The 144,179-nt window shown below is 40.6% G+C and overlaps 2 protein-coding genes and 2 long non-coding RNA genes across 7 annotated transcripts; 1 reads left to right on the top strand and 3 right to left on the bottom strand.

The window, feature by feature from the left end:
• Positions 1 to 55,584: 55,584 nt before the first annotated feature.
• Positions 55,585 to 56,117, bottom strand: LOC124291367. The gene is made up of 2 exons (XR_006902198.1): positions 56,064 to 56,117; positions 55,585 to 55,647 (listed from the first exon to the last, which is right to left on the bottom strand). It is a non-coding gene; the product is annotated as an uncharacterized LOC124291367 (long non-coding RNA).
• A 9,291-nt stretch (positions 56,118 to 65,408) lies between these two features.
• Positions 65,409 to 98,625, top strand: LOC124291388 (hemicentin-2-like). 4 transcript variants are annotated; one of them, XM_046728374.1, is made up of 15 exons: positions 65,409 to 65,695; positions 66,237 to 66,370; positions 73,319 to 73,421; positions 77,246 to 77,439; positions 78,182 to 78,370; positions 78,964 to 79,098; positions 84,999 to 85,095; positions 87,494 to 87,681; positions 90,265 to 90,423; positions 91,040 to 91,183; positions 92,589 to 92,900; positions 93,676 to 93,807; positions 94,553 to 94,637; positions 95,135 to 95,253; positions 97,225 to 98,625. In XM_046728374.1, exons 2-15 carry the CDS (start codon positions 66,304 to 66,306, stop codon positions 97,263 to 97,265), a joined length of 1,965 nt encoding a protein of 654 aa, XP_046584330.1. In that variant the 5' UTR covers positions 65,409 to 65,695; positions 66,237 to 66,303; the 3' UTR covers positions 97,266 to 98,625. The 4 variants fall into 4 exon arrangements, with proteins under 4 accessions (XP_046584330.1, XP_046584331.1, XP_046584328.1 ...); XM_046728375.1 differs by having other exon boundaries at positions 96,517 to 98,625; XM_046728372.1 differs by having other exon boundaries at positions 95,135 to 98,625.
• On the bottom strand, positions 83,287 to 83,733 carry LOC124291390. The gene is made up of 2 exons (XR_006902202.1): positions 83,683 to 83,733; positions 83,287 to 83,391 (listed from the first exon to the last, which is right to left on the bottom strand). It is a non-coding gene; the product is annotated as an uncharacterized LOC124291390 (long non-coding RNA).
• Positions 98,626 to 99,391: 766 nt separating the features above from the next.
• LOC124291311 (solute carrier organic anion transporter family member 2A1-like) lies at positions 99,392 to 128,198 on the bottom strand. Its single transcript, XM_046728283.1, has 19 exons — positions 127,602 to 128,198; positions 127,474 to 127,496; positions 126,954 to 127,040; positions 126,277 to 126,459; positions 125,551 to 125,715; positions 124,881 to 125,070; positions 124,397 to 124,526; positions 123,228 to 123,382; positions 121,874 to 121,938; positions 119,234 to 119,472; positions 112,785 to 113,493; positions 112,143 to 112,229; positions 111,400 to 111,573; positions 110,209 to 110,373; positions 108,175 to 108,375; positions 107,647 to 107,770; positions 104,842 to 104,996; positions 104,133 to 104,197; positions 99,392 to 100,589 (listed from the first exon to the last, which is right to left on the bottom strand). Exons 1-15 carry the CDS (start codon positions 128,051 to 128,053, stop codon positions 108,224 to 108,226), a joined length of 2,976 nt encoding a protein of 991 aa, XP_046584239.1. The 5' UTR covers positions 128,054 to 128,198; the 3' UTR covers positions 99,392 to 100,589; positions 104,133 to 104,197; positions 104,842 to 104,996; positions 107,647 to 107,770; positions 108,175 to 108,223.
• Between the last annotated feature and the right edge of the window lie 15,981 nt (positions 128,199 to 144,179).

The raw sequence follows: 144,179 nt of genomic DNA, 5'->3' as shown, positions 1-144,179 counted from the left end.
AACATTACCTCAAGCTATTGTCCATGAAGAAAGCAGGTGGCATTTTGTACAATTCTAAAGATTCAAGTTCTTTTCACATGCCATTTCACTAAGGGCCTCACAACCGCTGTGCAGAGCTAGCTTTGCAAGAATGTCTTCAATCATTGTTTCACGTAGCCAACGACCGTACATGCAATTCACAAGCAATTTTTTCAAAAGATCTGGAGTGCAAACTACTTAAATTACACACCACTAAGAATTCAAAACTGTCAAGATTGCTGTGATAAAATTGGCATAAAACCTTCAAGGCCTCTGGGGCAAGAACATTACCTCAAGCTATTGTCCATGAAGAAAGCAGGTGACATGTTCTAAAGATTCAAGTTCTTTCCACATGCCATTTCACTTGGGGCCTCACAACCGCTGTGCAGAGTAGCTTCTTTGGGTGTGCCGGAAAGTTCTGATCATGGGTTCGAATCCCTGTTTACCCTTATTTTTGTCAACCCCAATGTCATTGATATTGACACTTAGTCTCTGAATATATGTAATTTGGACAAGAACAAACCATTCCCATTAAGCGGAAAGAGAACCCCCGCGACGGTGGAGATTCAAAGACCAAAAGCATGTCTACATTGGGGCATCTGCAAGGGGTCATTATCAATACATTCTACAACCATCAGATAAAAGATTAAATGATAGGTGTATGAATTGGCCCTCTTGTCTAACTAGAGTGCTGCTGTCATTGCCTTATATGACCTTGTCCAGAGCTCCCATTCCAGTGGAGTTTTCTCCATTGTTCTCAGAACTTTGTATCGTTCACAGTTTAGAAAACTCTCTCCGATAAATCTGTAAAGGAATGGTGTGCGTGCATCCTATTAGTCCCTTGAAAACCAGTGCCTAAGTTTTAGGGGATCAGCGTTGATTTCTTTGGATCCCAATTTCGTCAACGTGGATAGTTGGGGTTTTATGTAATATATTTGGTAGTTTGGAATAGAAGACGTTAAATAGATAAAACGTGGGTTAAGTAGGGTGCTTGATTTAGGTTGTGTTTGAATTTTGTTAGTGGTTCTGATATTTGTTTGTTAATTGTTTGTCGATGGGGTTTATCGTGCCCGAGTCAAGTAGTCAAGGATGATGTGAGTGAGTGAGAGAAGTTAGTTCTCGCCACCTTTTGCAATATTCCAGCAATATCAGCACCGTATGTCCCAATGGTGTCTAGTATTGTGATCTAGTTGCTGGCGATTTATAACCAGTGTTTTATTGTATTGTTCTCTTTAATAATATCGTTTTACGATAACATGCTAGTTTTACTTTGATATCTGTGATAGTTTTAGGTTTATCTTTCATCGTAATTTCTGGTTTTATTTATCTTTATTAATAATATTAATTGTTTTATCACGATATGGCGGTAATATTGCAGATGTGACGATAACCATAACTCACTATGTCAAGCAATATCACGGCGGTAAACACCAGATATTGGCTTCACACATTGTACTCATGCGGTTAATCGAAACCAGGTCTTCGGCGTGACGAGCGAACGCTTTAATCACTAGGCTACCCCCACCAGTCCTGGTTTCAGAGGAAGGGATTGCGTATAGTATGAGCAGTAGAACAGTTAGTGAGGTGCTCGGTCTGGTTGCTGCGGTTAATTTAAGGGTTCAGTGCTGAATTGAATTTAGTTTAGCAATACAGATTGAGGCATGTTCGGGGAGAAAGAAAACAAGGAAAAAAAATATAAGTTTACATGACTGCTGGTTCAAACGGACTGATCAGATTCTGGAAAGCTTTGAATGATGCCATGTTAGAAATGTGGAGAAAAAAGAACTTCGCTTTAACCAGTTATCTCTACAGGCGCTGTATTGTGTTTGTACAAAGTGGTATAATACTAATGACAATAACACAATAATTATCTAATATACAACCAAGAGTTTTAAGTGGGTTTTGACTTCAAGAGTGACGTCAAACCAAAGAAAAACTGACAATCTCCATAGCTGATATGGAAGTCACGACGAAAACACCAAATCTTGCTTCCAACATAGTATCGGGTCGATATGTTTATGAATTTTGTTTGCAGATGATTTGTGTTTTTGACTATGAATGCATGTTTGTTCGTCGTAAGAGGCGACTAACGGGATCGGGTGGTGGGGCTCGCTTGCTTGGATGACACATGTCATTGGTTCCCAACTGCGCAGATAGATACTCATGCTGTTGATCACTGGATTGTCTGGGCCAGACTCGATTATTTACAGACCACCGCCATATAGCTGGAATATTGCTGAGTGTGGCGTAAAACTAAACTCACTCACTCACTCACTCACTCACTGATTGATTCACGGTGCCGCAGCAGAGCAACAACTCCAGAAGATTCGAAATAATGCTGCACGAGTCCTCACAAGAAGCAAAAAGATCGCCCACATCACTTCAGACGTGAGTGCTACGAAAAGGGGTAGAATGGTTCCAGGGTTGTCATCTTAATAACGGGCAGACTTAGGGATATTTTGAGATAACAGGTTAGGGCTACATCGAGTTAATTTGCATGATTAGGGCTAGGGTTAGGTAAGACCACAAAGACTGCAACACGTGGTCTAACTGACGGTTTCAGATATTAGACATTGTAAACCAAAAGTCACTGTGTTCTTTAATCTGATTGGTTGTGAAACATGATCGAATGGTATTCGATTCACTGAAATTGCAAGACCATTCGCTGCATACTGATACCTTCAAACATCGCACACACCATTGTATTGCTGTAAATGCCGTCGGTTCCAAATACATTCCCGTGTTTCAAATACTCAATAACATGCGGAAATTGGCCAACCAATGATGCTTATCTCCTAACTAGGTTTTCCTGATAGAACTTACACACATGTATCAAAACTGGATGTTAGTTTATCCGTTTGAATCAAAATGTAAATTAAAGCGTCTTAAGATAATCCTGGACAACCCACAGAGGTGTAACCGACAGTTGATCAAATTTGATGTAATCTATTAACACCTACTTGGATGTCTCACTTTTGCAGTAGATCACGGTTGAACGATCTTATAACGTATTTCAATAATCAGTTGATGGGATCAAAAGTTGGGTCACCGAATTGTTGAGAGTTGCATGTGCAGCAGCAGCAACAGTTAAAACCACTCTTTCAAAAAGTGATATTCCTACCATAGTTTTAATCGTTTTTTGTTGTTGTTAATTTTAATTTTCGGCCGAAGTTGGAACACAGGAAACAGACGTTTTGTAGCCAGTATTGTGGCCTAAGTGTTGCTGGTCATCTTCAGCCAGGTTTTATACTATGTTGTTCAATAATAACTAACCTTTTCAAAATGATCTCAGTTTTGAATATTATCTGTGAAAATCCAGTTATACGGACCTTCGACGACATTTTTTTACAACATATAACATATTTCTTTCATTTTATGAATTTCTGTAGCCATGGAATGGTTGAAATATTGCCAATGTGACGTTTGACTCTCTCACTCACTGACGACTTAATATATCTGCATACTTTGCACCTGAGTGGTGCTTAGAGGAAGGAATGGGTGATCGCCTCGAGCAATGTTGTCAGATGACTCCACATTCACTCAGGTCGTTCTGAATATGTGTGGACGTGAATGGAGTCGTCCCAACGAACGTCATCAGTTACAGCAATGTTACAGATCAGGGGATTGGGTCTGTTAACCTTTGGTCGAGATCACTTTGACAACCATAATGTCATCGCATATTGTCACTGAAAATTGTGACTGGACTGTACTACCGATGAACTAAGTTTTGCTTTTCAAGACAATCGTGCACGTATCATTACGGATTACCTCCCTTATTACGTTTGCCAAATCAACGTCAGCCGAACTTGGCCAAGACCCTGCAAGACGTGTGGATACACTGTCATTAGAGTGAGATAGTGAGTTCAGATTTTAAGTCACATCGGCAATATTTCATCCATACCGTGAGTAGTATATACAATGGGGGTTCTGGACCAGTTCCAACCAAAGCCTCTGCAAAGCCTTATTTCACAAATAAGGCTTTGGTCGGACCCTTAGCTCTTGCTACCATTACCCCTACTATGAAAAAGTTTGGGGATGCGAACGCACCTCCTAGCCGCGCTACTGAGCTACCGGGGACATGGTTGAAGTAACGGGTCTATCCTGGGGCACCGCTATGCCGTGTTGACTGGAGGTAACACTGTGCCGTACGGTACGATCAATAATTCCGCTCTTACAAACCCCCTACCTGGCCCATTCCTCAAGTAGTACAAGTTAGGCTCGTCTGCTTTGATGTCCACTTTATCTATGTTGTAAGTTTTGACTGACCATATAGGATCAGTGGCTCGCTTACGGCTATCACCCTCGTGTTCCCCCGGCTGGTATAGATACCTCACTAGGGCCCTATCTGGTATCTGTTTCTCCTTCCCACGCAATGGAGCAGCCGGCTCTGCAACTATTGATTTTAGTTTGATAGCGTCTGCCGGTTTCTTATCAGTGAGCCGGGTGACTTCATGGTTGATTGCCAACACCACCTTGGGTAACCTCGCGGCCCATTCAGTCGATCGTTTTCCCGGGGTTGCCATCTCCCTAGCATACTGATGTCCGAATAAGCGCTCAGCCAAAGTCCTATTAAATCTCTCAACTATGGCTTGGCTGCGATGGGCTCCAGCCGTGCCACGCCTGACCTTTGTATCGTGTTTGGCTAGCAGTTGTGACACGTCACCCATGAACTCCCGTCCGGGGTCAACTTGCAGCTCTCTTGGCCACGTCAGCAGACTGCGTTTGTATATGCGTTCGAATCCTCTGGCTACCTGGGCCGAATCTTTCGCGGTCAAGGGTTCGGCTTCCTTGTAGCGACTGGCTACGTCCACTACGGTTAAGGCATACTTGTACCTCTTGTCGTGGGGTAGGAACAGTAGGTCTGCCTGGTGAATGCTATTAGGTATGTTAATACCGAACCTCCTTCTAGGCACGTAGCGTGGTGCCGGTAAATAGATCTGCCACAGTGCTTGTTTTTCAAGCCACGCTTTGGCCTCCTCCGGCGGTACTCGCGCCATTTTAGCCAGCTTATCTACAGCGCGCTAGCTCCTTTCCAGTACCCACGCGGGCTGTAGTAAATAGCCTCAAACTTTCTTTGGTTCCGTGACATGTCGTCCCGATATTTATATCTATGTTCTTGGTTCAATTTTCTCATGCCCGTACGCGTACGTTTTTATCCCATCAATAGCTATCCAACGTTTAGTGCCCATAGGCGACAGGGACGTCTTGTTTATAGTCAGTCCGTATATCTTATGTCCATCACTTCTAAGTGTGTTCATTTTATGCCTAAAGGTACGGGTCTTGAACAGGGCTTCCTTGAATCTGGCGTGTTTGATGTGTTGTTTCACCACATACTTCTTAACACCCTTAGCCTTCCGGATTTCACCATTGTCGGCCTTCAGTATGGAGTACATCTTAGGCCTCAACCCTATGTACTCGGCTATGGGCATGCCAGCACACTCATCCTTCATCTTACCTAGGACCTTTTTATTTACCGTACTGTGTATGGCATGGTCCTTAGGGTAGTCGCTGGTGTCATACAAATCGAGGTGTTTTTTCATGTCAACATACACGTCCTCGGTTCGAATCTCCATCAGCAGGGAATCCGTGCTAGTGTACAGAACTTCACACCTGTCGTCGTACTGTTTCTTGAGCTCGTTGTAGTAAAAGTTGTACATCAGGTGTTTGGATAAATCGAGGATGCTCATCCCCACGTAAACAGGCCGGTTGAATTTTATGTGGCTTTTCTTCATGTGTAGGGCAACTAGGTCATCGGTGAATATTTTGCTACGGTTGAATGCCGGACTGGCTATCAGTCTCCTGAGCTTGTCTTCCTCATTCGATCGAACCAGCTTCACGGTCACGCGTTTCCTCAGGTTCTCCATAGTCCTACCAAACACTGAGTTGTTCATGAGCTTGTAGAGGTTTTTCTCAAAGTCACTGGTTGCAAGCTTTCGGAGGTCTGTGTTCATTCTGATGTAGGGCTTCATCCATGGGCTCTGGTTGAACATGAGCACCCTGTGTATTTTGGTCAGCCTCATACCCAACGACAGGTACAGCTGTAGGTTGCGATAGTGAACGATGTACTTGGTCTTATTCATTAAGTTGGGCACGAGTTTTTCAACGTCTGCCACCCGCCCACCTAACAAGTTATGTTGGTACTCAGACATCCAGTCTGGGTTAACCCTCATACGTTCGGGGGCCAGGGGGTAGCTGTTGTGTGATGTGTGTAATGCCTTGGGGTATTCCAAGTCAACCTCGAGGATATAACCTTTGTTCGAATCTGGCGCGATGCTCATAACATCAATGGGTGACACCCATTCGAATCCCCCTGTGGGTAGATACTGGCTCATAGCCCAGCCGTACAGGTTGTTTGCGTCGAGGTAGAGAATGTGATTGGTTGGCTTGCTAGGGTCGTAGCCCTTCACGTATTGATTATTTGCTTCCGCGTATCGTTTGGTTGCCATGGAGATCCCACCTCGCAAGCCTTTCTCAATGAATAGGTGCATGTCATAATCTGTAAGCAATTCCAACTTAACTCCGGTCTTTTTAAGCAAGGCATCCCACGACAGACCTGGGCTGGTGTAATACCATGCGGGGTCGAGTTTATACTGCTTGAAACACGTCCGCCTAAACGTCTCAAACACGTCGGCTAACAGCAGTACATCTGTCCTCAAGTACAGGTCGTGATAATCCCCCAGGTTCTTACAACCCAGTTTATTAATTAATAGCGTGTGAGTAATCATCTTGGGATATTGCTGAGTCGGTCAGATTGCTGTAAAATTCTCTGATGGGGGGTAGTCTGGTCTCCGCGAACTTGGGCCAACTATCCATGTACTCATAGGGGTACACACCCTTCCTCATAAGCAGGGGTCTAGTCTCGGCGTCTGTGTATCGGTCGGTGATAGGGAAGGTATCGTTGGCCTTGACCAGACTGTCTAATGAAGACAATAGAAATTGTACTGAATCTATGAACCTAAGGCCGTTTAAGCTGAAGGAGATGTATCTCTCCATGTTGTTGGGGATGCACGTTATATTACCATCGATTTTCGCGATGGCCTGCATGATTAAGTGAGAGTCGTACCCTCTCAAGTTGTGAAAGACCACGGGGATGTTTATTGTCTTAGGGATGATTCTAAGCTTGAGGTTACATGCGCTGTGAGCGGCGCCTCTATACTTACCGGTTACGTGGCAGTGATCTCTCACCGAATCACCATTCAGTGGTGAGTCACACACGTGACAGTTAGTGCTACAGGCGTGAGCTAGGCTGTCGGCTCGGGTCATACGCATTGGAGCGACTCTATACAGTGCATTCCTAATAATTTTTTTCTTCCTCCTGCAAACACTTTAGAAACCTTTCAGCCGCATCAGGGCCCCTATACACTACGGGAGCTTTCGTTTCCCCATCACAACGGACGACAATGTATCCAAACCCACAGGCTTCATGCTCTTGTGTTTTGTGGGTGAAGCTCTCACCTGTGGGAGCCCCGCCGGTAACAGGTTTAACCAAGGCTTCAAAGTCGGCGTATATGATATAAGGCACAGACATTTGGTTCTTGTGGTTACCGAATTTTAGGATATTGTCACCTTCCTTAGGCATGTCGACTCGTATAGCCGTCTGCCCCACACCTTGGCAATCCTCCCGGTGGGATTCTAATAAATCAGCTCGTGTGAAGCCATGTAGGCACCGTTCGCAGAAGTGGGTCTTTTCTCTGTGTGCCGATTGGTCATACAACAGCCTGCTAAAGTGTTTTATCCAAGCGTAGTGGTACTTGCCACCTCGCTGGATCATGAATATATTGATAACACGAGGGGGGGGTTTCCCCCCAGTTGGGGTCCCCCCAACGGGCTGACTCTGTGCACTATTGTTGTGTTACCTTCGTGCCCAAAGACATTTATAGCTAGATTATTCTGTTTTTCTATTTTAGTGATCTGGGATATGGGGGTGGGTTCATCTATACCATCCCAGTTGAGTCCATCGTCTTGGGGATAGCTAGAAAGCCTGTCTGAATGAGTGTCAGCTGGAAACAAGGCTGACCTGATAGCTACCCTCAGGCAATCGTCTCCTCTATTCTTGACATTGACCATGGCATGTTTTTTCCTATAGTAGGGGGGGCAAGTCTAGGTATGACCCGCCTCTGAACGGCACGTAGTTAGCTATGTCTAGATAGACATTATCGATTTTATCTACAGTCCACCCAGACCCCAAGTGTGTGTAGCGTTCTAGGTATTCCCGTATCTGCTGAAAACTGGTATCGATTGATGCGTCAATGGTCTCTGTATGCGTGACAACCTCTTGTTTACCTCGGAAGTAAGGCTGAACGTACTCAGTGACCCCAGTGGGGTTTCCCCCCACGTTCTTATCGAGCGACATTTTCACTGTGATTTGAAATTTGATACTTCCCAGACTGTTTAGTTCCTGGTTTATTTTATCAGCTATCAGAGGCTTGATATCTGTAATGTCTATGTTCCTATCAACATGCATGCGCCAGCCTTTCAAATAGTTACCTACAGCGCGCTCAGTGGGTACGAACTGTAGGTCGACAGCTCTATTCTGCCGTAACAGTTCTACAAGCTGTGGCTTTCTCATTCGGGAATATCCCCCTAACCCCAAATCACGTGCCTGAACTTTCAGTTCTTTTACAGTGGGGAGCTGACAGTTACCGTTCAGCGCTCCGGGGGCATGTGATAAAAATGCCATTAACCCGGCTCTCCCCAGGTTTGAATAACCCGTGAATCCAAGCTGTTTTGCTTGAGCTTTTAATTGTTTTACCGTGGGAGGGGCTTCTAAACCTAGTAATCTCAACAATGCTGGCTTCCGCATTCGAGAATACCCGATCACACCTCTCTGCCTGGCGACCCGCTTAAGTTCACCAACAGTGGTCATAATTGCGTACACACCTAAGAGAACCAATGTCTAATTGGCCCACCGTAAGGTAAAAAATCAAGATACACCTTATCGATTATTCCCTCAACCCACCCGGAATATGCGCAGCATAGTAGGATGTTTTGTATTACTTGCAACGAGTCGTCAACAAGTATATCTATATCCCCATGCACATCTACTCGCCCACCATCAAAGTAATTCCAAGTGTGCCCAGCCCATGGCACATCAAACCCTACTTTTACAATGATTGTAAACGAGCACCCCCTTATATAGTTCCCTAATAATCATGGGTTTGAGGGCACTAATATCTATACTTTTCCCCACATCCATCTGCCAGCTGCTCAGGCAACCTTCCCTGGGCTCAATTTCCACAAACATAGCTATACGTAGGTGTGTATAATCTCTAATTGGGCCACTGGCAAAGGGACCAGTCTTACACTGCTATCTTGAGAAGTCGCCTACGTTCTTTTATGTAGGCCTTTTTATTCTCGTAGATGAGATGATGTCTGACTACGTTCGCCCCGTGAGCTTTACATAGACGGTAGTGCCCTTTAACCCCTATACCGCACACAGAACACGCGTAGTTAGGGCTTCCCATGTGGAAACAACAGTACCCCAGAGTCCTGCATTTCCTACCACAGGCCTCGGTCTTCCCCATAAGTATGTATTCGCATCGGTATGGAGCAGGTCTCATGTTTAGCATACTTATATAGGTATTTAGTCGAATTGTTTCGCAACCAACGCAGTCGCTGCTATACCCAGCGCGCTATGAAGGCCAGTTCACGGTCCATTTGCCCCTTGGATGGTGTGTAGTACTGAGCGAGTGTGGGTTTATCGAGTGGTTGCAACTGTTTACCAGTTAATAAGTAGTATTCTTTCGCTGCGTCGTCAACATCGTGGAATGTTTGAACGGCATGGTTTTCAAGCCTGAGTTGTTCGTTAATGTAATCGATCCTCTGGAGGCGTTTTTTAGCGTACTCAACCTGTGCTGTTTGTAAGTTCTCAATAGCGAGATCATGCCGCTTCCTCTCTTCCTGTATTTCAGCCGCGTGTGACTCTCGTAGTTTCGAGAAGAGGAAATTACTCCCGGAAAATGCCAGGGCATTCACTAACGCCCCACCGACCATCATAGCTATCGTGGCCATCCTATATTTACTTCATAATATTTTCAGGTATTATCCCTTGTTTTACTAGGATGTCTTTTGTGGCCATCGCCATACCAAGGTTCATTATGAGCATACCCATATCCTGCAGGTTGAAATCTAGCTTGATAGTTGGTTGTTTAAGCACCATTTTGGTCAACCGAGCGTATCCTACAGCTAGACTGGCGACCACAGTGGCGTGGTATGCGTCGTTGACGAACGTTTTCCCCTCAGACATTATGTATATGATATAAAATATTAAATTATAACATGATATGCGGGTCGACCTCTAATTGGGGGACCGGATCACCGGGATTGTGAGGGTTTCCCTCACTGTGAGGGTCTCCCTCCCCGGAATCCTTTGGGTTCCTGCGTCGTGTATATAACCATGAGATAGCCACGGCAGCAGTTGCGCATACAACTAACAAGAGTCGCTCCGGGTGAGTCACCCTGATAATTTTATGTTGGTTACACCACCGTTTTTTACCGGCAGCTACTCTCTTAGGATTCTTCTGCCTGGTTACTGTAGGGGGGTTGGGGTTCCCCCAACTTTGGGGTTTCCGCCAGTTGTGGGGTCTCCTCCCGTTGGGGTTTCCCCAACGTGGGGGTTTCCTCCAGTTGTTGGGGTTTCCCCCCTGGAGGTTTCCTCCAGGTGTGGTGTCTCCTGTGCATCCATCTATACTATTATTATTATTTTTCCTCTCAAATTGGCAATGCTTTGCCGTAATAATCGCCGCCGTCACCGGGGCTAACAACATACCATATTTGTGGTACAGCTCGCAGCTAATAGAGCTCAAGGCGTGCTCGATAAAAGGGTCTTTCTCGAGGTCTTCCCACAATCGGCGTTCCTGGGGGATGGGAAGAAAGTATGACGCAATGCTAGTGTATATCTGGGTCATAGCCGATCCTATTGTTTTTGTCATTTCTGCACCTAGTCTAGCCTCGTATCTAGCGTACAGTTTATTGATTTCTTCGGCTGACATTTTGATAATTTTATCTGGCGTGTACTCCCCAAAGTAATGTTTGGCTTTGCCACCAACAGCCAATGCCACCAGTTTCTCTCGCTTGTCATCGTCCACCTGTGGGGATTGGGGTACCAACAATTGTTTGAGCAATTCCTCACACTCCATCTTATAATGTAACAAGTAAGATTTAGTTTTAACTATATATAATACGATATAGGTGAAACAGAGAGAAATGTCCTTGCAGTGAAATAAGGCCACCCATCGCGTCTGCTCCCTTAGGTCTTTCAACACCGAGTTGAACTTCTGCGTTAGCACCCAGACGCTGTGATTTGCGTGCCGACCAGAGAAGGCCAGGTACGATAGCATGTCTCTCTTTTTTGTTATCTCGCGATTAGCGCTGCAGTCGTCCAGTATGAACAGTGTAGACTCCCCTTTAAATTTCTCGTGAAGAGCTTTCAACCAGTCCTGCAGGCGTGTTCCCGGGTCGACTTTGTGTACGTCCGGGTCCGTCATCACCCAAGGTCTTTCCGTGTACGTTCTATTCATGCTCAGAGTAGGGCACATGATAACGATGTTATCAAACACATCCTTGTAGTACCCCTCCAACATATCCAGCACGAAAACGGTCTTCCCACAGCCAGTCTGCCCACACACTATGGCGCAGTGTGGGTCGCGGGGTAGCAATAGCTTGCTGGCAGGCAGTGGCCTACTAGATGATGGCTTACCGCCATCAATAGATGGCTTGCACGAATCTCCCATTGTCTATATTAAGTTGCGCGTCCATAATAACGTACAGATATAATTTCAACTTACCAGCGGGTTGAGCCTTCTTGGTAATCTGGATTGTTATCCCTTCGCTGCCGTTATCTATACGGCGCCCGCTACCATGCAGTTTATCGTCATCTGTGGATCGCATGTCCAACCATAGGGCGTACTTGGTGGTCAGGTATTCACCGATCTTAACGGAGGAAAGGTCCAGGTCCTTGGTTATGTAATGTTGTTTGCTCGGTAGCTTTTTTATCTCATCCCACTGCTGGTATGGCCTCATGCCATGACTGAACAGCTGGTTGGGCACGCCCTCTATGGTCACTTCCACCTTTTCAATCTCGGGGTTGAAAAACTTCTCGCTGTCCCTCCGGAACGGTTCGTAATCCTCCACGGGGACGACCAGGATGCCTTTCATCGATCGCGCCGGCACGTTCAGGTTGATATTCCACACAGTGTCACTCTTATCTCGCACGACTGATCTATGCCTCAGTATGCGGTCGTACAGGATGGCCATCTTCCCAGAGTACTGGCTTCGAACCTGCCTGGCTAGCTCCGGGCTAGTGACCATGTCGAACTCCAGAGAGATGTTGTCTATGGCGTAACTGGCCTCATCACCGTTCGGCGTACGCACTACTTTGCTGTAGTCGTTAAACGTTAGCTCGTATTCAAGCCTATCACCCAGCTCGGCCTGGTAAAAAGGCGCGTGCCCCGTGAGCAACTCGAAGTCGAGCGGCACGCAGAACTGGTTCCCGTATGCTTGAGCGATGGCTTTTTCACCGTCCGTTATCTTATCTAGCTGGTCTTGCGTGAAACCATACCCTATGCGCGACCGGGTCGATTTGCTGATACCCTGGTACACGTCATTGACACGTTCTCCCTCGCTTTTCCAGAGATCCCCGTAGCAGTGAAACACGTCGCTGTCGTCGATGCTCAGCACCTCGTTACCGCTGATCTTGATGGTGGTTTTCTTGATGATGGCTCGGCCTACGTTTCGCACTAGCTCGCGTTTGTCGTTGGTGGAGGTCAACGTGAGGTTGAACGCCAGTCGAACCGTGCCTGGTACAATGAGGTCATTCTCACCAAGGTTTGGGAATCTAACCAGCAGCGTTTGATTCTGGTCTATCTTGCTGGGATTGTTGGTGATGGTCACCGACTGGCGCACGGCTCTGGCGCCTAGAGGCTCTCTTGATCTTCTGAAAGGATCTAGTTTTCTACCGTACATTGTTATATAAATGAAATATATTTTAATACTAAATAATGGCCGAGTACATACCTATGGATGATATGTTGGATGATAGTGCCCAGGCATTCGACGAGCAGGAGACCTCATTCACTAACCCCTTAAGTACTGAACTTATACAGCCGGCTGTCGACGATTATTACAACGCAGTTGAAAATAGAGACAACATCAAGCCGTTGGGAAGGGACTATGCCAAGTTTACCGTCGATAAGAAGGGCACGCTGCGGTTGAAGGCTCACCCGGGGGGTCGATATCATAAAAAAAGACGGGAAGCTGTATGCTTTGTCAACACTCACCAGTCGCCCTGGTGGGGGTCAGCTGATCCGTGATGAACTAGGCTTCATAGATTACGGCGGCGCGCGATCTAAGCTTCCCCCGAAGGTCGTCCAAGATCTGCAAGCAGCCAGGCCCAAAGACGATGACCCCCAACGTGCTAAAGAAACGTCAGACAGTATTGAAAAAATATTGGCTACGTACCATGACAAACCCTTGTCGGGTCTCGAATTTCCCCTGAGGGAACTGCGAGGTCTAGACGAAGCCTTGAAACATGTACGCGGAGAACTAGTGAACAACATGGGGAAACTTAACGAAATCGATGAGCACATCGCTCGCGAGAAAATAAAACTCACCGAAGCGGATGGTGATATGAAACGGCGTATTGAGGAGAGAATAAAAAACTTGGAAGACGAGAGACGGACTCGGTTGGAATCCGCTTCCTCTAACCGGGAAGCCCTCCGATCCCAGATCAGTCGCGTACGGGAAACCATCGATCGAGTCCTAAATGAAGACACCACGCTAGCTAACAGGATTCGGATACTGTTCCGGGAGCAAGGGATCACCATCGCCAGCATTCTGACTGCATTGGGTTTCATCATATCAACCCTGGTGGTGTCACTGAGTGGGGGTACCCCCACGCCTGCCGGCGGCAGTGGCACACCACCAAGTGGTGGGGATGTTAAAGACTGGATTAAAAAAACACCTGAAATCCCTCGGGGAGGCCCTGGCTAAACTGGCTGGTAAGGCCGCCGAAGCCCTGCCCGGCATCCTGGGTAGCATCGTCTCGTGGTTGTTGGGCGCTCTGGCTAAAACTGCCACGTGGCTTAGTCAAAACCTATGGGCAGCCATCGTCGCCGTGGTGGGTATGGTGTACGTAGCGGCTAAGGAATTTTTAACCAAATAAGTCCCAAAGCTACCCCACCAATCACCATAGCTGTTTTACGATCGATGTGCTGCTGCTGTGGGGGTGAACCCACAGTGGGTGACCCCACAGGGGGTGTTGGTTGCACCCTAGGCTCCGGGGGTGGCGCCACTATACCCGTTTCACCGGTCGTGGGTGGTGGGACGTGGGGGATGTTGACATTGATGTTGACGCCCAACTTTTGGCCTGCCGTGGCTATGACTATTTCGTTGTTGTAGCCCACCACTTTTTTTACTCTCAGTTGCATATCGCTCGGAGCCATGTACAATCCCACGTCGAAGACGTAGTCGACTTTCGACCTGGCATATTCCAACACGTTTTGGTAGCGTTTGATGGCACTCGGGAGATCAACTGGAGCATTGATAGCATCCTCTACGTTGACAACGAACTGTTTCTGAGCGTCGTAAGCAGTCCCCTTACCCAGGATGTTGGAACGCGTTTGCGCCTGCGCACCCAACAGCGCCCACACGTACGTTCGAATAGAGTCGTTCAACCTGATTACCCCAGCACGAGTGAACCCTCTCGACGTGTCCAGCATGAACTTTTTCCAGTCATCCGCTGCCCCTCCCTGATCAAACCTCCAGACTCGGTAATCCTTGCTGTCATTGAAAGCCATGTAACGGTCATCCCACTCGTTGGTTGTTAGGTGATGATACGACTTGTATCCCCATTCTTTCAACTTCTCGCTGGGTTCCACGAGGGACATTTGGTGAACGATGGGGATACCCAACCCGTGGTTCGGCCCCGGCAAACGCCAATCCGTCTTCGGGTCTAGTTCGAATTCGTTGTAAATACGTTCGTAGGCCCGACTATCGTACTTGTTGTTTAATGGGTTCCATGCGTTGTCCTGTGGGAGCGGGGCGCTGATCTCTTTAAGGATACGCCTGACCTGGTAGTACACGTGGAACTTGAACACAGACTGACTCAGCGGTCCACGCCGAGTGTCGGTCAATGTCACACCACACCCCGTTGTAGCGCACCACACAGCGAAGTTGAGTTGATTCTGCCAGAACTGCATCGGGTTGTTGAACCAAGCATGAACTACCTTAGCGTTAGTCACCGAAAATTTATACAGGCTGAACACATCTAAAAGCTGGGCGTTGAAATACATCCCATCAGCAACCGCGATCTTCATGGGTGAGAAATCTACGTCCAGTTTAGGGTAAAACACTCCAGGGGAGTAAGACACTCCTTGGGAATACATTTTAAAAACTATTATATAATGAGCATATATACTCTAACATGTACATAACACTTCCAGGAATAACGAGCGGTGAGGCCGTTCAGCTGACGCACGCGATCGATAATACGTCCGGTCAACTCGAAGTCGCACTCTGCGATATCACCTACCTACCGCAATGGACTAACATCAACGCCAGCAACAATAAGCTGTTCGTTAGTGGGGCTCGCAGTCAGATAACTGACGGCTACTACAGGGTGTGCTCGCTAAGCGACGAGGTCTTCAAACCCCTGGGAGCCGAACTCAAGATGAACGACTCAAACGGCACAGTGGTGTTAATCAACAACGGAAGAAACTCCTTGAGGATCGGTCGGCCATTGGCGAGGACACTTAGTATGCCTCCTGACGAGATAAAACCCACAACTACCGTCACAGGCACGAAGTTACCCGACCTAGTACCGTATCGAGAGTTGTACATTCATCTCGGTCAGGTGAGCACAATGTACAACATTCAAGGGGGGTCACCCTTCCACTATACTGAGAGCAGTGCCGGTTAAAACGGAGAAATACAACGACGGTAGAACTGAGTCGTTTTCACCGCGGCAGTATAAGAGGTTAATCCAGGGCAACATACCTGAGCTGATAATATCGGTGTTAGATATAAATCATAATCCCGTGAATATAGGATACCTCAGCTTAACGCTTCACATAAAATGACCAGCGCACAAGGGCCCGGGGTGAAAAAATGTGTCAATGTGGGGATCTCCGACCTAGGGGACACACGCGGTTTCGACGCTCCCGGAGTAGATGGTAAATTGTACGCCTTGCAACTGAAAAACAACATTTACAAACGCGTTGAAGTCCCCTCCGGTGGAGCCCTAGGTGATATAGTAGATACCACAAGAGCGACAGTCAACACTCGGTACACCCTAGTCAACACCGGTGATGATAAATGGATAATATACCCATCGTTCGGGGGGTAAACTGTTCGACTTAGACGATGTTGAGAGCACTACCGTCGCCCGAAACAAGCCATATACGCTCGTCTTTACCGAAGATGATAAGTGGGTGTTGTTACCCGATAAAGACGACTGGTTTCTCAATATTAGGCTCGGCTCCCCCTATGTGTTCACGGATAACAAAGACAACCACCTAAACAAAGTCGTGAACAACGGAACCCTGCTCGTGGCTTACGTCCCGACTCAGAGACGTAGCGTAGTCATCAGCCCAGTGGCCAGTATGGCAGCCCATATGCTATCGAGTAAACCAGGCATGCAAAACGTGACATTGCAGTTGGTGTCTGAATTCGAAGGCGTGGTCAGGATACTGGAGAGTCTACCGGCGAACTCAACACTGATCATCAAAGTCTACCTAGGGGAACCATCACGGGGTGATGTTGAGATCGTGAAGGGGATCAAACTCGGGTGGGTGAACCGACACCAGTATCACGTTTGCACAGTTTACGTGCGGTTGGGTGTCGACTCCAAAACCAGTCTTCAGGGAGTCAACGTGATCGTGGAAGACACGATATCACTAACCAAGATCTTCCTACCCGACAACATACACTTCATGGGGGTGAAGTGCACCCCTGACCTATTATCAGAAAACCAGTTGGAAACTATATCGTAGTAGTATTATAGCAATGACCAGTCATCGTCCCAACACTACGCTTAATGACCTAGGGGACACGGAGGGGTTTGATCAGCCTGGTGAGGAAGACACCTTATACATCCTACACTTCAAAGACAACGTGTATAGGCGGGTGCCGTTATCAGATTTTAAAGAGCCTGAATGGTTACTCAACTTAACCCTCACCGCACCTTATATCACCTTGAGACAAGATGGTACTATCTCCGAGATTAAGAACAATGGCATAATTATAGGATCGTTCGTTCCGGAACCCAAAGGCCTACTTGTAGATGGAGTGGTATATCCGGAATCTAATGTATATATCGCACCAATACCAAACCACTCGGGCAACATGTTAACTTCCAGGAAGAAGGTGAAGACAGAGATCAAATTACTTGATCACCAAGAGGTCTTTAGAAATGTCGCGGAAAACTTCACATTCCTCATAGACGTCTATCTCGGAGATTCCCCGTTTCCTAGTCATCGTAACATTATAGATGATATGATAATACAGTGGGAAGACAGGTGTAATAACCAACGTTGCCGTATTATTAAGGTATCAGGAAATGACCCTGTATCAAGTCTTGAGGGGGTTCGTCTCTTTAATGGGCGTAGAGCTAAGACCCCGCTTTTTTACACGCACGCTAATCTAAGTATTATCGGCTTTAAGTACATTAATCGAAGGTTAAATAAAACCCAATTAAAATACATTATGGGATTGAACTATATCCCTGAACTAGTACCAGAACACTAGTTGGAAACTAGATACCCAATTAAAAAAATATTTTATCAGATATATTATAGGCACACAGAATGGGGCTATACCCAGTCGTAGAGGAAGTAGCGAAGACACTGGAAACCGTAGATGGGTTCCGCTTGAGGCAGTTATGTGATGTGAAACGCCAACTAGAACAAGACCGCGACACGCGGAAAGCACTATGTAAAAAGTACCATAGAGCTTTCAATATCGTGGACGGGGCTGACACTGCCCTTATGGCAACCAGCATGGGACTAGGGGCGGCAGGTGTTGGGTTGTTAGCTACCATCGTGGCTGCACCTATAGTGCTAGGCATTGAAATAACAGCTGGGGTGGCAGGGGGGTGTTAGGGTTGGCGCTTAAGTTGGCATCACGCAGACTGCATCGTAAGGCATTGAAACACGACCAGATCAGGGTTCTGGCTGAAGCAAAGCTGAACACAGTAAGTGAGCGTATTTCCACGGCACTCACTGACAGTAAGATCTCAGAGGAGGAGTTTAGTTCAATCCTCTCTGAACTCACAAAATATAACAAAATGAAACAAGAGATTCGATCCAAGTCTCGTAAGTCTGCTATCAGTGAGGATGAGAAAAAAAAGTACATAGAACAGGGAGTACAAAAAGCCCGGCAAGCCTTTATTACGAACGCCAAAGAGATTATAGGCGATTCACATTAAACTGTTTCATCGAGGTAAACGTGACATAGTGTCATAGCGATACGTTAGACGCAGCCTAGCTTTGGGTGATGCAATCTCAGGATAGACCCGTTACTTCAACCATATCCCCGGTAGCTCAGTCGGTTAAGCGGTGCGGCTAAGAGGTGCGTTCGCATCCCCAAACTTTTTTCATAGTAGGGGTAATGGTAGCAAGAGCTAAGGGTCCGACCAAAGCCTTATTTGTGAAATAAGGCTTTGCAGAGGCTTTGGTTCGAACTGGTCCAGAACCCCCATTGTATATACTACTCCGTGACTAAAACAAGTTATAATGTCATAATAAATCATGGTAAATTATAAAAATAACATGTTCAGGACAGTAAGAATAACTAGAATATCACAGGAATAATTGTAAAAGTAGTATGAAAATCGAAAATATCGAAAACTATGTAAGACAATACAAAACCAAAAACGTGCTATACATCGCCAACAACTGAAGGTAATAACCATACTAGGGGCCATGGGGACTTACAGTACCTTTGCTACCTGCATGGACCGTAGCTGTATTCACATCATTCCAGTCAGTAGAAGATTGATCCGGACCATTCCAGGCTGTATCACAAATAAACAGACCAGCAAAAGAAACTTTGCCCCAGATTGAAATCATTCTAATTCCGAAACTGAAGTTTGAGGTAAAGTAAATTTAAAATATGAACAATGCCAAAAAAAAAATGCAGAGCAGAAAATTGGCGTTCTGCGATCACACATTGCACTGCAGACATCCAAAGCCAGTAGGGGGTAAAATTTCAGTTATCCAGATCGTGCCCTCAGAACCACGTTGATCTGTCTCCAATTTTGGTCCAAAATGAGTTAGGTTCATATTCTCTTTTGGACCATTTGTTCTATGTTCTACCATTACGAGAAATACGTTTTTTTTGCCCTTCATCACTATCCTATCTCCAAATGTAAAATTTAATCTCAGTTCCAAACTATTCTAAATCCATAAACAATCATATAGCTTCCTTTGGTCACGTGATGAGGAGTTAGAACATTCTGGAAATCACACGTAGATGTTGTAAGTCAAATGAAAAGGCTGAGTACATTTTGAACAATTTCATCAAATACAATCATCACATATCCCTTTTTGTAATGTATATTAGCAGTCAAACCTTAACTTGTGTCTTTTATTGCCAAATAAATTTTCCTGCAAAGTAAATGTTTTTTAATGTCAGTTGGGAGATAGTACATTTTGGTTCCTAATTTCTATGGAACTTCTATTGGTTATAACTGTGACATAGAACAATGTCATACTCTTTTGCAGAACTAATCTCCGACGTTGCCAACGTCGTACCGTATTCGTCCATCGTAGTCTCCTGCGGGAATGTTCAGCGGTCAAAGTGGTGGATAAACCCTGATACCCACTCTCCGAAGTCTTCTGGTCACCGTGGTTGTGCTGATCCGCCGACCTAAAGCGTGCGCCGCTGATAACGTCACCGTGAGGAAGCGGTTGCGGAGGTGCAACGTACGCAGGTACCGGTCCTCCTGTGGCGTGGTGCGAGTGGTCTCCATGTTCTGGGCCTGTCCAATGTCCGTAAAGTCTGCCTGTATTGTTGCAACAAGTTACCAATGGCAACACGGGAACAACCAATGGTTCTTGTCACGTGGGTATGCGTTGCCCCCATCTGAATCATTCCGATCGATCGCTCGCGTTGTTCTGCTGTCCGTCTTGCCATTTCCAAGGTGTTCTCTTCCCAATGTGAATGTCTATCATCGGTGCTGTGCAGTTTTTATACCCATGTCGCACGTGCAGTTCCGCCTGTAGTGGGGTCACGTGATTTCCAATATTTCGCAATTTCAACAAGAATCGTGCATATTGCCGGTTCAACGTTTACCTGAGCATAGGTTGCGTTTGGGCTATGTGTTTCTGACTATTTGGGTTTCAACCTATCTTGCTCATTTTCGAAATATTATTTTCAAATGTGCAAAGTTTCTTTTGTGGTTCAGTTTATTAATGGGAGCATATTAATGACCCATTATTGATCTGAGCATACCCCTGTTGTCATTCTTGGTTGATTGCATACTGAAATATCAAGTCACACTGCATTGTCACATTGCAGTGAGTGAGTTGAAATGTGAGGTAATTTGTCATCATCATATTGCACTATAACAATATGATTCCTGAATAACACGAAAATCAGAGTATATAAAACTTGTCAGTAAAGAATAGTATCACCGATAAAACATTAAAAAAAGGTATTTATCCGTAACATATGACTAGTCACAACAGCACTTTATACAAGGGCGATGCTAAATGTTCTATATATTTTCTTACCTCTGCATTTCTGGAGACAGACATTTAGCGTCTGGTCTGTAAAGTGAACATAGTTGGCCATTTGGCTCGAATATGTCACGCTTTTTGCAAATTCGAACACTCATCAAGTTCTGTGTTCTCTCTTTCTATGGACACCCGTGAAGGTCCGGGTTAGAATGAGCCTTCAGCAATCGTTGCTTGTCGTAAGAGGCGACTGAAAGGATCGGGTGGTCAGGCTCGCTGACTTGGTTGACACATGTAATCGATTCCCAATTGCGCAGTTTGATTAGTAGCTTAGATTGTTAGTGGCAGTGCCCTCAAAGAGGGTTGAAGTAGCGTAAAATTATTGTCCTCCTGAGAGGGTACGTAAGTCCCAAAACATTCAAAGTAAATTTAAACCTACTACTCTTTTAATCGTAGAATATATGTTCGTTTAATTTATGGCTAGATTATCTAACATTGCTAATAGCTGAGGGGATGGTGTAAATCCAGATAGGGTTTTATGCAGGAAGCAAATGTACTATAAGTCCCCATGGTCCCTAGTATTGTGATCTACCTTCAGTTGTTGGCAATATATAGCCTGTTTTTTACCTTGTATTGTCCTATAGTTAGACTGTTTTAGATTTGATTGCTAGTTTTAAATTCGAATCTGTGATAATCTAGTTATTTTACTGTCCTTCGTTGACAGATTTTTATAGTTTACCATTGCTTACTATGCATAAACTTAATTGTTCTTGTCACGATATGGCTGAAATATTCCCGATGTGACGTTAAATATTGACTCATTCACTCATTCCCAATTGCGCAGATCAATGCGCATGGTGTTGATCACTGGATTGTCTGGTCAAGACTCGATTATTTACAGATCGCCGCCATATAACTGGAATATTGCTGATTGCGGCGTAAACCTAAACTCACTCACTCTCTTTCTCTGGTTCAGATGCAACGAAATAGATCACACGATTAACAATGAAAAGACTCCTTGTTACGATACCTTTAGCATGATAAATTGAATATAGATTATACAAGTAGCACTGTCAACCACTGTTTTCAGTTTCGATGGTTAAAAAGAAAGAAACTGACGGTCATCTTGTAGAGTGAGTGAGTTTAGTTTTACGCCGCTTTTAGCAATATTCCAGCAATATCATGGCGAGAGACACCCGAAATGGGCTTCACACGTTGTGCCTATGTGGGGAATCGAACCCGGGTCTTCGGGGACATCTTGTAGAGTTAGACTTGACATCTGATATGTGCTCGTGTCATATGAAAAAACAGCACATGGATTGCCATGAATGTATAATATGCAGATAACTGTCATACATGTACATTGTTTTTTGTGTCCGTTAAATATAAAAGTGTATGCAAAATAATACGCAGTCTTGCCTAAATAAATAAATATATATATAATATGTATGTGTGTGTTTGAGTGTATGTATGCTCAAAGCGCTGGACGATAAGAGACAGACAAATTTATTACTTTAAAGGATAGGCGAGACGAAGAAGATGCGGTTTTGAAAGATGAAAATTCTTGGCATGTTTTCAGTTCCAAAGGCATATGAAAATGATTTCTCACCAAAACGTGTCATCTTGATTAATGGGACAGCCAATAAATGACTGTCTTTAGATCTGAGTGTGCTTGTCGGAATGTACGGTTTTACAAGTTCACACAGGTACCCAGAAAGTCATGTGAATGGAAAATGAAAATGAGATGATATCATGTGTTCGCTAAAACGATCAACATTTCCTGCCCGCTCGCTATTCGCACAATTCGCCTAAAATGTTCAATGCACCCTGGTTATAATGCCACCCTGGATAATGCCATGTTTCTGCCAGAACGGATTCCCTGCCCTTCTGATACCCTGGTTAAAATGTCAAACTGGATAGAATGCAATTTGCCAATGTTGTTTTGAACAAAAGTCATGTTCCCCTGGTTATAATGCCAATTTCACTGGCTGCATTTAGTATACATACTTTAAATGATTCATTGACATCTCGCAGATTAATTGAACTAACTAAATTGCTGGACAAATCCCAGGTGGCTTAACACATGTGACAATATACTTCCTGCCACCTACAACAACAAGTCATCTGCAGCCCCTAGATCCTGGGGTTATCTAGAGTCATTACAAAATAACATTATCCTTTGGAAAACATAAATGGAATGTATGTCAATCTCACTTAGCCAGATTCTGTCAAACAGGTCTCATACATCGCCAGAGTTGGATCTGGCTCACCAGTGTCAGTGATTTGATAACGCATGTCCAGATGAGCCATATAGTCTGTATCAACAAATTGCTCAATTAGTGAGATTCGTTAATTTTGTATTAAAGTGAGACACATTGGTATGGTATTACTGAGTCAAAAAAAGAAACTTCACAAAATGGAATGTGAAAAATAATGAATAATTTTTCTCTGATGATGCATCTATGTATCCGAAATGGGATCCCTATCTTTTCGACGTTAGCAAAACCCACTCAAACCCATCCTACCTGCTTATATCCACCCTGGATATAATGCCATATTTTCTACTGGGCAAACGGTGGCATTATAACCAGAATACACTGTATTAACAGACCGACACCACATACCAGTACGTCTTCCACGTGACGGCGGCCTGTAACATAATGCACCATGTACATAATGCAGACAGATTGTGTTTCGTGTCCTTTAAATACGAAACGTGTGTGCAAAATAATCCCCAGTCTTGACTATATATACTCTCACGCAAAAGAAACACAAGTTTCTTACTCAAAGGAGGAATTAAAGTCAGACCCCTAAAATTATAAAAACATTGGTAAATAATGATGGTTGATGGTGTTGTTAATATTTTCTGTTGCGTTTTGCAAAGCCAGTGTGGGAACAGAAGAAAAAAACAAATCGCCAGAACGAACCGCTTCAATGGCGATGTGGGCATCATGCACATTTACTTATGCAATCAAACATGCACGAGTTGTCACCATCTTCAGTGGGTATAAAACTGAGCAAAAAACTTTGGCCAGTCACTCTTTGTTCAACAATGCCAGGTTTAAATCAACTTGAGAGGAACAAAGCTATCGGAAGGATAGAAGCTGGAGAGTCTGTCGAAGATGTTGCCGTCACTTTAATGGCAACATAACTAGCATCTCCAGCATCGATACAACACAAGGCAGACTACAGATGACCTTCCCCGAAGCGGCCGACCTAGGGTCACCATCCGTCGACAAGATCGACACATTACACGTCAACAGCAAGATCCTTTCCTGACAGCAAGCCAGACTGCTCGAGACACAATAGGAATGCATAATCGACGCATCAGCCGTGACACTGTCATCCGACGTCTGCGTTCAGACAACCTACGATGTTGCCGACCAGCACGTCGTCCTGTCCTCCAACCACGGCATCGACAAGCACGACTTTAGTGGGCACAGGGTCATCAAAACTGGCGTCAACGTGAATGGAGACGTGTCATCTTCTCTGATGAGAGTCGGTTTTGTGTGTCACATGCAGATGGAAGGGTCAGAGTTTGGCGACGTCAAGGAGATCGTTTTGCTGACAGAAATGTTTTGGAAAGGGATGCATGGGGTGGACCTAGTGTCATGATTTGGGCCGGAATTGGACTTAATGCGAGACTTGGACCAATGGGCTTCCAGAATGTGGGTCAAGGTCGAGGACATGGGGTCACAGTTCAGCGTTAAATTGACTAAGTCATCAGACCCCATGTTGTTCCATTTTTCGTTCAACATCGTAACCACCTTTTCCAGCAGGATAACGCTCGTCCACATGTTGCAAGAGTTACCATGGACTTTCTTCAACAACACAACATCCTTGTACTAACGTGGCCGGCTCTCAGCCCTGACCTGAACCTCATCGAATACTTGTGGGATGTGGTTCAAAGGAGCCTGAATGAAGTGTGACCAGTTCCTACAACTGCTGATGAACCTCGTATAGCTGTTCTGGATGTGTGCAGTAGAATCCCCAGGGCCTTTACGAATCGTCTGATCCACTCATGTACAGGAGAAGTGTTGCAGTGATCAATGCTGATGTTGGCCACACCAGGTATTGAATGACGTCATGACAATTGACTAGAATCTGCGCAACTCTTTTACTGTCACAAAATGTAATGACGTCAGCTGTCTTTGTTGCCAGTGAACTGTTCTTGCTCAAATTTATGTATATCTGACGCTGTTGGTATTTGTATTCTATACTGTTAAAAAATAAGTACATATCTACTTTATACTAGACTTGCGTTTCTTTTGCGTGTGGGGTTTAATAGACTCAATTTGGTGTTACGGGCAAAATAGTTGTGAAAATCATGTGAATGGAAATCAGTGATGATATCATGTGTTCGCTAAAAGGGTCACTATTTCCTGCCAAACAGCTATTCACACAATTTGCCACACACCAGCACTTCTTCCATATGACGGCGGCCTGTAAACGAACCATCTAGATAACGCAGACAGATGTCTTTCATTATAGTTGCACATATGATTTTCGAAAGTCATTACAAGTCCTTTGGAAAACATTAATGGAATGACAGGTTTTTAAACTTGAAGGCGTATTTAACTTACATATGTTGTCAATATCATACACTCAAACAGTGTGTCTACAGGGCTGATACAAACTCATTCGATGGTTAAATAGTCTGGATTAAATATTCATATTGATAATACAAAAATAATGCCACTAGGATGAATGACACAGTATGAATTTGAATGGAGAACAGACAAGTCACAGTGTGTATTTGAACTGAAGGGGGCAGTCGGCCATCTTCTCCTGGTACAACTGATCAAACCACTCGTTCTGGGCGACAGTGAACCAGTTCTTCCAGTCACCTACTCCACCTGTAAAGACACATGGGTACGTTGTCATATTTGCATGTCACATATTCATCTCTATATTAATCCAAGCTACCACATAGATGACTACACAGGAGATCACTGCTTATTGTTATTTAACATTTAATGCAGAACTATGAAATGTTGTGATCTTACAGTCAGCCTTTCAGCCTATGATTTGGCTGGTTGTTTTGTTGTTTAACGCTGCACTCAGCAATATTCCGGCGGTGAGTAAATAATCGGCCTGGACCAGACAAGCCAATGATCAAAAGCATCAGCATTGATCTACCCAATTGAGACACGATGGCATGTGTTGTCAACTAGCCTGACCAGCCAATCCCGTCAGTCGCCTCATACGGCAAGCATGGGTTTCTGAAAACCAATTGTAACCCGGATCTTCACGGATTTCTAGCTTATGAATTACAAGAGCGATATATCTGGTTGACATCTCTCAAATGTATCCTTACCATTTCTAAACAGGCCATTTTCTCTTGTCTCCTTCTTCATGGCTCCAATGGCTTTCAATGTTTTGTTGGCACAGACTCTGGACAGGAAGTCATCCGTTCTGTCAACACCCATGAACTCACATATCTTCCTCATTTCCCGCATCTGATGCAAAAGTGACAAAAGTCCTGTAAAAACCTCTCCAACATATACAACAGTGCAGAGGAATAATCGAACGTATACTGTATCCTTTAGTGTTTACACGTGAAGATCCGGGTTAGAAAAGGCCACTAACGGGATCGGGTGGTCAGGCTCGCTGACTTGGGTTGACACATGTCATCGTATCCCAATTGCATAGATCGATGCTCATGCTGTTGATCAGTGGATTGTCAGGTCCAGATTCGATTATTTACAGACCACTGCCATATAGCTGCAATACTGCTGAGTGTGGCGTTAAACAACCCCAAAATCCAACTGCAATATTTACACGTGTTGCTTCTCCATGTCCTGCCGAAGGAGCCCACCAGTTGCCCAATTAAACCTGTTAGTTTTTAATATGCTACCCCGACAAATCTACTTTGTCTTTTCATATGTTGTTAATAGATTTTTCACCATTACCTTTTGTAGGTCCAGACTAATGTATTTACATGCATGAACCTGATTATCAGTAATACGCATCGATAGTATAACAGGAATATAGTTCTCCAAGTGGTGCCAATCCTCACCTGCTTCATGTCAGGCTGGCTGGGGTCAACACAGGCTGGTCAGGATTGGTCCTTTTACACTTGTTCCCAGTCAGTTATATAATCTATCCATGATCGATACAAAACTGTAACCAAAGGCTATATACTGTATATATTGGTAAAGTGAATATAGGTGTGTTAAGTGACTTTGATCAATGTTCCAGCAATATCATGTGCTTCACACAATGTACCCATGGGGAGAGTGAAACCTGGGTCTTCGGCGTGACGTGCAAAGGGGGCTATGCTACCGCTCCTATTAATACAGACCTTGGCTAAACATAACAGCAAGAGCTAGGCACCAATGTAAATAATGAATTCCTCAATTAACTCATATATGGGGCAAAATAATCAGCTCCTCACAGCGAGTGACGTGTTTATGGGGTAGGTATTTAGCAGCTTCTCACAGAGAGAGCCACATATATTCGTCAACAGAAAGCACCTCTTTTTCAGCGAGGGACGCAAATGTGTGTCGTACTTTTAATAATCGCACATAATTTCAACCAATTTAGTAGTACTGGGCAAATATTAGCTTTTTTTCCGAGAGATGCAACCTTTAGTGTCAATCGGAAGAAGTATTTAAAGTGCTTTGATAACAAATGCTAATCATTATCATAGGCTTTAACAGCGTTTGGCTCATGAACACATGTCGGCGAGAAAAGGGATTATGATGTTTTTACAGTGTCTGGTACTCTTCATTGGGAATTGATACTAAAATACTTCGTATGCACATTCATTGAATTAGATGTAATGGTTTAGAGGTTACTGAAGATTATATTTTCTTCAACTTCCCAATAACTAAGAAACAATATACGAAATTTCAAGGACATTCAAAGAATTCAAACACAATAGAATAGTTTGAATTTACTTTTTAGGTATTATTACGTTGTCATGTTTCATATATTGAAACATAATGTATAAACACAAATAATTATACATCCAAGCTCGAATAGAGTAGATATAATTCTGTTTACTAACTGAAAGCTTACTGAATTGTAACTAGTTATTTTCCATAATCTATAGTTGATAATGTTACCTAATCGAATATAAAGTGCTAAGTCACGCCTTTGCATCGAATATATATACATTTCAGTGTTATTACAACAATGACGTCTTTGACTACGTTTGTAACGAAACACAATAAGTTGGTGATTACAAAAATTATCACACCTAAACAGAAGTAATATCATAAGTTATTACATGTAAACCATAAAAAAGGTATTTCAAGCATTTTTTGTTCAAGCTGTTGAAAGTTTCATGTGAATTTGAATTGTCATTTTCTATGGAATTTACATGAACATTGTGTAAAACATTTACATTTGATCTCTGTCATTATCAAATCCGGTGTAATTATCGCGTGTATCAATGAACTTAGACTCTATTGATCCATCGTCAATAAAAGCTGGATAGTATATCAGTTACGGTATCGATACACATACGTATAATCATTCAATCAGATTAGAGTAATGAGATAATTGAACACCTCTTTCGACCTTGAAAGGTCAGCCGCCGGTAGAGTGAATATGTAGTTACGTCCTTGTTGAAAGGTTTGTCCCGTGACAAGTGTAAAATATACAGATGCGCTGTCATATCATTGGACAGCTTGTTTTATGGAGTCACGCCCCCTCTCTGTTATGTTTATGCACATCTGTAATCTTATGAACCTCGTTTGCATTCAGTATAAATATAGGCATGCCCACCTTCATAAATATTGGGTGGGGTGGGGTGGGGGTTGAACTGCAAGTTTATACACTATAATAATTCAGTATACTGGCATTTCGAGAATTCTGTAATACGTGTACTTTAGTTTTTATTCACTCGTATCAAGGTGAAGATTATATTTACATGTACAGCAAACCATTAAGTTTATTTACTAGTTGTGTGCGTAAAATGTATATGAAAATAAATACTATCTCTCTCTAAATGGTTGGATTTCAATCGCTTTGTTTTACTTATCGAAAAACACTGAAATGAGGTGAATAAACTCGACAAAGTGTCTATCTACTCCTATTTGTCTTATTTGTATATTTCATACATCGTTACAAGTGTGTATGTTTACAAAACACAAACTGTTACATTGAAGCTTGAGTTGATAAAGCCGAAACCCGGCATATCGACTGGTCAACGATATAGCCAATAATCAATCTCTATCCAAGCTGTTCAGTGACCAAACGTGCTCTTTAGAAATTTCGCCCACGCCCCATCATCTGTCCTTTCCTCTGTGACAGGTATCTCATGATACCATTGGTCACAGATAACATATGACCAGCCACTATATTGAACAGTTGAGATACCGAACGTTCTATTCGGGAAATTTGATGACGCCTTATCACGTGACTCTTTGTTTTATGTCTATGCAAGGAAGATGCAGCATACATTCTTTTATGTGTATGTGTGTATGGTCACGTATGTTTTCTGCAATAAATCTAGATGAAACAAAGTGCGAAGCTATGAATGTGCTCTATGTTAGTCATAGACTAGCGTAATAGTACTTTCATTAAAATAATTCGAAATGTGTGTGTGTGTGCGTGTGTGTGTGTGCGTGTGCGTGTGCGTGTGTGTGTGTGTGTGTGTGTGTGTGTGTGTGTGTGTGTGTTTTGTTGCTTTCCTCTCCTAGGAACCCAATTGGGTTCATGAAATAACACGAGAGCTCCTCACGGGTGAAATAACTAACGATGACGTCACAATGGCCCAGACCTTCATTGGATTTGCGTCAGAACTGAAGTATGCCGACCTCCAATCCACGAGACTCCTCAGCTCTCATTTGCTGATGAAACATCTGCCAGAAGACGTTCTTAATAAGAAAATAAAACTCATCACTGTTCTAAGAATATACTATGGAAATTCTTCATGTAATTTTTTATTTTGTTCATATATACCACGAAACCACCTTATTTAATTCTTCTTTAGATACCTAATCTAGAAGCCGCATTCGTTCTTATTACTTATGCTGAACTCATTAAGCCCGAGAGCCACTTCACTACTCAACACCTGGAACCCCTCGCTGATTGCCCACTCGCTGTGCCGAGACTAATTAGTGCAAATCACACCTGATTTTTCTGGCAGGTTTCGGGGATGACAGGAAACTGTCTAGTCGTCCAAACAAGTCCTGACTGTTTAATTGTGTCGTGAAAATATATGTGGAAGGAAAGCAGGTGTGAATACATATCGTGTATTTCAAAGTTTTATGTAATTTGCTACAACATGCCGCTCGTCAAAGGACAGACACAACCACAACAACCACTACCACAACCTCCAAGAGCACACCCGCCAATCACCAAAGGACAGACGCAACCATCTCTACTTCTACTTTCAGCTGCACGTTGACACCTGCCAAGGACAGCTCCACACCTGCAACTTGTGATAGGACAGATGCAACATGTACTTCCACTTTCACCTCCAAGAACACACCTGTAACTAGTGAACAGACGGATGTATCCACCTGCTAGAACAGATGTGCATGGATCACGCCAATGGCTGTTTCTATCACAGATAGTCAACCACTTCATCGACTATATGTTCAACAAGAGAATCTGTTGTTGGGATTTATACGGTATCAAACGAGCTTCCGCTTTCATATCAAGGTTATGTCCCGAGTGAAATACGTTTGCTTTGTCACAAGCTTAAGCGAAGTACAAAGCACAATTATTTCAATAAACCCTGATTGCGTCAGTATCTGTATGAAGGATAATTAGGAGGAGACTTTTCAGTATTGCCATCTGTTCTGTCTACTCCATACCGTACATATGCTCGTGAAACAATCTGAGAACCAAATGAACAGTTATGTCATGTTTCAAGAAAAAACAAAACGCCCAACACAAACGTGTCAAGAATGTCGATGAAGGTGAAGACAATATCTTGAACCTGACCAGCAAGACAAGACCATCAACCATGTGTACATCCAAGTTAGCTATAAATAAAGAGAGAAATAAACAGAGAATGAAATCAGTTCGTGCAGAACCATCAGTGTCGGAATTCAGAGGTTCATGAGAAAAGGACAAAGCTAGAAAGAAGTTGACACGTCAGGAAAGATCTCATAAGGACTTGTCAGTAGATACAAATGTGAACAAACACAGAATGAAATTATTACGTCAACAAAGATCAGATAAGGACTTGTCAGCAGGTAAAAGAAAAAGACTAAGCCAGGAAGAAGTTGACACGTCAGGAGAGATCATCTACAGGTACCCGTTCTTGTCTCAGGGTGAGATTTTTGAACCCTACAAGGCGTTAGTTGTACAGGACCATATTTCTCATGAACTCAATGATTTCCTCCATTCGCTGTTCAGTAAAGGCAATACCTGTTTTCTTTCTTTTGACTAGATGTGCTCTCTTCAAGGGTAGATCGCTGAATTAGGTGCATTAATTATGCTTTTCGGTACATATATGGGCTCAAGAACTCTTGACAGATCGCGAGCGTCCGTGAAAAAGCGGCAATACTCGTATCAACTCGTATCTGCTTGTGAGCAATTCGTGTGAGGTCGTGAGCAATGGGACCCGACAGAGCGTGGTGTTTGTCTTCCCATCACCACAATTTGGAAGCTATTTTTAGATTCGATATGTTGTCCTTTGTTGCGATGGAATACCATCTGATGTGATGATAACGATTGACAATTAATCATGTTGATTTTAGGAAATTTTTACTACAATAAACACGATTGCCACGACTAACCTCAAGATCTCATAAGATCTGATAGGTTATCAGATCTGATAGGATCACCACGATTAGTCCACGGTTAAGACCACGATTTCAATAGTGGCGTGAAACTTGACAGTGCGAGCATACCATTACGGTACGGACAGGGTAGTGTAACGGCTGTGACAGGGCCGTTACTGTAGTGACATTATATACCGTCACAATGTCACTGCCGTAACATGCAACCTTTACTTGTTTTTTTACGTGTCAGGGACATTTAAGTATATCTTTTACCTATGAAATTTCCTTCAAACTTTCTGAAAAATCTTACTCCCTAATTCCATTAAATCAGCTTTTAAAGTAAGCTTACAAAAGTGGCTATTATTATAAATGTCACTACCGTGATTGTGTCAATACCGTAACAATTAATGCAACTGTCCATGTAGCAACATCATCATTTTCTTTATTTAGTTAAAATTGATTAATCTGTTTATGTCTGGAATTTGTAGTGCAACTATATTTGGTAGAAACTGAATTGTTTGCAACGTTTTCATTTGTAGGTACACCAATAGCACAATCGCCAAGTGCTGAAGTTATTGTGTAAATATAGTTAGGATCGATGCAGTAAGCAATGGGCCCCACAGGCCCAAGTATGGTGATCTGCCTGCAGTTGTTGGCGATCTAAAGCCAACAGTTTATATTGTATTCTACCATGGCTACGTGAAATGCTTGAATTTGATTGGTCAAGCCATAAAATAAGACGGTATCAATTTGGATTGAAAATGCGTCTGATTTCACGGCACTTCACTGCGCACGTATACAACACTGCCGCACTACTTCAGCTTGGCCACCAACATGACTAATATCAACACAACAGACTAAAACTCGAAACATACAATTATACGATTTCTCCTCCACAATTATTAGGGGACCTCACTATCATAATTATTACCTCCTATTATAAAAATATTCAAAAACAATTACAATACACAGCATATAAATCAGAAAACCTTGTAAAAATACATCCCCATCTATCCCTATTTGTGCGGCAAAACGTTCGTAAGCATTTACCTACCTGGTAAATGGTATATTTGTTTCCGTTTAGAATGGGAAATTCGCAAGATAGACGGTCAGGCGAAACACAAAATTTGCCACTCATCCTCCATCATGTCCCGTTGCATCGTTCAAAATGTCAAAAACTGAACCATGAAATTCAGTTCTCTGCCACCTTCCCCGAAGGCTGTCACTGCTATGTTCGTACACTTTGAAAAGCTTGGCTACAATCCAGTCCCAAATGATGAGAACAATGTTCCAAGGAATCCCAAGTTAGTCGCATGTACACAAAGCTGCACTGTCACTCTTCCTCGCATGCCGGGGTGGAGGCACGTACGTGAAATCATGATCGACACCCGCCGGTCATAAAAATCAACAGTCTTTGATGAGTTACAGGTTATAGGTCGATCAGAAAATGATCTATACTTCGATTCTGCAGGGGTCACGTCGAATTTCAACCTTTCGCAAAATGTAAACACTGGCTCGTCCGCCATTTCAAACTGTTGCGTAACTGTCTACTTCCAAGAAAATAAGTAGGTCGGACGATTCCATTATACTGTGGCCAGGGGGGTACAGTAATACGGCACACAAAACAATAGGCTGGTTTCGGTCTTGTAGAGTTATGATTATAAAAAAACAAGCTCTTAGGTGTTACATTATTGCACTGAATAAACAGTAGTTTGTTTTCTTTTGAGAGAATATTTTTTACGTTGCAATGTTAAAAAAAATACGAACGGAACCTACCACTCCTTTATCAGACGAGTTCAATTCGTCTCTCATCCCATGCCGGATTACGCAGTGTCTTCCGCAGGGCGAGGAAGTTCGATGTTAAATCGGTTATGGTAGAATGGAGATAAACGTACTGTGTTTGGAAATTAGATGAATGTTAGACCGAATTGATAGTCGCTAAATTTTATTTGAAGCCGAACGTTTATCTCCTAATTGTCTATAGTTTAGACTTACATGCTTGTTTTCCATCTGTATCTGTGGTATTCTGGTTGTTTATAATGTAGTTCGTCAACAGCTTCTTATATTCTTTTATGTTTATGCATTATGAATGTAAAACTTGATTTGGTCACTATATGCTACCGATGTGACTAGAAAACTTAACTCTACCCTCGCAATGCAAACCTGATTGAACTTTAGAACAACTGGTTGCATTCTATCACACACAGTGCATTCAATGTAAGCAATTATAGGTTGCGGCATAAGTTACACCATGGAAGCATGGATATACCATGTAAGGTGATTTCTGATGTGACGTGGACCATGGCTTTCTTGATCACATTATATGTTACTTTCGATTAAATCCGTTCAATAAGATGTATATTAACAGGATCAAAGGAAAACTCATCAGAACTTTACTGACAGTGAATTTGGTAGAATTAGGCACATGCATGGGGATCTGGATAGAATTGGTCTACAGATACACATGCTTGTCGTAAGCGGGGTGATTAATTATTGTCCTCCTGAGAGGGCACGTAAGTCCCAAAGCATTCAAGGTAAATTGAAACATACTATTATTTTTAATCGTAGTATATATTTTCTTTTAATTTTGGCTAAATTTTTCTACAATCGTCGGGGCGGTGGGGGTAGCCTAATGGTTTAAGCGTCCGCTCGTCACGCTGAAGATCGGGTTCGATTCCCCACATGGTTTCAATGTGTGAAGCCCATTTCTTGTGTGCCACGCCGTGATATTGCTAAAAGCGGCGTAAAACTACACTTACTCCTACAATCGTCAGGGGCCGAAGGGGTGGTGTAAATACAACTAGGGTCGCACCCGCACCCAGAACCGCACCCAGCAATATCCCAGCTATATTACGGCGGTCTGTTAAAGTTCGAGTCTGGACCAGATAATCCAGTGATCACTATGAGCATCGATCTACTGGGATACGATGACATGCGTCAAGAAAGTCAGCGAGCCTGACCACCTTTTTACACGCCCCTTACGACAAGTATTGGCTACTGAAGACCAATTCTAACCCAGATCTTCAAGGGACTAAAACCTACTGTAAAGCACAAACGTGTTTTCCAGTGTCCGTTAAACGGTTTTTGAAAACAATGAGAAGTAATTGTAGCCATGTATGAATGATTTGGTGTAAATGAAGACGGGTTATTTGCTCATGTCAATTATATATGAGACACTTACTGGTCTCTAAAGTTTCAAAACTTAAACGAATAAAGACAAAATAAACCCTGAATGATGCATGTTAAAATATTATTTTTCAGCTCAAATTTTGGGATGACATTTGAGAACTCTCCTGAGAGGGTACGTAAGTCCCAAAACTTTCAAGGCCAATTTCACTCCACCGAACTTTTAATCGTATCTTATTCTTAATGATGGCTTAACTTTCCTACAATCGCTAGAGGCTGAAGGGATGGTGTAAATCCAACTAGGCTCCATGCAGGTACCAAAAGCACTGTAAGATCCCATGGTCCCTGGTATGGTGATCTACTTTCAGTTGTTGGCGATCTATAGCCCATTTTTATACTGTATTGTCTTAAGTTAAAATCGAGTTTTAGAGAGAGATGCTAGTTTTATTTCTTGATACTATGATATTCTAGTCGGTTTTACTGTCCTTCGATGACAGTGTTTTTAATAATTTACATGTCTTTATGGTGAATTCTAAACTTGTTTTAGTCACGATATGGCTGAAATATTGCCGATGTGGCTTTAAATTTGAACTTACTCACTCACTCACATTTGAGAACTTTGTTACTACTCTGAAGATAAATATACCTTATTGTTCATTTGTAGTGTATTTCTGATCTGGGATATTATCTTTTCCTGAGAAATATTACATACACCCAACTAGACTTAACGTTTGTGCTATGTTGTGATCTAAAAAAAATTGGATTATTCTACAAAATATTACAACATACAGTTTCTTCATCACAGAATGTACTGATGTTTGATAGGCATTTAGAAGTTGGTAGGGTAATACAACACACTTCATATGGATGTGCAACTTCTTTAGTATTTACACACGACGTTTCTGGGCTAATACTTGCCCCTTCATCAGGTGAATGACAGTGAATAGTTACAGAGGTATATATAGTATGTAGATGAAGCCACAGAGTTGTTATTACAACAGATTGGTGAGGGGATAAAGTTAAATACATACTGTTTATACAACATGTTTACAAAAAGTGAATAACCACAGATGGAAGCCAGTAACGGATATACAGTGATAAAGATTAGATATTGCTGAATGCGGCTTACTGCTAAGGACAAACGTTATGGATGATCAACTACTTTATTCAGGTGATGCGACGTTTCGATGCAAATTCTTGTAGCCTTGTCAAGCAAGCATGCGTCAAGTAGAAAACGTGGTGACACATGGTTCTGTTTATAGAGCTCAGGTCACAAATCAGTTGAAGAGTCCTTGGCTGGGTGGCCGTGTTTGGCAGCTTGACTCCTCAGAGTTTCAGGTTTCAAGTCCTGCCCCACAACGAAGCACACGTGATACATGTGGCCTCAACTTAGGCAAGGGAGTTTGTACAACATCGCCTCTGTTCGCCCGGCAGAAAATGGGTACCCGGTGGGATAAAGTCATGTGACTATAACCTTCTAGCGCCTAGCAGGCATCTTGGGTTATCCGGGGTGATAATAATCAGATTGTTAAGGCGCTTCCAGCATGCATTGTGCATGGAGAAATGCGCATGAAAAAAAAGACTGTTATTATTATTATACAGTAAATAATTAACAAGAAGTTTATTTGAAAGTACTGAGATACTGGCAAACAACTAACCTGACTTCACCAATCGTACATTAACCGAAGCCATCCACATCCAACGATGTCGCATCACCAGAATAAAGAAGTTGTTCTACCATAACGTTTGTCCTTATCTGACTACCCCACTTCAAAATATGAAGTTTATATTTGGAGGCTGATGTGATCTTATAAGTTATCCTTGTAATACATTTCTAAATTACGTTCCAATCCATTCCAGCTTATGACATATGTTTCTTACAAATATATTTCAACAGACGGATAGAGGGATGATGACGCAGCATCCAGCGCCACCGTTATTGGATCCAGGACTATATCTTCCAGAATACAACTGCTCCGTTTTTACGGCCGAAACAAACGCAAAAAAATAAACAGCATTAACAAACATTAGTCAACAGTCAAAATATACAATTTATTATATTTTCAAACTCGTTATCTTGTCTTCAGGCAATTAAAAATCAGTGTTGCAAAGGATCACGGTCAAGCATGTCCTGCTTGACTGTATTGATTTTTCCATTACAAGGGAGTTATATTTCAGTGTTAAAACTATTAAGGATAATTTTTTTAGCATAAAGTCGTTTATTAATATGCTTTTTAAAAGAAATTGAGATGCTCCACAAATTTTGATTTATATCTTTTGTATATACCAACTTTAATGTATGGTCGAATGCACTGATAACTTATTATTATAACTTTATTGTGGATGTACCCTCAAAGGGGGTTGAAGCAGTGTAAAATAATTGTCCCCCTGAGAGGGTACGTAAGACCCCGTCATTCAAAGTCTATTTATTCGTACTATTATTTATGATAGCTCGTAGAATATGTGTTCGTTTAATCCATTGCTGATTTTCTCAAAATCGCTAACATCTAAAGAGATGGTATACATCCAACCAGAGTCCATGCGGGTAGTAAAGGTACTGTGAGTCCCCATGGTCTCCCCATGGTCTCCCCATGGTCTCTAGAGGGGGGTGCAGTGGCTGTTAAAACAGTGTTGGATACTGCAGCCATTACAGCTCTCAATAAAACACCATTTCTTATTATCCCCTACACAAACTGCAAACCACTCAGTAGATACATGATACATTACAGATTTACAGATCTAATACAAAAGAAGTGGGACACCGAAGTAGTCAGTAATATGTTGCATGGCATATAAGCAACTATCGGTTACATATACTTCTGGCGTCATTCTAGATTTGAAGAGGTCATTATGGAATCATAATTCAAGATACACAGATGAGTAGTTTTTGAAAGATGAGGATCCTCCCGTTCGTTTCACGTGTAATGGGAGAAGCACTGTTAAGCATGCTCTGCTCGACTGTATTGATTTTTTCATCTCAAGGGATATATATTTCAGTTTAAAAATGGTACCTGATCTTTGTAATACAGTCCATTCTCATTTAATTCATAAGTTTTTAAAGAAGTTAACTAAGGTAATGTAAATTTACATTTAGTTATCGAATTTTAAAAAGAAATAGAACTGACCATCGAAAACGTTTGACGATTATGCTTTGTAAATAGATACATATTCTTTACTAATTGGTACAATAAATTAACAACTGAGGCTGTTAGTTGGTACGTACGTTCCAAAACATTCAAAGTATATTTAAGTCTTGCATTTTCAAAATTTTAAAGTTATTTGTTATTTTAAGTGATTGTTAAATCTGAGTGTACCTACCAAGAACTGACAGGGTTTATTTAGGTACCACGCAGGTAGCAAAAGTTCTTTATGTCTCCACAGCCCCTAGTATGGTGACGTGAACAATTAATAATTATAATAAAGATCAATAAAACCGGAAATTGAAAATCTGTTGACGATGAAAAGTAAACCTAAAATCGTATCACAGATATCAAAGTAAAACTAGCATTAAAGAGAACAATACAATACAAAACCAGGCAATAAATCGCCAGCAACTGAAGGTAGATCACCATATTAGTGACCATAGGGATTTATGGTACAGTGCCGATATTGCTGGAATATTGCTAAAAGTGGCTTAAAACTAAGCTCACTGGCTCACACACTCTCACATCATCCATATACAAACAACTAACAGTCAAATATCAGAAACAACACTCACAAAGTTCAAACACAACCTAAATCAAGCACCCTGACGACGATTACTGGTCATGCATTCCATGGTTTGGCAAACGCAACTAGTTAGTAAAACTGGTCGATAATGTGAAGGATCGGTATCGTCACGTCTTGGTGCCATGAAAAAGGAAAGTCCCCCAAATGCCGTCCAATGCCATTAAAATATTTAAAAGGGTCTCTAAACATGATTCCGGCAAATGCTTCAGGAGTTGATAATGGGTGTTAACTGAAGATAATTAAAAAGTCAATGAAAAGTGGGAAGAGGAACTTTTAATCAATATGAACTGGCCTAGCCTATTTATCAGAGCACACGAAACTACTCCAGAGTCGAAACTTAGATGGTTCCAGCTCAGATTACTCCACAGAATTGTACATGTTAATACTTGTTTAATCAAGATACATATTGTTGACATATGTTTATGTACTTTCTGTAAGGCTGAGCCAGAATCTATCCAACATATGTTTTGGGAGTGGAGGGTAAGCAAAACATTTTGAACAAGATTTTTACAGTGGTTTGAATCCAAGTGTTTACATACTGGTAAGATAAATCTTACTTTACACTTAATCCTTTTTGGCGTTTCTCAAATTTCCATCCTGATGATTTAATATTTTTGCTGGCCTGATTGCACATATACAGATGTAAAATCTAGACGCTTTAACAAAGTCAAACATACTGAAATATATTTTGTAATATATCATATCTACATTACATGTGAATTCATGAATGTGAATAATATTTGCAATATCTGAAGTTTCTGTTAATATTTCATTTCCATTTTTAAGATTTAGAGTCCTTACCTTTGATTTTTTGTACCATTTTCCATTCCTTGGACATTGGCTAAGTTTGAGACAGTTTCGCTAAGATTCACGTTTACTTTGTATGAAAATACTCTTCGCCTGTATCATTTAAGATTTGTAATTTATGTAAATTATGGACCATACAATGGCGACGGAAATAGCGCTCAGTCTTTTGCCGTGCCTTTCTCGGTTGTTTGCAGTTTTCATTAAATCATGTGCGGAACAACAGAAGAGTTAGGGATACATTCATCACCCATGATATTTAGATCATCAGAAGAAATAGTTTATGGGATCAGTCATCCCTTGTGTCCACCATGTCTGATCATTACAATCAGGATCAAGGTGTCCCACAAGACAGTATTTGTCTGACACATTGTTTAGTATTAAGATCAACAGTTCATCAGAGGTTTTGAATGATTCATTTGATGAATCACTTTTTGTGGATGATTTTAATATTTCCTGTCACGGTATGAAAATGCATACTATTGAACTCCTGAGAGGGTACGTAAGTCCCAAAACTTTCAAAGTTAAATTTCAGCTTACCGGATTTTTAAACGTAGTATTTTTGTTCTTTTAAAATTCGGCTAAACGTTTCCTACAGTCGTCAGCGGCTGACGGGATGGTATAAATTCATCCATGCAGGTAGCAAAGACACTGTAAGTCCCCATGGTCCCTGGTATGGTGATCTACATTCAGTTGTTGGCGATCTTTAGCCTGTTTTCTATTGCATCGTCCTCTATAGTTATATTATTTTAGATTTAGTTACTAGTAATATAATTAATATATATCTATCTGTGATAGTCTAGTTGGTTTTACTGTCCTTTGTCGACAGATATTTTAAAATGATTACCTTGTTTTTATCGCTATGTGGCTGTAATATTGCCGATTCGATGTAACATTTTAACTTACCCACTCACTCATACTATTGAACGACAACTGCAGTTGTGCTTAAACAAAGTAAATAAATGGTTTGAAGTCAGGACCAACTGCATATATTTTAACAGAAGATTCAAGCTACATAAGGACCATGACTAAGAATTGGATGGTGCTCTTATTAAGTTGTAAACGTTTCTTAGTCTCAATTTTTTACCATCAAGTGGCTTTTTTACCGCACATATATTATTTAAATTTCTGACTGACTGAGTTTGGTTTTACGCCGCTTTTAGCAACATTCCAGCAACATCACGGCGGGGGGGACACCAGAAATGGGCTTCACACATTGTGCCCATGTGGGGAATTGAACCCGGGTCTTCGGCGTGACGAGCCAACGCCTTAACCATAAGGCTACCCCACCGCCCCTTAAATTTCTGAAGGCACTGGGGTTTAATAAACGTTGTTTCAAATTGCAAATGGGGGAGGTGACACAAAAAGATCCTACAACTGTACAGAGCACTCATCCGCTCCCGAATGTAGATTTAACCAAATGGTAAACGGCTGAATGTGTCATTTGTTGTTTTCCCCCCACAATATTCAGCGCGCTGTTTCTGGTATCGACTGATACGAAAGCGTTGTCATATGTAGGGTACTATAAATGTGTCCCAGACAAAACCTACAGTCTAAAAATTCATACCGCAGTCTTTAGATGGTCAGGGGCTGCTATAACCCAAATTCCCCATGAGTTATTTCGGTGAGGTGAGGTGAGGTGAAATCGGGTTTAACGTCGTGCTTGAGAATATTTCGCTCATATGACGACGTGCATGCGTGTGTATGTGTATGTGCGGCTGCTTGTACTAGCCCAGACTGAAGCTGGATTTATAGTGCTAGCCCACTGATATACCAAGCCGCAGTGAAGCATGAATACCCCTCTCAGACACATTATACTGGCTCCGAGCCGACCAGTCCTTGTTGTACCTATTAATGGCGAGCGCCAGGCAGGGACCAACAACCACCATATTTTAACGTCTTTCGGTATGACGCGATCGGGGATCGAACCTGCGACCTTCCGCTCTCCGGGCGGACGCTCTAACCACCACACCACGGAGGCGGTCGCGTTATTTGGGTCACAATTAAGGTTCAAACAATCACAGGAGAATCCTGCCTTTAAAGGAGAAGCAAAAATAGCTGTTTTGTAGTTTGTAGATAATGTATTGTGTTAGTAGCATATGCCAGTGTTCATTTGTGGCCAAGTTATTTCAATTGGGGTATGTATGTTAACCTCATCCGAATGTACCCTGTTTCATTTTATACACCCATTCTGTCACAGGTCGCAATGTTAAAGTGGGAATAGCGCCAACTGCTGGACGAACGATTGTGTTATATATTGATGCAACAAGATCACACACCCCTGTCACAATTAATAATTCATTAATTTTAGGACTGGACTTTTAGGCGTGATGACAATGGATGGGAAGAACCTTCGGACCATCATACTTCTTTGACTGTATGCTCCTTGAAGAGTCACGGAATGTTTGTCCTATGTGCAAATATGATGCACAAAGAACTTATTGAAACACTACTATCAAATGATTGCATCCAAAAGAGTAAGATTATGAAAATGTTAATATTCATATGTTCTTTTGTTTTCTTTTGCTTCTTGCATTGTGAATCAGTGTAAGTACTTAAATCTGCCAGGATTGTTTATTGTAACTCTGTGTTTGTTTCCTTTGAGGAATACTTCCACTTTCTGCAAGAATGTCTTCAATCATTGTTTCACGTAGCCAACGACCGTACATGCAATTCACAAGCACATTTTGGTCAAGAGGTCTGGAGTTCAAACTACTTAAATTTCACACCACCAAGAAATCAAAACTGTCTCAAGATTGTTGGGATAAATTTGCATTCTGTGCTGAAGTACTTCATTTTTGCTTGACAACGGTATAAAAATGCATACCGAAACGTCGCATCTTATATAATAAAGAAGTTGTTATCCATAAAGAATCTTACTTTCTTATTACTCACCAGTTACCCCAACAAGCTGGTTCAGCTTGCAATGAAAAAAAGAGAAGGCTAGATGAAATAGATCTTTCAAATGATACAAATTCTTCCAAGGTTGATTCATGGCCTCGGTTTATCGTGATTAAAGCTGCAGACTCTCTACCAATCAAAATAAATCTGTTTGCCACAGCGGTTAAACGTTTCAGCTTCAGGAAAGAGGGCATCATTACTAAAACAAATACCTATCTGGTGACGTTTTCTCGATCTTCCCTTCCAGAAACAATTAAGGCAGGTTATTTTAACATTGGAGTGGATATTTATGTCCCCAATCAGCTCCGATGTTTCAAATGTCAACATTTCGGTCATGGATTGCAGTCTTGTAATGCCTTTAGCATTAGTAGTGGTACCACCCCAGAGCGGGTTGTGGCCATTTAAATCTCCCATAATGATACAAGGTGCCTGGCCATGGAGACCAGTATTAAGTATAACATGGCTATGGATAACATTTTGTTTGATAAGTATCGAAGATCCTCCAGTGGCCCGATCCCCTGGAGGTGAAAAGGCATGGTATGCATTGAAATGGCGTAAATCAAATGTATCCGTCTGTTTTAAATATGTCTCCTGGAGACAAATGGCTGATGGTGTGAAGTCCTGGACTAATAGCTGCAAATCACTGAAATTATTCCTTAGCCCTCTGCAGTTCCACTGTACAATATTATTAAAAGACATGATCTTTTGGGGGGGGGATTTATTGGGGATCTACCCCCGCACTTTTTTGGGAGGGCGACAAGCTATGTGCCCTAGGATCGACGTTTTCACATACGTCCATGGCCTCAAGAGATCCATATTTGTTGTAGAGCTGAATTCTATTTTCCGACCCTTTTGGGGCTCTGCCACTTTGTTTTTGCTTCGGTTTATTTTTGCTTTTAACAATTTCTTGAGTATCAGATGAAGATTGAGACTCTGAATATGTGACTGAGAGGATGACTTATGATCAGAAGATGACTCGGACGTACTAGGAAGTGATTCCGTAGTTTGAGATGATATAGCAGGATACAAAATCTGTGGATTGTCGCCTTTGACCCAAGTCAAGTTTGTTTGACAGCTTGTGGATGATGTGTAGACTTTAGGGCTTGATTCAGTTGGTGTTTTGGCTATTGACGCATAACTTTCTGTTAGTTCAGATCTCTTTACAAGGTTTTTGGCATCAGAAAAACTGATGTTTTGGGTATATTTGATCTTGTTGATCTGCATATGTTCTTTCCAAATTGGACACTCTTTTGAGAAAGATGAAGGTTCTCCTGAACAGTTGGTGCATTTGTTAAAGGTACTTGTACAGTCTTCAGTTGTGTGTGTCTTCACACACAACGGACAATGTGCAAGTATTTACACCGTGGCCATATTCGTGGCGGTATTCATAAAGAAACTAAGATTTGTCCTAAGTCCAAACTTAAGTTTTTGAAAACTGACTTAGCCAAGTCTGAGACTTAAGTTGCTATTCATAAAGCTACTAAGTCAGAAACTTAGCTAAGTTTCCAAAGACAAACTAAGTTTTTCGTAGTGCGTACCCGCGTGATCACTTGGGTGAATCCGAGTTATTTTTAGACTTCCGGTGGAACTCTTTTAAAAAAGGTGTGAAAATCGCTTTCTTTGGGATTTCCCTTTTGCTATTTACGGCAGACGACACATTGAGGTACAGATATGACGGAGGCTGAGATAAAGGAGAGAAAACCCAACTGGATTAAAGGGGAGGTCTTGCTTTTGACAGAACTCGTTGAAACAAACGCCAGTGTGTTGGAAAGAAAGTTTGGTCCGTGCGTGACATCGGCGAAGCGGCAAGAGGCGTGGCAGGTACTGTAAACATTGGGTCCGACTGTCAAGCTGTACGTACATAAGTCAAGAATACAGAAATGTCTTAGACTACGTGCTAAGCATAGTTTTTATTTGTTTTGAATTGTATGTAAGCCGTGTATATGTACGATTTTCTCTTCTCTTTTCTGAATTACATTGGTACGCCTATGAACCAGCCAAAAATGCATCAAACACTGGAAAAATGTAGTGAGTGTAGGTGATGACTAGCCGAAGTCACACGACGAAGGAAAATATGAACGAAAAAGTGTTTTTAAGCGAACATGACCTCATACAAATAAGTAGTTTGATGAGGCTACAGCATGTAGCGTCAGGAATATTTTAAAAATTTCCTGGGTTTTGTTTACTAACAATTCACTTGCTGCAGACTTGGGACCAAATTTGAAAGGTTTGAGTGATATCTATTAAAGTATTATCATCATAAGTGTAGATTCGATTAATGAACTTGAGAACAATTGATTTCAAGAATATATGGAAAACTGAAAATTAGGAAATCCTACTTTTAAGAATATTCTTTCCCCCAAATGCTCTGCCTCTTATTTGTCAACAATCATAAAACATATAGTTGATTTCTAACATGTTATGGTTATGACATAGTAATTCATAAGCAGATAGTAACATATGTATATCATAATAAAGGTTGACAGTTTTCATTCAACTCAACAGGTTATTACAGCAATCATCAACTCCACTGGTCTGCATCCCAGATCTAAAGAAGAGGTAGAAAAAAAAGTGGAAGAACAAAAAGAGCCAATCAAAACAGAAATATTCTGATTTCAGCAGAATGACTAGAGGAACAGGCAAGTAGTTTTCTTCAGTTCATATATCCTGTACATGAGTCACATGTATTAAATGATAACTATCAGTCTTCTGCCAATTGTCTTAACAAATAAGTTATTACTGACTGATCAATAATCAGTATCAATTTGTTGTTATTGTACTTCTTGTATGAAGGGTAATATTTTTAAAAAAATTGACCCTGAATGGAATAGTGATTGTCTTATTCCAATGAACATATACATGAAGTTATTTTAAATAAAAGAAATCAAATTAATGATTGTGAATAAATTTTAATGCAGGAGGTGGACCAGCACCAACACCAATCAGCCCAGTGACCGATGCTGTCATTGACATTTTAAGCCAGGACAATGTGGCACTGACAGGTGTGCCTGGGTCAGTCGACTGAACAATGCTGCAGGTACTTGACTTTGTACCAACCGATGACAGGTGAATATGAATGATATGAGTTAGGTTAGAAAATCATCACGTCACTTGTGCATAAATGTGTTCATACATTCAAATAGTTTTGGTATGCTTTAACTGCACTGTCTGTTATGATTCATATATGTAATGAACAACAGCTATTGATTTTTTTATCTAATTGTAATAACACAATAAAAAAACAGGCCTGTTAAAATTGAAAGGACATTTACATGAAAATTACATGCACATTTCTATCATAATATTTTTAGACATATTTATGCAGCAATATGTGACCCCAATCCACAGCCAGAGGGAGCCAGGATGGGTCCTGAGGAGCCACCAGTCCATTCAGATGCTCCAGGATGCCACGCAGTGGAAGCTCTGTTAAAACAGAAATTGCAGCTGGAAATAGAATGTCTCACATTGAAAAAGGAATACCTAAAACATAAAATCATGAAACTGAATTAGCTTAAACTGCCATAAATGTATTTGCTATATATCAGAAATATTTACATATTTGGGTGTTAAGTGTCATATATGCTTCTCTGTCTAATATAAGGATAAAACAGATTCTGCTAGAAAAACTATTGCGAGACCTTTAGTCAAATAGAATTTAAATTGTCAATAGTACATAGTTAGGAAGATGAGGGAATTGTAATTTCTTAATCATATTGTTGACATTTAGCTTTGTTACCTTGTCAATTTATTTGTATTATTTATGTGGCAAGTGCTAAAGAAATAACTGTTGTTGATTATGTTTTTCTTTCCTTGCAGTCACGATATGGCTGAAATATTGCCGATGTGACGATAAATATTAACTCACTCACTCACTCGCTCTTACCTTGCAAGCCTTTTCAAGTTTTAACCTGATTTCCCCATGAAGAACAGGAAATCTGCGTTTGAATTGGCCAATGCCCCTCTCAACACTGCTCCTTGTTCTTTTATGCGATCTGGGTTATGAAATAAAATATCATAGAGTAACCTGTACATAAATCTCCAGCACAGTAAACAGTAAACAACAGTTTGTGTTGTCACTTAATCAGTAAACAATTTTGAAAAATAAATAATAATAATACAGTAACACTTAAATAGATTATTTAGGTCGTTTATGATGTTTTAAGAAAATAATTTCTGGTAATATTCAGCATACTCACAAAGTCTACAACCTTATTACAGAATTCGTATTTTATGAAAACTGTGTTTTGCTTCGGTTATCCAGACTAAATGTAATAACGTTTGTGATCTATAATGTGTAATGAGTACGATTGCTCAATGTTTATTCGAGGTAAATACAAGGGACACCACTCTATGCTGCTGATCACAATCGGCAACTTTACACGAAGGTTTACATACCTGTTGTAGTTTGTTTGTGGTCCTGCCAATGGTCTTAGGAAAGGGGTTAGGGTAAGAGTTGCGCCCGTAACCCCCGCTTGAAATGATAGGCAGCTAGCTGTATTTGATGGAGAATTGAAATGTACAGGGTAAGTAATATATACAAGTAGGAAACTATTGATATATCTATAAAAAATATTTGGAACGAAATGAGTATCGAACCTGTGATTGCACGACGGAAGTGGAAGAAGGCAAGCGTGAAAGCTCTCAACAGCACTCTATAATGTACACAAGGAGTTGTCGCTGTGGGGAGCTACAAGCAAATTACATGATGTTAATGGCACGACTAATTGTACTCACCGTTATAATGGGTACTGTGCTCTGATGGCTTCTATCACAGCCTCAAACGCTGGTCTGTTTTTAACTACACATGAGCCCCATATGTAATCCAATTATCCTGTCTTCGCTATCGAAAGCCATCTGTGTATTGATGCTGTGGTAGTGATGCCGGTTTACAAACTCATTTTCGTTTACTGTTGGGGCTTAAATCTGAACGTGCGTTCCGTCGATCACACCCACAACTCCTGGAAAGTTGGTGACGCCTGATGTCACGAAGTTGTAGGGGGAAGCGAACGAACTGTTTGACAATCCTGTCATATGACAGCTCTGGAAATGGTTGGCTGGCTGACACCTTGATTGTCCGCATTGCAGAACTGAAATTTTCCGGTGGCAAAGTACCTCAGTGTGATAAGCGTCTTTTGTGAGGCATCCAGGGCGTGGTTACGGGTGGTTGTGGGCTCAACGTCTGGCGCTATTAGACTTGCGACGAATCTAATGCCATTACCATCTAGACTTTATCGCTGAATTAATTCTTCATCGCTGTATTCAACGAGACTTTGCCTTCTTTGGTGAAATGAACGACGCCTCAGCGCTACAGAAGCCATATTGCCTACTGACTTAAGTCAAACACTTTCCAGTTAAGCCTACCCCTGCCCAGTCTTAAGATTTAAGTCAGAAAATAGCCAAAACGTAAGCCTAAGTTGCTTTATGAATATGACTTGAGTAAAATCTCAAAACTTAAGTCAGAAATAGTGAAAAACTAAGTTTTTCTCAAAAACTTAAGTCATATTTCAGACTTAAGATCTTTTATGAATACCATCCCTGTCATTTAAAGCACCTGAGCGGATTAGGAATGTAGGTGTCAACATTGATATTGCAGTAACCTGCTTTCAGTGATTTGGGAGCAGTTGGTGACGAAAAGGAAAACAGATAAGTATTGGTTTTAACGGTTTCATTGTTTCTACGGGTCGAAAAGCGTTTTACGTGGAGTACACTTTGATATTTCATTTCAGTCACAATATCAAGTTCTGACATGTCAGAATACAATCGATCACGATCTGTGACGATGTCTTTACTTGTGTTCAATATCTTGTGAGCGGAGACAGCGACAGGAATGCCGACGAACGATTCTGTGCTCCTCAGATTAACTGACTGCTGCCGTTTCCCGCACTCAACCAACAGCACACCTGAACGTAAACGTTTAATGCTCTTAGCCTCCCCGGCAATTCCTTGAATACCCTTGAAAACTGCGAAAGGATTCAACTTTAATGGTGTGTTGTCAACAGTTTCAATCACAAGAAAGAGTGGCCAAAAGTCAAATGATTTGGACGGTCGAAGGTCATCGTCTTCAGGATCATTTTCAAGAGGACGTTGTTTTTCTTGTGAGGGTTTCATAAACCATTTTTAATGTAGTAATTTCATTATCCGAGCTCTCAACCCACCACGGAGTATCACAAGGACAATGCTAAGAACAAGCGGGCCTCCGACTTGCAGCACCAAGGATACCCGGATGATATACCCAGCGGCAAAATAAGATATTAATGATTCCACCAGAGCCACCGCCTTTTGGGCATACGACTCTAGGCAAAATCATACATACATGAAATAGTGTATTTGAAATTCCGAGATCGAAAATTCGCCAAGACTGAAAAACATAATTTGATAATTCCAAAAACTTTGTGCAAGAGTACATAATTGTAGCACACACAGGTCTTGGTGTGACCAGCCGATTAGTTGAACCGGGCCCATTCAACCACCCGTCTAGGTGAAGTAAGGGGCAAAGTGGTGTGTTGGGCAAAAGAACACTGTTCCTGGAACCAGTGCCCTCAACCACCAGACTCCCCCGTCCTCCACCGACACAGGGGAGCAACCCACGGCCAACAGGTTGGTGGACCAAATATACCCCCGGGTCCACAGCGGGGGTCCAAGAGCGCTTAGCGTTACCCAGCACCCACCACGAGGTGGCTCTTCACGAGTGCCTAAACTTACTAGATTTTTAAAGTTTGCTAAATATTTCCTACAATCGCCAGGGGCTAAAGGAATGGTATAAATCCAACTAGGGTCCATGCAGGTAGCAAAGGTACTATAACTCACCATAGTCCTTAGTATGGTGATCTACCTTCAGTTGTTGGCGATCTATAGCCTGTTTTATTTATATTGTAACCTCCTCTAGTTAAAGTATTTTAGATAGAATTACTAGTTTTAAATATATATTTCTGTGATAGTCTTGTTGGTTTACTGTCCTTTGTCGACAGATATTTTAAATTGGTTACCTTGTTTTCATCGCTATATGACTGTAATATTGCCGATGCGATGTAAACTTTTAACTCACTCACTCATTGTTATACCTACATAAATACTAAGTACCCCTTAGTACTTCAAAAGCCGTTTAGTTGATAAGTGATTGAGTGAGTTAATGTTTATCGTCACATCGATGTAAGAACAGGCTACAGACTGCCATCAACTGAAGGTAGATCGCCATACTGGGGACCATGGGGACTTACAGTCCTCGTACATCTGTAATACCGCTGAAACAAATATATATTCATACTCAGAGATTTCTTATGGATGTGGAAAGGCTTTCGTTGCTTCAATCCATTACAATAGAAAAGTTGCATATCCTTTCCCCGTTGTTATCCGCAGCAACGTCTAAATGCCACTCAAAGAATTGATTTACGACTAGCCTGCTTGGGCAACAAATCTTGCGACGCATTAAATATAAAACATCACATCGATTAAAACTTGAGTCTGCTCCGATTTTGACATTCGCCAGGCAGCAGGCATGATGAAGGGTGTTCTGTTCTCTCTCTTGAGTTTGAATTTTGTTGCCGCCTCATTAGTTTACCAAACAAACCTGACGAAGCAACGTGGAAACCTTAATATTACAGATAAGAAAAGTTTTACTGCTGAAAGAAAACTGGAATGTGCCGTGGCTTGCTGCACGGGAGGCAAGTGCAAAGGGTTTTACTATGCTGAACCTGGACTTTGTCAATGTAAACAGGATGTGACCGAATCCCGCATTGCTTCTGAAGAAGGTCCTTTTGAATTATGGACCAATCCAGAAACAGTAGAAGAAGAAACACCAAAAACATCGAAAGCAAGTAAGGATTTGACATGTAGATAGATAAAGCATGACTAACATTTACTTACCCATAATTGCTTCTCCCCACACTTATGCTTTTAATCACGCGTTTCCTTTTTGGTTATATGAAATCGTATTCTGTTTTAATAATGTATTTGTTTATTGTGTGTTTACCTGAGTTGCCCACATATTTCATTCCAAAATCAAAATTGCTTTAAATGTACATGTATTGCTACATTCATCATTAATTGCTTCTGCGGATGGGGCTTCCATCGAATGATGTAATTATATGAACCTTTCAGCAGCCATTATCAGCAACTAAGAGAAATTCATTTAAGTAATGAGTAAGTGAGTGGCGGTGGTCGGTAAATAATCGAGAACGGACCAGACAATCCAGTGATCAACAGCATGAACATTGATCTATGCAGTTGGGATATGATATGGGTCATACAAACGTGCCTGACAACTCAATCCAGTTAAATTGCGAAAAGCATGGGTTACTATTGTGGGTTGATATTGAATAAAACAGATATGGGGATATATCTGAAAATTTGTCACCATTGGTACATACATATACGATATGATAAAATCGGTAACATAGTTTGCACTGATCTACTTAATATTTTTGATTCAATGGTTGTGCCTTTTCTTTGTTATGGCTCTGAAATCTGGGGAACATGTCACTCAAAATAATAGAGGCTGTGCAAATTACGTTTTGTAAACAATACTTAAGGGTGAAAAAAAACTACATTAAATGGTATGGTTCTTCGAGAGTGTTGCAGACTCCCATTACAGCATTTGTACATGTCAAGAGTGATCAAATTCTGGTGCAGACTTATACCTATGCCACAAAATAGACTCCCATAATCAATGTTATTTAATGTTAAGATCACTAGATAGCTTAGGCTATAATATCTGGGTAACAAATGTTAGCCACATCCTGTTTCAATATGGATTTGGTTAAGCTTGGCTAAGCCAAGACATTGGAAATGTGGAATATTTTGTGTATCTATTCAAGCTAAGGCTAGGTGCTAACTTAAAACAGTTTTGGTTCTCATCAATTAGTGAATCTCCTAAATGTATATTTTACAAGGAGTTTACAACTTTCTTAAATGTTGAAAAATATTTGTGTTGTGATATCCCTATGCATTTAAGAATTGCTATATCAAGGTTTGGATGCAGTAATTTTAATACTGCTGTTGAATGTGGCAGGTATAATGGAATTGAATATAACGAAAGGCTATGTCCTTTATGTAAACCAGACGCCAGCATGATATTGAAAATGAATATCATGTACTATTTATTTGTAATGCCTATGATATACTTAGAAAGAAATATATAACAAAGTTCACTAAAGAACCACTTACTCATTACTCTGTCGTAAATCTTTTGCAAGGCAAAAATGATGCTGTCATATACCATGTTGGCCTATATTTATACCATGTACAGAAATTGATAAACTCCAGGACATAGAGCTGCAAGGTTGTTTTGCGCACCCACTAAACACAATGTCAGTCTGATTGTATTATGGGCGAGGACCTTTTTACTGAATGAATACTGTCTGTCTGTCTGTCTGTCTGTCTATACGATAAGTAAAAATAAGAGATGCACATTTTTGGTATGGATTAATTTTGTGTGATTTGTTTGTTTGCTATTGTTATGTTTTTAACGCTGGCTTTGGCAATTACGATGTCCATTTCTGGAGAAGACAATCCAGTGATATCTATTATATTCTTCAAGAGATATAGGGATACTCCAAATCCACTCAAATTTGTTAGCGATATTAGTTTTGCCTTTGGGCACTTTGAACTTCATCAAAATGTTGTGAATGTTGGTACAAGTGTAATCTTATAATCACAGACTGTAGAACAGTGTGAAGGACTGACCACTGCACTCTGACTTCTGACAGTTTCCGTATTCTTTCTCTAGCCTGTATACATTCAAGTAGACTTCTCATAGTTAGTTAAGGTGTATGCACTGCATGCACGTAAACTAAAATGTATAACTTGCAGAATAAACGGTGTGGTAGTCTGGTGGTTAAAGCGATCTATTGTGTAATGAAGGCATACAATGCGTGAAGTCCATTTCTGGTGTCCCCCGCTGTGATGTGGCTTGAATATTGCCCCAAATGGCGAAAAACCTTACTCATTCACTCACTCTTTTGCATTAGATCACGGGTGTCTAATTGGCCAGTAGCAAGATCATGTTGCAATTCAATTATATTGATTAAAAGTTGATGTCTACATGTCAAATTATTTATCTAGTGAGTTTGGTTTTACTCTGCACTCAGCGGTGGTCCGTAAATACTCGAGTCTGGACCAGACAACCCAGAGATCAACAGCATGATCATCGATCTACGCAACTGGGACACAATGACAAGTGTCAACCCAGTCAGCAAGCCTGACCACCCGATCCCGTTAGCCGCCTCTCACGAGAAGCATGGGTTACCGAAGATCAATTTGCTATATTCTATGCTATATGATCATGCTGTTGATCTCTGGGTTGTCTGGTCCAGACTCGATTATTTACGGACCACCGCTGAGTGCAGAGTAAAACCAAACTCACTAGATAAATAATTTGACATGTAGACATCAACTTTTAATCAATATAATTGAATTGCAACATGATCTTGCTACTGGCCAATTAGACACCCGTGATCTAATGCAAAAGAGTGAGTGAATGAGTAAGGTTTTTCACCATTTGGGGCAATATTCAAGCCACATCACAGCGGGGGACACCAGAAATGGACTTCACGCATTGTATCCCTTCATTACACAATGCAGTGCATACACCTTAACTAACTATGAGAAGTCTACTTGAATGTATACAGGATCTTCAGGGTGTCATAAACATCAACAACAGAAATGGACTTTCATCCGACTAGTGGACCCTTCCCCATGACCGAATATTCCAGTGAAGTCTGAACGCTGTCGGTCATGCTGATGATAGTTTACTGGTGTATTTTAGACAATTGATGACAACCAACATTTCTTGCAAAAGCAGTCAGTGACATGCCAGCATGCCAGCACACCTGTATATCTAAAATCCATGCATGGTGCCTCGTACAAACAAACATGATTGTAAAAGATTTTATATTTCTGTCATTGTGAAAAAATTATAGGTGTTGAGATACTTTTTTCCATGTGTATATTTCTGGAAAGCTCTGAAGAATGCTTTCGTTTGATATACATCCATTCTCTTCCCACAGAGGTTACGTGTCATATCTTCCTACGAACCTCTGTTCTAATACAGCCATATTTCCCGGTTCTCGTAAAATCACCTAGCGGCAAAAAATCGCAACTCAAATTAACTCCCTTTTTTTCTATCCAATCAGAACACGTGTTACATCGACTTAGATCCAGCTTAAATAATACAAGCAAATGTGGGGCAACAAATATTCCTCCTCTGCCGGGGACTTGTGTTGATGTGACACACAAGACATTTAATGGCTAGCCATTCCGTTGTGAAAGAGGGCGATGGAGACGCCATTGATCCGTCATTACATGACTGAGGTCTGTCTACAAGAAACGTTTGCGCATGGCGCAGGGGAGGAGGTTCTAGTTATCCCGAAACATCCGGAAATTACCGAGGCCTTGCGAATGATTACTTTTGAAACAACGTCGCTGATTGCACAACTAAATCTGATTGCAACCAATCACGAATCCTGAACACTCGCACCATGAAAGGACCGTATTAGAACAGAGGTTCGTAGGCAGATAGGACCAGTAACCTCTGTGGGAAGAGAATGATACATCATGAGACAAAATAGGCATGCCAAAATCCCAAAGAACACAAGGGCATAAACGTGCTTAAGACCGCCTATGACCTTTGGGTGGGTGCTCAACCACTTTTGGGAGACTTTCTATATAGGATAGATTCTGAGTGTAAATCAGTTGAAATGAATTCTGTAGCAATGTGTGTTGGGTTTGGTCAAACTTACTTCCCTCTTGAATGCCTTAAGTTGATTTAGGGTATGTGCACTTCCTACATGGGTATCATTTCTTTTGTTTCAGACCAAAATGAAACCCACTATCTCATTTGTTCTGATGAAGAACTTTATTGGTACCAGTATGGCAAGTCGAGAAACATAGCAAGCAAACGGTTGAAGCAAAGCATAAAACCATCTGAAGTGGACTACGTCCATTCTACGAACACCCTCTATTTCACGCTTGACAGTGATGTGCTTGTTTTTTCCGTCATATCAATAGGAAAGATTGGTCCCATGAAAGTAATGCTTGAAGGTAAGCAATGGAGGGAAAATATTTAACCTAACCTTTAATGACTTTGAATGTGGTTTCCGAAAAAAACGAAGTCCCATTGACCATCTGGTGCGTCTGGAATCATTAATCAAAAACTCCATTGTCAACAAACAGCATACAGTATCTATCTTTTTCGACTTAGAAAAAGCATATGATACAACGTGGAAACATGGTATCCTAAAAGATTTACACCAGTTTGGATTGAGGGGTAGACTACCTCAATTCATATCTCAGTTTTTAAACAACGGACAATTTCAAGTTCGGGTGGGTTCAACACTGTCTGACTATTTCCACCAAGATCAGGGCGTCTCCCAAGGCAGCATCCTGTCTGTCACACTCTTTAGCATCAAAATTAACGGCCTCACTAACGTTCTGAACAGTTGCGTTGATGGGTCCCTTTTCGTGGATGACTTCAATATTTCATGTCGTGGTAAGAACATGCACACAAAAGAAAGGCAGCTACAACTATGCCTTAACAAAATCGAAAAATGGGCCAATGAAAATGGTTTTAAGTTTTCAAAATCCAAAACAAATTGTATTCACTTTTGTCGTAAATACAAACCACACAAGGATCCAGACCTTACTTTTGATGGTACTCCCATCAAGGTAGTAGAAGAGGCCAAGTTCCTTGGACTCATATTCGACCGCCACCTGACATTCTTACCACACATAAAATATTTGAAAGCAAAGTGCTTGAAGGCTCTAGACTTGCTAAAAGTAGTCTCAAATACAGAGTGGGGAGGGGATCAGACCACCCTCCTTCACTTGTACAGATCATTAGTTCGCAGTAAACTAGATTATGGCTCCATTGTCTACGGTGGAGCCTGCAAAAGCAATTTAGAAAAATTAGACTCTATCCACCACCAAGGGATGAGGCTCTGCCTGGGAGCTTTTAGGACCTCTCCGGTAGACAGTCTATATGCGGAGGCCAATGAACCTTCCCTTGTGTCACAATGCGAGATAAAACAAAGGTGGTGTTGAAATAAATATAATTTATTTCAAAACAAAATGAAATGGAAAATCAAGAAAAAGTTCAAAATATTCAGCTTACACACCCCTTTCTCACCTCAAATACATTCATCCAAACATCTCAGTCATATCACTCCAAATACACCTTCAGTACATCACTCAAATACACACTCAGTACTCCATAACACCAGCGGTACCCAATACACTCATACTCCTATACACAATACACAAATCAAATATAGGCATACAAATGAAACATTTACAAAATGTAATATTCCAGTCCATATCTATTTGACGATCGGCTCCTATACAGGAGGTTGCACAGATTAATGGTATGTACAGTTCACGTCCTCACGAACACGGTCACACCCTGTCTGACGATACCCTGAGGGCTACCCTGCCCTCCATACTTGTCACTGGACAACGTCCGGTCACAACACTGGTGAGAGGCACTGGTGAGAGGCATCGCTTAGCTGGTCAGCATACTTGGAGTTGACCCGCCACACTCAACCGGCAATACCTTGAGGCTACCCTGCCCTCCATACTTGGCACTGGACAACGTCCGGTCACAACACTGGTGAGAGGCACTGGTGAGAGGCATTACTTCGCTGGTCAGCATACTTGGTGTTGACCCGCCACACTCAACTAGCCAGCACACAGGCCGTCAAGCCAATACGGCCCCGACACTACACAAAGACAAAGTACTTGTTACACACAATTGTTTACGTCTTGAGCGTCACATACTCAATGTACACTAATCATTCAATTCACAATTCGAATGATTATACACACTTACTACTCGAGTGTAATATACTCAATACACAATCATTCAACACAATACAGAGTATTAAATACTCAGAATGATAATACACAGAGCAATGTCAGCATAATTACACTTAGAATAACATACACGTGTTATTCAACACAGACAAGTGATTATGCCTATACATACCACTACAGTAGACCAACAATTGCCATGTTTACATTTCGCCTGAGTGATGTTTTAAATATCAACCTATGACCGACACTGCTATTCAATTCAACATTATGGACATAAAATACAATCTAACACTTTCCATAATTAAATGCAAAATTTACTCACGCCATGATAATTTTCCTGGCTCAGCTTTCACACCGTCGCTCCGCTCTATCATATATCACGACTGCACCTGTCACATCAAACCGTCCACTTTTATGACTAAGTCGCAGAAACTGCCTGCTTTTCACGTGCAATCTCACTTCGCACACAGCCCAACTGCACGTACACTCACTCAACCGACATACAGTTCAACCACACTATAAGAAACATCCAACGTATATACAGCTCAACCACATGTGATCTTGACACACCTCCATCCTTGATAATTATTTGCAAAATAATTATATACACTAGGACAGATCACATTGGAGTTTTGAATACAGGAAAATAAACTCACGGTGGACACTGGCTCATGAGATCGGCCCCGACATTCTCCACACCCTCACCGCTCTGATACAGAATCTGTACGGCTGCAAAGCTAAGGCCCACCTCATAACTCGCCCGTTTGCCAACTTAGCCTTGGTCATCCACACTAGAGGCTGGTGATCTGTCTCTAACAGAAATTCCCTCCCATACAAAACCGGCTCAATTTCTGTACACCCTACACAATAGCCAAACACTCTTTCTCAATGGTAGAATATGCCTTCTCTCGGTCCAGCAACTTCCGACTGACATACATAATGGGAAACTTCTCACCCCTCATGTTCTTGTAATAGCACTGCTCCAATGCCAACATCTGATGCATCTGTCCGCAACAGAAATGTCTTTTTCCAAATCCGGCAACTTTAGAATTGGTGCACTTGCCATGAGCTTCTTCAACGTCTGGAATGCCTGTTCCTGACTATCAGTCCAAACAACAACATTAGGCTTACCCTTCTTTGTCAAATCTGTCAGTGGAACTGCAATGGCTGCAAAGTTTGGAATAAACCGCCTGTAGTAACCAGTTAAACCAATCAAAGATCTCACCTGTTTCTTTGTGGTTGGTCGTGACAATTCAAGATTGCTGCTAACTTCTTACTGTCAGGAGAGAAATATTACCTTGACCGACAATATGTCCCAGGAATGGTATAGTATGGTACCCAATCATCACTTTTGAGGGTCTGGCAGTGATATTGTACTGACGTGAAACGACTGAAAATAGCTCTCAGACTTACCATGTGATCTGCCCATCTATCAGTTCCTTCAATCACATCATCAATGTAACTGTCTACATGATCTACCCCTCTAAGGATTTTCCTCATTAACCTTGTGAAGACTGCTGAAGCATTAACCATACCAAACGGCATAACTGTCCACTGATATAGCCCATCTGGAGTGATAAACGCTGTATATGCCTTACTTTCCTCCTCCATCGGAATCTGCCAATAAGCTTTACTGATATCAAACTTAGACAGATACTGACACTTACTAAGCCTTGCAAAGAGACTTTCTGCCAAAGTGACTGGTTCTGAATCAAAAACCGTGATACGATTAATGGCTCTGTAATCTGAACAAAATCTGTAACTACCATCTGGTTTCTTCACTAGCACAATTGGAGAAGCATAAGGTGAATCTGAAGGTTCAATAACACCTAAGTCCAACATAGTCTGTATCTCTGCTGCAACGGTCTCTCTCATATGATGAGGTATTGGATAAGGACGTGACCTAACTGGATCTGAAGAAGTCAACCTGACCTTATATTCCATACAGTTGGTCCTCCCCGGCAAATCTGTCAAAACATCTGAAAATTCTGCCAACAACTCCCTAACGTCTGTCTTCTGCACATCCGACAAATCTTGAGAAATGTTCACATCAAGATAAGTTTCCTTAGCCGTCAAAGGTGGAGAAACAATCTCAGGCAAATCCCCTTCTACATCTGACTCCACATTGTCATCTCCCACATCAACAATGCCTGTACAAACATACTGTGGTAAACTCACACTCACATCACTGACCACTGTACTACAGCTACTAGATTCCCTGTCAATATACTTCTTGAGTAAGTTAGCATGATAAGTCTTCAACTTATCCCAACTCTAACGCGATAATTGTCAGAACCAAAACTCTCCTCTATCACAAAAAGGACCTTTCCATTGTAACAATAACTTGTTGTGATTGGTAGGTAACAGAATTAACACCTTATCACCCGCTTTCATCTGGCGTACCTTCACCTTGCGATTGAAATGCTTCCTGTACCTGCCTGATGCCTTAACCAAGATTGATGAGCTACCTCAATTGTCTCCTCTAACCTATTCTGTAAGTCCAACACATACTCATAGGTTGTCCCCTAGTCTCTGGATCTGGAATATCTTTTTGTCCACAATTCCCTCAACACCTGAACAGGCCCCTCTCACTTTCCTGCCATACAACAACTCGAATGGAGAAAATCCTAGACTTTCCTGAGGTACTTCCCTGTAAGCAAAAAGCAAAGCTGATAAATAACGATCCCAATCAGTTGGTTTCTCAGCACTTAGCCGCTTTAACATCAACTTCAGAGTGCCATTAAACCTCTCAACTAACCCATTACACATAGGATGGTATGGGTGGTGGTTAACTGCTTGAGGGACAACAATCTACTAACCTCCTTCATGACTGATGACGTAAATTGAGCACCCATATCAGACAACATCTCCTTTGGGGACACCTACCCGACTAAATATCTCCAAAAGAGCCTCTGCAACATACTCAGTTTCTATCCTCGGAAGAGCTACAGCTTCAGGGATACCTAGTCGCATAGTCAACAACTGTTAGGATGTACCGATTGCCTCTATCAGTTACTGGATATAAAGGACCAATCAAGTCTACGGCTATCCTTTCGAAAGGTGTAGAAATTAATGGCATCTGACCTAAAGGAACCTTGCCAACCTTCCCTTTGGAATCGTACGCTGACAAACATCACAAGACAAACAGTGCCTCCTAACATCACCTTGCACACCTGGCCAATAAAATTGTGAAATAACCCTGTCCAGCGTTTTCTTCACACCCATGTGACCACCCATCAAAGATTCATGACACACTTTCATAACCTCTGACCTCAACTCTGTAGGAACAACAGCCTGAACAACAGCCAAACCATCATGACTCACATACTCACGATACAACATCTCATTCTCACTGAAATATCGTGACACACCCTTCTCCGTCATCTTCTGTCTACCATCTTGCACCAACTTCCGGACTTTGTCTAACCCAGAATCCTCCTTCTGTTTCTGAATAAACTCTAGCCTACTCAAGGAAATGCCAACAGACTGAAATGTTTTTCATTGGTTTCATACCTTGCTCCCCTAACCTTCCTCTGACGCCTAGTCTCTACAGCACCAACAGCTTCAACAACCTCTACTACTTCCTCTCTTCAGGTAATGGATCCTCAGGAGCCTTGCACCTGGAATATTCCCTAACATAACATCAAACAAAGGAGTCTCCAAACATGCTGCCTTAACTGTGCCCTTGTAAAATGGTGAATCTATAGGAACCCATGCTACTGGTACAGTACAAACCCTACCATCACCCATGGTACAGTTATGAAGCTCACCTTCCACAAAGCAATCCTCATCCACAAGAGATCTCTTGACAACAACTCCATTACAGCCAGAATCACGCAAGACATTCACTGAATGGCCACACAGTTTACCAACACGCACTGGCATAGTCCCACACATACCACACATCGTACCTGACGTTGTACCTGATGTCACGAGAGCGTCATCCTCACCTGAATGATCTGTTTCACTAGTATCACTTCCTTCCACACCTTGAGAATCTATCTCACTCTTCTCTCCTACTTCTACAACTGGCTCACCGGACACATCACTGACACTCTCAATGACAACACTACCAGCACCTGTATTGCCCTTAAGTTTGGACTTCCACTTAGAACAAAGAAGATGCCATATGTCCCAAATCACCACAGCCATAACATTTCCGCTCATGTATCGGCACAAACGTTCTGGAATCCCTCTTCTCACTCTGTACTGACTTCTTCACCTGACTATCTGAGCCCTTCTTGAACCTATCACCACCCTGACTAACTGGATGAACAGATCTACCCGTAACACCTTCCCTAGCCTCCACAAAATGTTCTGCTAACCTAGCCATTTCCCCAACAGACTCTGGCTTCCTCTCCTTCAAGAAAATACAAAGGACTGTACTAACACCATGCAAGAGCTGCTCCCTCAACAACAAATCTCTAATTCCCTCCCAAGTCCTAGCACTGCCACTAAGATCTACCCACCTATCAAAATAATTCCCAACTCTAACTAAGAACTGAGTAAAAGTCTCACCCATCTCTATCCGAGCTGTCCTGAACTTCTGTCGGAACCCTTCCTCAGTCATCTCATACCGCTTCAGCAATGCTTGCTTTTACCTCCTTGTAGACCTCCACCTTGTCGGGGTCTAATCGAGAGTAAACGTCAAGTGCCTTTACCCTTCAATAAGGTGCTGAGAAAGGTTGCCCACCGAACCTCTGGCCATGCCTGTGACTTTGGCTACACGCTCAAACCTTTGTAAATAAGCATCGATGTTATCTCTCTGGTCATCAAAAGGTGGCATCTTAGGCACATAAGTAACAAATGGTGGCTTACCTTCCTGCTTTATACCTTCACCTACAGTACCCTTCTCCCCCTCTAACTGCAGCTTCTTCTCCTCTAAGTCTAACTTCATGCTCTCTAACCTCATAACCCTTTCCTTTTCCTTGTCCTCATTCTCCAATCTAAGTTTCTCTATCTCTAGTTTCTTCATCTCCCGAACCCTTTCCCGGTCATCCCGTTCTAATCTATCCTTCTCCTCTCCCCTCTCTAAATCTGTCTGTTCCCTTACAAACTGCTGTAAATTCTCCCCTGTATAACCTAACTCCTTGCCCAATTTACATATGCCCACTAAATCCATAGTGAAACTAAGCAAAGTATCTACAGGTAAAAATGTATACTATCTAATACAAGGTAAGGTTTGAACAAAGGGACCCGTTATACCTCAGCACCCTACAGCCACTAGTACCAAGCAATGAAAAATGTGAAGGAAACCAGGCGCACGACACCCAATATACGAGGCGTACCACACTCATACGAAAAGTAATTTGGAAATTACTAAATGGACCTACATATCTCACATGTGACAAAAAAAAACAAATCCCACCGCTGCCACCAAAATGTCACAATGCGAGATAAAACAAAGGTGGTGTTGAAATAAATATAATTTATTTCAAAACAAAATGAAATGGAAAATCAAGAAAAGTTCAAATATTCAGCTTGCACACCCCTTCCTCACCTCAAATACATTCATCCAAACATCTCAGTCATATATCACTCAAATACACCTTCAGTACATCACTCAAATACACACTCAGTACTCCATTACACCAGCGGTACCCAATACACTCATACTCCTATACACAATACACAAATCAAATATAGGCATACAAATGAAACATTTACAAAAATGTAATATTCCAGTCCATATCTATTTGACGATCGGCTCCTATACAGGAGGTTGCACAGATTAATGGTATGTACAGTTCGTCCTCACGAACACGGTCACACCCTGTCTGACGATACCCTGAGGCTACCCTGCCCTCCATACTTGTCACTGGACAACGTCCGGTCACAACACTGGTGAGAGGCACTGGTGAGAGGCATCGCTTAGCTGGTCAGCATACTTGGAGTTGACCCGCCACACTCAACCGGCAATACCTTGAGGCTACCCTGCCCTCCATACTTGGCGCTGGACAACGTCCGGTCACAACACGGGTGAGAGGCATCAGAGGCATTCGCTGGTCTTGGAGATCACGAATCACTCATATTGTCTCTTTTAATACCATCATCAGATATGAGTGTATGCCACATGTATACTCTTGGCGAAATTCTCCCAATACACCAAGGTAAAGGCAAAAGCAAAATTGGTCCATCTAATTACCGTGGCATAACGTTGACATCAACGCTGAGTAAGCTCCTAGAACGTCTGTTTCTAGATAGAATTGAGAAATAGACAGATAACATTTCCTCCCTCCTCCCTTTCCAGTTTTTCTTCAGGAAAACACACAGGAGCTGAGATGGCAGCGCTTACACTTGATTTTATTACAATAAAAATAATTCACCAGTATACTGTGCTTTTCTCGACAATTAGAACACGTTTGATCGTGTGTGGCTTGATGGTCTGTTTTATAAATTAGACAAACTTGGTATATCTGGTAAAATGTGCAGACTCCTTCGTTTATCTTATATGTCTATAAACTCTTAGGTTGGTTTTGCAGGGTCCAAATCGAACCAATGTCATGTTATACAAGGTGTCGGGCAAGGCCGTGTTATATCAGCTTGGCTTTTTGCACTGTATATAAATGATTTATTATATGATCTCAATAGAACAAGTTGTGGATTATGCCTCGCAGGGAGAAAATGTCCTGGCTTATTGTTAGCTGATGACACAACTCTTACCAGCTCCAACCCCAAGGGATTACAATGTTTGTTAGATGTAACTGATTGCTATGCAAACAAATGGAAGCTGAAACATAATGTAAGTAAGAGTGCTGTATTGTTGCTTGGTAACAACAAAAATGTATCGTCTAATGACCTTTTATTTTGTAACATTCATGTACCTATTAAACAATTCATTCTTTATGCCGGGGTGTATTTTACTACTTCCAAATCATCTGTTAATAGAACATGTATTGTTTGTGAAAAACTGAGAAATATGATTGATATTAATCATGACTATGGATTGCATTTTGGATTAATCATTTTGATGGATTAGAGTCCTATTACGTATGTTTACTGGGCTATTCCAGTTATACTTCTATGTGGCCTGAATGGATGGAATGCATGGGGAAAGCTATCTTGTAAAGAATATGATATGTTAGAAACCATGCAACGTTATTTTTGTAAATTAATACAGGGTCATGCCTAATGAAGTTGTATAACCTTGGTCTTTTATCATTACAAGTATATATTATAGTAAATCAACGTTCTCTATTGCTGCTTGGTAGATTAGCCCAACAGCGGTATTAAGTTTTCTTTCAAACAGCTGTTTTTACATAGAATTTGAGATATGACAATAAACTTATGATTGTAAGAAAGCATAAACGGGATATGAAATCTCATACTTCATTATGGAATTGATATATCGCATGATATTTTAAAGCATGTCATTATGTCTTGTACCATTAATATTGGTGAGAGAAATGTTTTATTTGAACAAATTTCTGACTTACTTGATGTTCATATGTTTGTAAAATTATGGAACTATGATGATGATGATGATGATGATGATGCATTTCCGAAATATCTACTTTCCGGAATACCGGAAGATGTAAAGGACCAGTTGTGTGTGGGCAAATGTTACAATATGTGTCTCAAATTCTGTATCTAAATGGGAACATATTATTAATTGTTGTATTTCACCTTATTACCCTGTGTAAATTATTTCATGTACATTTCTGTTGTGTCATGTACCATTAATATGACAGTATCATATTATTTTGTAATCTTCAAACTTTGGAGGAAATAAAGAATATCTATCTATCTATCTATCTATCTATCTATCTATCTATCTATCTATCTATCTATCTATCTATCTATCTATCTATGGCGCTGAACTCCGCGTCGCACGGGCATGCTCTGAGCCCATACAACATGGTGGCGCTAGAAGGTTTATAGTCATATGACTTATCCCACCGGGTACCCATTTTCTGCTGGTTGAACAGAGGCAGTTTTGAACTAACTCACTTGCCCACAAGTGTCACACGTGCTTCGTTGTGGACAGGACTGAAGTCCTACAAACTCTCATGAGTCAAACTGCCAAATATAAATTTCTACATTAAATTGTTCAGCTATGAGTGTTTAATACGAAAATAATTTTTTGAAGATCCGGGTTAGAATTAGTCTTCAGTAACCCATGCTTGTCGTAAGAGGCTACTACCGGGATCGGGTTGTCAGGTTTGCTTGACACATTTCATTGTATTCCAATTGCGTAGATCGATGTTCATGCCGTTGATCACTGCATTGTCTGATCCAGACTCGATTATTTACAGATCACCGACACATTCATTACTGGAATATTTCCGAGTGGGGCGTTAAAAAACAGACAAACAAAATGATACGATAACATATGCGCATATATGTCTCACCGTTGAATTATCACACATGGGGTATTTGTCCCGTATGTCCTTATGTAGAACTATATATATGTATGACATCAGATGAAATAGCTTCAGCTAATCTGTATCACTGTTCAACTATGTATATAATATCTGATACATGAGGCTCGTCATGTCTCAGTCCTTGCCTATGCGGATGCTATACGATGTCTCGTTTAGGCGGATCCTTCAGGGTATATTAGGCCATACCTGTAACTAGGTCACTGCAACAGGCACAAGGACCGCACATATTCTGTGTATTGTTTGCATGAAAGGGGATGCACGGACGCGTCTACTCAGCACGTTCAGTGAAGTGAGAAGGATGAGTTTTGTATCAACCTTTGGCCGGCCTCGCTGTTGAAAAAATCTAAACACACACTCTTTTCCTGGCTTGTGGCCTTCAGATCAAACAGAACCGGTTTGTCGACAATGTCGTGGTTGTATACCAGAAATACACCATGGTAAACAACCTGATGTTTGACCGTTATATAGATATATATAGCAGTGTTTCGTGCAGTCAGCGTGTTCAATACAAACCGTCATGACAGTGAGGCTGTGAACAGCTGTTGTTCCATGTCCGTGTCCTCAATCGTGGATTGGAATCTCGACCTACTGATTAACTTCTTTGATTGCCAGCACTGTGTTCGTGGATGTCACTAGCGTTAAACCGTCATTAAGTCGTTAAGGCGTACGTGGAACAGTCATACTTACTGTCATGACTCATTCGGCAGCTTATCCCATTAATAAATGGCGGCACGCAAATTGGATATTTGATATGATATCGAAGTGCAGTATGATTAGTAAAGTCCTTGCACAACAGACATGTCGTTACATAGAACGATTATTATATGCCCTGCATTGTGATGAAGTAATCATAATTATATTCCATACAAACTACGCATATATAATTACTACGGTTTCCTTCATAGCCTGTGGGTCAGAACTCTTACCAGCGCAGCCAGGCATAAAATGTGATGGATACTTATTCCACGTTAGGTTGTTATTTCCATTTTCAGTACCATATTTCAAACTTAATGTGTATTTTGTGAAACTAGTTGATTTTGTATTTTATATTAGGGAGAGGTGTGGGGTAGCCTAGTGGTTGAAGCGTTGGCTCCGAAGACGTGGGTACGATGTGTGAAGCCCATTTCTGGTGTTTCCCGCCGTGATATTGCCGGAATATTGCTAAAAGCGGCGTAAAACCCAACTCACTCACTCACTATATCAGAGCATGGACTTTACGTCATATAACCATATGTGGCAGGAAGCGAAGCATGATAAAAACAAGTTCGGGCACTCATGTGTGAAATACATATTCATGTTTGAAACCACACATAGTGCAGTGTGAGCGGCTGTCGAGCCAACATTGCATTGCCCGTAAACAAGCGAGCAGCGTTATCTGTCGGTTTGAATACCCTATACAGGTAGCCACCCAGCCAGTCACCCAGCCGTTCACCGCTGTGACTCTGACATACTTGTACTGCATTGAAGACAGGTGTGGGCGAGCTCCACCGATATGACGGACCTTTGAAACATTCGCCACTGTTCGTTGAATCAGGATGTTACGTGGTCAGTGCACCAGCAACACCTAAAGGTAGGCACGTACAGCAACTGGTATAGTTCTCACACTGTCCACGTACATGTACAAAGGTGAAGGAAAATATACGCGTCCCTTGTTTGTATGTACCTGAGATACCATATACAGTCGGTCGCTATAGCGTGAGTACTCTTTACGTCATGGTGGGCTTAGTTTTGTGGATCAGATCATTTTACTAGGGAACACCATCGTTATTAACTGATATCCATATGTGCCATAGGGACTGGGCGAATTTTGAATATCTCTAACGCGGTCACGTTGCTCTTCCTGTCCGCCATGCTTCATATCTGGGTTACCTGGCAGGCCAGCAGGTATATTGATCTGCCAGCACATTTCAGGTTGGGCTAATAAACTAGCCAGTTTAAACGATTTGGGTATTGGAGTAATTGTCAAACGTTTGGTAGTCCCTGGCCATAAACATTTCAAAGTTTAATCAATGCATATAGTATCGTAACAACGACTGTTTCATGTACTGTAGACATATGCACGTCAAGATCAATCAAATAGCCTCATGATATGATATTTTTTGCATTTGTAGATACCCTGTATGTGACCAAACAGTTTTAGCCAGCACAACCTCCCAGTGAAGGAATCCCCGCTTCAGCATGAGACTGTACTGCACCGCATTCTTATTCCTCGCCCTGACCCAGCTAAACGGGGTTGTAGCACAGGGTAAGACCATTGTCAATAGAAATACACGTGATCAGGCTTGTATTTGCTGTCAACGGCAGGTCACGCTGTACAGTGACTATAGCGTGACTCTATGGAACCAGACTATGAGCTCAACACTGCGGTATTCAAATGAGTCAGTTTCGCCATGTTGTTTAAGACCTAATGTCGCTTTCTGGTCCTGATAGACTGTTTATCAGCTCTATGATTATACACCCCGTTTTTCTCAAGATAACGCTATACATCCCGAGGTATCTGCATTAACGAGGCTCTCCTGTATGCCCCCCCGCGGGGTTTGTTATAGCAGAGTTAACTGACCTATTTGACTCACTCATTGGAGATGTGGTGTTATGGAGAGTTATAAAAAATCATTGCACAGGGTCTGATTGCATTTCTGAATATACAATATGTTTCAGAGAAATTTATCTCTCATATTCTCGTAGGAGTATTATTTGGCGTCCACCAAATGACACCACTATTACTTAAGGGTTTGATTTCGACCCAATAAACACTCCTTATCAGTGAGTCATTATCACTTCCTGCATGTTGATAAGAATGTTCCTTGTCTTCACGACAACACCTTTATGTGCCAATACAGATTTTACGTTATATACAATGACAAGGATAGGCACAACACCGAATGTGACATTCCAGTATATATGATGTATTTTACGACACATGTATGATTATTTACATAACATAACAGATGGTAATTAATAGTACATGCATTTCATACTTCAACACACATCTGGCGTGCCTACTGTGGTGACACTAACTTTAGCATGAAATACGTATAGTCATGGCTTGACATTCATTACAACATATATGTCAGGTTACTGGCTTGTACACCTGATAGCTTCTCATGTAATGTTTTTCGATCTAAAAGAAGCATATATATATACAAAGTATTGTTTACATCTAATAGACATATTGTGTAGAGATGTCACATCAAAGGCAGAAGGCTCAATATATAAAGCAGGTGTCTTGCAACTAAAGCATCATATTGCTCATATAAGCAATATCATAGAGTTTCTTTGAGAGGCATTTTTAGAAGTTGTATAGTCGAAGGAAAACCAAGTTATATGGATAGTCAACTTCTTTATTGCAATGAGTGCGACGTTTCGGTGTAGGTACTAACACCGTTATCAGGCAAGTGATAGAGTTTTGGTTTAATGTAATATATAGTAAGCAGTATTATTGTATGGATAGCATCAGGTATTTTACTGTAAGCAGTTATATCTAATGCATCATGGAGTACATCGTTAGCTCGATTGTTGTATCTCAGGAGATAGGCTGTGATACGCTGCTGTAGGTGATAGGCTGCATACGAGGCATTAGGTAGTAGAACTACATAGTGATTAGTTACCTTGAGGCCGCTTGTAATATATATTATTGTTGTTACATGCGAGAGAGAGAGAGAGAGAAAGAAAGGGAATCACACATATATATCTATATCTACATGTATATATATATGTATATATATATATATATATATTTATATTATATCATATTCAAGTATTAAATATAAAGCAGTATTATGGCATCTATGGGATGAGGATGTATTGTTAGTTAGGGGTATTGTTGTATGTAATTATCAGATACTACAGTAAACAGTATTGTTACGTGTGTGACATGAAAACGTGGGTAACGCATTGTACGCAGTATTGTTGTATGTATGGACTAATATCTTATGTAGAAGGCGGTTGTAGAGAGAACAGTAGTGAGTAGTAATGTTACATTCCTTGCATCGCTGTAGACAGTGTTGTATGTAGATACCACAATGCAACGGGGTGACAGTGTTACAGCTTAGAGCATACACCGAGTGTATAGAGCCTAGCGCAATATACGTACGTGTTATCCCCCCTCCTCCTCCTCATCTGAGATATTACGTACTATAATGGAAGCAGTGTTTGACATAAATCAGGCAACCAACAGTACGAGGGGCGTCCCAAAAGTAGTCGGCCTCACCTAGAAAATTATGCAAATGCATCTGTCTTTATGTTATATTTTTCCAAACCCAAAAACAAAAACAAAAACAAAAACAAAAACACCCCCCCAAAAAACACACAAACACACACACACACACACCACCACCACCACCAAAAAACCCCCAAGCAAACAAAACAAAAAACAAACAACCCTCCCCCCCGACAACAACCAAAAAACAAAACAAAAACAACAACGACAAAAACCGCAACATATGCAATAAATGCATCTCACAAACTTCAGGAAACAATATATGCAAAAAACATTTTAGGTGTTTGAGAAGTCCTTTAGAATCAAACGAAGATGTTAGAGTGCAAAAATCGCTTGTTGAAGTGACTCCCCCATGATGTTTACTGAAAGAGCTTGTTTTGGAGACACTACCCATCCCCCCTTTCAGATGACGTAATCATAAGGCATAGCATATTCTAATGTTTTCACTTATGCATACATGATGCCAAGGGTTCAAACTAAATACTGAATGGTCACACAAGTGTCAGCACTCAATATATTGTAAACAGTGCCAGCTTGAATATCTGGACACAATGTTTTTGAAAGATTAAAATGGGGGTGTGTGTGTGTGTGTGTCCTTTAAAAACAGCCCCGTCTAAATATAAATCAAGCAATCCAAATCTTTAAAGGTTGATTGTGACGGGAAATTATCCAATACTATACTGAACTAATTTTACATGATATTATCTGAAAGCATACCATTATCCAAGAGGTACAAAATGACAGATCGTTTTTCACTTTCAGCAGTTCTTAAAGAAGTGAAATATTATACCCAAATGTGTTGTGATGACTAATATCTCGTTAACCATATTACCAATATTATATCGTCGCAGTCCTGTCAAAACCTCGTATCTGACTTTTATTAAGTTTTGAGATAATAAAAAAAACCTGTTTCATTTTTTAATGTGCAAACTTAATACAATGAGTTTCAACCATAACTTTGCATCATTATTTGCAGTGAAACCAAACATGTTTGGCACCTTAATTCCAAAGGGTTAGGCCTGGATAAAAAATACGAGGTTTTGCATCAAGTCTATTATTAAATAGGATAGTTTGAAAACAGGTAATTTCACTTAAATGTATTCAATTAACAATTAAACAGGAAGAAGAGACGGTCTGGTGTCTGTTCAACGAGCCAGAACCATTATTGCATTATCAATACAACGTTTAAACAAGGAAAAGATCATTTATGGCTCAAGGCCAATTTGCATGACATGTTTTATCGGTGTAAGAAAATACTAAATCGACCACTTATTCTTGATTGCTATATCCTGATTTATTGTAAGGTACCCTATTCAATCCAAAATTTCATCTCATTTACAGTATCGTCCCTAAAGACGTCTCACGGGGCGCTGTACCTGTACTGACTATACAGTCAAACGCCTTAAAATGAGCACACATTGTTACAAAGCCTTTGTAACTTAAAGATGAAGAATGGAACGAATTGTAACACATGTTCTGTATCAACCCTGATTACCTAAGTCTTAGCAAACTATTGGGCACAACTCTGTACGTGCATGCAGGCACCTTCCCCAAAGTTTGATAACTGATAGAACAAATAGGAAACAACCGTTAGGACATATGGTACAGTCACCATGTTTCAACAGTGATAAGCCTTATAATTATATCGGCCTCTGACAAACGTCTTAAAATGAATAAACACCCATGACATTTACGAGGTTTTGTATGTTATTATTGGATATCAATAGGATAGGTGCTTTTGAAAAATGGTTGTATCTTGGAATATTATTGGAGGATTGTTATGAGAATTTGACTGAAAATGCATTGTTACTAGATGAATGTATTTTTCATCTAAAGTCAATTTTGGCAAAATGCAGACTTACGAGATTTTAACAGGACTGCGAGGATATGTGAAATTTTGGATATGGCTTTGCTAATGATTCCTTCAAAATAAAATGGAAGCTTTTCTACCATTGGACATCGAGAATATAGTTAGGCTGACTACTTTTAGAACGACCCTCGTACATAACATGTAGTAATATGCTAGTACTGCTAAACACCATGTATTCTGACAGGATCACTGGTATTGGTGAATAAGTAGAAGGTGCAGCACACAGCGAGCAACGGAAGTACAACGTCAGATATATAGGGGCGGTGGGGTAGCCTAGTGGTTAAAGCGTTGGCTCGTCACGCCGAAGACCCGGGTTCGATTCCCCACATGGGCACAATGTGTTAAGCCCATTTCTGGTGTCCCCCGCCGTGATATTGCTGGAATATTGCTAAAAGCGGCGTAAAACTAAACTCAGTCAGTCAGTCAGTCAGTCAGATATATAGTAAGCAATATAGTAAGCAAACGTCATAGTAAGCAACCCGTGAAGGTCCGGGTTAGAATATTGATCTTCAGTAACCCATGCTTGCCGCAAGAGGCGACTAAGGACATGTGCTGGAGATTAGGTGCCTGACTCTGAGGGTGTGGGTTCGAATCCCGGATGGGACTCAACTCAAAAAGTACTAGAATTTGTACTTTACTAAGAAAGTGTAATCCCAAATATAACATATGTTATAATAAGATATTGCATTTTCATTGTATGAATTCGTTGAACGACCGCATCAAATAACGGATGCATTGTTAGGCTTCATGGGTGAATAATGAAACCAAATCCGGTGACATATGACACATTGATTGACACAGGATACCCGTTATTAATCAATATGGAGTAAAACAAGGAAATTACTCCTTTTAAAACTTTGTCTGTTTGTGTAGTAAAGAGAGTATTTTAGTAAATTTACGGTACGCGTGTGTCATACTGCCACAAAACTTAAGCTCATACACTTCTTAAGCTCACACACTATATGTGACAAGCAATGGCGCGTCATCACTTATATGTTACACACCTCATAAACTGTTCACATTATATGGATGGATAATAGTTTATCATCATTTCAAGGACTATATTCTCTGGAAGTGGGCGAGTTTCAATTTCACAGTAGTATTCCATTGGTATGATTATTTAAATGAGGTTATCATTTTCAAGCTCTTTATAATATCATGGATAAGGATAAGTAGTTGGAACTTGACTCCGGTTTTGGACCTTCTATATGCTATTATACTGGTATTTCTAAGTCTTGAAAAAGACAAATATGTTTTATGTGTGCTGGTATTTACTGCGTATTAAAAGAGCATTTTTTTGCCATAAACAACAAACCGGTTATGGCGTTTGTCCTGTTGTTGACTCATTGGGGTAACTAAGGTTAAATTTCTCACACTATGGACCGGAAGTCACCTTTGTCTGTTGTCTCAGTGGTTGTATTGTTGCCTGTGCTGAGTGAGTTTTACAGTTAACCCTACTCGCTGTACAGGACAATAGTTAACACAGTAAGTAATACATATTTGATTTTAACAAGAATAAAATCAAATCACCAGCACATACAGGAAATAAAAACATGTCTAACTGACAGGTCATCACCACACCTAGAAATATAGCGTCCACCCACGTGTAAAACTACTCATGTGTCATGATCGATCGGATCCCAAGTCTATGAGACAAGCAGAATAAAAGCGTCCAACATACTTCAGACATGCATTTGCCTGTTAGACGAATGTCGTTTAGGTAGACGACAAACCAAAGCGTTGCAGTTTTTACTGATAAGAATGATTTATGATTTTTGTTGACTAATGGATAAGGATATGAAGTGTTTGCTGTGGGTGACGCGTCTGGTGGGCCTTATCAGGTGATCTGTGATCGGGGCAGGAGGGAAGGGCGTGAGGGTGGTCTCGCGGGTATGTGGTTCCCCCTTCGCGACAATGGACCCGTTCCTACAGCGACCGTTATGCCCCTACCGCCCTCTCAAGGTTATCTTGCAGCCGATGCAGCTGTAGAATCGCTTAATAGCTATTAGGGCTGTGCGTTAAAACCGTAAATGTTTCAAAGTGTGAATCATCTATCTTACGTTCAGCTTGTCGCACTTATACTGAAGCAATACATTGGAACATAATTCTGTGTTCTGAAGTTGTCAGTAGCAACACTAAGTAGTATTTTCTTGCTTTTGCGTGGCTATGTTCAAAACCCCAGATTTAACCGATATGTTGTCTATATCACATGAAAAGGTTACAATTATATACATTTTCCATTAGTTACCTAAGATGTATGAGTGAGTGAAAATGGTTTGACGCCGTTTCAATGGTTCGGCCAATGGCTATCAACTAAGACTTGGTTGACATTTCCCAAATTAAGTGACTCGTCATGGATCCTCTGCTTATGAGCACCATCGGCATTAGATTATAGTCAGTAGGTACTGCATGCACATACGGCTTTGCGTTATTTACGTTCACGTCTCACTTACCAGAAACGACAGAAAGGGCAAATTCAAGAGCATTTTCTGACGATTTATGTTAAAGTATTGTTTGGACACCGGGCGTTTCCAATGCATGGTCTGCCTGATCAATGTTATGTAGGACTGTGAAAACGAGGATGTGTCTCCTTGCGTGTTACATGTACTGCTGTGTGTTGTTAAACGTCACGCTCAGCAATATTCCAGCTCCTCGTACAAAACATAATAATGAATATTGTGAGTAACGATCTACGGCCAGGTACAATGATACGCAGTGAACCAGGTCACCTAGTGTGACCCACAGGCCCTCGGGTCTTTGCAAGGATTAAAGATTTAAACAGAATAAGAAAATAAATTGTTTTCAGATTTTCCAACTCATGCTTTATTGTACTGTGAAGCATTTCGAGTTTCATCTCAAATTTATTTTGATATTTTTTGTATGTTGCTTTAATACATTGTAGCATGATTGTCGATAATGGGGTAATTAGCCAATAACATCGTTGGCCTGTCTTGACCCATTCTTGGCCCGAGATTTAAACACTCCCCGATTGATTCTCCCGCGACCAGCATAGGTCCGGCTATTATATAATGCTCTATACAGTACTCAACTGTGAACATGTCAGGTAGTCTTTTTGGCTATAATAGGTATTCATTTCTTTTCAGAAACAACACCAGACATTACGGAACCAACGGTGCGTCAAACATTATACATTAAGGATAACAAAGTTCTTTTGGCTTGTGAAGCCAAGGGCGACCCTGTCCCTACGTAAGTACGACGTTTGATACACAGTATTTCATACATTTCTATTCTAGTACTTGTGTTGGGTTGACCAGGGTGTACTAACTATTCTAGTACTTGTGTTGGGTTGACAAGGGTGTACTAACTATTCCAGTACTTGTGTTGGGTTGACCAGGGTGTACTAACTATTCCAGTACTTCTGTTCGGTTGACAAGGTTATCTCCCAATTGACAGACACCCATTTGACAGACACCCAATTGACAGACACTGAACTAGAAGGTTAATTAGGGCAACACCTACGGGTATAATGGAACAATCCACTGTTTAGTGAGTAGAGCAGGGTGAGCCTGAAACAGGTTCGTTACTGCGAAGTTTGATTGTGGGTAAATAGAACTTTGTTGTGATTAAATGATAAATGATTTCTCTTCTCAAAATTGATTTTACTATCAATTACTATCGAATATAAAAACAGGTTTGTCACTGAGAGGTTTGATTGAGTTTATTGATAGAAAAGCCCCCTCCCAATCATAGCATATGTACAACAGAAGTTTTGTTGGAGAGATATAGATATGTACATATTTGAAAACATTTCTGATTTGCAGTAAATGAGACACCTGCATTGCCATGAAAGATCAGATTAATACCAATCAGTGGTCTGATTTTAACAATACTTTCTAAAGATTGTAACAGTTTATGTCTTTGAATAGCATACAATGGATATTCAAGGAAGTAATAAAAAACATTCTCATAATGCGTCATATTTTAAATATTTATTCTAAATAAATCGTAATTAAGTGCAATCGTCATATATCTTAATATTGTGTGCAAAACATATAACTTCTTTATTCCATATGAATAATATTTAGGTTCACATTTGTCTTTATTTGATTCATATGATACAACAGTGTCGCAATTTCTAATAGCTAAGCTAATGTTTTCAATATGATGATGCCGACTCCCGTTAGACGAGAAGGTTAAACCGAAATGTTTATCAAAATAAATTGTTTTTATATTGCAGCAATAAAAAATCAAATTACTGTCTTTTCGTCCATCTTTAATAATAAATAATCTAGCTTCAGTTTGTTCCTGTGTTTTTATTTGGACTATTCCATTATAATGTGTAGGTAACAGGTAGTAGATAATCTGTTCACTGAACCGTAGATGTTGTTGTTTATTCCATGGCTGTAATGTGTACACCGTTGACAAGGGTGTACTTTCGTACTGATAATCTGTTCACTGAACTATCGTAAATGTTGTTGTTTTAGTACTTGTGTCTGCCAGGGTGTAACTGGCAGTCTGTGTTGGGTTGACCAGGGTTTTAGGACACTAACTTCCAGTACTTGTGTTGGGTTGACCAGGGTGTACTAACTATTCCAGTACTTGTGTTGGGTTGACCAGGGTGTACTAACTATTCCAGTACTTGTGTTGGGTTGACCAGGGTGTACTAACTATTCCAGTACTTGTGTTGGGTTGACCAGGGTGTACTAACCCCAGTACTTGTGTTGGGCTGACCAGGGTGTACTAACTATTCCAGTACTTGTGTTGGGTTGACCAGGGTGTTCTAACTTGTGTTGGGCTGATTCCAGTACTTGTGTTGGGACCAGGGTTGGCCAGGGTGTACTAACTATTCCAGTACTTGTGTTGGGTTGACCAGGGTGTTTTAACTTCTCCAGTACTTGTGTTGGGTTGACCAGGTGTACTAACTATTCCAGTACTTGTGTTGGGTTGACGAGGGTGTACTAACTAATCCAGTACTTGTGTTTGGTTGACCAGGGTGTACTAACTATTCTAGTACGTATGTTGGATTGACAAGGGTGTACTAATTATTCCAGTACTTGTGTTGGGTTGACCAGGGTGTACTAACTATTCGAGTACTTGTGCTGGGTTGGCCAGGGTGTTTTAACTATTCCAGTACTTGTGTTGGGTTGACCAGGGTGTTTCAACTATTCCAGGACTTGTGTTGGGTTGACAAGGGTGTACTAACTATTCCAGTTCTTGTGTTGGGTTGACCAGGGTGTACTTACTATTCCAGTACTTGTGTTGGGTTGACCAGGGTGTACTAACTATTCCAGTACTTGTGTTGGGTTGACAAGGGTGTTTCAACTATTCCAGTACTTGTGTTGGGTTGACCAGGGTGTTCTAACTATTCCAGTTCTTGTGTTGGGTTGACCAGGGTGTTCTAACTATTCCAGTACTTGTGTTGGGTTGACCAGGGTGTTCTAACTATTCCAGTACTTGTGTTGGGTTTACCAGTGTGTTTCAACTATTCCAGTACTTGTGTTGGGTTGACGAGGGTGTTCTAACTATTCTAGTACTTATGTTGGATTGACAAGGGTGTACTAATTATTCCAGTACTTGTGTTGGGTTGACCAGGGTGTTTTAACTATTCTAGTACTTGTGTTGGGTTGACCAGGGTGTTTTAACTATTCCTGTACTTATGTTGGGTTGACCAGGATGTTTCAACTATTCCAGTACTTGTGTTGGGTTGACCAGGGTGTTTTAACTATTCCAGTACTTGTGTTGGGTTGACCAGGATGTTACAACTATTCCAGTACTTGTGTTGGGTTGACCAGGGTGTACTTACTATTCCAGTACTTGTGTTGGGTTGACCAGGGTGTACTAACTATTCCAGTACTTGTGTTGGGTTGACCAGGGTGTTTCATCTATTCCAGTACTTGTGTTAGGTTGACCAGGGTGTTCTAACTATTCCAGTTCTTGTGTTGGGTTGACCAGGGTGTTCTAACTATTCCAGTACTTGTGTTGGGTTGACCAGGGTGTTTTAACTGTTTCAGTACTTGTGTTGAGGTTGACAAGGGTGTACTAACTATTCCACTACTTGTGTTGGGTTGACCTGGGTGTATTAACTATTCGAGTCCTTGTGTTGGGTTGAGCAGGGTGTACTAACTATTCCAGTACTTGTGTTGGGTTGACCAGGGTGTTCTAACTATTCCAGTCCTTAAGTTGGGTTGACCAGGGTGTACTAACTATTCCAGTACTTGTGTTGGGTTGACCAGGGTGTACTAACTATTCTAGTACTTGTGTTGGGTTGACCAGGGTGTTTCAACTATTCCAGTACTTGTGTTGGGTTTACCAGGGTGTTCTAACTATTCCAGTACCTGTGTTGGGTTGACTAGGGTGTACTAACTATTCCAGTACTTGTGTTGGGGTTGACCAGGGTGTACTAACTATTCCAGTACTTGTGTTGGGTTGACCAGGGTGTACTTATTATTCCAGTACTTGTGTTGGGTTGACCAGGGTGTACTAACTATTCGAGTCCTTGTGTTGGGTTGACCAGGGTGTACCTACTATTCGAGTCCTTGTGTTGGGTTGACCAGGGTGTTTCAACTATTCCAGAGAATGTGTTGGGTTGACAAGGGTGTTCTAACTACTCCAGTACTTGTGTTGGGTTGACCAGGGTGTTCTAACTATTCCAGTACTTTTGTTGGGTTGACCAGGGTGTACTTACTATTCCAGTACTTGTGTTGGGTTGACCAGGGTGTTTTAACTAATCCAGTAAATGTGTTGGGTTGACCAGGGTGTTCTAACTATTCCAGTACTTATGTTGGGTTGACCAGGGTGTACTATCCATTCCAGTACTTTTGTTGGGTTGACCAGGGTGTTCTAGCTATTCCAGTACTTGTGTTGGGTTGAGTCCCCTCCGGGAGTCGCGAGTCATTCACACAAGTACAACTAAAGTACTTAAATCTACCACTTTCTAAATGATATTGTGTATTCTTACATGCGTGTGTTGGACCGAAGAGGTTCTACTGAAACTCCGAACCCCAGAGGTGTTAACATTGTAAAATCCCATCAGAGACTCACAAGTTCCACTGATACCCTTTTGTTTACAGGTACAAATGGTATAAAGATGGGACCATAATCGTCTCTGATAGTATCACGCAGGTAGATTCTGTCACTGGCAATCTCACCATACCCAGCTTCACCAACAGAGAAGAGGGTAAATACCAGTGTGGGGCGCAAAACACCGTCAACACACAGATCAATCCAGTAGCCGTGTCTCCCGTCATCCTTGTCAGAGAAGTTTGTGAGTAGATATATACTTGTACTGCATTATACTTGTACAGTAAAACAAAAACAGTCTGGACCTGTTAATCCGGAACCCCGTCTTTCCGGACGCTGGATACCCCAACATGTATACAGTGACAGTGTTCCGTACCTATTTTTTTAATTTATTTTTTTATTATAGGATATTTATATAGCGCACATATCCAGGCAACTAGTGCATGCTCAAGGCGCTGATATATACTATGCCTCGTTAATATGAAAATGTAAAACTAATGCAAACGAAATTGCCCCGGAATAACGGGGGAGGCTCTGTGTTGTACTTCCACCTGCTGTGTCTTACACGTTCATATTTAGCTGCAAAATAGACAGCAAGGCTATATTGATATAAGCCAATTAATACCATGATGCGAAGATCACGCTGAAAAAATGCAATATAGGGTGAGGGAGTGAGTTAAGATTTACAGTCACATCGGCTGTACCTTAAGCTTTTGCATTTTTCGGATCTTGGTTACCGCATGGATAACACTATCCATTATGTGATAATCATCACAGTTTCGATAGCTTTTGATTATACATAGCAAAACGTTCATCAAGAGATCATTGATGAGATTGTGGTTTACACAATGCATGATGAACATACTGGAGGGTTTCCATTAACCAGTCTTTGTCTTTTAGTGGATCCTGTTTCGGCTGTTCGGCGCTGTTGTTATCACCTCTCCTCACCAAATGCAACGAAAACACAAATCATTCACTGTTTACAGCTCTTGGTGCCAACTGGCCTGTCGTCCCTACTGAATCCATACAGAAAAACGAAGGTGCCTACGCGAAGCTGCTGTGCACAGACGTTCCGGAAAGTGTCCCAAAGGCTAAATTCAGCTGGTTTTTGGAAGAAACAGCCGGTGCTAAAAAGCAAGTGGAGGAAGGCAGCAGAATCCATATTGACGATCAAGGTGACCTTTGAACAGAGATAAAGTATTTAGCTGGATGTCGGTGTTACTGTTACAGAGCATTGCATATTTGAAAGAACCAAAGTCAGCAATGGCAAAACAATTCGATTTTTCACAAAACAATCCACGGCACAGTGTATAGTCAGCTTGTTAAATATATGTTCAATATTTAAGTATTATACGTATCATAATTTGAACTATTATATACTTGAATATTGAAAATCGGGGTGGTCCTTAACTTTTTTTGAGCATATATTTCTTGTTTGACCTAACCCACCCATTTTACCACTATGCTAAGAAACAACTTTGCAGCATGTTCAGACTCATTAGTAACCAAAAGCGTGGTAGACCCAAAAAATGTGTATAATATATACATTATTTATGTTTTACTTTTGTATCTAATAAAATACAATTTTACAAACTCTTCCATCCCTTTCATTGAATCCAGAATATTGTTTCAACTGGAAACGTGTTGATATTTTTGGATTTGAATACATGTTCTCATAACATATACACTTAATGAAACAACAGATTCCAATTTAAAAGTCTTTGTATGACATTATATGATATTGTATTTAAGACAAAATCTTTTACAGGGACTCTTCATTTTATCTACCTGGAGCCAAGTGATCAGACAAACGTCAACCTGTACAAGTGTGCCATATATAACAATATCCTCGACACCATCCGACTGGGCAGTCCAAAGAGTCTGGCAGTTACTCCGGTTGCCAGTGAGTATCGATTGCTTTGTAACAGATATGCATTTTAATTGAACGTAATGTTCATGTCAGTATTGTTTTACATTGTTTATATCACTATCCCTTTCTTTACATATAACCCTTATTCCACCTTGTTGTATCCCCTTTTATATATCTGCATGTATCATGATGTCGTGATATTGTTTGTTACAATGCGTGTTGTACTCCCATTGAAACCATCATGAGAGAATATTAAAAATGCCCCAGATTCCTAGCTGAATTATATTTTCAATAGTGAATGTTCTACATGAATATCCCATTATATTTAAAACTCACATGCGTTGCAGTCTCTAAAAATTGACATCAACATAATATAATGTACGAAATTGACATCAAAATGACGGCAGCAGAAATTACCCAACGTGGTCATTAAACTACTCATGCTATCAACCTATCATTGAATATTTAGCTATCAAAGATAGGATTTGTGTTGGCATATTCATACAATGATTAAGTTGGCAGTTGTCTCCCTTGAAATTATGAAAAGGTTAAATAATGTACTATCACGGTGTAAGAATACATTGTTCTGGAGCAGTGATTGGGCATTGTTGCATCTACATACACGTGTATCCATTCTGTCCATTCAGTGCATATCCTTGTAAGTAAATATGTTTTATGTTGAGGAAGTAGATAAATCTGGAATATGTGTGAGCTTAGGCTAGTGAAATGGTTATGTAATGGTTGTCCTTAAAGCAGTATTTGTGGTAGGAACTATCGGAGGGCGGAGCTAATACGAGCAATCTGACAGGTGATTGTAACACAAACATTTCAATGGTTAATTGGTTAACGGCAGGCAAACATCAAAGACGTACAGACCCGTGCCAGTTATATTCGGACACTTGACGTAACTTCAATAGACTTACATGTTAATTTAGTGTGCAAAAATATTTTTCATGAATTTAATTTTCGTATGATCCAAGTCAAATTGTGCACTCACGTAATTTCTGTATATTTTTCCGTTGCTTATCTATCGAATGGCAACAATTTAATCAACATGTGTACAGTGCCCTGAACTCCTTTAACATGGCGGCCTATGGGGTTGTGCATTGTGGAACTATACGTAAGTTGATAAATGTGATGTCATTAGTTAAACAGTGGTCGGAAAGTTAAACTGAAACAGAGCAGAGATGATTTCAAATTTGTATGTCAAATTTTACAAAGATCTATCCTAAACTCACTTCATGAAAATTATTTATGCTACACTGAAATAACATGTAAGTCTATGGAAATGACGTCAAGTGTCGAAATATATATGTCACGAGCCTGTAAGTTTGTGTGACATTACACTCCCCATTAAAGGTGTTATGTATCTATCAAACACTTCCAAGATGCTTCTACAAACGTTTGAAAACCTTCCTGTCATTTCCTTATAGGTGTTGGCTTACATCCTGAACTATTTCTGCGGAATGGCCTTAGTGTCCAACGCATTCAAATTTATCCTGGGATGAGAACGAACACCTTTGTTGTGATCTATATATGCAGAGTTATCAAAACATAATGCGTATCACTGCATCGAACTTCATCCTTTGGTATATTTTCAGTTTTGGGAAAAAAGTATTTCTCAAAAATCAATGACAATTGGTAATTTCGACAGTGTGTTTGTTGGGTTGTAATGTTTTTCATGACCACATTGGGAATCCGAATGTCAACGATCGTGTTATGGTAAAACTATGAAAATAGTGTTTTCGTCGTGTTCAGTGCCCAGAAGCAGTGTGTCTCGACAGAAGTAAACTTGTACGAACTTTTTTTCGTACGAAGTCACTCACTCACACTTAGCGGGAGGTTTAAGTTCCCTGTTGATTCCTTTTGTCGTATGCCAAGTATCATTTGCAATACGTTCGTCGAAACGATGTTCAAACTCACATTAGTATTTCCGTCATGCAGCCATACAATGTACAAATAGCATGTATTTCATATCACTGGCTACATGGATCAGCTCCATCTCGTTAGCTTTTCATCAGTTGGTTATTGTTCTGTTGATGCACGTGACATATTTGGTGCAAGTTCCTGTCTTTCCAAAACACAATCTGTCCATTGGTTCAAGTTTTAACCATTTAACCTGTTAATGTGTGTTTATGATGAATATTGAATGCAAGTCACTAAACTACTCAAATACCTATACAAATATATACGTCATTCTGGGCCCCGTTCCTCAAAGCAATCGTAGCGCTACGACAGTCGTAAGTCTATGTTAAAGTATGGGAGTTACGACTGTCGTAGCGCTACGATCGCTTTGAGGAACGGGGCCCTGGATTGAACTAACAGAATGCTGTCGCTAACATATATGTAACTAACGTCAATTAGTATTGTTATAGTAATTGTTATACTGCTATTCATCTATTCCTCAATTCAGTTTGAACACGAATCCATCACTTGGTTACATGGACATGTGCTTTGCTATGTTTTGCGCAACCCAAATATCCAGTCGCTGTGCCCGCTGCCACGGATGCAGCCGCGCAAACAGAACCTTTTTTAGATAAAAATTATCAACAATTAATAGACTTACATCTGATTAATATGGAGACATTTGTTTTAATCACGGTTTGCCGGTTAACTTGATGCCTAGTTTGAAATCTCTGATCAAGTTTATGCACCGTTATAAAACATGTTTCTCTCGACACTTTTCTTATTGGAGACTGAAACAGCATCACATTGCGGGCTGTCTAACGGCATTATGGGGCTTTGGATTGGTCTCCCCACTGTTACGACATATAGTTAACACTCATTATACTATAGCCTTGGGAGGGTTTACATAATATACACCTTTTATTGGCGCTTTAGGCCATTTGTATTATCCGGTTCATGATGATTTTATGAAAACATTTTATCTGAAAGAGAGACACTATCTGACTGACTGACTGACTGAGTTTGGTTTTAGCAATATTCCAGCAATATCACGGAGGGGGGACACCAGAAATGGGCTTCACTTATTGTACCCATGTGGGGATTCGAACCCGGGTCTTCGGCGTGACGAGCCAACGCTTTAACCACTAGACTACCCCACCGCCCCAGACAGTATCTGAACTTGTATATATTGTACCACACATTTTTGAAAATGTTCTGTCTATTTCTCCCTTTTCTGCACTTAGTGCAAAATACCCCAGCCAGATGCTACTTTATGCGTCGACCTGTCAGTCGGTTTATGATAGCCTACCAGTCATACACATACATCGTTCTGTTATGATGGAAACAAATCATACATGGGACAAGGTTTGGTAACAAACTTTAAGGATCTAACAAATAACTAAGAACGGATATTAGTTTCTAGCGATAATAGCCTTGGAAACAAGAACTAGATAAACCGAATCCGTACGAGGTTCGACCGAGATCACATATTCCCTTTGAAATGTAGAAGAAAAAGAAAATTAGTTTATTTCCGTGTCACATTTTCTAGACATACATATGCATTTCGTCGACCAGTTGAAGACAATATCCAGCCTTTCAGGTCTACGAGACACGATTATACATTAAAATTGCGTTAAAATAAAACTGTATAAAGTGTAAAACTCATAAAATACTTTGTGGCAATATCACCAAGATTATGATACATAAAAATACATAACTATACAGAACAATGGCACCTTGTGTATTGCTAGGACGTTGGGAATGTCATACAAAAATAACACTATTGTAAACGTTGTGATTGTGGCTACTTATCCTAGGAATAATGAATTCCGTTTTATTGTGTGAGCCAATTAATCGGTAGACATTTCCAGACCGTGCAGTTTCCATTGTCTCGGAGCACTGATCCATGGACACCGGCATAAGAAGATGAACTTTAGTATGATATCGTGCACGAATCGGTAGAGGGTTTGCACAAAACAGACACATCCTGATTTCACTGTATGAAGTTTCTAGTGTGAGGAGAGAATGTGCGCAGATAGTGGATTTGCATTTCGTGGACTTGAGCTTCTAATGCCACAATGAGTGACCTGCGATAATGTACGAGGGGCGATCAAAAAGTATGTAGAATCACCAAGAAAACGATACAAATGCAGTTATATTTATGTTTTGTTTTTCTACATATTATCTGCCAACCCCAAGCAATTTGGTTTTGCTATGTTACAGTCTCACGATCCCCATTTTGCTTGACCTTTCATCTTGGTAAGACGCAAAATCTACAATAAATGCATTGTAGATGCAAGAACACAACTCGAAAACTCGCATCGACAGGGATTTATTAATGTTACGATTTTCGGTAGTCGGTGACAAGTCATTGGCTTATTATCGTTGACATGACTCGGTCCATCGATGAGGTTTAAGAAACTAAAAGAAACAAAATGATTCTTTTAGCTAATACATCAATTACAGCATTTAAATATAACTTTTCTGAATTTTCAAATATAGGATTTCATAATTATCAAATATAGCTATTCAAAATTGTTAGGTAAAACGTTTGAAGATTGTCCGACAACGCATTTGAGTAACATGCTTCAATAGCAGCTTTCTATCAAAATACACAATAATAATGGTCAAAATATTCCCATGATAACTCCAACAACATATACTATTCAAATGTCATATAAAGTTATACAATGTATGATTAAAAGTACTCACATTTGTGTTGCCATACGGAGAGATTTGCAGACAGCCAAGTGACCATGTGGATAACACAGTGAATCAACCTTTGCATGAAGATTTTGTGCAATGGTTAGGTCATGTGACCATCAATAATGAAAATGAGGCTATATATTTACTGATTAAATTTACAAAAGTTTTTGCCATTACGCTGGATTTGAACCCTAGCTCTTTTGATCACAAGTCTAATGTGTTAACCACTAGGCCACTGTACAATACACTCATTCATGCATGGTTTAACAATGCTGAACATTACTGAATATAACATAACTTGTATTTAGCATTAACATGCATCACAAACTTCAGGAAACAAAATGTGCAAGAAATATTTTGTGTCTTTGAGATTGATATAAGTCCCATAGAATCACACTTAGATATTAAAGTTCTATTCATAAAAAAGCAATTTGAAATGACAATTGTTTGTTAAAGTGACTCCGCCCTTCATGTTGACTGAAAGAGCTTGTTTTGTAGACACTACCCATCCCCTTTCAGGTGACGTAATCACTTATTCATGCATGATGCCAATGGTTCAAACTAAACACTGAATGGTCACACAAGTGTCAACTCACAATATATTGTAAACAGTACCAGCTTGAATATCTGGACACAATGTTTTAGGAAGATGAAATGGGGGTGTCCTTAAAAAACAGCCCTCGACTAAACATGAAATTAAGCAATCCAAATCTTTGACTGTTGATTATGACGGAAAGTCATCCAATACTATACTGAACATATTTTATATGATATACACTGAGGGCATACCATTATCCAAGAGGTACCAAATGACAGATTGTTTTTCATGTTCTGCAGTTTTGTTAGAAATATTATACCCCAATGTGTTGTGACGACAAATATCTGGTTAACCACATTACCCACACATGTGAAATTTTGGATATGACTTTGCTAACGATTCCTTCAAAATAAAATGGAAGCTTTTGAAACATTGGACATCGAGATTATAGTTTGTCTACGTACTTTTTGATCGACCCTCGTACAGTCTCTACATTCTACCTAGCACTACTTGTCCTAGGCCCCGTTCCTCAAAGCGATCGTAGCGATAAGGTGATCGTAACTCCCATACTTCAACATAGACTTACGACAGTCGTAGCGCTACGATCGCTTTGAGGAACGGGGCCCTGGTACACCCTTTTTAAAAACAATGGGCGCTGTATTGTCTTGTGTTCTGCGTGGATATAAAGTACTGTGACGTGACACAATCTAGTTATCCATTATATGGCCTTTTTCACAACTGAGCAGACATTTCCATCATTCTATAATTGTGCATTTTGTTTCAGGTAAACCATATATAAAGCCTAAACTCGAGTATGAAACTAAACCTGCAGTATTCCTACGGTCCCAGACAGCGGAGTTGGAGTGTGTGTACAGTGGATTGTGAGTGTAGTTCGTTTCATGATAGATCTCGTAGAATATATCAACAGTGTATGAAATAAGGCCCGTCCGACCGCCCGAGACGGTCTAGATTTCTGACGGACGGTCTAAATTTACAGCTCGTCAGCCCGATGGTCTGGTAAATTGTTTTTATCTTCCATACATCTGAGTAAATTCACCATATTTGGTCTGGTTAAATCCAGAACAAATAATTTTATCGACCAAGTAATTTTATAGACATCGGGGCTGGTAACTTCAAAATGTTACCAGCCCTGATGTCTGGCTGGATTTTTGGTTTATTTCATACACTGATATCAAGTGTTAATATTGACATGTTATTTGTATACAGGTATTTGTTCTGGTCAAAACTACACATAAATGCACCAGTTATCAGTTTTGCCTGCTAACAAACTGTTTTCCCAAATCAGTCCCCACTTCAGTTAGGATGTTTCCTCTCTCGACGAAGGAAGTATATGTATGCACAAATCGGTAACAGATGAACAAAATAAATGTGTCTATATAACCACTTACTATACTTGGACTATATACGCTTACACAAAGTAGGGGAACCTGAACTTTCAGTTTGGATAGGAAGTATAAGCGTTAACAAACTTTTCAAAGACAGACATCTTATGAACGCTGCACCATTTCTCTGTACACAACGCATGGGATGCACGTGCACAGCACAGTAGCCCCACACACGTGCATGGTGTGTCATTCTTGATTTTGACGGTTTTCAAGAAGGTCGATAAATCACAGTAGACCATTCATTTTGACAATCATCTTGCATCACACAGTTGTTAGTGTTTGTTTCCAACCGTTTTTTTATTTGAAAATGAAATCGTACCAATGCAAAGGAAGTGCAAGTGGTGATGCACTCTAAACACATTCATTGCTATCATATCAACATTTATTTACTCCGATATATCTCCCAATTTTTCAATAATGACGTTCTATTACTTTTTTTGAAGAGTATATATGGACGAAAACATTATTGATACACCTTCACCCCTTGCATAGTTTGTAAGAAGGAAATTACAAAAAAGCAAGAACGATAGACCCTTTCTATATTCATAAGAAAAATCTACCAAAAGTGGAATCGAATGTGCGTTCCGACTATATCATAAGCATGACGACTATATCATGAGTGGGGCGGTGGGGTAGCCTAATGGTTAAAGCGTTGGCCCGTCACGCCGAAGACCCGGGTTCGAATCCCCACATGGGCACAATGTGTGAAGCCCATTTCTGGTGTCCCCCTCCGTGATGTTGCTGGAATATAGCTAAAAGCGGCGTAAAACCAAACTCAGTCAGTCAGTATATCATGAGTATAAATTATTATGAAATAGTGACCATACAAAGCGTTCGCGAAACTTTAGCGTATCCTGCTCTCAAGCACATGCAGGGAGATATTTTGGGTGCATTTAATTTTCAAGATGTAAACCCCTACATGATCTTACATGAAGGAGCTTTGAGCAACACAAATATCTGGATTATTTTCTATGTACTCAATGATTCTATACCTGAAGAAATCACCTATTTAAACATTGACCTGCTTGTCAAATAAGTCCCTCAAATACAACATTACAAGTTACTGATACAGCAGCGTCAGAACCTTCTCGCATGTTGTCGTGTACGCTTTCTGAAATGTTTATTAGAATGTATACTGTATTTGAGAACATTGCGTCAAACCTTCTCGCATGTTGTCGTGTACGCTTTCTGAAATGTTTATTAGGATGAATACTGTATTTGAGAACATTGCGTCAAACCTTCTCGCATGTTGTCGTGTACGCTTTCTGAAATGTTTATTAGGATGTATACTGTATTTGAGAACATTGCGTCAAACCTTCTCGCATGTTGTCGTGTACGCTTTCTGAAATGTTTATTAGGATGTATACTGTATTTGAGAACATTGCGTCAAACCTTCTCGCATGTTGTCGTGTACGCTTTCTGAAATGTTTATTAGGATGAATACTGTATTTGAGAACATTGCGTCAAACCTTCTCGCATGTTGTCGTGTACGCTTTCTGAAATGTTTATTAGGATGTATACTGTATTTGAGAACATTGCGTCAAACCTTCTCGCATGTTGTCGTGTACGCTTTCTGAAATGTTTATTAGGATGAATACTGTATTTGAGAACATTGCGTCAAACCTTCTCGCATGTTGTCGTGTACGCTTTCTGAAATGTTTATTAGGATGTATACTGTATTTGAGAACATTGCGTCAAACCTTCTCGCATGCTGTCGTGTACGCTTTCTGAAATGTTTATTAGAATGAATACTGTATTTGAGAACATTGCGTCAGAACCTTTGCGTATGTTGTGTACACTTTCTGAAATGTTTATTAGGATGAATACTGTATTTGAGAACATTCACTTAACCTGTTTGTACCTGTGTTGTCAGCCCCCTCCCAACAGTCACATGGCAGAAGGACGGTAGCACCATCTCAGCAAGTACTAAATACGCCTTCGACAAGGACAACAGGAAACTGAAGATATTAAATCTGGTGGAGAATGACGAGGGCATGTACACATGCATCGGGACGAACTCTGCCGGCACAGTCCAAATATCCATCTTTCTGGATGTGACGTGTAAGTTCTTCTGCACTTTTGCCGGTTGTGTCTTTCTTGTTGCGCGGGTTGGTGCGGTAGCCCAGAGGTTAAAGCGTTTGCCCGTCACGCCGAAGACCCGGGTTCGATTCCCCACATGGGTACAATGCGTGAAGCCCATTTCTGGCGTCCCCCGCCGCGATATTGCGGGAATATTGCTAAAAGCGGCGTAAAACTAAATTCACTCACTTTTTCGCTGTGAATAGTTGCGGCCCTTAATTAAGTCACAATTATGATCCAATGTTTAGGGCTGGCTATCGATATACAGCATGAAGATCAATAATCGTTAGCTTAATATCGATCGATTATCGATAAATATTGGAAACATAACTTTGAGCAAAAATGGCACAACTGTCTGAAAGAAATGAACATATTTCACATTACTGGTGAGTAGTGTCATGTTTTTGCATGGATTATTAACAAAACAGAGTTCTGAACATAATTTAGAAGCAGGCTTGCTATTCTCGAAACGTTCGTAGCCCTATGAACACATTGGCTACGATCATGAATTCTTAGGGCTACGAACGTTTCGAGAATAAGGGCCCAGGTCATGATTATAGTTCTAAAATTGAATATTGTGTGAGAAAATAAAAACAACAACACTGTTTTCCATCACAAAAAGTTAATGTACGATATAATCGATAACACAAGTTTCATATCGATAATCGTCAACAATTCTTCCTATCGACGATATTTCCGATTATTTTAGCCAGCCCTACCTTGGTTTGGTAGCACCATATCAATACTGTGACAACTGAATGAAATACTAACGGGATCGGGTGGTCAGGGTTGCTAACTTAGTTGACACATATAATCGTGACCCGTGAAGATCAGGGTTAAAATGGGCCTTCAGTAACCCATGCTTGTCGTAAGAGGCGACTAACGGGATCGGGTGGTCAGGCTCACTGACGTGTTTGACACATGTCATCGGTTCCCAATTGCGCAGATCGATTCTCATGCTGTTGATCACTGGATCGTCTGGTCTAGACTCGAGTATTTACAGACCGCCACCATATAGCTGGAATATTGCTGAGTGCAGCGTAAAACTAAATTCACTCACTCACTCACGTATAATCGTATCCCAATTTTATCCTCATGATGCTGTACACAGGATTGTTTGGTCCAGACTCGACTATGTACAGAATGGTGCAATGTAGCGGGAATATTACTGAGTGTGGCGTTAAGCAACAAACAAACAAAGAATGAAACACTGTTCATTGTTGTGTTAACTGCCACTTGACATCACCACAAGGTGGTCTGACTTGTCTTCCATGGCCATTCAAATATCATATGCAGTGAAAGTGGGGTTACTTTAGCCTGTCACGAAGCGTCTACGGGTGTCTATCTCAACATGGTGTAACAGACTGATCAATTTGGGTAATAGGGCCCAGATGGATGAACAAATACGAGGTATTTGTTTTCGGTATTTAATTTAACACATTCCCCAATTTCTCTTGATATTTAAGATTAAGTGTGAGACGAAATTCCGTCCTCTGTGTTTCAGCTGGCCCAGTACAGATCCCCCAATTTCTATCGATCTTTTGGATTAAGTGTGAGACTAAAATCTGTCTTCTGTGTTTCTGCTGGCCCAATACAGATTCCCCAATTTCTGTCTATATTTTGGATTAAGTGTGAGACTAAAGTCTGTCCTCTGTGTTTCAGCTGGCCCAATACAGATCCCCCAATTTCTGTCTATATTTTGGATTAAGCGTGAGACTAAAGTCTGTCCTCTGTGTTTCAGCTGGCCCAATACAGATCCCCCATTTCTGTCTATATTTTGGATTAAGTGTGAGACTAAAGTCTGTCTTCTGTGTTTCAGCTGGCCCAATACAGATTCCCCCAATACTGTCTATATTTTGGATTAAGTGTGAGACTAAAGTCTATCTTCTGTGTTTCAGCTGGCCCAGTACAGATCCCCCAATTTCTGTCTATATTTTGGATTAAGCGTGAGACTAAAGTCTGTATTCTGTGTTTCAGCTGGCCCAATACATATCCCCCAATTTCTGTCTATATTTTGGATTAAGTGTGAGACTAAAGTCTATCTTCTTTGTTTCAGCTGGCCCAATACAGATCCCCCAATTTCTGACTATATTTTGGATTAAGTGTGAGACTAAAGTCTGTCTTCTGTGTTTCAGCTGGCCCAATACAGATCCCCCAAATTTCTGTCTATATTTTGGATTAAGCGTGAGACTAAAGTCTGTCTTCTGTGTTTCAGCTGGCCCAATACAGATCCCCCAATTTCTGTCTATATTTTGGATTAAGTGTGAGACTAAAGTCTGTCTTCTGTGTTTCAGCTGGCCCAATACAGATCCCCCAATTTCTGTCTATATTTTGGATTAAGTGTGAGACTAAAGTCTGTCTTCTGTGTTTCAGCTGGCCCAATACAGATCCCCCAAATTTCTGTCTATATTTTGGATTAAGCGTGAGACTAAAGTCTGTCTTCTGTGTTTCAGCTGGCCCAATACAGATCCCCCAATTTCTGTCTATATTTTGGATTAAGCGTGAGACTAAAATCTGTCTTCTGGCCCAATACAGATTCCCCAATTTCTGTCTTCTTTGTTTCAGCTGGCCCAATATGGGAGATGGCTTTAAGTGACCAAACTGTACCAGCAGGCAGGGATGCCGTCTTTTACTGTAAGTCCCGGGCTGCCTTAGGGGAGGATCTCCTTCCCCAACCCGACTGGTACATCAATGGGAATCCAATTGACATACAAAATCCTCCAGGTAAGACTCGTATTGTCAATCTGTATTCAAATTGTATTAGTTTAGTATTTAACGGATTGTGAAACCCCATTTCAGATCTAATTCAATCGTTTGTTCACATGTGATCGGTGGCGTTTGAGGCGCAATATATATATTGAATATATTTTCTGACATGTCTTGTCACGCTAACGATGTAAAAAACCCAAACCATTATTTTCCCTGTATTGTGTGGAAGATATCGATTACTATAAGAAGATTTGGTTTAGTTTGATATTTGTTAAACGCTGCAGTCAGCAATATTCCAGCTATTTGGCGGCTGTCTGTAAATAATCGAGTCTGGTGCAGACAATCCAGTGATCAACAGCATGAACATCGATCTACACAACTGAGATAAGATGACATGTGTCACCAAGTCAGCGAGCCTGACCACCCGGTCCTGCTAATCGCCTCATACAAGCATGGGTTGCTGAAGAGCAATTCTAACCCGGATCTTCTTCTAACCCGGCTGCTAGAAAGAGTGAAAAATCATCAGTGGTCGGCACCGTGGAAACTAAAAGCCCAATTCTCTTTTTTACTCTCCCTTTCTCTCTCTCACACAAATCAAGATAATTATTTCAAATATATCATCCCTTTGTAGGTAACGGCAAATTTCAGTTCAGTGATGGCGGAAAGGCGTTAACCGTCATAGGTCTACAGAAACCGGACGACATCCAGTGTTTCCAATGCAACGTGAGCAACACAATAGGATATGAGTTTGCTAATGGTTGCCTCAACATCATTGGTAAGTAGTAGGACTTTTACGGGTCAACATAATTACAATTGAAACGTTTATTGCTGGAGTAAAATAGTTACTTTACTTACTGTTATTCATTCGCAAGAAGTAATATATGTCTTCAAACTTACTGAGCTTGCACACAAACACACATTTACAGGTCAATGTATATACCAGTCTTAAATCGATTATTCCATGACAGTTTCTTGACGTCATTCAAAGAACAAAGATGTTTATTGTACAAAGGCCTCCGGCCCATACATGTGTTACATATACATTATGCAATTCTAGTAATTATTCCATCCACAAATTATCTAAATCTTACTTTACGATGGACACAACACTGTTATCAGAATCAATATAATATTATTCAAAGTTATTTAATTCGTGCCATGTGTTCTATTTTCTTGAAATTCCATCCAATGTTCTTTTAACATGTTAAGAATCAATATAATATTTCTGTTATTTGCCATGTTACTATTTTATGTTCAATGTATACACACATAAAGAAAATATATAAATATAGGCACACAGCGTCTTTATACATAAATACAAGTGTGAACATAGCAAGTGTTGGAGACAATCAAACGCTCATGAACGTACCAGGCGACGTGACGTCATTGATGGTGGCCTATGGACTTGCAATGTGTTACTGCACGTGCATCCCGTGCAGCCGCACACGACATGTGAAACTCAGAAATTGCAGTCACTGTCGAAAGCTTGATCTTTGGTCATTCAAACGTTCACAAATTCACATGAGAAGTCACATGCACATCATGCTAAGATTAACATCTGCTCAACCTCAAGAAGCTATTGGAATGGTTCGAGCAAGAATGAGCAAACAACAGATGGCAGCACGTTTCCAATGCCATCGTAACACGATATCTGCATTGATCAGGCGTTATCGAAACAGTAATGACGTCAGCGACCATCCACGTTCTGGGCGTCCCCGACGTAACGACGCCAAGACAGGACAGATGGATTCGGGTGACTCATCTCAGACACAGGTTCCAGACGGCAGTGACCACGTCCTAAACCATTCCCCAGGTCTTCAATGCTCATTTGGTAGCCTCTGTGCGTCGTCGATGCACTGCTGTGCTTCACGCACATGGTCGTCATACCCGTTATTGACTTTGTGACTTGGTCATGTGACCACCTTCTCGATTTTGAACTTCTGACGTCATTGTTACGGATTTTGTTCATGTTCTTTTGACATTTTGTTGTGGTCCGATACTTCAGCTTATACAATGTCTCTATCATTTCGTCTTTTCTGTGTTGTATTTTAATTCTGAAGGAATTTTCTGTGCGCACAGTTTCTTTATGCAGTTAGTATAGTTATATGTTGTTTGAAAATAGAATATTCAAGCCACGTTGCTAACTGGGATATGATTTCACATTAAGATATTTCTTCCAGAACCAATCGTAATATCTGAGCGTCCCCCGCCAGTTCAGGAAATCGCGAAGGGCGATCGCGTGAACCTGACAGTGAAAGCTACAACTGATCCAGGCTATACTTTGAGAGAGAGATGGCACTTCAAGAATCAAACCTACGAAAACAATCTGCCTCCCCATGTGATTTACAACACGGCCACCCAGGAAGCCTATATCGACACGTCAGGTCTCACTGACGCTGAGTTTGAAGGGGTCATTGGCACATACTACCGGGAACTGTATCACCAATACGAAAGCTACACTGTAACAATTGAAGTCAAACCGAAGGGTGGAGGTTGGTGGAGCTCAAATTACATTAATCTGGTTCATTTGTTTCCTGTGTATATTTCGCCTCTCCTTTGTGAAAATGCAGTGCTACATTATCTTGCGTATTATTCAGTGTGGAATTTATTATTCTAATATTTTGAAAGTCGATCGTGCAAATAAATGTTGAAAGATATAACGTGACATTCTTTGCAATTTCTTGAAAACCTTAATTCGTCAGCTGTAGTGAAACTTGTCCGTGTTGATCTAGTGTTTACACGAAAACAATGTTCCTTGATCTTGTGACTACTATCAGGACAATTCTGAACATTGTAATTGTTTTTAACATCAATTTTGTCTACGTGCAATACTATTTTCTTTTTGTTTTAATCGTTTTGTATACAGATAGGTAAAGGGAAGAGGATAGTTTTGTCTTAAATACATTCATTCATTTATTCATGCTTTCATCGACTTCATATATTTGATAGCGATTCATAAACGCATGGTCATGTTATAGTAGGAATCTCATGTTGTCGAGTGTGCTTTTAGCAGCTATTTCTATGACTATGAAAATGGTTTTGCCGCGTTTATCTTTTACGATATGATCGGAAACGTACAATTGATATATTTTCCATTTCCTAATATTTGACATATACTTTGTGACATATTAACAGATATATGTTTTTTCTGTAAATAAGAACATTCACATACATAGAGTACTTGTATGATCTCACTGGAACTAAGAATGTTTACACTTCACCTGCAGTTATTATTTTCGATGTTTTAACTCTCCATGCGTTTGTCAGATGGTGGCCTTGCAGCCGCAGCCTTCCCGTGGTGGTGGATCGTAGTGGTCATACTCCTCCTCATCCTCCTCATCGTTATCTTCCTCCTCTGCTTCTGCTGCAAGCGGAAACAGGATGAAGGCGCCTACAAAGGTAAGCTGGCGGATTTACAGTGGTGCATGAAGTAACTCTTTGTATGTTTTTATTATGATATCCCATTTGTCTCTGTAACTAAAGATAACCTTGACAGATAAACACTTGTCAGGTTGGTTATATTATACTCTGTTCTGGTAACAGAGTAATTACTCGTGTAAGGGCTCATACAGACAAAATGGCCATGTGCACTTAAAAGAACCCACGAATCCAATGGTAAATGACCAGACGGTGGCCACATGAATACGAGCAAACACCTAATGCGAGTACAGCAACGTGCAGTAAACATTGACAAAGTACTGTGACTATGTGTCCCAGTCCACCCAGCTCTGAATGGGTACCTCTTAAGGATGGGAAAGCAACATGAACCTGGTACGCCTAGTGGCTGCAAGAGCTGTATGGTCCCTAGGGAGTCGAGAGTGATAATACGAAGTGCCGCTGAGATTCACATCCAAAATCAAAAGCGCCTGTGTGCAGCCTAGCTGGAACTCGGCGCTACATAAATGGATTATAAAAATGATAATATGCGGCGTGGAATCCAGCGCTATATAAGTGGTCATATCTATTTATTTATCCAGATGGGTCACCGTTTTTATATATCCCTCACGTATATACCCGTTATCTGTCACGTTTCTTGATGGAGGATACACCGAACTATCTCTGTTTCTTACATATGGAACTGAGGTCACACGCATTTGAATTTCTTTTCATTCTGTTGTGAAGGGTTTCATGTTTTATATTTTAGTCTATGCAAAAGAGGTGAACGCCGTCTACCTTGACCCGGACCAAGACTTAGAGGACCACAAGTTCCACAATGTTGCCAGAATAGAGTTCGTATTTCTATTTATTATATATGATCAACCCAATTGTGTGGTGTGTGTGTGTGTGTGTGTGTGTGTCTCTCTCTCTCTCTCTCTCTCTCTCTCTCTCTCTCTCTCTCTCTCTCTCTCTCTTATCACGAGGTGATGGACTAGTTCATACAGAGTCTAGCTCTCTCTTATCACGAGGTGATGGTCTAGTTCATACAGAGTCTAGCTCTCTCTTATCACGAGGTGATGGTCTAGTTCATACAGAGTCTGACACTCTCTTATCACTAGGTGATGGTCTAGTTCATACAGAGTCTGACACTCTCTTATCACTAGGTGATGGTCTAGTTCATACAGGGTCTGACCGATGAGCGGACCACCTGAGAAAAAGCACTTACATGTACTTAAACTAGTTGAGTGAGTTGACTTTTACATCGTTCGTAGTAACGTGGCAAGATAAGAGCCATATCTTGAGTCGATGTTAACCCTCATTTCACCTCTCCTATCACTATCTGTTGCAGGCTTGAGGAAGACGATACGTTCACCAAGAAGAAACGACCAGCCAGTAACGCTGCTTACGAGGTCAATGATGATGAGCCTGACTCAACGGATAATTACAGAAATAGAAGAGATCCTAGTGGTAAATATAACGCCGGTTTTTTCAGTGACGACGCCCGTTATCCTAATGCTGGACGATATGCACATCAAGAAAGTCAAGCTTAACATCAAGATCAAGAAACCTTAGCATAGCATTATCTACTGGATACAATGGCATCCATTACGTTCATTTATCGATGGGTGCAGTGTAATTACATCCAATGTGTCTTCAATGATATTCTCTCACCCACCTGACAATGGTACAGAAACAGTCATGCTGGAAACCTTATCTTGGTAGATCCGCCTCCATCATACACCTTGAACTTTATGAGGAGAGTCATACACCAAATCATGACTTAAACGTAGACTAGATTGCCAATCTATCTGGACTAACATGTTAAAGAGGGAATCATTAACAAGATGACACCCGGTGTCATAAGTGTGTAGAATCTCAACAAACATAATGACAAAGACAGGAGTGCGATGATTCAAGTAAAACATACGCGCACAGATTCATCCAGTGTGATTCAAGACTCGATTCATTTATTTAGACGTCTGTGCTTTACAATACGTACTTCCTGAGAAGTAGTCAGGGCCCTTATTCTCGAAGCGTTCGTAGCGCTACGAACTTTTTAAGCCCATTCTTAACACATTGGCTACGATCAAAGTTAAGAATTCTTAGGGCTAGAATAAGGACCCAGGTTCATAGTTGCAGAGTAAAGTGAAAGTGTATTTAAGACACCAGATGTCTGACGACGATAATGTATCAACTCTATTGTTGTAATGAGAGCAGGATATGCTGAACCATTTCCCGAACACCTGGTGTCATCACCGATTTTCAGTGATCGATTCATATAATTTTCATCTCTAAAATGTCTCTTACAACCAATGAAATCTGTTTTGGCTTGTAACTGAGACAAATCGCCATTGTCTGGCGTTGTATTGAATCACATGTATTACCATCTGTAATACGTTTGATCAGGTTTATCAGATATACCTGACTTTCAAACCCGTATATACCCGTATTGGGACGTTGTTATCAGTGGTCAAATTTTGCTTCAATTTTTGGGTTCGTCTGCAATTGATTCTAAGTGTGAAATAATACTCGACAATTCTGGTTATCAACTAACTCATCGTCTAGTACGCTTGTCTACCTTATAGTAGTCATCTTTTATAAACATTAAAAAGCTTACTAAATATATAATCTTACTAGATGTTGTATACAGTCACAGTGCCTATTAACATGCACCTGAAATATGTAACACACTTACAAAATGCAGACTAGCTACTCATTTTGTTTTATCAGATTGCTGATCTCAAGAAACCAACAGGCTATGAAAATTGTATTGAGGCGTTGGAACGGTGATACAAGCTACAGTATTATCTGTGGATTTGAATACATTTGGAAGTTAATAAGTGTCATTCGTTGAAACAGTCCTTTGATCGTTGTATATAATGTATCTTTACCATTTACCATTAACAATCATCGTGTCTATTCATAAGCGGAGATAATTCTGTTTTCAATAATGTGTTCAGTAGAACATATGTCTGTCTCTTTAATATGTCTCGCTAACCATATAGCAAACAAATCACTTCTCCCTGCAAGTCGTGTACGTATCATTTAGCATTTGATTTGTGTATCTACGTGTGTTTGTATGTTGAAAACACGTTTGTTTCATGTCCGTAAGTAAGTCCCTGGAATATAGTATAAATCTACATTCTGGCATTATGCCTATATATAAATCTTCAAGGTTACGTATCTATTATGTTTGTGTAGAGACATATATTTTCTTCGATAGCAATGTCATCCTTTCAATGTATATCCTAATGTGACGACATTCCTTGGTGTGCATGACATTTAACATTTATGGATTGAAGGCTAATTATATAATTCTTCACAAGAAAACGAGTTTTGATTAATGTGTGCTTTGATAAATGACTCGAACGAATCTTCTATAGCTTGCTGTTCGCTTCTAACATGGCCTGGCAACTGTCTTACTGCCTGTTTATCTAGAGAGGCCCCTGCTGCCCCAGCAACCTGCACAGATGGACTAGTGGGTACTCATCGGCACGGTGAAAACTAATACTACTAGTGCAACGGGTACCTCTTGTAGTTGAACAACTAACGGCAGAAAAGCACTACTTACAAGTTCATGTAGTAAAACATAATTCATCAACAAGACATTTACAACTTCTGCAAGTGGGAAAGTGAGTTTTACAAGTGACAATACTCACGGAAACGAACAACCGCCGCTTTGACAAACAACGGCGACTCTCCAACTACAACTTCTACTGTGCCATGAGAGTTTAAACACCAGCCCGTGTATCTGCTGTCATGACTTCACTGCCTCTATATACTGTAACTACTGCATCGCTTAACACCTATTGGAACTAGATCATGCTATACATCAACGGCAAATACCAGGTTCGGTACATCTACCACAAGTGCATCGTTCCGCTCATCTAGTGCAACGGCTTACATCTAGTGTAATGACTTCACGGCTTACATCTAGTGTAATGACTTCACGGCTTACATCTAGTGCAACAACTTCTCGGCTAACGTCTACTGCAACTTGAAGGTGATGTACATCCACAACAGCGATTAAGCTCGTCGCTCCGTTCATCTGCTGCAATTTCTTTACGGATTACACGTGCTGCAACCACTTCCTGGGGACAATCTACTGCAACCACTTCTTGCCGATAATCTACTGCAACCACTTCCTGCGGATAATCTACTGCAACCACTTCATGCCGATAATCTACTGCAACCAATCTACTGCAACCACTTCATGCCGATAATCTACTGCAACCACTTCCTGGGGATAATCTACTGCAACCACTTCATGCCGATAATCTACTGCAACCATTTCCTTGCGATAATATGTTGCAACCACTTCATGCCGATAATATGCTGCAACCACTTCATGCCGATAATCTACTGCAACTAGTATATGCCGTACTGTTACATCTACTTCATGTGTTAAGATTGGTGCTGTAATCAACTATGCAAATTATATCATATTATTGTTTGATTAATCATGACAGGTTGTATCCTTGTTACATAGACCTAGTTCTGTTTCTTGGTTATATGTTTGTATGTATGTATATAATAAATATTTGTACACTGCCATCAGGTTAATTTTGTGCCCTCCGTGTATATTTACTGTTATTTATTACATGTTATCATACACGTGCGAAAGGTGTTAACCTCCAGATGACATCGTAGTGCTGATTGTCTGTTTTAGATGTTTCATTTTCACCAATCATTGTGCAATGCTTCGTAGGCTTAAGGTCAATCAGTATTACTCCGCATGATAGCTTTATTTCCACGATGTGTAAGTTCATTCTCAGACCTTTCTTATCAACTATACTTCCAAACGCGTTATTCAAATAAACCTGATTTGTTACATTTTTATTTGCCCTTTTCTATTTCATTCTCTTCTTTTGTTTTGTTCGGGAGTTTTGGTTTGAATTCATTGCACTTATGCTCCGTTATTGAAGCCCATGAAAAGCACTGAAACATTGCCAGAATAACAGTATCATGGCCGCTTCATTTCCGGATCCGGGTTTGAATTGGCCTTCAGTAACCCATGCTTGTCGTAAGAGGCGACTAACGGGATCGGGTGGTCAGGCTCGCTGACTTGGTTGACAAATGTCATCGTATCTCAATTTCGTAGATCGATGCTCATGCTGTTGTTCACTGGATTGTCTGGTCCAGATTCGATTATTTATAGCTAAGATACATAGCGTTCACTAACATGAACGCTCATGTTAGTGAACGCTATGTATCTTAGCTAGATTATTTACAGACCGCCGCCATAAAACGTAAAACTAAACTCAGTCAATCATACGATCTTGTGTAATATGTTTAACGACAGGAGAATTCAATAGGGTATTATCTTCTGGAACTGTTTGCTGGACATTTGCACTGGAAGTCTCGATTATTGCTAGGACATTTGTTTTGAGACTAATGTCGTCATTATTTTGACTTCGATTCAGAGTTGCCAGATTCAGCTCTAGTCCTGTGTTTGGTGTTATTGTGGCAGATAATCAGAAGTGGATTAGCGAGGGTTTACACCACAGTTTGCAACAGTCTAGTGATGTCAAGGACGGCGTGCCAGGAGTGGCTTCAAACAGTGCATCCATTTTGGGAGTCGAACACGGACCTAAGACTTGTCGGGCAAACGCCTTTACCAATGCCAACCCAAGTCTTTAAAGTTCAACTAATAAGTCCCAATCGTGGCAATATATGTTGATATGATATATGTCTTGCTCGTGCGACCTGTGCTCCATTCAGCCCTGTGTGGATTGTTGGGTGAGTGAGGGGTTTAACCCCAAAGTATTTGCAAATATCATAGTAGTCTGTTTATTAGTACAATATCATATTACATGCAATACACTTAGCAGTCGGGGAAAGATATATCTAGATCCACAGTTACAGACAAAAGCAATTAACACATGACGACACTGCCCGTCCTGATGTCCATGTCCTGTGTAGCGCCTTGCAGTGCCTTAGGGGCCAGGGGTAGCCTAGTGGTTAAGGCGTTCGCTCGTCACGCCGAAAACCCGGGTTCGATCCCCATATGGGCACTATATGTTAAGTCCATTTCTGGTGTCCCCCGCCGTGATATTGCTGGAATATTGCTAAAAGCGGCGTAAAACTAAACTCACTCACTCACTTGCAGTGCCTTAATGCTTTATACGATATTGAAACATTGGGACATCAATCCCAATCAGTAACATATCAACAGAGAGATAGAAATAGAAGCGACAAAACCCTTTCCACCTTCATAAATAATCTCTGCTAAAAGCAGAGTCGATTGTACAATTGTGACTATATCATGAGCATATAATTTGTTTCAGTAGCATCAGAGCTGCATGGAACGTCCTTAATGGCATGCACAATAAAATATCAGCAAGCATAAAAAAAAAGGATTTGGAATGATTAAACCCTAACTTGGGTTGTAATTTGTCTCAAGGCTTATCTCTATGTAAGGGTGAAAGGAAACGACCAGCTATTGCCAGGGCAGTATGACTACTGCGCATGTCAGGGTTGCGTTCCTGAAACAGCGTCATCAGCTGTACGGACAATTATTTTAACTGTTTAAATAATGTTATTGCCCCTGCTGAGCCTGACAGTTGTGGTTCAACAAATCCATACCAGTCACACAGGTCTTTCTTTGTGTCTTAGAACGCAATACGCCAGAACACCCAATAGGGTGGACGTCACCAATAGTCCAACGTTCATTCCCGTCATCTTCAGCCTCCAGTCAACAATATCGTACAATGTACAAGCCCCGGGTTTCCCGTACGAGTTCCTCCAGATAATACAGGTAGTGTCGATAATCTTCCCATAGAGTATCGGGGCCGGAATGAAGGCTGGAAACAAAGCTGATGTTTAAAAACTCGCTAGATAGTGCAGTTGAGGACGAATTTCGTACGTAACAATAGCTTTCCCTTAGACGTGATAGGATCTGTTTCCTGAGATTCAATATTTCAGCCTAATATCCGGTCTGGTTTAATTGACGACAGATAGAAAGTAATAAACGTCCACAAGGCGTGATTTTATGTAGAAAATGCGAAAAAGTGACCCAACTTCACTGAAATGCCACAGCTGTCAACCGAACAACGATAACGGGCGTCCTGGATACACTATAGACACCAGATACCACCAGTGTACATATTGCGTGTGAGGTTTTGCGGGGAGTAGTCATACACGTTATTAATGTGACGTGTGGTTGAACAATTTTATACGTGTGTGCCCCTTACCCAAATCGGTTTTAGCTACCCACCTCGATTCGGGCAACTGCTATGCCAATATCGTTTGCGATATGAATTTTAAATCGTTTGAATATATTTACTTCAAGCGTCTATCGTTTGTGGATTTACAGTAGCCTGGGTGCCATTCCACTAACCGATCTTAGCCCTATGCCAATCGTAAACCCCTAAAATCCCAATCTTAGTGTGACGTTACGATCGGCTTACCGTTCCACTAACCAATCTTACCTAAGTCAATCGTAAAGTTAAGATTCAAAGTCTACGTTGCTCATGACCAACTTAGGATAGCTAAAATCAATCGTAGAGAAACCAAAATGGTGGCTTTCCTATTCTATGTGAAAAATAAGAGCTAGCATTTCACCGTGAGCGTCCCCTAAAATCCCCCATGAAATGAATTTGTATATTTCTGTGATGTAAACAAACACTGCACTGAAGCCTTACAAATGTCAGGCCAGTCTGACCACTGTCGTCATGGGAACACAACCGAGCGAGTCGGTGTAACACATTTGTACAACAATATTGCAACGTCATGGTTAAGAATTGGGACAGCCATGAAGTGAACAATGTTCTGAAGCAAAAAGATACAAATATGTTTGATTTCACTGCGCATATTTGGTGGGGTTTCTAAAGGCAAGCCGCGTATTATTCAAGACCACTGACAGATTCTACATACGTTATAGCCTCGTCACGCCTTGTTTATTGTGATTGACAAGGTTCAGGCACATATTAAAAGCTCTGACACAATTGTCATTTTTAAAGTCCAGACTTAAAACCAGTTCTCCGTATATTACTTATAATCTCGGCTGTAAATATTCTCGTGTAAATTATCTGTACTCAGCGCTTTGAGCATGCCCAAGGATGTGGAATAGGCGCACTATAAATATGCATTTATTATTATTATATTATGCCTGATACCCAGCGTTCACACGCACTTGCACCTGAAACCAAGGTGCTCACTACCCTAATATTTTGCTCTAGGTTTTTTCTCCACGTTTACACTTGGTTGGAAAAATACCCATGTAGGACCTGGTTAGAATAGTGAACTTCAGTAACCCATGCTTGTCGTAAGAGGCCATTAACGGGATCGGGTGGTCAGACTCGCTGACTTGGTTGACACATGTCATCGGTTCCCAAATGCGCAGATCGATGCTCATGCTGTTGATCACTGTATTGTCTGGTCCAGACTCGATTATTTATAGCTAAGATACATAGCGTTCACTAACATGAACGCTCATGTTAGTGAACGCTATGCATCTTAGCTAGATTATTTACAGATCGCCGCCATATAGCTGGACTCACTCACACTCAGTTGGTTCGTAAACTACTTCCATCATTTGCAAGGCTATGCAAAGGGAGATAACTAGTGCCTCGCATTCCTTTATCTCTCTTGAAATATTTCTTGAAAATGAAAACCAAGAACAAACACCATGCAGTCACTGAGATTGTTAATGACTGTGTGGAATATGTCATGTGTGACTGGACCCATGGCAAATTACCCTTTGGCTTGAATATTCAGAGATTAGCTGATCAACATGGTATTTACAACTGTAACCCAGTTGATCCTTCTGCTCCGCCTGTCACACCTCCGTGGCTTCTGCTGAAGCCTGGATTGAATTCTGAACTCAGTTTAATCGTGAATAAGAGAATGGACCAAAACATAATAAAAGTGATAACTCAAGACTTTCTGTCTGAAAATTATACTAATTTCACACATATATACACTGATGCATCGAAAGATCCATCCAATGATCGTACTGCTGGGGCTTTTTGGATACCCAATTTATCGATCGCTAAGGTGTTCAGATTCCCTGATTATCCTTCTGTTTTTGCAACTGAACTTTTGTCCATTTTGCAAGCATTGAGATGGGTAGATGAACGTGACCATGAAGCAATTATCTTTACAGATTCCATAGCAGCAATCAAAGCTATAGAAGCTGGTGCAAATAGATCTAGAGATGACATTGTTCATGAGATATTAAAGCTGGATACATCTTTAAACATGAAGTACATTGCATGCGACATTGTGTGGGCCCCAGCACATGTTGGAATACATGGGAATGAGATTGCAGATAATTTGGCCAAATCCGGGTTACAGTTTCCTGAAGTTGATTTATTTAAATTTCAACCAATCCCTAAAGATTATGAAAATGTTTTATCGAAATCTGTTACAAGGAGTTGGCAACAGTTGTGGGTACAGGTACTACCGGCCGACATATGTACAAACTTAGAACATCACTAAAATCTGGTCATAAAATTCGTCGTCGTAAAAGGCGTGATCAGGTTATTCTTTCACGTCTCAGACTTGGACACTGTGGGCTAAATGCTTACAGGAGTATTATAGATAAAACGGTCTCTTCTAAATGTGGCCATTGCAATTTGGAGACGCCTGAAAACATCGAACATTATCTAATTACATGCTCTGGGCATGACAACATAAGACATAATCTCAGAAGTGCTGTACTTGAGGTTGATGATGTATTTTCATTAGAAACAGTTTTGGGCCCCAATATCATGTATGGGTCTGTGCAACGGGCAGTTTTAGATTTTGTCTCGTCATCTGGAAAATATGATGTAATCTGGACAGGATCTCGAATGGCTTAGACAGATTTAGTTCTGTGGTTTTAAATCATTTTAACACTCTGTCATCTGAACCTTCTGCTTTTTTATTGAATGAGTATTCATGTTTCAGAAATGGAAGTGATTACTCAAGGTTTTTAATCCGTAACACAAAGCAGAGGTTATTCGACATACGTATACATCTATCCAAATTAATAGTGTTGTCGTTTCTTTTATCTTAACTAAACGATTCCTTTTGGCGATGAAATTACCTATGATTGTTTATTAAATCAAGTCAATGTGTTGGGCGCAAATAGGCCTCTTATTGGCCAACGTCGCCCTAAAACTATAAAACCAACCAACCATCCTCTATTATCTCTCGCACGAAAGAGTCTCGATCTAAGCTTGGATCGGATCGTAAGATCGGGACCGGCTACGATCGGCCTAAGATCGGTTAGTGGAACGGGTGTAACTGTTAGCTAAGACGATTGTAAAATTGGCGTAACTTGCTAAGATTGATCTTAGATAAGATCGGTTAGTGGAACGGCACCCTGATTTAAAACTACACTCGCAAAGTAAGTCACATACCAAGGAGCGATAACGAAAGTCCATAGATACTTGTTGCCATTGCCCTATCGCTTTCAGGGACGCTTCTGGAAAAACAGTGACACATATCACAGCTACAAGATGACACAAAGGCGAAATACATACATGACTTAAGAAGGAAGGTGTTTACATTGTCCTACAGGACTGGTAAACATACATGACTTAAGAAGGAAGGTGTTAACATTGTCCTACAGGACTGGTAAACATACATGACTTAAGAAGGAATGTGTTAACATTGTCCTACAGGACTGGTAAAGATACATGACTTAAGAAGGAATGTGTTAACATTGTCCTACAGGACTGGTAAACATACATGACTTAAGAAGGAATGTGTTAACAATAACCGCAGACAAGAAGTCCTCATACAGGACTGGTGTCAAGACAAAAAAGTAACCGCACACAATGGGCTTTGTATTGAAGTCTTCATACTTTCGACTTGGCGGTGGTCTGTAAATAATCGAGTCTGGACCAGACAATCCGGTGATCAACAGCATGCGCATCGGTCTACGCAATTGGGATGCTATGGCATGTGTTCACCAAGTCAGCAAACCTGACCACCCGATCCCGTTAGTCGCATGTTACGACAAGCTTGGATTGGTGAAGACCAGTTCTAGCCCGGACCTCCACATGTCCATTAGAATAAGATGTATACTGATACCTTCATACATATGAACTAAGTTTGTGATTATACCTGATTAAAACAAGATAGCTGGGCACAAGGGAGAATGAACCGACCACTGCATAGAGCAGTGTGAGCGCCATAAAGGGGTAGAGCTTGGTGCAGCCAGAGTCGCACATTCCCAACTCTACTGCCCCGCCTTCCTCGCCAGAACAGCCTCCATATGACTGAAACGACATTAGACTTGCAGTAATGTATAACAGCTTCATAACAACATATACACTGGACTTCAAGTAGGGTTCTACAGTTTCATAACATATACATTGAACTACAGCTTCATAAGAACATATACATTGGACTTTAAGTAGGGTTCTACAGCTTCATAAGAACATATACACTGGACTTCAAGTAGGGTTCTACAGCTTCATAAGAACATATACACTGGACTTCAAGTAGGGTTCTACAGCTTCATAAGAACATATACACTGGACTTCAAGTAGGGTTCTACAGCTTCATAAGAACATATACACTGGACTTCACTTCTACAGACAACATATACACTGGACTTCAAGTAGGGTTCTACAGCTTCATAGTATATACACTGGACTTCTACAGCTTCATAAGCAACATATACACTGGACTTCAAGTAGGGTTCTACAGCTTCATAACAACATATACATTGGACTTCAAGTAGGGTTCTACAGCTTCATAAGAACATATACATGGACTTCAAGTAGGGTTCTACAGCTTCATAAGAACATATACATTGGACTTCAAGTAGGGTTCTCTACAGCTTCATAAGAACATATACACTGGACTTCAAGTAGGGCTTCTACATATACACTTTCATAGGGTTCTAGAACATATACACTGGACTTCAAGTAGGGTTCTACAGCTTCACATATACACTTGGACTTCAAGTAGGGTTCTACAGCTTCATAAGAACATATACAACTTCAAGTAGGGTTCTACAGCTTCATAAGAACATATACACTGGACTTCAAGTAGGGTTCTACAGCTTCATAAGAACATATACACTGGACTTCAAGTAGGGTTCTACAGCTTCATAAGAACATACACTGGACTTCAAGTAGGGTTCTACAGCTTCATAAGAACATATACACTGGACTTCAAGTAGGGTTCTACAGCTTCATAAGAACATATACACTGGACTTCAAGTAGGGTTCTACAGCTTCATAAGAACATATACACTGGACTTCAAGTAGGGTTCTACAGCTTCATAAGAACATATACACTGGACTTCAAGTAGGGTTCTACAGCTTCATAACAACATATACACTGGACTTCAAGTAGGGTTCTACAGCTTCATAAGAACATATACATTGGACTTCAAGTAGGGTTCTACAGCTTCATAAGAACATATACATTGGACTTCAAGTAGGGTTCTACAGCTTCATAAGAACATATACACTGGACTTCAAGTAGGCTTCTACAGCTTCATAAGAACATATACACTGGACTTCAAGTAGGGTTTTACAGCTTCATAAGAACATATACACTGGACTTCAAGTAGGGTTCTACAGCTTCATAACAACACCAGAGGCTTGAAGCAGATGTACAGTAACAAAGGATTTGTGGAAGGGTAATACAGCTTTACACTAAGACATAGTAGGCAGTAGGGAGTCCGGTGTGAAACAGGGTCATACAGCCGTATAACAACACCAGACCTGCAGTTGGGTTGTATAGTTTTATACAAGCACTTGGCTTGCAGTTGGGTTATACATCTTGATAAACATACTTGGCCTGCATAGGGGTAATACATGGTATAACGACGACACGGGGGTACAGTAGGGTCATACAACATAATAACAACACAGGGCTTCCTGAAGGGTAATGCAGCTGTATAAAACACTGGCTTACAGCTGGATAATACCGCTCCAAACAACACTAGGCTTGAAATAGGGTTAATACATCTTAAACCAAACAAGGTCCTGCAGCTGGGTAATGCACTTGGTAACAAAACAAGGAGTACAGTTTGATCGGCATCATTTCAACATTAGTGAGTGAGTGAATGAGTTAGTGAGAGGATGAGTGAGTGAGTGAGTTAGTGAGTTAGTGAGTATGGTTTTCGCCGCTTTACCAATATTCCAGCAACTTACGGCGGTGGACACCAGAATTGGGCTGCACATATGCAGCCATGCGGGGAATCCAGTCAAGGTTCAGCGTGACAAGCGGACACTTTAACCATTAGGCTACCCCATCGCCCCATATTTTAACACTATGTTTGCGAAAAGGTAATACAGCTTCATTTTAAATTGACAGGATTCCAGTCAAGAATGGAATATTACCATCAGCGTATTAGTGATGCCACCGTGCATGTCGTGTTTGAGCGGTATTTGTAACACGACAGCTGTTGCTGGTCGATTTTTGTTTAATTTAGCATCATCGCATGACTGACGCATTGGTCATTCCTACATAACATATACTATTCACACTTTGCTAAGGATCAGATCATTGATTCAACAGAAAACTATTATGTGGGGTCTAATTTGGTTTAAATGTCTAAGCTTATTGTAAGCATGGATCGTAGGTTTTAGTATGTCACTGCATCTTGTGGATCCCATACCTGCTATTGACAGGTGTAGTGTGCTCGCCAATGACTCTCCATGATTTGCAAAATGGTTGATTGGTGCCATGAAAACCATTTTTATGTTACTCATGCATCAAGTGTATAAGGTTAGATTTAAGTGGCTGTTTGCCTAAAGAAGGGTTACCATATTATTATTTATCCAGTTTTAAATGGAGACAATTTCAAATTATAAATCTATGTTTAAGTAAAGTTGGGAATTTGTGTGATCCTTAGCAAAGTGTAAGTAGTATAGATCTTGATCTACAGTACCACTGACAAGTACTCACGCTATCAGTGGAACTGTGGCACCCGGCGTGGCATGGGGAGAAAAATGTGACATCGTTGCGGCAAACCGGAAGGAAGTCTGCACCCTCACTCTGGCAAGCAGTTGAGTTCAGAGTGCCATTTAATCTGGAGACCAGGTGACAATAATTATTCCATCGCGTGGTTAAGTTGTAACTCTCTCATCAACAAAATCCAAATCACTTAAAACAGACAAAGTGAGTTTTACCTGGTTTTACCTCGTCTCCGTCAGCACTCACCAACTTGATGTGTGAGCAAAGCCCTGAGTATTCTTCGTACCGTTTTGACGAAATATTATAACTGAACAAGCCTGGGAATTCTCGCACCGATTAAAGGACACAACACTGCACTAGATCATTCGTGCAACCTATTGGCATGTTCATGTTTCAGATGGATATGAAAGAATCTATTCGTGTACGAAATTATGAATACATATCTGTGCGTGGTTTTGAAGAGTATTTGAACCTAATGTTACTCCACAAAGACAACTAACCAAATCAAAACAAACTTACTTCATGTTTAGCCCAACTATGCGTTTGTTGGGGCATCCCATTGTCATATTTACGCTGTCAGTAATTGTGGACAGCAGCATGGCTCCAGTTGCAAATAAGAGGCACCCTCTGTGATCCATCTTAAAACGAGATACCACAGCCCCACCGAGAAAGCACCTAGCACCCAACTCCAATTTCCACTTAGCAGCATCACTCCTATACCTGACAATGCCAACGTTTTAAATTACATCAATACAAAGGATAGCGAGACCATTCGATCCACTCAAGACGGGAATTGTTCGGATAGTTCAGATTGAATGAAAGCAATTTAACGACACAGTCAGCAATAGTCCAGGTATTTCACTCTTGTGAGGAAATAATGACTGCGCAAGAGACATGGTGATGGAAGCATATGTTGTTTGATATTACTGACAGCGAGTACAGTGTGACTGTTCTTCAGATGAATTTGCTCCAACATATACAGTCTGCAATGTTAACAACAGAAACGACATTTCAAATCCACATGGAATCTCTGCTAAAAGCAGGGTCGATTGTACAATTCCGTGTTTGTGTTTGTTGGACGCGGCATTCAGTAGTATATTACAGCTGTACGACGCAGTATGGAAACAATCGAGTCTGGACCAGACAATCCGGACTGCACAAGATAAGATACGATACAATTTTTCATGACCTTTAGTAAGCAGTACATACAGCAATTTATTTCTATCAACGTAATCAAAAGCTTTTTTAAAATCGATAAAAGCACAATAAAATGTACCTTTTGGCTTACATAAATATTTTGAACACAATGCTTGTCATATGAATAGATCATCAACTGTTGAGTAATTTTGGCGGAAACCAGCTTGGCATTCTGATAAAAGATCATTTACATCTAACCAATTCTTAGGCGCTTTTCTGTAACAATAGTGAACAATTTACCTGTAACATTCAGAATAGAAATACCTCTATAATCGTTGGGGTCACCTCGTTTACCTGACTTAAACAAAGGCAAAATCATATCTACATTCCATGATTTTGGAAAATAGCCAGTATTTAAGATTCTATTGAAAAGAATTTTCAAATAAGGTACAATACAATTTCCCGACATCTTAAAAATTCAGGGGGTACTCCATCCTCACCTGCAGATTTACCACTTTTTAAAACTTTTTAGAGCATCTACTATTTCTCTGTCGGTTATTTCACCTGACACAAGATCATCCGTGAAAGGCAAATCATTACAATCCTCACAAGAATGTGAATTAATATACTGGGAAAAAGAACAATCAAAATCGTTTACATCAAAATTTTCAACTTTCGGATTTAACCAATTATTGAAATAATACAGTTACGTCTCACCGGAAATGGGTGGGGAAGTGTGCCAATTGCGCCAAGTACTCCAGTCAAAGATGACACAAAACAAAAGACAGTAATAATGTCATATTGTTATAAAAGTGGTCATGGTTATAAGACAGAAGTCATAGTGTTATAGTGCCAATTGCGCTTGGTTATAAGACAGAAATAATGTCATATGTTATAGAAGTCTTGGTTATAAGACAGTCAAAGTCATGGTTATGACAGAAATAATGTCAAGTGTTAAGAAGTCTTGGTTATAAGACAGAAATAATGTCATAGACAAAAAGACAGTAATAATGTCATATTGTTTGAAAGTTTTGGTTATAGGTTTGCAAGCCCAGACAGCACAGTCCAGATGACACCTAAAATGCAATCCACAGATTGAGATGGGTTGTTACCACCTCCACAGTGCAGGTAGAACGATTTTCTGGTTTTCTGGCTCCCTCACACCCTTGTAATGTGACAACATAGCCCCAAGGGATTGGCTGAACACTGTTGCTATGTAACCAATGGCACCTGTGACTTGAGTCCCTAAACCTAGCATATAATTTGTAAAAGGCAGAATATTGGGTTACTTGGCAAGGGACGGGGGCAAAATATCAAGTCTTTACAGTGTAAATCATGTACACATGTAAAAATGTCTATACCTAAACTGTGAAGCACAACGACGTAAAACATAGATCACACACAAACTGTACAGACCTATAAACATGCTTGATTGCCAGATTGGAACACTGAAGACGTGTTCCATGTACTTGGACCCAAAGACGATGAGGCCGAGTGCCCGTATGTTCAGTCCGACCATTGCCAGCAAGGTAAACAGGTAGACTGGATTTCTCAGCACTCGAAACACAGACTTAGGGACGTCTGAGAAAGGAGGAGTACATATATGGAACTTTATATGAAGGTGGGGATAGTTATGTGATGGTACATCGCGACCTCATAGGTGTTTTTGTGTAATGTGAGGTTGCGACAACGATGTCATCTCTTGGACGACGTCACGTCACAACAAAATGATGTCAAACGAGATGTGACTACGTACTTGTATAAGAGTGAGTGAGTGAATTGTGTTTTCCGCCATTTTTAGCAATATTCCAGCAATACCACGGCGGGGAACACCTGAAATGGGCTTCAGATATTGTATCCATGTGGGGAATCGAACCCGGCCGAGCAAACGCTTTTACCACTGGGCTACCACACCGCCCAACGTGTATATGAAACACATGCCAACAAACGTGATATATCTTATAAAGCTATAATTTGACATAGATTGACATTCAGATTCAAATGTTAAAAACAGGCGAGGCTGGGGTAGCGGAGACGATGACCCAAGTCTGGTCGTCCAAAATGCACACAAGTAGATGCTGTTCATAATAAGGTTGTGCTTGACCTATGTATTACAATCCATCATATTTGTCATACTATTGGGGTCAGTGTTGTGTCAACAGAGTTAATCACTCCAAATTAGACGCGTAGCAAGTCAATATTTTCGTGTAAGCCCGATAGGTTGCAAAGCTTTATATTAGATAGTATTGAGAGCTTGCCGAACCTTTTTAGCAACAATCATGTGTAAGCTCGGGCTTTTTTTCACAATGGTAGCTACGCCCCTGTTGAGCCTGCTTCGACAATATATCAGTGTGTGGTATCAAAGTTAACATCAGCTGGTGACACAGTCAATATGCATAAGAATTAGAAGCGATAAAACCCTCTCCACGTCCATAAGAAATCCTGCCAAAAGCAGAGTCGATGGCACAGTTGTGACGAAATCATGAGTATATTATAATTAATGTAAGTATTAACGAAAACGTGATCCGATGGTGAAAAACAATGCCCTCACAGTTATCTTTGTTTGTGCAAATTCTCTCAAACAATTATGACTTCCCATACACATACCCTTAACCTTCATCCAAAACGTCTGCTCCTCTGTCGGGGCCAGGGGTCGACTATTCTGTTGTTTAGGGTAGATGAACAACGGGACCGCAAGGGCAACGGAAATCACCCCCAGCACCAAGAAGCCAAGCCACCAAGCACCGATCCATCGTGGGTCGCGTCTCGTTAGCGTTGTGTCTATGATTAAAGTGGGATAATAGTAAGATGTAACAATACAAACACGAACATGCTCTATGGTCATTCTTGATGATGGCAAAGATAAATGTAAGACACAACGCTATCCTATATTTTTCGAAAAGGTGAGACCGGGTCATCGTGTCAACCGGAAAGCTAATCCCTGCCAGCAATGGTCACCCGAAGACGATACAGTGGATCCAGGCTTCCGTAGAGAATCTCTGGAATACTTTTCACGGCCGTGAGAATCATTCGGTACCACACAGCATTTCTCAAATATAAGTTTGTGAGTGAATGTTGTTTTAAATCACAACGGTAATATATCAGCTTTACAGTGGTCTGTAAATAATCAAATATTGGCAATATCGATACTATTGATAATATGAGCACCAATCCATGCTGGTGGAACTACGACGGTAAAGTCAGCCAGGACACGCCTTTCAACAACTCTAAAGTCATTTGATACGGAAGTTTTTAAAGCATTGGAGGTATTATGTTATATTAACTGCCTATGGTTCTCTTCGGGATCTACTCTGAAAAACGTAGTCACTGTTCACATGTTAAGCACTTACCGCTCAAGTCGACTGGTATAGCAGAGAAGATCCCACCCATTACAAATGCAACAGCCAGACCGAAGACTCCCAGAGTCAGGACTGAACCTTAAACATAAACACTGACATGCTCAATTAGACGCGAACAGAAACGGATACACTCTGAGGCGGACTGCTCCATCGTTTGATACCTTCTGCTTGTTTTAAGTATAACAATAAACGCTGTATGGAAAACTGGAGCATTGACACTGTGGTCTTTGAGTGAGAAATACTTGCGGGTCACCAAAAGAGTTGTTTGAAAGACTCAAATCAGATTTGTAGGGACTCCACAGTCAGACATGGACTCGTTCCCACTGTCATCATCAAGTTGACAGGTGATGTCAGTGAGTGAGTTTTACGCTGCTTTTAGCAATATTCCAGCAATATCATGGTGGGGGGACACCAGAAATGGGCTTCACACATTGTACCCGGGTTTTCGGTCTGACGAGCGAACGCCTTAACCCCTCGGCTACTCAACCGCCCAGGTAACGTGGTAACGTATCAGTTATTTTATTGAAAACAAATAATTATTTGAAAAAGGAAGCGTTAACTATTTATATGTGTTCTCGTCGCTATATGCCTGCCATATACATAATGATCGTGGACCACTTATCATCGTCTTACCTAACAATACGCTCGTGTGTCGTTTCTGGATAACGTTGTTGTCAATGTACTCGGTGACTAGAGGCGTTCTGGGAGCTTTCACCGCACCCTGGACCAACAAGCACACAGCGAACAACGCTATTGACCAGGACTTGCTTGCCCTCCACCCACGGCCGTCATCATCACATGGTATCCTTCCACGGAGGTTTCGACCTTGACTTGTACACAGGTGGAACTGTTCCGAACTGATGTTCCTCAGCTCTGACGTCCTAGGCAAAACTGCAGGATTAAGGAAATGGGGAATACTGCATAGGAAGCTTGCACAACCGTACACAATAGTGCATACACCAAGGACACGTGGAATATGACTGGTACGGAGGACGTGACTGCTAAACAGTATGGTTGTCAAGAAGCCGATGTCGTTACAGCTCATAATGACTCCGCTGGTGGTGCTGTCGATGTTCAACACCTTCTCAATGGTTGGAACCTGGGATGCTATGTATACAGTAACGGTCTGTAAGCAAAGGGAAGCAGCGCCTGCAAAGAAGGTGAATGAGCCAAGTCCCGTTATTCTGCGGCGCCAATTTGGCGTCTCCTGCGTAATAGGCAAATTTACGTTAAGTCCAATCGGGTCTTCTTTGTTATCGGCATTAACAACAGATAACAACGACAATGATGTCCCGACAACTTCTGTCGACATGGCTGAGATGCGCGATATACAGCTGAATGTGTGTTCGTATCAACTGAGTCAACTTTATAACATGAATCTGCGACCCGCTGGCGATATCTACTGAATCTGCGACTCTCCGGATCTAGGCACTGAATCTGCGACTCTCCGGATCTATGCACTGAATCTGCGAATTTCCGGATCTGCGACTCTCCGGATCTATGCACTGAATCTGCAACTCTCCGGATCTATGCACTGAATCTGCGACTCTCCGGATCTATGCACTGAATCTGCGACTCTCCGGATCTATGCACTGAATCTGCTACTCTATGCAATCTACTCGACCGGGCAATATGTAAACAACCAGTAGTTTTTGTTATCCAATAAACAGTTCTGATGAAATTTCCAATTGTTCTCTTGTTAATATTGTTATGTTATAGCCAGCTATATGCATTGTATTAATATTGGATTATTGTAAATAACGCATTGTACGTACATATTAAACATTTTTTAATTAATATGAACACATTTAAGTAAATATTTCTTTTATGAACACTGTCCTGAAGCCTTTCGTTGTTAATTATATTTGGTGATTATTATTTCAGATCAGGTTACATAAACACATGAGCTTAAATTAAACCTGAATCCAATAGCAATGTTTTTACAATTATGGTCCAAACAGGGTATCCTGTAATACTGGAATGCATCAAAATAGTCACCAAAATGTAAAGCACGTACTTCACACACTATCTCAAAAGCTATGGCTCTTCTGTTTACGAGGGTGAGTCACAGACTGCATTATACGACTGACAACTGTGTAGTGGACAGTTCCCGACCAATTGCTTTAAAGGACATACCGGGGTTATGCATGACAAACATTTGCCATCTCAGGGCATCTGATAATCTTCTTCGTACCAAATAGCAGAAAAATGATTAAATTAAATGCCGACGTCTGGCACATGCACAAACTGCTTCTGGGCATGCTCCACAGTGTGTGTTTGGGAGACACGTTCCACTTTACACTTGCAATAGTTTCCTTAATGAACATCATTATCATACGTACAGTCTTACACAAGCTGAACTTGAACATAGTTATGTTGCTCGGCAACCTATTAAGGGCTGCTTCACGTCTTCCCAGGTCATTAAAAAACTCTTTCACACTGGCCTCTCCTCTGAAAAAATCTCAATGTCATCCATGTGAAAGAGTTGAGTAATGTGCTTGGGGATATGTGCTGTGGAGGGCAAGGATGTTAATCCTCCTCTTTATTGAGCAGAAAACTCAACTTAAAGGCAAACAAAAAAACAATTTTTTGATTAATATTATCATGGTTGACAGATAAAATAAATCAAATGCAGCAGAGAGGGGTCGGGTTGTCCTGGCAAAGTCAGGCTGATAAGGCTCGCCATCAGCTCATAAACCCTTGACACGCTGCTAGGTCGAACCCACCAAGATCTTTCCGGAGAATATGCATTCGTGACCAACTCGTGTTATTCCTGGACAAGCCGAATAGCGACTGGTGGCCCTATATGGAAAGATTTCATATTGGCGTAGGAACATCAGAGCTACTTCAAACAGGAACGATAACTCTATTCCTGTTTGATTGCAATGGTACTTAATATGGCCGAAGTACTCAAACATTGTATTGCTGTTTTTGTTTTTGCTTATTTATTTTAAAGAATTGAACCTCCTTGATACATCTAAGGAAAGAGAAAAACATATTTGTAAAAGACATCTTCTTTTTCCAATTATAATTCTGAAAAGGGTTTAATAATTACGAATAGGGATTTGTTTATTGAATATGCAAATACCATTTATTAAGAAAACCCAGCTATATTAAATCCCAAAGCAGAAACTCAATAATGACTTTAAAATATTTCTTCAACTGAACATACGTGTAACCTTGCTGTCATACCCCAAGTGGAATTTTAAATGAATTCGCTGAAAAATATATGAATGACCAAAATAGGTCAGACTAAAATATTCACAGAGATGTGAAATATATGCCCAAGGTTAAAGAGTAAAGTTGATTAGATACACCCAGATATCATATTATTGTTTTGAAACTCGTAGCGATTTATAACTACATTTCCTAGAACTGTTGGAAGCGCACGTACAATCACCACAGCAAGCCCGCAAGATCGTCAGAAATACACTCAGTTGGACCCTTGAGAGCCGTTATGTCAACAAACGCACGTTCGTGTATTTGAATCTCTCACTGTCAATCACGTTTCTTGTCAAAAACTTCACATTAGACAGCACACTTCAGTTAGCTACGTTCTTAGTACTTTCAATATGACGATATATATTTTTCATGATTTTTTAAACAATAACATAATGCGATAAACGATTTAAGTAGTCGGGGTTATTTTTATCAAAGCACCGCAACCGTTACGCGCGTTGTGATTGGTTTGTCGTATCTTCGCACATAACAAGCATCGATAGGGGGACGAGTCTCCTTGGAGGTTACGGAAAAGGGCGAGTGGTGACGAATGGAGAATATGGAGACTCCTTAACACTACGGCCAGAAGTGTCAGAAGGGCTGTGCTCCAGGTGAAGACCCCGGGCACTCTCCTGATCGGCGCCAAGAGGCTACAAAGTGGCATAGTTTTGGTATAATCAACTGTGTCAAGCTCACACAACAGCACGACTTGCGTGGTGTAATTGCATCATGGCGGTGGGTTCACTTTTCCGATGAGAGTCATTTCTTATTGCAGATGGTGAATGGTCGTACACGTGTCTGGAAACAAAGGAACACAACTATGGTTCCCTGCAACATCCAGAAGACGCTTCCTTCTGGGGACGGTCAATCATAGTATGGGGATGCATTTCCCTGGGTTTGCAAGATGGACTTCTTTACCATTCGTGGTAACGTTAATGGACCTTGGTATCAACAGGAGATTTTCTAGCCAGAAGACCCATCTTATGATGACAAACAAAGGCCTCAAAGAGCACGCGCTGTCACCCAGGTCTTGCAACAGAATACCATTGAGACCATCCCTTGATCAGCCATCAGTCCAGATCTCAATCCCATTGAGCATCTGTGGGACATTTTAGGCCGTCATGTTCGACAGAGAGACCCACCTGCCCAGACTTCCTCAGAATCAAATTAGGCAATTGATCCAAGGCGTATTGAATCAGTTGTTCGTGTACAAGGTGGTTACACAATATACTCATCGAAAGTCAGTATTTGAACTTGCAAGACATTATTCTCAAATTCAGTGAACAAGATGTGTGCATGGTACTGAAGTTAAGTCTGTGAAAGAAAACTGAACTACGTGATGTTTTCGCATTAAATGACATCATTTCCAAATCTGTTCCTGCTTCAAATATACCAGATTATGTCATAGTAATCATGGTTATGTTTCTACTCAACCCTTTTCGTGTTACTACAAAATTCATATGGTATTGAAATCTTTATTAAACTATTAAACTGACACAGTTTATGCATCAGTTAATTAAAATTGATCAGTCTGACCTTAATGAATGTCCATATGTATATTATAAATATACCTTACGAATACTGTTTACTGGGTAATAAATTAAAGTGATGTTTTAAGCTCCGTCGTCACCTCTTACTCGTGTATTATGCAAGCACAACAATCTACTAGTAAGCAGGAAGTAGGTTCATTGCTTAATGGGATTTATCTTATAGTGTTTGTCGTGTGGCAAGTTTATTCAACCTGGACCAGTGTAGCAAGTATACTACATTCTTACTGTTGACATTCCATGGGCGGATCCAAGTTGTATGTCTGTGTATTTCAGGAATCTCCCCCTTCGCTAAACACCCCCACCCCCCTAAACTTCCTGGATCCGTCTTTACATTCAGTATACAATTCAGACAATGCTGCGCTATATTCATCCTCGATAATCTCCAAATCTCCAGGGTAAACGTTCCGAGAAATCTCAACCAAACCCTGGATGCATTTACGGCTCGAGCCGATGATTTTATTACCTCCTTTGGTTGGCATTTTATCCAACCAATCACAACTCACTTTCACTTTTTAAATTACCTAACCGATTAAACTTGGCAACACAATAATATATTGTTGCAGAGGTACTCTAAAAGAGGTAGAAGGCGTTCTTGCATATATTTTTTAAAGATTTCAGACCAGTCGATATGTCTGTATGCAGCCCCAGCAACACACAGCAAATCGAGGATGCGCTATATTTCGACTTGTGTTATATTTAGACTGAAAACTCTGGAAGGCAATACAAAGTATCACTATACAATGGAACGTTCCATGATAATCTAGAACTTAGAATTATACGGATAGTTCCAGAACAGTTACACAACATGTTAGGGACGTGCCTTTGCCCCGGTCATCAACACATTACATTGCATTGCATCATGTTACAAGAAGACAACAGTTGTGTGAAGATCACTTTCCGCCTTAGACACCAAGCCTAGGCAACGAGGTTAATATCATCAACATTGACAGTATTGCTTTTACACCGTTTTGATATTGTATTACCATTGTATATATTTCTACTGCCATTGTTATTACTAAACAATGGTATGTGATTTGTATTGATTTGTAAACTTAGTTAATATTGGAGTACAAATGAAAATATATTACATTTCTTTGTTGCTTCATTAACTGACTGATTGTCGATTTACTAATTGTTTCAAAACTGTGATAAACTAAATTTAGGTCGTTTTCCCTGAAGATGAACTTTTATGTTTGAGTCACGGGTTATTAATTTTTGTTTGAAGTCTTTGTTCTGTGACAAAGGTTGGACCATTTATGGCACAAGGGTAATTTCTGTTTCATGGTACTTCAAGAATATATGGAAAAATAAGCATTTTTCTATGTTTCCACACAGGAAGATGTCACATTGATTTTCTCGCTAATTTGAAGAAAGATTTATACAACATGTTTAGCTCAGCATCTGATGAAGGCCTCGTAAGGTGTCTTTCATATGTATCTGACGGGTCCCACCGGTGAAACACTATTCGACAGAGGTTATGGCGTTCTCCGTATCGTACAACGGACTTAGTTATAGTATTATTCTGGACATTGTTTGTCATTGCTTCTATTTCTCAAAGACTCTAATAAGCAAGCTTTATCATTATTTGAGACACCCTCTGCTGGGATCCTATCAATACGATTATCATGAATACACATCTCCTGTAGTGTAGTGGTCACGTATATATTAATATTTCGGTTTATTACTTACAAACATTTCAACTAAAGGCACGGTGTCACTAACAAATCGAACCCGGCAACAGATGGGATTATTCAGCAAAATTGCAATCTAGTCGGAGAACACGATGCATCCAATTATTAATCAATGCATATTCCGATGTTATGACTATAACAGAAAACAGACATTAATGGAAACAGGGATTCAGTAGGAAATAATTCTGTTCAAAGTTTATCACAGTGTTGTCACCTGAAATACAGCAATAGTTGGGAGTTGGTGTGTAGGTGGATATGGATACTGACACTCAGACAGAGTTATGTGCTCAGATGCTAGGAACCGAACGGTCCTTCAAATACATAGGATAAGAAGTATCGAGTACGACGTCTATTGGTATAACGTGAACCACCGACCTTCCTAGCCGATACACCATCCTCTTGACCACGGCCCCAGACGGAGGAGAAGTTGTCATTTAATACTATCTGTTGCAAATATAGACCCTATTGATCCCACTATATTTGAAACACTATGAATTGGTTTTCACCGTATGCTGAAATACATCACACTGAAACGTTCTGAATGATATGATCTCATCCTGAAACCTTGCTAATTGTTCTTAACTGAAACCACTTGGGCGTGCTATATTTCAGATGTAGCTGCCTCTGGCGCGAGTTTCTTTGACTTTTCTGGTTTATTATTCCTCCACTTCAGAAGGAACAGTGCCATGACACTCAACACAGCAGTCACTGCGTTGCCACATACATTCATTCCTGTAATCTTCAATCGTAGATCCACAAGGTCGTACAGTGCACATGATCCCCGTGCGCCACATGCGTAGTTCCAGACAATACAGGTGGTGTCGATAATCTTCCCATACACAATAGGAACTGGAAGGTATACTGAAACCGAAACCATAGACACGTGTGACACACTTGTCTGTTAACAACACGCTCATATGGTGAATTTACTAGGGCTGTGCAATATTACCGGTAAACCGGTATATACCGGTACAGTATCTCGCGATACGATTATCGCGATATGGTTCAGATTCTGCAATTTATTGGGTCATCCAGAGTTAGCTCCCTTTGAATTATCTGCCCTTGCCCTCCACGGCAACAAAATGTGCTCTAAAAGTGCCGGATATACTTTATTTCAGTTGGTTTCATGTAACATTTCACAAGTTGTCGTGTCTTTATAAGTTGCTCAAAAGTGCCAAATATTCTACCAAATGCTTTAAGTTTTGTGGGTTTGAATGGTTTAATATGTGACGTTTTGGAGGAATTAAGTGACCTCAAACGCACCAGTCTTTTGAGAGAAGCACGAGTTATGAATGGCAACTTCTTGTTGTGAAGGATCAAGCATACACTCCAAAACGTCGTGTTATTCACAATAAAGAAGTTGACATCCATAAATCTTGATTTTCCACTTCTAAATGCAAATGACAAATCTTTATTTGGACCTATTAGTATGGCCTCTGGCTCTGAGAGACCATTTCACATCATTTTGTTATTTTTGTTTGTTTCATAATGGGACTTACATGTATGTTATCAGGCCAAAGTCTTAAACATTTTGTAGAACTGTATAATGACATTCTAGTCAAGGATCTTAGTTACTGGAGGTCACATGAGAGTTAATTAAGCTCAAGTAGTTCACCTAAATCATGTTTTTTGTTTCATTTTGCAACAGTTCATGTTAACACATGCTTATGTTGGAGTTGAATCTGAATGAATCACTGACATACAGTAACAATAACTACATACTGCATTGAAGTGCACACTGACCATGAAAATCATGTTATACTATTACCTGTATCGTTATGTTTGCAAAACTTTGTTGCAATACAGTACTTCAGTTAAACATTCTACACTAAGGCTCTATATTACTTTATTTATCTGTAAACCATTGACGTAAAGCCATACACAATGGGGACGGGAAGTCTGAACATATGGTGTAACAGCAACTAAGAAGATGATGTCGCACACAGAGAGCTATTATGAATTTATGATGTTCGCACTTGGACAGAAAGATTCCAGTCAATATATCACAATATTATTGCAATATCTCTTAAATTATTGCAATCGCGATATGAGAATCAGGGCAATATCCAGCCCTAGAATTTACAAACATTTGATGCATCGCGTATATATTTTGGATTATTTTCGAAAACATTTGGCTTTTCAGACTAAAATAGTGCTTGAAGTGCGACACGAAAACGTCTTGCTACATGCGCTGCAGCTTGAATTCGCGATCAGCGTAGGGCTGTAGGCGTCATGCACATAACTATATTACCTCTCTGTACCAAAGCACGTGTTTTGCAATATTTGCAATATAACCCTTTATACTCCTTGTAAAGAGCAGCCTGCACTGGCTTTATTGTGGGAGATCGATAGATGATATACCCTTACATATTCACATGAGTCAAAATGCGAAATCTATCTACATCATCCCATGCTATAGATAAAATTGTATGTTTTCCTGAACAAAAAGGTTATGTAGGACATTACTAAAGACAGCTAAATTCATTTGATAACAATTTATACAAATAAATGTTTTAATGGATTGATGAAGACGGAACCGTCTGATTTTACTTGACCGAAGGTGTGGATTTCTCTGGACTGCGTGAAACTGTTTGGAAGGGCCTAAGGGGATTCCCCTTGTGTTTAGAGTGGCTTCTCAGTTAAGCCACACGTTTATCCTATACACAACATGTTTGTTGGGTTTTTCTAATTAAAGGTCATGATGTAAATACATGCAAGGACAACATGACGTTACAGTTGGACTAATCTCTGAAACACTTTTCTTACGATATTGAATTGAACCAATTTGTTTTCATGATAATCAGCCTCATTAGAAAGAGTTAGTGAGTGAGTTTGGTTTTACGCCGCTTTTGCAATATTCCAGCAATATCCTGGCGGGGGACACAAGAAATGGGCTCACACATTGTACCTATGTGGGGAATCGAACGTGACGAGCGAACGCTTTAACCACTAGGCTACCCCACCGACCCCTCATTAGAAAGTTAACATGAGACTTCTTAAGCGTAACAACACATTTTAATAAATCAAGTCTCAATACAAGAGACATGCGATCGTGGACCATGTTCTTTCGCGTACGTTTGTATGGTCACTGACATTTGGACACTTTGGACAATTTTATTATCCACAGTAATACATAAACCCTCTCCTCATCGATTAATGCATTGTTGTGGAAATGTCTTAACGAACATCATACGGAAGTCAATGTAAAGCAACGTGGTGGATTTGGGGGTTGGTCTAGGTCAGAATCCGTACAAATACGTACCCAGAACAGACACAGAACAACTGTAAAGTCCCACTGCCATTGCCTTGTCTTTCTCCGCTACACTTCTGTTTTGAAATACAAAGCATTATTAGAGAAGTTTATAACTACTTCACTGCTTTTACCGAGAGCTTTAAAAGCTTTGACATGTACCTGTACTTTCAGTCTGAGTATATAGCACCATCACTGACCTTAATTATACACATCGTCTTAAAATATAAGTATAACAAAACGTGTCTGAACACATAACGGTACGACAGGAACTGTACATATCATGCAACTAAATATCACAGTGGCATCAAAGATGACAAAACAAATGCATGCTGGCAACGTTTCATTGACGTGTAAATGGACAAATGACAACAAGCGTGTCAATGTGTTTGTTTGTTGTTTACCGCCGCACATTTGGCAATATTCCAGCTACATGGTGGCGGTATGAAATAATCGTGTCTGGACCAGACAATCCAGTGATCAACATCATGACCATTGGTCGGCGCAATTGTGTATCACTAAATACCATTGAAAGACTTATCTGAATCAATGCTCAGAGATTTAGCAAAGGACACTAATTTCGCACTCGGCAATATTCCAGCTATATGGCGGCGGTATGAAATAATCGAGTCTGGACCAGACAATCCAGTGATCAACATCATGAGCATTGGTCGGCGCAGTTGGGATACGATGACACGTGTCATCTAAGTCAACGAGTCTGACCACCCGATCCCGTTAGTCGATCCGTTACACTTTGGCCCTTGAACCTTTCATGACGTGACAAAAATATAGTACCGGACGGAGAATGAAATAGCCTGAAGTTGTGTTGACACCACTAAAGTCAATACAAGCATATTGACACGTATGTGGTCAATATTGCTTTTTGGCTATAGAAATCATGTGTTTTGTTGTTGTTTCAAAGCCGCACACCAGCTATATGACGGCGGTCTGTAAAGCCATTGCCTGATATCACGGGCAATGACATTTATCGTGGAGATATTGAGGGCACGATATCAACCTTATTCATCAATATAATCTGACTACCGTATCCATTATGTTGTCTCATTGAGAATATTACGTACGTATAGGTATAAATACGTATATTTTGCACTACAACTCCAGTGTCTTAAATGTTGTGACCCTACTGTATGAGTGAGTGAGTAAGTTTACATCGCATCGGCAATATTGCCACCATATAGCGATGAGAACAATTTGAGTAATATTAAAAGTCTGTCTGCAAGGACAGTAAAATAGAATGTTCAACACCACAGCCTAGGTATAAAACAAACCAACTTTTAATAAAAACATTTTTTGCTCAGACTGTTATTTAGTATGACTTAAAACTAGGCTATAGACCACTCCCTACCGTATGAGAACAAGATAGCCGGGGACGATAGCAATACTTCCACTCAAAGCGAAAAGAGCCGTGGCCGCAACGTAGGGGTAGAGGTAGGGACACCCAGTGTCACAGAAGCTTGGGCTTACAGAACCGCCTCCAGCAGACAAACAGCCTCCGTAAGTCTGAAACAAGTTGCTTATATCTGAATATTTATTAACAGAGATTATTTATGCCAAACAATTAATATAACCTAAACGTTATTAATTTATGGAATGTAACTTGCAGAAACATGATCACAATCTAATGTTGTTCGCTCACACAATCACGAATTTGTTAGGGTTTAAGGTCGCGAACTAACGCGATTTCCATGAACGAATCGGGTGAAGGCGGCATGTAAAAGATACTGTACGTTTCCGCAATCTTAGGCCAACCAGAAATGACTTCCATTTCAACCAATGCCTCCCAGGTGTTTACCTGAGGTTCCAGCCTATTTGATACGACTCGATGGCTAACTATTGTACGCTTGTTTGTTGTTTAACTCCTCATTCAGCAACATTCCACTAATATTATTGACGGCATGTAAATCATCATTCCTGAGCCCGACACATAGTGAGTGAACAATACCCACTCTGTGATTGAATCCTAATTAACATTGACTCATCTGAATAGAATAACGAACGAAACGATTAATCTACTGCATTGAGGCTGTTCAATGATATAGGCATATAAATGTCACTTTCCACGGGTCTCAAAAACACAAACGCTGGATGAAATAAAAGTGGAAAATTAGCACATCCGTATTAGAACATGTGCTTCATAAACAGGTCGTTATAGAATTAAATGTTAGGATAAGAGGACATTTTGCCCAACAGGATAAGAATGATTAGGGAAAAATGGAAATTATTTTATTTTTTGCAATCACTGTGAAAAGAGTGAGTGAGTTTAGTTTTACGCCGCACTGAGCAATATTCCAGCTATATGGCGGCTGTCCCGATCCCGTTAGTCGCCTCTTACGACAAGAAAAGTCGCCTTTTGTGGCAAGCATGGGTTGCTGAAGACCCGGATCCTCACGGGACACTGTGAAAAGATATAAGATGTGTTTACATGGAAGTAGTTCACTCACCCGATCTATCTCAGTGGGGCAAAATGGATCATATCCTACCTCGACCTTTAAAAGAAACTTTAATAGCTCTTACAGTGTCAGTCTGGTTGTGACATCCCGCGTGACATGGCGAGAAGAACGTGACGTTACCTTTGCAGACCGGAAGAAAGGGGACGTTGAGACAGTCACATGTACTCGGACCCTCATCAAGCACAACCCTCTCTCTGAAGATGTGACAATATCAAACAGTTAATTAAAATGTCCATGGATACAGAACTTTTCTGACAGTGTAATTGTCTAACTATGAAATATCATTTTGACCCGTGAAGATACAGATTAGAATTGATCTTCAGTTACCCATGCTTGTCGTAAGAGGCTACTAACGGGATCGGGTGGTCAGGCTTGCTAACTTGGTTGACACATGTCATCGTGTCCCAATTACGCAGATCGATGTTCATGCCGTTGATAAAGACTCGATTATATACAGACCGCCGCCATATAATTTAATATTGCTGAATGCGGCGTAAAGCTAAATTGACGCACTCACTTACTCACTCAATATCATTTTGCAGACTCACTGGTTTCTCTGTAGCCCGCGTATAGTTTGGTTGTCACACCAAAATTGGAAGTTGAGGCACTGAGCAAGAGTAGCCAGAACGTACGTCCCGATCATTACTTTGAGACAACCACTTCTTTCTAACTTGAAACGCGTTGCAATGACACCTCCTAGAAACGTGCCCAGAATTGTTGTTATCACCACGATGACACCTAAACGATGCAAAAACGATATATACAGAAATGTAATAAAGCTATTTGTGTATTAACAGAAGATGTTATAATACTTTATGTAGCTTTTAAGAGTTAAGGATGTAATTAAGTAGAACATATCAAGGACGTTCTGATTTGCCGGTTGGGAATACAATTAAAATATGGCTATACACGGGAAAAGAACATACTCAAACGTATTCAATGATCTACTGATGGAGGAGACATGTGAAAAGTTATTGCCTTTGACTGAGATTCCTGTGGCATAATAACTGCCTCATGGAGTACATACTAAGACCATGTGACTCGCAGATGGTGAACAGGTTTGAACGCGATCATTCGATGGTGGGCATGTCTAACAAGTTAGCTATGAGAAAAAGATGAAGAACGGACATGGGAGCTGATGAATGGTTGACGTGGACCCCTCCTGGGGGATAATGAAAAAGAAGAGAAGACAAAAGGGTGATAATTCACTGAACAGACCTAAAAACAGGTTGGACTTCCATGCAGGGATGTTGAAGATTGTTTCCAGGTACTTGGCCCCAAATGAAATTAGCCCCACCGCAGCGATCGTTCCAGTAACCATGGCGAGGTTGTTCACAGTGTAGACCGGGTTACTCACCACCCTGAACAGCGACAAAGGCAAATCTGAAAGTGAAGAGAAGTTTTAACTTGAGAATAGGTGACACACACTTAAAGGAACTCGAAATTACTTTCCACTGTTACTTCTTCATATATCATGAAACTGTTTACTGTGATGACGACAGTCTTGACTTGTCTAAACATTGCACTATAGCTAATTATAGCTAATTATGGAACAGTGAAAAAAGAAATATAACCCCTGAATGTTATATTCTGGTGTTTCCGGTTAAGGTATGTACGATATGAGTTCATGTGTTATGTTGCTCTTCAGTCCCTCCATTTTAGGTATTAAAAGTTGCACTAACCTAGTTTTAACGAAAGATGAATGGGAATCTTTGACCGTAGCGTGAAAGATATCTCCCCATTATTTTCCGATGTGTTTATGTTTGGTCAATATTTAAGAACTATAAGCAAATGTATGTCAGTCTTCTTTTTAAGCATGTCTTCCGGAGCAGTACCTTTTACTTTGTCACAAAATGTTATTACAAATTGCACACACGAAAATTTAACGAAATATGAATGGGAATCTGTGACCGTCACGTGAAAGAAATATGTAATCCGGAGCACCTTTTACTTTGCCACAAAATGTTTGCTCCTTGTCATCATCTGATGGGACAAACTGTCGGCCTTTTATTTTCTTCGGGAAGAAGAACAGTGGCACTGCAGTGACAACCGACACACCACCGAAAACTAGGAATCCAAGCCACCATGCACCAATCCATCTTGGGTCCTGTGGGGTCAGAGACGTCGCTACAAAAACAGTAAGGCAAATACACGTAACATGTCAAAATGAGGATTAAACGGCTACAATAAGTCAGGATGCAGAAAATGGATACACGTAGACAGCCCAGACAGTGAATGGCACTTATCAAGCAAAGCGCTGCCTGGTCGAACCCACCAAAAACGTTTAAGTAAATATAGAGACTGCCCAGCTCTGCAGCCTTCTGCATAACCCAGAGTTTCAGAAGAGCTGTATTCTGGGCAGCAAACCCGGCTCCTCTCCCAAGGTCAGTAAAAAGACTGGTACCAACCCAAGGGCAGCAAGAACGATGGGCAACTTGGAACATTTCGTAAGACAGATTCGCATATTTGTTTTGTTGTGTACAAATGTTGTTGTTGTTTTAAATGATGGCGACACAGTTCAGGAATAACTTTTAACTTAATACAATCCATGATATATTGAATGCGGACAATCGAAAGTAAGACTGTACTTGTTTGTCAATGTGGAAATCAATCTTACTTACGAGACAAATCAACTGGGATTTGAGAAAAGACGCCTCCAAAAGAAAACGCCAACGCTGGTCCAAACATTGTAAGACATATAAGTGCCCCTGACGAGAGATAAGATGCATATAAAGAAGTGATATGACAAATAGTTCTTCCAAACAAACCATCCAATGTACGAAAATGTGCCTCCGTGTCCAAATTACTTTCTCGGTGTGAATCTCATAACATAGTGTAAGTAGCCAGTTCTTTACCAAGGCAGATCAAACAAACATTTGAACATGGGATTAAAGTATCATCGCATTATGAACACCCAATGGTTTAATAGAATTATTTTCTATGTTTCGAGTTTCAGATATGAAACAGGAAGCTCTGTAAGCAGATCGAAAAGTGAATGAACATTGCATGAGAATATGTTACTCTGCATATTGGCGTTGTCTAGATAATCTTGTCAACATGTTCGGAAAAGAATGGCTTACATGCAGCTCATCCTATTATAAGCTCATTCCATTACCTGAAAACGCACTCACTCACTCTTACCTAAAAGCAGCCCTGTTCTTTTTCTGTCGGCCACATTATTGTCAATATACTCTGATGACAGTGGTGTCCTGGGAGATTTAGCGAAGCCTTGCACCAACATGGCAAGTACCAGGAGCCAAAAGCCTCACCGATTCTTCTCGAGGGGTCTATCAGATCCAGCCTCACACGTTTCATTCTGTCTACTCTCCCGCCCAGACTGACTACACAGATACTTCCCCCCATCGCCAGCGTAAGAAGCGTTGGTGACATCATCTGTCATGCTGCTGCCTCTTGGCAAAGCCGAGGGATCCATGAAATAAAGCAGTCCACTGAGAACTCCCGACAGGGCATAAATCATCGTACTGACACCTAGCACTCTCGGGATGTGTCTCTTTCGGATGAAGTGGCTGGTGACCAAGACTGTGGCAAGGTAGCCGATATCATTGCAACTCAGTAGGGTTCCACTCGTTGTACTGTCAATGTTGAACACCTTCTCCAGTGTAGTTATCTGAGATGACAGATAAACCGTTATTGTTTGTAGAAAAAGGGAAGCAAATCCAATTGATATCGTGAAAGATCCAACTGTCCCACATCTTTGCATACAGGAAGGGGAACATGACCCAGCGCCACAAGATGTTTCCTCTTCGTCCGAATCGCAGATGCTGCCTGTAGCCTTTTTGTCCACTGTATTGTCACAGTTTACAGACAGTTCTCTCTGTGATGCTTCTTCTATAACGTTGGATGCCATCCCTATTCCCCAACAACGACAAATGCTTTAAATTTGTTATCAATCGTTTATAGCGTTGTATTTCTCATCGGTCCTAATCTGGGGCGGTGGGGTAGCCTAGCGTGTCAGGCATATAACGATGAGAACACATATAAATAGTTAACGCTTCTTTTCTGAACTAATCATTTGTTTTCAATAAAATAACTGATACGTTACCATGATAAGTTATCTATCAACATAATGGTAACGAACCGTGATACGTTAGCTGGGCGGTGGGGTAGCCTAGTGCTTAAGGCGTTCGCTCGTCAGGCCGGAGACCCGGGTTCGATTCCCCACATGCGTTCAATGTGTGAAGCCCATTTCTGGTGTCCCCCGCCGTGATATTGCTGGAATATTGCTAAAGGCGGCGTAAAACTAAAAATCCACTCACTTCGTCAAATCTAATCTATATTTTGCGTGTAGGTGTGGAATCGTAATGTCCATTCAAGGAATGACCTTCAACCTTCACTTTGTCATGCAGACAATTTGTTCCGTACCACAAATTACCTTTACAGGGCATATGTTCTTAAGAATGACATATGTTAAAAACATATCTATCTTAATGCACGTATATACTTACTTAAATAATACCTGTCTTTGCCGTGACGTTTCTCTTCAAACCATTCAGCGACGTTTTCCTGCCATATTTATAGCGCTCGATATTACTCAGACCAAGGTCACATTTTGATAATGGAAATCTAATAACTTTTTGTGCCCAGAATGTGTATGAGCTTACACAGCGTATACAATAGATACATCAACATCTATTACCCACCCTTGAGTTCAGGTATTCACAAATTGAAGTTTTAAAGTGTGAAATATAGAGTGTAATGAAATAGGACCCAATAACCAGTGGTCGCCAGATCTAGTATAAATTAGGTAAAATACATTGAATACCATTAATTAGAAAGTATAATTTAATGTCTTCCTGCATATTCTAAATCACCACATGTTACTATCTACGGTAACAAAAAACAGCATTGACAGTTTCTTTCAACTGCCTTTCTAATAATCACCATGAAATTATTCCAACAGAAAATCAATTTGCCCGCTGTATAGAAATGTTTTGCGTTATCAGCGAATACAACTAGGATTGTAATATAACGCCTGCTTTAGGATACGCGTACATGTTATGTTTGTTCCATTGTTGTTTACAGCCGCTCTCAACAATCTTCCACCTATATGGCGGCGGTTGACATTCGTCAGCATACTTGACCAGGCAATGTGGTTGGTCGCCTCTTACGACGAGTATTGGTAAAATTCCGTTGCTGAAGACTTCCAGATAACAATTCTAACCCGGATCTTCACGGGTCTACATTTTATTCAGCAACAATATGGAAGACGCCCGAATTGATGGCAACATACATGTAGGGACACAAAAATATAATTTAATGACGATTCTTTATAGTATGGTCATTCAGAAAGGAGAGATGTAATTAGGAGATAAACATCATGTGTTGGCTAACGACGTCGGTTCCAAATGAATTCCCGTGCTTCAAATACTCAATAACACCCGGAAATTGACCATGGTAGCATCTTGAACTGCTCATTTGTGACGCCTTTCCGATTTGACGTCACAATATGATTTGAATGACGTCACCACTGCTGACGACGCAACAATACAATTGTGTGCGATATTTGTACGTGTCAATACGCAGTGAATAGTCTTGCAATTTCCGGGAATCGAATACCATTCGATCACGTTCAAACAGGCAGATTAAAGAACACGATGACTTTTAGTTTACAATTGTTACCAAGTTCCTGTTGTATTTAATGTAAACAATTATTTAGGAGTGTCATCGTTTATAAAAAAAACCTTGAAATTTAATGCGCAAACAATTGAAGAAGGAACACATTCCAATTTGACAGCATCTTCGCAGAGAGAGACCTTTATTTTAATTGTGAATCTCTCGCGGTAGTAAAATAGGAGACAAACATACTTTGTTCTTCAATGCAGAGCTAGGTTACCTAGCGTATCAACTGGAAACTAGACAAGCAATCCATGATCGTTCATGTCATTATTTTTGTTCTTTTAATCACCTTAATAACCATTTGTCCATAACCATTAAACTGAAGCTAGAATAGTCATGAATCTTGGTCATGGGTTAGTTTTTCCACCGTATTCAGCTATTTTTCTATAATGATTCAGAAGGCGTTATAAGATGACCAAAAAAGACGTCACCATTTTCTTTGTATATGTAAAAACAATACGCACGATAGATATTGGCAGTGATATTTTTTTTATAATGCCAATGTAAGGCAAATATTAACGAAATCATAATCGCAAATTAAACCATGTCTAGCACTATTAATGTACGTATATATGAAAAGTTGAGGAATTCAGCATGACAGACCAGGTCTCAAGGCCATCTAACTTAAGACACAACAAACATACGACCGCCTCCGTGGTGTAGTGGTTAGAGCGTCCGCCCGGAGAGCGGAAGGTTGCTGGTTCGATCCCCGACCGCGTCATACCAAAAGACGTTAAAATATGGTACTTGTTGGTCCCTGTCTGGCGCTCGGCATTAATGGGTACAACAAGGACTGGTCGGCAATGTCAGTACAATGTGTCTGAGTGGGGTATTCATGCTTCACTGCGGCATGGTATCTCAGTGGGCTAGCACTATAAAACCAGCTTAAGTCTGGGCTAGTGCAAGCAGCCGCACATACACATACACACGCATGCACGTCGTCATATGAGCGAAATATTCTCAAGCACGACGTTAAACCCAATTTCACCTCACCTCAAAACAAGCATACAGTGAACATCCCTTTGTGAGTTCGCTGTGATCGATCAGTTTATGTACATGACCAGTATGGTGAAGTAATAGCGACTATTTTCGACATCGGGTTTTCGTCACGACGTGATATAACTGACGTACAAAATTACGTACCGTTAAAAGTGCATTATTTCTGTTAGTATGATATCTTATATTATCAGTGTTGACATGAATAGACTTCAGATGCAAGACAAGACAAGACAAGATTTTATTAGGTCAAAGACCAATACAATATATATATATATTGAATATTTGCCTGTGCACATGGCGATGTACGTATATAAAGAGAGCAATCACATTGTTATTATCATTATAGCCCAAGAGTGAGGATATGTATGGACGATTTACAAAAATTCAACTTTGTTTCTTTCATTTAAGATATGATAAATACACTTTGCAGCTTTCAGTACTTCAAAACTGTTTTCACCTTTTAACAATTTGATAAACTTAAACATACTTATATTTTCCAATAAAGTATTACTTAAATGCTGTTTACGTATTTCTCGATATTTTGGACAAATCAAGAGTACGTGGTACTCATCTTCTATTTCGTTAGTACAAAAGGGACATAATCTATTGGCAAATGGGATTTTAGGCACACTCCATCTTCCTTTTCAATCATAAGCATATGTGAACTAAGTCGGAAACGTGTAAACGCAATTCGGTACTTCCTAACATCAATATTAGTTAAATATTTCTCGATGCACAGAGTTTCCTTAATATGAAGATACAATCTAGTTTCACTTAAAGTTGATAATTGATGTTTCCACATTTGAGAATAAATGTCCTTAACCCTTTGCGTAAATTCTCTCACAAAATCACAACTTTCAGGAACATATTGGGCAACCCAAATATAGCCAAAACCAAACCTGAAGAGCGTATCTCTCAGTAAACTTGCCCAGTTTTCAACATCAGGGTTCTCATTTGAACTATTCAATAATGAATTATACATCAAAACTATATATCTATCTGGTTTACTTCTCAAAATCTTAAGCCAATATTTGATAATCCTGACAAGACGAATAACTTTCAAAGGAATGTACCCAATTCTCCATATAAGAAAGTTGATGGAGTTGACATTTTGACATATAATATGTGTTTCATAAATTTCAAGTGTACCTTTTCAATAGCATTAGCTTCCATAAAGCCCCAAACCTCGCAACCATATGAGAGAATAGGAGAAACAACTGATTGGAATAACTGATACTGAATATCTGGAGTAATGTACGCATTATCATTGAATATATTGTACAATGAACCAAGTGCCTTCAAACCTTGTTCTGATAAGATTTTCTGAGCTTGTGAAAACTGCCACCTGTTGAAAATATTAAACCTAGATATTTAAAATTATTGATTACCTCAAGAGGTGAACCATTATAGGACCATTTTTCAGCCTTGCCTTGTCTACCCCTTTACGAAAAATAACAACCTTAGTTTTTCGGTATTTATGGTCAAGCCCCATTTCGTGCAGTAAGTAAACATCCTATCCAAACCGTCTTGTAAACCTTTAACACTATTGCTAAAGAGCACCATATCATCAGCAAATATCAACAGAAGTAAACGTACATAAGAAATAACAACTCCCAAGTCATCAATAGAAGAAAGTTCTTCTACTATATCATTAATAAATAATGAAAACAAAATCGGCGACAGATTTTCTCCTTGCCTGACACCAATAGACGACATGAAAAAAGTTTGAATGAATATTACTGGACAGCCTCACACAAGACTTAACCCCCTCATACATACTTCGAACTAGAGTTAGAAGTTTTGAACTTATCCCAAGCTTATATAATTTACACCAAAGTGCATGTCTATTTACATAGTCAAATGCTTTTCGATAGTCAATGAATGCACAATATAATTTAACTTTATTTTTAATTGCAATATTAATTAATCCATGTAGAACAAATATACAGTCAACAGTGCTGTAATTTTCTCGGAAACCGGCCTGTTCTTCAATAATTACACTATATTTTTCACACCAAGAAGAAATCCTCAAGTTCAAAATACGAGTAAATAACTTGCTGAAACATGACAGTAATGTGACGCCTCTATAATTATCCGGTATTACCTTGCTACCCTTCTTATGTATAGGAACGATAACTCCTTCAGTCCATCCTGATGGGAAATACCCTGTTCTAAAAATAGCATTGAACAATTTCGTCATTACGGGAATCAATATTGATGAGCCATGAACCAAAAAACTCATTGATAATACCGTCATAACCAGCTGACTTACCCAACTTCAACATTTTAACAGCAGTGGATACCTCGTTTTCACTAATATCGACATCTAATTCCTCTATCCACACTTGTACATCATCAAGATCTATTTCTCTGAGAGTATCATTATCGGTTTCCGGAGTATCTCAGGATTAAACAAATTCTTAAAATGGTCCTCAAAATTACAATTGCTGATACTACTTGACTTTTGTTATGACCTTTAACTTTCTTCCAAAATTGTTTAATATTTGTTTTACTCAGAAGTGACAGATCAGCTGCCGCCTTCTTCTTATAAGATTTAACCTTGTTTCTACAACATCTCCGATAAACAGAGCGGCAGTGTACCATATCAACCCTGTCAATATCACTCCCAGATTTGGTAAATCTTGCCTCCGACTCCTTGAACTTTGCCCTCAAAGACCGACACTCATCATCAAACCAATACTTATCACGTGGTGCACGTGCGGCTGGCTTAGCCACGTGATCACTGCCGGCACGTAACATAACCTCAGTGATTGACGCAACACAGTTGTCAATATCAACCTTGTCAATATTTACTTTATCGAGAGTGTTTTTTAGGCTCTGTAAGGCACATTTTGTATGATCATCCTTGAGGTAATTGTGGTAGTCATCACATTTACTGTCCCTCCATTTATATCGATCTCTATATTCGCCTGTAGGTTTACATTCTTGGTAATAACTGTCCAGTTTTAACTTTACATGGAGACAGCGATGATCTGAATGTTCTGATAACTGTCCAATTTCAAAATAACTAATCAAAGGAAACATATCAATTGTTGACAAAAAATAATCAATAGTACTTTCACCCTGGCACCCACAAAACGTGAAATTACCCACATCACGATCACAACTCACTCGACCATTTACAATTCTTAACTGAAATGTTTTACAGAAATCCAAGAGCCTATTTCCATTTTCATTAATCGTTTTATCCTTAGATATACGTTTCATTGTAAATCCGTTATTGTCCATGAATGACATCTCTGATTGTATGTCATCAACCACATAGTCTTCAGGGAGTGGAATATGGTCCATATCTTGTATATTTTCTAGTTCGATATAGTCAGATTTTTCACCTGTACGGGAGTTGAGATCACCCATAATTGTAATGTCACCGCACTGTCGATATTCCGCAACATGTTGAAATAAAAATTCAAAAGTATCTAACCCTTGATAAACATTTCTCCTGCTCGAGTTCGACGGGGTTATATAAACAAAAAACAAATACAGATCTTTTTCCAAATTAAATGTCACCTTATGGAAACGAAAAATCATAATGTCCTCACAATCACTGTGAACTTGTGTAACACCATGTGCTACACGGTTGTGGAAGTACGCCACCATTCCCCCAGAGTCCCTCTTCGCTCCTCTTCTCCTCTGTCTGTGCTTACTGTACACTTCGTACTCGTCAATATCAACATTACTGTTCTTGTTAGTCCAGGTTTCTGAGAGCAAGATAATATCATGCTCTGTAATGTCTCTCACAAAATGTGAAACATCAAGTTTACTCACCAAGTTGCCATTCACATTCCAGGATATAAACGACACGTCCCGTGGTACACCCTTAGGCGTTCTGTCCTAGCAACTCCCTATATCCTCCTGCTCCTCGAAAACCTGGATCTCTCGAACCACTTTTCCATCCACGAACAGCTTTGCTGGATACAATATTGTTGCCTTTTTGTTGTTTTTCTTCGCTTGTTTAAGTTCATCTTTCAGCTTGTCTCTTGCTGTTCTAATTTCCTTAGGGAAATCTTCGCTGACACCACTCTGTTTACCTTTCAGATTTCTCCCCTGTCTTTTGACGAACTCCTTGTCTTTAAAACTTTCAAATTTCACAACTATGGGCTTCGCTTTCCCGGCTGTGTTCGCTTTTCCAAGCCTGTGTGCCCTCCCTATCCTTATTTTTGAGACTTCGCCTGCAGATATCCCCATTTCTCTGGTCATGAAGGATTTAACCAGCATTTCACAGTCCTCCGTATTGCTTGCCGTTCCCTGTTTGGGAGAGGTAGCAGCAGGTTTCAGACCGTAGAATATCAGGTTGTTCCTCCTGCTTCTTGTCTCTTGTTCCAAACCCCTCCTTTCCAGCTCTTTAATTTTCTTCATGATATTTTCATAGTGTACCCTGATTTTGTCTACAGTCTTATTTGTTTCTATCAGTTCTGCTTTCAATTTACAAATTACCTCGACTTCATCCTGAATTTTAGCAACTTTCTTTGAAGTGGATTCAATATTTTGTTGCATGTTTTGCAAAAGTTCATCATGGTTGTCCAGCCGTTTCTCAATGGCAGCTACACATGTATTTGTTTTCATCACTGTATCGTTTAATTCACCTAGCGTGCTGTTCACCTTTGCTAGAGTCTCACTCACAGTTACGAGTTCCGACCGCATGGCCACGAAGTCCTCGTGCAACACGCCGCCATCTTCATCCGCTCCTGGTGTCGAGCCCTCTCGTTTTCGTTTTCGCTCCTGTTCTTCTTTAAGTTCCTTTTCTGCTTGTGTCGTGTTGTCCACCTCTTCCATCCTTGCCTTTGTCATTTCTGCTCAGTTTAGTACTATGCTTTGACTTATTTTAAGTGCTGATATTTCGAAGTAACGTACCGACATGTGGAGCACGACAGAAACACAACCGCCACCACCCGCGCATGCGCTCTTAGTTAACCCTCTTTGAGGATACAGAAAGTAACAATCCCAGTTACTAATCGAAACTACCAATCATATTATCTGACAGAGGTACATAAGCACATGCTTATGGTGTTCAACACCCTACAACAGACCCAATTGTATCATTACGGGGTTATTATATCATTATTGAAAATGTTTCATTGCTTCTATTTGTGGAAAACCTCTAATATCCGGTAAGTTTTATAATGTTTTGAGACACCCCCTGCTGGGATCCTATCAACACGATTATCATAAATACACATATCCTGTAGGGTAGTTGTCACGTACATGTATATACAGTGTACTCTGTCAATACCGGCATCAGTCGGGACCAAATAAAAATGCCGGTTTTGACAGAGTGCCGGTTTAGCTAAGTTCGCTTATGACGCCTGCACACACGGAAGTTCGCTGTCGTACTGTCACTTTAGCATTAACAAGATGTTTGAATAAGAAACAAGGCAGTGTCTGAATGCACATTCATGTTGTTTAAATCAAATAAAAATGTCTAAAATCTCTTATTAAATTTCAACTGATCATATATTATCGGCAGAATTAAAATTATAAACTATTTTTCGCAATGTTATTGAAAACAACGATTCTTGTTTATGCTTCGGCAGCGGGTCTACAATAGCATTGTCAAAGAGCAAAGTAACGATGTTTCAAACATCGAGGAAATCATTAAATAAATTGAAATCAACAATAACATTCATAAAAGTTGTCCAACGTACATATAAAATTACTATTTCCATACTTTTGTGCGATCATGCAATGTAAGTCAAGTCACTGACAAGTTACATCTCGGCTTTCACCGCCTCCGTCTTGACGCCTGCACACGATGCTTAATGTGAAAATATATGCATGAAGCATTTTTTGTCATAGGCCATAACCTAGCACGATATGTCCAATACGTTCCATAATTTACGTATAGGTAGCGATGTCTTTCTTAATATGTTCAGAATAGCATTATTTTACCCAAAAACTTTCGTCTTAATCTAAAAGTTTTCGTTTACGAAGAAGGTATCCATTTCCATAATATGATTGGCTGCTTAGGTCACGTGTCTGATTTTGACCAATCACGACCCTTATAAGCAGAGTGTAGTGAAAAAGCGTCGTTAGAAACCAATCTTTATCCAATAAAATCGCTTCTTACATATGTGAAAATACTCCCGGCAAGAGTACAGTGATATTGTTGATGTTCAGAGCTTTCGAACGATACCCGCCATCAAACGATTCGCCTCTATGTAAGTGACACGTGCCACTCACTAATTAACAAGACACTGATTGACACTTCTCGTTTCTGAATAATCTCGGAAGTCAATACCCGCGAATCAACAAAATGTAAACACTTGCTTGTTTATACAGTCAAACTGCCCACTACATGTATTAATTACTCTGGGTAAGTGTTACGTACCACTCACTGATTAACAAGATACTGATTAACACTTCCCGTTTCTGAATAATCTCGGGAGTCACAGCGAATTGTGTTGTTACATCATTTGGACCTAATTGCATCAAAGGGTTACGCCGTCTTTCATGTGCCGGTTTTTTACAGATTCGTTTTCATAACAACTTGTTCGTTGGGACTGAAAAACAATGCCGATATCCTGAATAGACAGATGCCGATGTTTACAGAAGTTTCTAAATGATAATAACGTGCATTTCTGCCGGGACCGAAACTTTGTGCCGATGTAGACTGAGTGCCGGTGTTAAGAGAGGCCGGTATTGACAGAGTCCACTGTATAGTGTAATATTAATATTTTGGTTGATTACTTACAAAAATAACAAATAGAGACACGATGCCACATGCAATTTAGACCCCGGCAACAGACTGGATATTATTCAGCAAAATTGCAATCTAGTCGGAGAATTATCCAATTATTAATCAATGCATATTCCGATGTTATCACTATAACAGAAAACAGTCAATAATGGAAACAGGGATTCAGTAGGAAATAATTCTGTTCAAATTTGTCACCTGAATACAACAGTGGTTTGTACTGTCAACCCATGAACTGAAAACCTTTGTATGATACACGGATTTCATTTCATTTTGTGAGGAGAAAATAGTGTTTCGTGTTTGCTTAAAGGAAAGTATTGATATTCCTCTATTTGGTCAGTGATGCTATTGGTTTTTTACCATTTCTAGACCGGACCGGGATTACATGAGAGAATTGCCGTGTTTTTAATTCAATTGGGTGTTTCTGTTATCATACTCTATGTATGGTTTAATTCATTGATATTTAACCCTAGTAAACTTTTACTGAGCCATCCCCAAAACGATCGTTCTGTCTAACGTTAAGGGCACGTCTACGCCTCACGCTGTAGCGCCTGTCAGGGAAGTCAACAGGTAAACATAACGTTTGCTCAATGACGATTGGTCCAGCGCTGTCTTTCCTGACGCCAACCACGTGTTGCGGTAATGTGAGGGTCAGTCAGTCGTGGGACAACACGTTGACGTTGTGTATGCAGGTTCCATCTGTGTTGCCGATCATCAATCGTCTGTCCACTCTCCCGAACACCTGTGACCGCCTCCGTGGTGTAGTGGTTAGAGCGTCCGCCCGGAGAGCGGAAGGTTGCGGGTTCGATCCCCGACCGCGTCATACCAAAAGACGTTAAAATATGGTACTTGTTGGTCCCTGTCTGGCGCTCGGAATTAATGGGTACAACAAGGACTGGTCGGCTCGGAGTCAGTATAATGTGTCTGAGTGGGGTATTCATGCTTCACTGCGGCATGGTAAAACCAGCTTCAGTCCGGGCTAGTACAAGCAGCCGCACATACACATACACACGCATGCACGTCGTCATATGAGCGAAATATTCTCAAGCACGACGTTAAACCCAATTTCACCTCACCTCACCTTACACCTGTAGTTTTGCAAAGCTTATCTCCAATTTGCGAGGCTTCTGAAGACGGATCTACGCAAATGGGATACTATGACGTGTGTCTATTAATTGATCGAGCCTGACCACTCGATCCTGTTAGTCGCCTTTTTACGACAAGCATGGCTTGCTGAAGACCAATTCTAACCCGGATCTAATCACGGGTCCCGATGACGTTGATGTTGCCGTGGAGCCCAGACAGGCTAACGCAAGGGCGACGGTTGTTCAACAATGCTGTTCGCAAATATGGTCCTCACATAGCAGCAGCAGTCCTACTGGCTGGAAGCTATCGATAAAAGAACCATTTCTCTTTCTCTTTGTAAGTTCAACGCAAAATCCACTGGGCACATATATTTCAAATTCAAGCACAGCTGAAAAACGTTAGATGAGTGTGAACAACTATGACAACGAGTCCATGCTATTTCTGACACAGTAGACTTCACATTTCGATGATACCTACCCGTGAAGATCCGGGTTAGAATTGGACTTCAGTAACCCATGCTTGTCGAAAAAGGCGACTAACGGGATCGGGTGGTCAGGTTCTTTGATTTGGCTGACACATGTCATTGTATCCCAAATGCGCAGATCGATGCTCATGCTGTTGATCACTGGATTGTCTGGTCCAGACTCGATTATTTACAGACCGCCGCCATATAGCTGGAATATTGCTGAGTGCGGCGTAAAACTAAACTCACTCACTCACTCGATGATACCTTGCCCATCACTGTTGGAACTGGAATGAATGAGTTTAGCTTTACGCCGCTTTTAGCAATATCACGGCGGGGGACACCAGAAATAGGCTTCACGCATTGTACCCATGTGGAAAATCGAACCCGGGTCTTCGGGGGTCTGACGAGCGAACGCTTTAACCACTAGACTACCCCACCGCCCCGTTGGAACTGGAATGGATGGTGCCCCCCACAGACTGTTTCAGCTCATTCTCGAAAACAACTGTCTATATGAAGGTGGTTTCCATTGTAAAACAGTGATGTGACTGAATGGCATTGATTGTGTGGAGAGTCAGTGGAGTGCAGTGGTAGCTAACCAGTATGTTTAGAGTGTGTTAATAAAACGATAAACCCCTTTCCACACCCACAACAAACCTCTTCCAAGAGAACAGTGCAATTCCGTCTATATAATGATCATGTGTTCATGAATCACAACCAAATAGTCTTATGCCCAACTTGTGACACCTGTCATATACACATGCGAGGCTAGACAATTGTTACAAAAAACACGGGGACGTATGGTACAAGTACAGATGTCTTTTATTGTGTCGAGTTATAAAGGATAGAAAACTAAAGAATATGCAAATGATATTGCATTTGTGCACGGTTGCATCTATAAAAATCGACAGCTACTTTTGTAAATAATTAAAGTCGTAAACAAAGTTTTGTCCGAGTGAATGTGAAATCATTTAGCATGTAAAAATGAATGTACTTAAAGCAGAACATCAACAAAATCATCTACTTGGGTTTCTTTTGATATTAAGTATAATTAGATCTGTGCAATAAGATTCAGTGTGGCAAAAAGAACTCTCCACAAAACAAGATCGAAGCTTTCTTGTATATTAGTGTTTATTCACTAACGCTATTACAATTATGTGGCGTAAAATCAAGTTTGCTACTGTGGTTAATTAAGCATTCAACGTTTCAGACGGTTAAGCATGTGGGGGATCTAAAACTTGACACATCAGTCACCAAAATGACTCTATTTGCCGTAAAGTTTCCATTGTCGATTGCAAGAAACTTTTGGACCTCAAATGCGATATCCTCCAAAAAAGGAGTCCTCACTAAATAATAGTCCTCACTATAGAAATTCAACCATTGGTATAATATCATGACCTATCTTGATTCCTGTCACATCAAATCAAATCAGTGTGTCATGAGATGTACCCTATTGTGCTTTTCAGTGGTCTGTTACAACCCTTAGAATGAAAACCCCTTTTGTTGAAAAGCACAGCAAGATATATACTGAGTCAAAAAAGAAACTTCACAAAATGTAAGTTGAAAAATAATGAATATTTTTTCTCTGATGATACATCTATGTATCCGAAATGGGATCCCTATCTTTCGACTCTAGAAAAACGTTAGCACAACCCACTCAAACCCATCCATTCGTCGTGCAAATGATGTTAGTGCCAAATCAGGTTTTGCACGTGCAGTCGATCACGTGATCTTCGCAGCGAAGTTTTCTTCATATGCACGTGTTTGCATTGGCCTCAAGAATTGAAAAAACACTTTTAAACCACAGTTCTAACGGTACTTGAATGCCACGATTGTCAAATGTGCAACGTGAACGTGCCGTTGGCATGTTGCAAGCGGGAAGGTCAGTTATTGACGTCGCAAGAGCAATGGGATGCAGCCGTCGTACTGTGTATGACTTGCGAGGTCGTCTACAACAAACTGGCACCACTTCTGATCGCCCAAGGTCGGGTCGTCCACGTGTGACGTCACGAGCAGAAGACCGTCAAATCGTCCTACGTCACCTACGTGACAGATTTCTGCCGGCTACACGAATCAGGGCTGAGATGTTTAGAGGTCGACTGTCCTCACAGACCATTCGAAATCGGTTGCGGGCTGCCAATCTCCATTCTCGACGTCCATATCGTGGGCCAATATTGACGACGTTTCATCAACGTCAACGTCTGCTGTGGGCCCAACGTCACCTCCGATGGACCCAGAGAGACTGGAATCGAGTCGTCTTTAGCGATGAATCCACATTTCGATGATACCTACCCGTGAAGATCCGGGTTAGAATTGGACTTCAGTAACCCATGCTGGTCGAAAAAGGCGACTAACGGGATCGGGTGGTCAGGTTCTTTGACTTGGCTGACACATGTCATTGTATCCCAAATGCGCAGATCGATGCTCATGCTGTTGATCCCTGATTTGTCTGGTCCAGACTCGATTATTTACAGACCGCCACCATATAGCGGGAATGTTGCTGAGTGCGGCGTAAAACTAAACTCACTCACTCACTCGATGATACCTTGCCCAACACTGTTGGAACTGGAATGAATGAGTTTAGCTTTACGCCGCTTTTAGCAATATCACGGCGGGGGACACCAGAAATAGGCTTCACGCATTGTACCCATGTGGAAAATCGAACCCGGGTCTTCGGGGTGACGAGCGAACGCTTTAACCACTAGACTACCCCACCGCCCCGTTGGAACTGGAATGGATGGTGCCCCCCACAGACTGTTTCAGCTCATTTTCGAAAACATCGGTCTATGTGAAGGTGGTTTTCATTGTAAAACAGTGTGGTGACTGAATGGCATTGATTGTGTGGAGAGTAGGTGGAGTGCAGTGGTATGCTAACCAGTATGTTTAGAGTGTGTTAATAAAACGATAAACCCCTTTCCACACCCTCAAGAAACTTCTTCCAAGAGGACAGTGCAATTCCGTCTATATCATGATCATGTGCTCATGAATCACAACCAAATAGTCTTATGCCCAACGTGTGACACCTGTCATATACACATGCAAGGCTAGACAATTGTTACAAAAAACACGGGGACGTATGGTACAAGTACAGAAAGGACAAATCGAACACTGACGGGTCAAATTTGGAAGTGTCTCCACATGCATGTCCACAATGAAGCTTTTGAACGCTTTACCGAGGCGTGGAATGTTGTAACCCAGGTCAAACTTCAGAGCAAGAGTCATACTTAGAGATCTAGGTAAATCAAACATTAAACCTTAAAAGTGCGAGGAGTTATCCAGCGCAGTATCATGTGACTTGTTATCGAACGTTACAGAATGGAAAGTTCTCATAGTCTGTATATTATGGGGTGTACATGAAGGGCACAGTCTTGCCTCTGTCTCTTGTGACCCAAGAACTGGACTTCCAGCCTCCTATTGTGGATGCTTAACCACTAGGAGGTGACCGCCAGTTGTCTCCTTTTTTGTTCTCCTTTTACAAAAACGATCTTGTTAAGGTACTTAATGCAGACGGACAGAGGTGTATCGATATCGGTGTCTTGAACATTTTTATTCTGTTGTTTGCAGACGATATCATCTTGTTCGATAGTATGGACTTCAGAAGAAATTAGATAAATTTTCGTCTTATTGTGATAAATAGCAATTACGAATTAATTTGGATAAAACAAAAGTGATCGTATTTCGTAAAGGTGGCAGGCTGCGAAAGTATGAGAAATTTAGTCTGCAAGGTAATTCCATGGAGATTGTATTAACCTATAAGTACTTGGGGGTTCACCTATCTAGTACAGGTTCATGGTATACCACTCAGAAAGTGTTGTCCCTACAAGCATGGAAGGTTGTTCTTATGTTGAAACAACGAATTCGCAATTTTGATAACTTACCTGTTAAGGTTCTGATACATATTTTTTATATTAAAATCTTACCTTTTTTACTTCATGGGTCTGAGATACGGGGTATCCATCCGTCTCCTAACATAATGAATATTCATGACAAGTTCTGTAAAATGATCCTACATTTGAAAAGAAGTGTTCCTAACATTGTGGCTCGGGGCGAATTAGGTAGGTTTTAAGTCAATGGATAAGAATAATATCCGTGAGTGATAATTATATTCTCAAGCATATCTATTTGTATCAATATAATCTTGCTGAAAGAGGAGTAGTTTGTTGGGCATTAAAGTGAAAAGACCATTATTTAGCTATGGCTTTGGAAATGTATGGGAATGAGCTTGTGAGAAATAAAACGAAGTTTATATTAGATTTTAGGCAAAGGTGTATCGATATTGATAATCAGCTGTACCCTGAGACACTTGGTAAATATTCTAGTTTGTCGTTCTATAGAAGTATTAGAATTGATTCTGCTGTTGAAAAATATTTGGCAGAGGTAGATATTCAAGTTTTTAGGATTTCATTATCACAATTTCGTTGTTCGGGTCATCTTATGATATCAGATGGTAGAAAGCTTAACATTCCAAGAAAGGAGAGATTGTGTCCCTTTTGTATTATACAATTTCATGTTTGTTTTATATGTCCATTTTATAACGAACTTAGGCAGAATATTTTTCCTACATATGTTTGGAATTACCCATCAGATAGAAAGTGTGTCCAATTATTTTCTTCAACTAATCCATTAATTATAAAAAGTTTAGCTAAATTCATCTTTTTAGCACAAAAGAAGAGCCAGAACTTTCTTACATTTTGATAATGAATTGACAGTGATGATATTTCTTATGACAATATGTCCAACATTTCACCATTTGTATACTGGCGCTCGCATGTACATGTACAACTTGTAACATGTGAAAATGTAAAATGGGCTGGTGGCCCCATTACAAGGACATACACTACTACTAGGAGGTGACTGTTGGCGGCACCGTCACACATAGCTATAACCACAAGTGAGGAAAAGATTTCTATTTCTATTTAGATTATATTGAAATCGAAATATGAAATG

Source organism: Haliotis rubra, unplaced genomic scaffold, assembly GCF_003918875.1.
Source record: "Haliotis rubra isolate DU_JTF1 unplaced genomic scaffold, ASM391887v1 Scf49, whole genome shotgun sequence".
NCBI lineage: Eukaryota > Metazoa > Mollusca > Gastropoda > Lepetellida > Haliotidae > Haliotis > Haliotis rubra.
The sequence above is the reverse complement of the archived record's forward strand: the minus strand, read 5'-3'. Positions and strand labels throughout refer to the sequence as shown.

Excerpts from the sequence above, each read along its gene's own strand:
- LOC124291388 (XM_046728372.1), top strand. The coding sequence starts at position 66,304 with ATGAGACTGTACTGCACCGCATTCTTATTCCTCGCCCTGACCCAGCTA. Across the intron at positions 73,422-77,245 it reads AAGGGCGACCCTGTCCCTAC|GTACAAATGGTATAAAGATG; the intron begins GTAAGTACGACG and ends TTTTGTTTACAG. Across the intron at positions 78,371-78,963 it reads AATCCATATTGACGATCAAG|GGACTCTTCATTTTATCTAC; the intron begins GTGACCTTTGAA and ends AATCTTTTACAG.
- LOC124291311 (XM_046728283.1), bottom strand. The coding sequence starts at position 128,053 with ATGCAAAGATGTGGGACAGTTGGATCTTTCACGATATCAATTGGATTT. Across the intron at positions 113,494-119,233 it reads CAAAGAAACTCGCGCCAGAG|ACATTCAGCTGTATATCGCG; the intron begins GCAGCTACATCT and ends TGATACGAACAC. Across the intron at positions 111,574-112,142 it reads TATACCAGTCGACTTGAGCG|ACACAACGCTAACGAGACGC; the intron begins GTAAGTGCTTAA and ends CTTTAATCATAG.